The 121,896-nt window shown below is 50.7% G+C and overlaps 1 protein-coding gene across 2 annotated transcripts; it reads left to right on the forward strand.

The window, feature by feature from the left end:
• The first annotated feature begins 62,088 nt into the window (after window positions 1–62,088).
• Window positions 62,089–97,311, forward strand: Chst3 (carbohydrate sulfotransferase 3). Of its 2 annotated transcripts, none has more exons than XM_077105344.1 (3): window positions 62,089–62,296; window positions 90,630–90,853; window positions 91,973–97,311. In XM_077105344.1, the coding sequence occupies exons 2-3, from the start codon at window positions 90,714–90,716 to the stop codon at window positions 93,231–93,233; spliced, it is 1,401 nt and encodes a 466-aa protein (XP_076961459.1). In that variant the 5' UTR covers window positions 62,089–62,296; window positions 90,630–90,713; the 3' UTR covers window positions 93,234–97,311. The 2 variants fall into 2 exon arrangements, with proteins under 2 accessions (XP_076961459.1, XP_076961460.1); XM_077105345.1 differs by lacking the exon at window positions 62,089–62,296 and adding an exon at window positions 66,455–66,532.
• Window positions 97,312–121,896: the final 24,585 nt, after the last annotated feature.

Consider the following 121,896-nt stretch of genomic DNA (forward strand, 5'->3'; position numbering starts at 1 on the left):
GATAATTATTGTCAGACATTCCCACATAAGAACCCTTCCTTTATAGCCTCCAATTTTACTTACTTTTGGGAGAGCTGATACAAGTGTTAACTCGAGTTATATTAAAAGAACATTATCTTGCTTTTTAAGTGTGTAACTGTGTTTTGGTTTATACTTTACTTTCAAGTATTTAAGATCAACTTGACCAAAAAATAGACAGTGTTCTGCCAGGTGTGGTGGTGCATACCTGTAATCCCAGCAATGTGGAAGGCTGAGGTGTGAGGATTGCAAGTTCAAAACCATCTGAGCAACTTAGCAAGGCCCTAAGCAACTTAGCGAGGCCCCGCCTCAAAATAAAAAGTAAAAATGGCTGGGGATGTGGCTCAGTGGTCAAGCACATCTGGTATCAGTCTCGTAACAACAACAAAAGGAACTTGTTCCTATCCATTGTTTAGGTCCCTGAGATTCCTCAGGGGTCACTCTTGGGAACTTGTGAGAAGCTCTTGCCTCCTTTAGCCTTTTCCTGAGAGTTGTGCCATCTGCCAGGATGGGTCAAGGTCTTGCTGACCATATGTGGCTTCCCTTGGAGGTTTTGGGACAGGTGCCTTTCCAAGGACCCTCCTCTTTGCAGAATGTGCTCTGGTTGGCTCCCTATTCTCTAGGGTCCTTGTGATCCCCCGATCAGATGACTCACCAAAGTTGCAGGACCCTTAGGGTGCCTTGTCATTCCCTGGGTTGTGGCTGACCTTAGAGGTCAAAGATCAAAATATTGGCTGCTTTTTCATTATCCCTTTTACTTCCTTGATGTGGCTCTCCAGGTTTTGGTTTTGTACACCCAGCAGGCCAGTTTCACCAGTCTTGAAGTGGTAGTATTGTGTTTTAACTTTAATGTCTATAATTTCAGGTACCTTTTCCATTTAATTAGGGTCAGTATTAGTACTAAAAGTCAGCACTATATCCTATTTGTCCTACGGTGAGGGTTTATTAGCTTTATTCAGGTTGTTCTGTTAGAAGTAGTTCTTCTGGGGCTGGGGCTGTAACTCAGTGGTAGAGCACTTGCCTGGCATGTGTGAGGCACAGGGTTTGATTGTCAGCACCACATATAAATAAATAAAACATATGTCCAACAATAAGTTAAAAAAAAAGTAGTACTTCTACAACTGTTATAAAGTGAAATTAGCAAGAGCAAAAACACTTCATTTGAATAATAGCTTTGTTTTTTTGTTTGTTTGTTTGTTTTTAAAGAGAGAGAGAGAGAGAGAGAGAGAGAGAGAGAGAGAGAGAATTTCAACATTTATTTTTTTTTTTAGTTTTTCGGCAGACACAACATCTTTGTCTGCATGTGGTGCTGAGGATCGAACCCAGGCCGCAAGCATGCCAGGCGAGCGCGCCACGGCCTGAGCCACATCCCCAGCCCAATAGCTTTGAATTAAGAAGAACAATTTCTATAATAACTCCAAATTTATCTTTGGTATCTATTTAGCCCTACAAAAATCCATAAATTTACCAAATCAATCACATATGAAATCCTTCACAAGTTTTACTTTCTTTAAAACTATTTTTTCAACCTTTAAATTTATCTTTTATAACTTACACAAACCTTTGCTTAGTTTTGTATTATATCCCTTTTATTTTGAGATCACACACACAATAATCTTTACAACAAAATGTGTATCTTTTGGGTATCATTTTAAATGAGCTTGATTTAGTTACCTGTGGGTGAAAGACAGAGCCTCATCTCAGGTGAGGCTGGCTTCTTGATGACTCCTGGGTAAAATGTTTTATTTCTGGAACTGGTCTTTGCCCCTTTTAAAAATATCATTCAGGCTGGGGCTGGGGCTCTGTGGTAGAGCGCTTACCTAGCACGTGTGAGGCTCTGGGTTCGGTTCTCAGCAAAACATAAAAATAAAAAGTAAAATAAAGGTATTGTGTCCAACTACTACAAAAAATAAATATTAAAAAATCATTCTACAAAGTTCTTACATGTCTATTGAAATATCGATTAACGTAATACAACAATACATCTGAAACACAAATCAACAGGAAGGCTAAGAGCTCTCCTAACTTGCTTTTTGTGGAAAAAAAAAAAGTTTTCATATTCTGCATTGTCAACCTTTAAATGAATCATGCTCTCGTTATTATCTTCCAAAAATACATTTATATCATTTATTGATGACATGATACCTTTATCCAGTTAGAATAGATTAAATGACATAAATAGATTCCCAACGAAATTTGTTATTTTTGTATAATTATGAAAGATGTCATAGTTACCAACAACCTCACTTTGGTGAACAGCATCTAGTCAAGTGCTCTCCCAAGCTTTACATTCTAAAAGATTTGCATACTTGTGAAACAAGAATACTCCTAATATACAAAGAAGCCAGTAATAATTAGCACCACAATTACACAGAGATCCTGATATTAACTTAGTCTTAACTTTTAAAGTAAAATGTAGAATCCATAATGTAGGGTAAGTATAACCACAGGTCTAACCTGGTTAGCAACACTGGTCAAAAACCAAAGGATAACCTCAATCTATTATAATTTAGGAAACAGTGCTACATTCATCTATAAGCTAATTTTGCTACCATGTATATGATATACAGATAAAAGCACATATGTAGTCATGACATACAATACACAGGTGTGCTCCAGTATACATAAAACAGGAAACAAATGTTAGAGCACTTTACCAGGCATGAGATCCCCATAGGTAGGAGATAAAAGTGCTACCATGGTTTGTTACATAGTCTCTGTCAGATTTAACCCTTTAGAAATTAAAGTAGGGACTGTCACAGATGCCCTTGGTGTGACAGTAAGGAATCAGAGATAGACTTATCTGATTGTAAATGCATCTCATTGATATGATAGTAAAACATTTATATTCTCAGAACAAAGAGACGTGAATCAAGTTTTAAAATGGCAGTGTGACCTTTTGTGTCAGATACAATTATAAAAGAGAACACTATTGGTTACCTTGCTTGTAAACCTATAGAGTTTTCATTTTACAACCTTTTAAGTAACACTTAGACAGAGCTCAGGCAAACATATAGTTCTCCAGTGTACACCTATCTTGAGTCACATGTATTTAGGTGTCAATTATATTGTAATAACCTAGAATAACAGTTGTTTATTTAACCAGTTATAATGCAATCATTTAAAACACTTTAAAACAGGTGTGAACCCTAATTCCTTTAAGACTTAGTTTCCCAAAGTAATAAAATCTAATAGACACAGAAATTATCTAATAAATAAGAGCAGATCACTGTTCTAAGAAAATCTTGTTGTTTGGATGAAGCGGGAGGTTTGCAAGTTTGAGTCCAGCCTCAACAACTTATCAAGTCCTAAGCAACTTATCAAGACCCTGTCTCAAAATAAAAATTAAAAAGTGCTGAGGGTCTGGGGTTGTAGCTCAGTGGTAGAGTGCTTGCCTAGAACATGTGAAGCCTCGGTTGGGTTCAATCCTCAGCATCACATAAAAAGAAATAAAATACAGGATTGTATCCATCTACAACTAAAAAGATTTTTTTAAAAAAGTGCTGGGGATGTGGCTCAGAAGTTAAGTGCCCAGAGTTCAATCACTGGTACCAAACAAACAAACAGAAAGAAAACTTTGTTGTTTCAACATATAGAGGGTTAGATTCTGGTTTTATATCAGAGCATTAAAATTTGAATTTAGAAAAATCCTTGCATATCTTTAATTGACAGTGCTAAATAGAGCCAATTTAATAACATACACAAATTTTTTTTGAGGTTTACCTTCCACCAAACTTTTGTAAATTTCTTAGACCCTCTACAACTTGTTTACATCCTTAGTTTCATCTTGTTTCAGTTTTTTATTTTGGACTTCAGGACAAAAATATTACTTTACCATACAAAATACTTTCTTATCCAGAAATACTTTTTTTTCCTTACCAAAATATATTACCATGTCTAATAACTTTCTTAAATCTTTTCCTAGTTGTTAACTCTTTTTAAGTTTACATTTTGAAACAATCCTTTTGAGATTTCTGAATTTAGACAAATTATTCCTTTTTAATAACATGAACTACCTTGCTCTTTATAGTTTTCTTCCAATTCAAACATAGGTTAAATCCTTTGAATTTTTGCATATAGAATTACATCTGTTAGTTAGAATTTTTTTATCTTTATTCATTTATTTTTATGTGGTACTGAGGATCGAACCCAGTGCCTCACACATGTGAGACAAGCACTCTACCACTAAGTCACAACCCCAGCCCATGTTAATTAGAATTTTAACTCTTAGTAATCTCACTTTTAATGAAAACCCAGAAACAAAGCAACCTTAAATTCTTTTTCCATTTACCAACAATTTATAAAAACACATTTAGTAGACCCAAATATTTATAGAATTTAAGAAGCCAAGAGTACTTGATTTATATTTAGTAGTTGATGATTTAATATTTGGAAATTAATCAGATATTTCTAACAAATAAATTTATAAAGATTAATCCTATTTATGATAAATTTAATTTACCCATTTAATTGTTAACTTTAAAGTAGCCATGAAAACCAAGATGTTAGACAAGCCTAGTTAACTCTTAAGCTCTTTTTCCTGCCCAAAGACAAGTCCTAAAAACTGTGAACTTTATACTCTAAATATCTTATAGAAACCAACACCATCTTGATTGGCTACTCCTAGAAAAATGTGTGGACTAGTCATTTGTTATAGATGACACAATATCTTTACTTTATTTGTTTATTTTTATGTGGTGCTGGGGATCCAACCCAGTGTCTCACACATGCTAGGCAAGTGCTCTACCACTGAGCTACACAACCCCAGCCCTGGATTAGTCATTTTAAAAACATCTTTACTCTTATCTATTTAACCAATTTAAATTGACCTTTTTCTTAAAAGTTTAAGTCATGTAAACAAAAACAATTTGAATCCATTCCTTTTTTTAAATTTACAAGTGCTCCTTTATTTATAAGCCAATTTTGGTACCATGTACATATAGATACAAACACATGTATAGACACAACATACAATACTCAGGTGTGCACAAATATTCATAAAACAGACAGAAACCAAAGATTTTATAGCATTTTACCAGGTATACATCCCCACAGGTGTACATCCCCACAGAAAAAAAAACTATGAATGTTTATTGCACAGTCACTCTCAGATTTAACCCTTTAGAAATTTAAAGAGAGCCTGTCACAGAACTCCTTGTTGTGACAGTGAACAATAGGTTATGATATAGAGGACACAGACCCAGGAGAGGCTGGGGCAGGGGCCACCAATCATATCTGCACACTGCATCAGTGGTTCAGTTGGCCACTTGTCTGTACATCCAGGAAGAAGATCCTTGCCAACCATCACCACTGTTTATTCTTCCTTATAGGAGACCTTCTAAAGGAGAAGATCTCTCTCCTTTCCAAATGAATGTGAGAGTTAACCTTTGAGTAATTGGACTCTAAATAAAGACAGACAGAGGGCTAACAAACTCCAGTTAGACAAAGCAAGACTTATCAGAACAAAATATATTCATTTAGGTGTGCAGAATCAAAGGTGAATTCACCAGAAAAACATGAGCTCAAAAAGGAGCTTTTTGTTGTTGTTTGTTTTAAACAAAAGAGACAGCCATAATTACCCTGTGTAAAGGAGCACATGGAACATACATATCCAATCAGATGCACTTTTGGATCAGATTAGAGTCAGCCCAGATATTTAAAAAATACGAAGCCTATGAGATCTGGGGAGGGGTGGGCTTCAGGAAAAGAGTCTCAAGAAAAAAAAACTTGTGCATATGGGATCTTTTCATTTTCCTTCCCTGTGCCCATGTGGAGAGAAGAGAAAACTCTGCAGGACGCAGGGCATCCCAGTGCACTCCCAGGCTTGTCCCTGCAGTCTGGGGTAGTTTGTCCCCAAGGCAGAATGTAGACCCCTTAAGCGTCCTCAAAAGTTCTGGGACCTGGTGCAGTCAGCCTTTCTATATCCCCTTCTCTCGTCTGTTTCTTTTTCTAGTATTTAAGGAGAAACTTACTGGAGAGTGGAATCCCAGAGCACAAGAAAAGATAAATCAGTCATTTATGTCCCATGGCAGCTTGGATTTAAAGGTGGCGCTTTTTTTTTTTCCTTTTTTTTTTTCTGGTCTCAAACTTCAGACGCAAGCTGCATGGAGAGAGCTATTAGTCAGCTGAGGAGCAAGGAAATCTGCTGTTTTGCCTGAGAGGCAAAGAGCGTTAAATAGGGCACCTGCCCCAGAGATGGAGGGTACCCTTTGCCTTAGGTGGGAATTAGTGTTCCCAGTAATTTGAGCCTTGAGTGAGGTTTCAGGATGGTTCGTTTATCCTTAAGGGCTGTGACATCCAAGTTACAATAAAGAGATCTTCCGGTCTTTACTACAGTGTGATCTAATAAAAAAATTGTAAATCAATTATCTTGAGATTTTCCCACTAGTCACCAAGAATCCAAGGTGGAGCATCAAAGTTAAGAAAAAGCTAAATGGGAAAACTTGGAATGGAACCACCATTTGACCAGCTATCCCACTCCTTGGCATATACCCAAAGGACTTAGAGCAGCAAGCTATAGTGATGCAGCTACATCGAAGTTTATGGCAGCTCAGTTCACAATAGCTAAGCTATGGAACCAACCTAGGTGCCCTTCAATAGACGAATGGATAAAAAAAATGTGGTATACGTATACAATGGAGTATTACTTAGCTATAAAAAAGAATGAAATTATGGCATTTGCTAGTAAATGGATGGAACTGGAGACTATTATGCAAAGTTAAAGAAGCCAATCCCCAAAAACCAAAGGCGGAAAGTCCTCTCTGATATGTGGATGCTAACGCACAATGTGGCGCAGGGAGAGGAAAGAATAGAAGTTCATTGAATTAAACAATGGGGGATGAAGGGAAGGGAGGAGGGATGGGAATAGGAAAGAGAATGAATCCGACATGACTTTCCTATGTTCATATATGAGCACACAACCTGGGTAACTCCACATCATGTTCAACCATGAGAATGGCAGGTTGCACTCCATGCACGTATAATACGTCAAAATACACTCTACTGTCACGCACAGCTAAAAAGAACAAATGAAAAGAGTTTTACAAAGAAAAGGCTGAATGGAGAAAGCAATCAGAAAAGTGCTGGGATGACCCATGATAACAGCACCATCGCAGGTGTAGCAGGAATAAGGTTTTCTGGGAAACTGAGGCAGAGCCAGGGCCCCCCTTCGAATCCTGATTCTTGCAATCAGGTCAAAAAGATTTTAGACATGTTGCTCAGAGTAACAGACATGAGTTTATTAGAAGGGATGGGAAAGGGGACATTCTCAAGGGAGAGAGTGGGTCCTCTCAGAGAGAAGAGGAAACTCACCCCTTTCCTGCCCTTCAGTTTTATTTTTTAAAATTTATTTATTTATTTATGTTTGATACTGGGCATTTAACACAGGAGCACTTTACAACTAAGTCACATCCCTAGTCCTTTTCATTTTTTATTTTGAGACAGGGGGTCTCACTAAGTTGCCTAGGGCCTCACTAAGTTGCTGAGTCTGGCCTCAAACTTGTAATCCTCCTGCCTCAGCCTCCTGAGTTGCGGGGATCATAGGCGTGCCCTCCAGTTTTACTGGGGGTTCCAGGGAAGTTCTGGAGAATCCTGCCCTGGTTCACCTCTTGACTTTTGACTGTCGGTGAGATGACATCAGACTTTCGCGCCTTCACTATCGTAATAACCCTAGGTCACTTTGACCTAGGCTGGAACCTGTTTTTAGATTTTATGGTTAGGAGGAATTATCCTCATCTCCTGAGTTCTGAGGTCTGGTCTATGTAAAGGTCACAAAAGTCCCTCCCGCCACTTCAGGGTAACTTGTGTTCCCTTTTTGGCATTATTTGGGGCCTGCATTTCTCCTGTAGAAAACAGGCAGTTTCCTGGGGAATGTAGGTCCTGGGGACTTGAGCCAGAAAGGGTTGTAGGTCAACTGGTTTTCAAAGGTGGAAAAAAAGCACGTGGGGGTCAGCACGGAGGCCCCAGTTTACAGAATCATTCCCTTAACCTCCCGTCCCACCACTCACGTCTGTCTGTCTGTCGGTCCCCTATCAGAAGACCACACCACAAGACCACACCTCCTCAGTTGTCCTCCAGCTTCCCTGACCCTGCAGTTTTAGAACACACGGCCCCGGCACTAACTCAGCTTTGCAATCTCTTGGCAAACTCCCCACCTTCCCCTCCCTTCATTCCGTCCTATATTTGCTATGATAGCCCAAATAAGCCACGCACAAGCTATGTGCCCTATAGATGCCCTTCTCCCCTAATTCAGATTCCCTCCTACCTCTGTCCCTGGAGAACTCTCATTCCATCTTCAGTACCCAGCTGAAATGATACAATCGAAGGAAAGACTTTTTATACTTAAGGAAATGTAGCTCAGTGGTAGAGCACTTGCCTAGCTCCCCCAAGCCCCCAAAGAAACATTAAAAGAAAATGGTAGAGGCTGAGGCAGGAGGATGGTGAAGTCAAGGCTAACTTCAGCAACTTAGTGAAACCCTGTCTCAAAAAAAAAAAAAAGACCAGTTGGTGGTGGTGGTGTACACCTGTAATCCCAGCTACTCAGGAGGCCAAGGCAAGAGGACGGCAAGTTCAAGGTCAGCTTGGGTAATTTCATGAGACCCTGTCTCAAAATAAAAAAAAATTAAAAGGGCTGGGATGTAATTTAATGGCAGAGCACCTCTGGTTCAATCCTCAGAACTTCAAATAATAAACAAAATTAATATATAAATATATAAATAAACAAAATAGTGGAATCTCCCTTCTCCCTCTTGTGGTTAGACTTTGCTTCTCACGGGCTTTTATCCTGGCGTCCTGTTGTTGATTTAGCCATGCATTGATGGCTCTCCTAGTACAGTCAGACCCTGGACCAGGCACTGAAGACACTGAACTGAAAGACCCAGCCTGAGTAGAAGGCCACACAGGGACCTAATGTTGTCTTCCCCTCTCCTGGGAAGCCAGAGGGCAGAACAGCTCTCTGGGGGCACCCCTGCCACCCCTGGGCCAGGGATGAACACACCCCAAGCAGCCAGGCTATCCCAAAGGCTGGTGGGAGCCTGGGCGGGGGCTGCACAGGGATCCCCCCCCCCCCAGGTCCTCGCCCTGGCCTGGCAGAGCCCACCAGACCCTGGATCTCTTGAGTTTGCCAGGAGCTGGGGGTGGGGAACAGTGAGTCAGCTGCAGTGGGCAGCTCTGCAGACAGGGACCTGCTGAGTCACCCTGGGAAAGGCCGCAAGCTGGTGAGGACAGGGCGCATGTGAGGACTGGAGAGAGCCACGAACATGGCCAGAAAAATGCTCAGACAACGTTTTCTCAGGTCTTGAGAAGTCCTCAGGCCCCGGCTGTCCATCTGTGAATGTCGAAATGAGAACCTTAGTGAACCCAAGAGGGGACATGACAGCTACTCCACACACACACACACACACACACACACACACACACACACCCCGCGGTAAGTAAGAGCAGACCAGACCCAGCTCTCCGACCCTGCCCTCTACTAATCAGCTCCCATCTCCACCCCAGGCTCTGCCCAAGCTCCCCTGGTCTCCACTCGGTGGCATTTCTGTCCAGAGAAGCTTCCAGGCTTCCTGTGGCCTGAGGTGTCTTTTCTTCCTGCAGTGTTCACGGCCCTGTGCTCCTGGCCAGGGTCAGAGCGTGAATAACAGTAATGATGAGAAGAGAGCAAGTCGTTGCTGAGCCCGGAAGGGAAGCAAGATTGGATTGTGTCGATCGATTATATTACCATGTTTCTAAAAATTGAAGCATCACAAAAGAATCAAAAAGATGCCCTGGCCTTAGAGTGGAAAGAAAAGTTACAGCCCAGCGGCTCGGGAGCCTCGAGGCAGGAGGATGGGGAGTTCAAAGCCAGCCTCAGCAACTTAGCGAGGTGCTAAGCAACTCAGTGAGACCCTGTCTCTAAATAAAATGCAAAAAAGAGGTGGGGGTGTGGCCCCGTGGTGAAGCGCCCCAAGTTCAATCTCTGTACCAAACAAACAAGACGAGACAAAAAGCCAGGTCCCTGGAGGCCAGTTAGGCTCCTGCACTGTGCTCCTACAGAGCCCCCCAAAAATCAAAACGGAGTCACACCTGCTCAAATCAAAACTGCACTGCCGACCTCCCAAAAAGCTAGGAAGGAGAAATGAGGGACAGACACATTTCTCCAACAGGCTAACTTGCACGGACATGAAAATGAGGTTTCTTTGCTTTAATTCAGTATCAAAGAAGTGACCTGGCCAGGTATAGTGGCACAACTGCAGTCCCAGCCACTTGGGAGGCTAAGGCTTAAAGTAACCTGAACTTAACCAATCAGTTATTTTTTTCTACTATTCTGCTTCCCTGTCCCCATCTTAGAAGGAAACTAACTTTTTTCTTTTTTTTTTTTTGGTACCAGGAATTGAACTCAGGGACACTTGAACCCTGAGCCACATCCCCAGCCCTATTTTAGAGACAGGGTCTCCCACTGAGTTGCTTAGCATCTCGCTTTTGCTGAGGCTGGCTTTGAACTCTCGATCCTCCTCAGTCTCCTGAGATGCTGGAAATACAGATGTGTACCACCATGCCTGCCTTCATTATTATTATTATTATTTTAAGAGACAGGGTTTCACTATGCTGCCCAGGCTGACCCAAAACTCCTGGGCTCGAGCAGCCTCCAAACACAGCTGACAGTTTGAATTTGAGACCCGAGTCCTTCGCCAAGGAGCCCATGCATTACCTGACTCCTTCATGGGCTCTTCAAGGAAACAACAAAGTCGGTTCTCATCAAACCACCTCCTCTGTCCTTGGAGTTGACTCCACCCGCTCTCAGAGCCAGAAGCATGGTCTGGACAGGGCTGGCATCTCCATGAAAAACCCTACCACAGAGCCAGGTGTGGTGGTGCACGCCTGTAATCCCAGTGCCTCGGGAGGCTGAGGCAGGAGGATCCTAAATTTGAGATCAGTCTCAGCAACATAGTGAGACCCTGTTAGAACATAAAAAGGGGGTACAGCTCATAGGTATAGTTCTTACCTTGCACGCACAAAGCCCCAGATTCAATTCCCAGTACTGGGGAAATCAAAGTACAGACAAGTTGTTTGACACATTTCATTTGTGTTCAAAGAAACAACGTTTAAAGGTCTATTTATCGTATCATATTTGCTTTGAATATCCCTGGGAGGATTTAGGGCAGGATAAAATTCAGAGTTTTTACAAAACATCCTTGAGTTCAAAAGTTTCTTCTTTTCGTTTGGTTTGGTAGGTTGCTTTGGGGGCTGGGAGTTGAATCTGGGGCCTTGTGAATGCTGAACATGTGCTCTGCCACTGAGCATACTCTCAGACTTGAGGTCAAGCCATGTGAAGTTATTTCCCATTTTTTAAAAATAAAGATGATTAAAACCATTGGGGGAGGGGAGGGGAAAGCAGCCAAGGACTGAGAGTGTGGCTGGGTGGTAGAGCGCTTGCCTGGCATGCTTGAGGCCCTGGGTTCAATCTCCAGCAGCACGAAAAGAAGAGAGGAAGAGATGAAGAAGGAGGAGAAAGAGGAGGAGGAGGAAGAGGAGGAGGAGGAGGAAGAGAAGGAGAAGAAGGATGAGGAAGAGGACAAGGAGGAGAAGAAGGAGAAGGAGAAGGAGGAGGAGGAGAAAAGGAAGGAGGAGGAAGAGGAGGAGGAGGAGGAGAAGGAGGAGGAGGAGGAGGAGGAGGAGGAGGAGGAAGAGGACGAGGAGAAGAAGGAGAAGGAGAAGGAGGAGGAGGAGAAAAGGAAGGAGGAGGAGGAGGAGGAGGAGGAAGAGGATGAAGAGGACCAGAAGGAGAAGGAGGAGGAAGAGGAGGAAGAGGAGGAGGAGGAGAAGAAGGAGGAGGAGGAGAAGGAGGAGGAGAAGGAAGAGGAGGAGAAGGAGGAGCAGGAGAAGGAGAAGGAGGAGGAGGAGAAAAGGAAGGAGGAGGAAGAGGAGGAGGAGGAGGAGGAAGAGGAGGAGGAGAAGAAGGAGGAGGAGGAGAAGGAGGAGGAGAAGAAGGAGGAGGAGGAGGAGGAGGAGGAGGAGGAGGAGGAGGAAGAGGACGAGGAGAAGAAGGAGGAGGAGGAGAAAAGGAAGGAGGAGGAGGAGGAGGAGGAGGAAGAGGACGAAGAGGACCAGAAGGAGAAGGAGGAGGAAGAGGAGGAAGAGGAGGAGGAGGAGAAGAAGGAGGAGGAGGAGAAGGAAGAGGAGGAGAAGGAGGAGCAGGAGGATCAGGAGGAGAAGTAGGAGGAGGAGGAAGAAGAGGAGGAGAAGGAAGAGGAGGAAGAGGAGGAAGGTCAGGAGGAGGAGGAAGAAGAGGAGGAGAAGGAGGAGGAGGAAGAGGAGGAGCAGGAGGATCAGGGGGAGGATCAGGAGGAGGAGGAGGAGGAGGAGGAGAGTTGCTGCAGCAGGAAGCCTGTGAAAAGGGACTCAGCTTCCTTAGTCGTCAGGGAAACGCAAACCAAAACCACTTGATGTCTACTGGGATGGCTGAGACCAAAAGGATGATTAAGAAAAACAAAAAACCAGAAGCCATGGCGATGACAGTTTGGCAAGGAGGTGGAGCGGTCAGACCCGCCTTTGCTGCTGGTGGGAATAAAATGGAGTAGCCACTGTGGAAAACAGTCTCCAAGGCTCCACGTAGACAGGTGTCGTGGCACACACCTGTCATCCCAGTGAACCAGGAGGCCGAGGGAGGAGGATCACAGGTTCAAGGCCAGCCTCAGCAACTTAGTGAGACCCTGTCTCCAAAGAAACAAACGAAAAGGGCTTGGGCGTAGCGTATCCACCGAACAAGATAGGGTAGACAGGAGCACGGGCAGGCAGTTAAGGAAATGGGTTATGGGGGCCACCTATGAGTCCTGTGTGAACAGAGCGACGGTGTTCAAGCCATTAGGCAGGGAAGCAGGGTCTTGGGAACTCCCGGGAGGAACCCACTGTTTGGAGAATGCCCAGTTCACGTGGTACCCTGATCTGCTCATTGCTCACGTTCAAGCGCAGCCCTGGAGATGGGGAGTGACCCGCTAAGAACCCAACAAGCTATTTTCCACACCAAGACAAGGAGACCAGACTCCTGCCACACGGAAACCTTACACATACTGACCCCCCTGGATCAACTCTGATCTAAATAAAGCAAGCCTGGGCTTCTATGTTAGAGCCAGATCCTTCTGGTGGGCTGAAGCGTCTCACCCTGTTTTTAAAATGTTCTTGCCTTTTGTCTTTATTTTCAGATCCATTACTTTGATAGCTTTTACTTGGCCGCCAGCCCATCCCTCGGGTACCCATTCCCTCGCCCACAGGGTGTGAGCAACAATGGGTTCCATAATGGCTTCTCTAAATGCGAAGGCGGCTCCAGGAGGTGAACCTGTAGAAGCGTTCCAACATCCCAGCCAACTCCTTTGTCCCAGGGCAGTGGATTGAGACAGACGTGAGTGGAAGCCACAGGCTCCAGGGCTAACCAATCAGAAAGCTGCAGGCTGCACCAATAGCCTTAGCCCTTTCCAATACCCGATTAGCACGAGTAACTGGGGGGCTTTTTTGACCAATAACATTGGTACTTTTCCAAGACCTGGTTGGTATAGAAATTGAGGATGCCCCTACCCTGTAGCTACATAAGCCCCTTACCTAGTGCACTTAAGCGGCCGCCCTGTGGGAGCTCTGTCTCTTTTCTTCTCACTTGAATAAATCTTCTACCTCTGCAACTCTACAGCAGCAGAGGCTGGAAACCTTGTTTCATTGGGTTCAATCCTCAGCATTAAAAAAATATGTATGGATTGAACATAGAGTTGCCAGTTAACTGAGGCACACACTCAGGGGGATTGACAACATGTGTCCACACAGAGACATGTTCATGAGTGTGTATCGCATGTGTTATTCATGTTAGCCCCAAAGTGGAAACAGCCCCCTGTCCATCAACTGATGAAGGGACAAACAAAATGTGATCTATCCATACAATGCGACTTAATTCGGTGATAACAAGGAGTTAAGTACAGGGCTGGGGTTGTGGCTCAGTGATAGAGCACTCGCTGGCACGGGCAAGGCCCTGGGTTTGATCCCTAACACTACATAAAAGTAAAGAAATAAAGATATTGTGTCCAACTACAACTAAAAAATAAATATATAAAAAAGGAGTTAAGTATAGACTCAGGTTGTCAGATGAATAAAAAAATGAAAGAAGCCAGACATGGAAGGTCACCTATTCTGTGGTTCCATTTATATGAAATGTCCAGAACCGGCCAATCCAACAGAGACCAGAAGTAGATTAGTGGTTGTCTAGGGCTATAGGGTTGGGGAGTTTGGGGATGTCAGCTAGGGGTACAGGTTTTCTTTGAGGGCAATAATCTAAAATTGTTCTAAAGTTGACTGTGGTGACGTCTGCACAACAATATAAATATACTAAAAGGCAGGGAATTGTATTCTTGAAATTGTGAATTGTGGGGCTGGGGATGTAGCTCATGGTGGAGAACTTGCCTAGCATGAGAGAAACCCTGGGTTCAATCCCCAATACCCAGAGAAAAATAAAAAGATAAATTGTGAGTTATTTCTCAATAAACCTGTTTAAAACAAAAAAAAGAGACAAAAATATTTTCCTTGAACAATCTAGATCTTATAACATGCCAAGGGACAGACTAAATTAGAGTCCACATCCCAGCTGTTCCCATGCACCGTGAGACCCTGGGCACATGACCAAGCCTCAGTGTTCTCATCCAGAGAAAATGGGGAAATAATTACACCTTCTTCATAGGACTATTATGAGAATGAGATGGGGGTAGATATGTGTCCCCCTGAGGGCCGGCTGCATACCAGTCAGCACTCCATAAACAGGAACCAGGAGGAGGAGGTCAGAGGCCATGATGATTGGGGAATTTGTTTCTCTCTTATTTATTAGAAAGGGCAGCTGGGCGTGGTGGAGCACGCCTGTAATCCCAGTGACTAGGGAGGCTGAGGCAGGAGGATTGCAAGTTTGAGGCCAGTCTCAGCAACTTAGTGAGACACAAAGCAACTTAATGAGAACCTGTCTCAGAGTAAAAATGAATTAAAAGGGCTGGCGCTATGGCTCCGTGGTTAAGTGCTCCTGGGTTCAGTTTCCAGGACCAAAAAGAAAAAAGAAAGAAGAGAAGATGAAGAGAAAACAAAGAAAGTGGAGGAAACTACCCCGGAGCCTGTGCAGCCCAAGAGGCAGTTTTTCTGGTCTCTTCCTCATTCCTCCTAGACAGGTGTGACAACCGCCCTCAGACGTAACTACTCCTAGACCCCGTTGCCTGGTAGCAGGGTGAGGGCATCTGCGGTGACTGTGGTGGCAGTAATGTCCACACTGAGGGAAGGAGAAAGACCCCAGCACCGTCACCAACCGTCTAGATACCAGCGGCTGACCTGTTTGCTGTGCTGCTCTCAATCTGGGCTCTTGCCTCCTCTGGTCTGCCTACAACCTGCAAAGCTTCCCATGACCGGCCCAGCAATGGATAAGGCCGCATCTGACAGTATCGGTCTCAAGATGGCTGAGCCTGTCCCCTGCAGACCCAAGGCCTAGGGTTGTGGCCTAGGAGGTTGTGATCTACAGAAAAGGCTCTGAGAAAACCCAGGCCTGAGCCAGGCACCGTGGTGCAGCCTGTAATCCCAAGTACTCAGGAAGCTGGGGCAAGGGGATCTCAGGTTCAAGGCCAGCCTGGGCAACGTAGCACGGCCCTGTTTCAAAACAAAAAGACTCAGATCTGGTTCTGGTTCCTTTATCACCGCTGAGCTGTGGGAGTTGAGCTCACTGCCCTCTCTAGCTGTGCCGGGCCCTTCCCTGATGGGACTGGGATGGGCCAGGGTGCACATTGTCCAGGCCCTCCCACTCTGGACCCTCAGCTGACAGAGTCGCTCTGGAGCTCCGTGTTCCTGGGTAGGGGCTATCTGATGTTCCTGGGCATTTATTTCCACAGGCTCTCTCTCACCCTGGCAGGAATGAGCAGAAGGGCCAGGCTCTACATTTTTCCATCTCATTAAATCTCCAGGAGCCCAAGAGTCAAGGATGAGTCAAGTGGCAGGATCTTCCAGGCCCTGAGGTCTGATACCTGGCTCATATCCCAGCTCCCCCATGGACAAGCTGCATGGCCTGGGCAAAATGTCTAGGCTCTCTGCACCTCAAATTCCTCACCAGCAAAATAGGGCCAATAATAGTACCTTTCTTAAGAGTTTGAATGATTAATTACAGGTTGAGTGATCAGAACAGCACCCGGCACAGGTGAGGTGCACAACAAGATTGTTATTGTTATTCCAGTTTTATATGTAACCTGGGGCTCACGGAGGCTCGGTGATTTCCCAAGAGAGTGTCCTGTGCAGGTAGGAAATGACAGGGCTGGGCCAGGTCTGTCTGACTCGTTACTTGCCACTCCCTGCAGTACCCAGTACCAGGCTCTTTATAAAAAACTTTGATGAACAGAGTGAGGAATTCTGATGGTCCCAGGAACAGGGTTAAAAAATAGAAAGCCAGGTCTGATGTCACACCCCTGTAATCTCAGGGACTCGGGAGGCTGAGGCAGGAGGACAGAAAGTTCGAGGTCAGTCTCAGCAACATAGTGAGGCCCTGGGCAGTTAACCAAACTCTGTCTCAAAAAAAAAAAAAAAAAAAGGACTGGGAGTGTGGCTCAGTGGTAGAGCACCCTTGGGTTCCATCCCCAGTACAGCAAATAATTTAAAAAATAAATAACCACAAGATTGTGCCTTCCCGATTGCCAAAATGGTACATGTTTTGCCCTCAACAACCAAGGAGGTGTGGGGAAACAGAGAGTAAAGGAGCAACCCTTTCTCCTCCTGGACTTTAAACAGTGGCGTGAGAGCTGTCGGCAGGAGAGAGGTGACCCTCACTCACTTGAAGCAGAGGGGTCTGGGGCAGATGTTGCCAGCGCCCATCCTCCCAGCACAAGCTCAGCCCTTGGCTCTCATCCAGGGCTTTCAGATCCCCATCTGGGCTCACAGCCTAGAGAGAGTCACAGCCTGCAGCTGCTTGGGTCATGTGCTCCGGTCGGATGCTAAGCCACAGGGTTCAGCCCTCCCAGATCTTCTGGGCCACTTCCTGGTCCTGTATGAGCCATGTGACTTGGAAGGATCATGTGCCCAGCTACGGATGTCAGAGTCTCCAAGCCACATGCCACTACTTTTAGAAAATGGGCAAGAGAGCCGGGCGCTGTGGCGCACACCTGTGATCCCAGCAGCTCAGGAGGCTGAGACAGGAGGATCGCAAGTTCAAAGCCAGCCTCAGCAAAGGCAAAGCCCTAAGAAATTTAGTGAGACCATGTCTTTAAATAAAACACAAAGTAGGGCTGGGGATGTGGCTTGGTGGTTGAGCGCCCTGAGTTCAATTCCCAGTATCCCCCCACACTCCCCCCCCAAAAAAATATGGGCAAGGGACTCCTGGGGCCCAGCTAGAGCCCTGGAGTGGCAGTTACAGGGCAGGGCTGAGGACAGCTTGGCCCTGAGACAGGAACACCCATTAAAATAGAAGTTATAGCCTGGTGCAGTGGTATACACCTGTTATCCCAGAGGCTCGGGAGTCTGAGACAGAAGGATTGCAAATTCGAGGCCAGCCTCACCAACTTAGTGAGAGCCTCAGCAACTTAGTGAGACCCTGTCTCAAAATTAAAAAAAAAAGAAAAAGAAAAAATTCAAAGGGCTAAGGAGGGAGTTCAGTGGTAAAGCACCCCTGGATTCAATCCCCAGTACCAAAAATAAAGTAAAATAAAATAGAAGTTACAGTCCCTCAGGGAGTCCCTTAGTCCAATGGCCTTCTTTTACAGAAAGGAAAACTGAGGCCCAGAGAGGGCAAGAGACTCTTCCAAGTTCATTTGGCAAGAGGTAGAGCTGGGATGGACCCCAAGTTTCCTGCTCCCTGGGCAAATCTTTTTCCACTGGTCTGGTGTGTTGTCCTAGAGTTAATCTGCTTAAAAATTAATTTAGAATTTCATTTCATCCTGGAGGCCTGCGGAGCTTGGCCCGGTATAAGAGGAGGGATGGTCATCAAGCTTTGGTGTGGGTTGTAGGGACAAGGACACTTAGCAGAGCTGGAGACTGACATGCCACCATTCCCCACCCCCACCCCGGGCAGGCGGAGGCTTGTATTTCCGGAAAGTTTTCATTTTTGAGGGCAGTGAGGTCCCAGCAGGCCCCTCTGCTGACCTGCTACTACTCTCTCAATTTCCCTCCTATTTGGAATGTGCTGGACTCTGGCCATCCCTGGGCCATCCCTCCCAGATAGAGATGGAGGAGGGTCCTACAACCTCTGGTGGGAAGTGACTCTAATTTATCATTCTCACCAGGACCCTTTTTTTGTATCCAGGATTGAACCCGAGTGCTTAACCACTGAGTCATACCCCCAGTCCTTTGTGTGTGTGTGTGTGTGACTGGGCCCTCACTAAGTTGCTTAGGACCTCGCTAAGTGGCTAAGGCTGGCTTTGAACTAGCAACCCTCCTGCCTCAGCCTCCTGAGCCTCTGGGATTAAACAGGACACTTTTGAGAGTGACCAGGGATATCTGGTCACCCACCAATGGCCCCAAGCATCATGATGGGTTAGGGGGCCAATGACACAGGTTTGAGAACCCATGGTACATGGGTCCTACCTGCAGAGAAAAGGAGCCCCAGTTCTTCATAACCAGCAGGCAGCCCACATGACCACCAGGGCTCTTCAGGAGCTCCAGACTAGCTGAGGTTTCTGCCCCTACGGAACCAGTGGGGAATGGGTGACTGTGAGAGGCCTTGCCCAAGGTCACCCCTGCAGAAGATCAAAGATTCGAACCCAGATTCCTACTCAGCCCAGTGTGCACTCTCTCACCTGCAAACCCCCTCCTATCTGGGAGCTGTGTGCACAGCTTTGAAGCTTACAATATTGGGCTTTAGTCTGTGTGTATGTGTGTGTGTGTATGTGTGTGTGTGTGCAAAAGCACACACAGTTTTTTGCTTTTCTCAGTACTGGGTATTGAACCCAGGGGCTTGCACATGCTAGGCAAGTGCTCTACCCCCCCACACCTTTTTATTTTTTCTTTTGATATAAGGTGTCACTAAATTGCTGAGGCTAACCCAAGCTCATGATCATCCTGTCTCAGCCTCCTGGGTAGTTGAAATTATAGGTGTGTACCACGGTGCCAGGTTTACTTTTTTTTTTTTTTTTAAGTTAGGTATATACCTTTAATAGTCTATCTGTATACATCTCATAATCTCTATTTTTTTTAAAGCAGATCTGTTAGATCAGACTCAAATTATCTCAGGACAAATTTATGATTTGGCTGGGTTCAATGGCACACGCCTGTAATCCCAGCAGCTCCAGAGACCAAGGATTGTGGGTTCAAAGCCAGCCTCAGCGACTTAGCAAGGCACTAAGCAACTTAGCAAGACCCTATCTCTAAATAAAAGATAAAAAGAGCTGGGGATGTGGCTCAGTGGTCAAGTCCCTGGGTTCAATCCCCAGTATAAAAAAATTATGATTATGATTTGACAGTTTCTTGTAAAGGTTATTATTATCAGGCACTTAGGAATAGACCCTATTTTCCTTTTGGTAGGGCTGTCACAACTGAACATCTCCAATCACATTTAAGGGGACCGTGTCTTTCCTTTTTAAATGTCCATGCATGACTGGTCTTTGATTTTTATTTTACCCTAACATTAGTACATTCGCTGTGGTTATTCTTCTCTGTTGGGTGTTGAAGACCGTGTAGGTGACCTCTATGTTGACCCCCCAACATAATCTTTTCTTTCTATGGTTCAGGCCAGCTGGGACTCCTCGGGGGTTACTTTTAGAAGCCTCTTGGCTACTTCAGACTATTCCTCTACTAGTTGGGCCACCTGCCAGGATGAGTCAGGGTCTTGCTGACCATGTGGCTTCTCTTGGAAGGGTTAGGTGCATTCCCTCTCTGATGAATATCCTCTTTGCAGAATGTACACTGGCTGGTTTCTGTTTCCTTTCCTTTTTTTTTTTATTAATTTTTTTAAGTTGTAGATGGACAAAATACCTTTATTTTATTTATTTATTTTTATGCAGTGCTGAGGATCGAACCCAGTGCCTCACATGTACCAGGGAAGTGCTCTACCACTGAGCTACAACTCCAGTCCCTGGTTTCCTGTTTTAGGTTCCGCACAATCCACCTGTTTGGGAGGTCTGGTGACTCACCACAGTTGTAGGGCTTTAAAGGGGTCCTATAATACCTTGGGTCCTGGCTGACCTTGGAGTGTAAGGGTCAAAATATTGACTATTTTTTTCCTTAGACGTTTTATTTTCCTTGCCCTTGGTCTCCAAGTCTCGGTTGTTGAACACTCAGCGGTCACTACCACCAGTCTTCCAGTGTGGGTAGTTATTTTAGCTTTTGTATTTTACTGTAACCGATTCCCTTTACTTGGGTTCAGTATTAATACTGGGAGTCCTGTCTGTCTTCTAGGTGATGGCTTATCATCTCAAATTGACACAGTTTATTCTGTTCAAAAGTTCTACTTCTGCAAAACACGAACAGGCAACAGTTGAGTTTTACAAGGAAAATACAAAATGAAATTAACAAGAACAAAAACATATTTGGTTTGTGATTGTCACAGTGGCACAGTTTGAAATGCCAAGGGTTTGGGCACATCTGTGCTCAAAGATGATACAATTAGGAGCACACAAACACCAACTGAAACAGGCTGTCCCCACAAATGATTTCAGTTTGAAGGACACCAACATAGTAAAATGCTTTCCTAAGTTTGGTATTTTAAAAGGCTTATACACTTGAGGAACATAAATATGTTTAACATACAAAGAGCCCGGCACAGTGGGGCACAGCCTGTAATCCCAGAGGCTTGAGAGACTGAGGCAGGAGGATCCAGAGTTCAAAGTCAGCCTCAGCAAAAGCTGAAGTTTAAATAATATATTTTATTTAAAGACTCTGTCTCTAAATAAAATACAAAATAGGGCTGGGGGCGAAGCTCAGTGGTTGAGTGTCCCTGAGTTTAACACCCAGTACAAAAAAAAAAACCCTACAAAGAAGGCAGTAATAATTAGAATCACAGCTACACAAAACGATAAACACTAAACTTTTACTTTTAAGTACAGTTCTGAATCCATGGCTGCTGTAATTATGTGGGTCTACCCATAACAGGTTTGCAAGGCTAATGGCAGTGACGAAAATTTAAAAATAACTTTAGAACTCTTCTAAGTTTGGGAAACAGTGCTAATGGCCACAAATAGACTTATTACCTGATGTGCAAGTACATCTCCTATGTACAACAACAAACTACTTCCTATTATACCAAGGAGAGTACTCATCCATTACCTTACATGTATTAAACCTACATACCTTACCTTTACAAACTCTTGAGTAGTGTTTAGACCAAGCTCTGATACACTGCATATTTAGTCCTCGGATGTATACACATCTCTAGTTACAGAAATATAGGGTGTCAAATATATCATAATAATCTAAAACTTACAGTTGCTCATTTAATCAGAGTTATAAAGGAATTACTTAAAAGACTTAAATAGGTACTGAGGACGTAAGTGGGGGTACTGGGAATTGGACTGGGGTGCTCTACCACGGAGCTACATCCTCAGCCTTTTCATTTTTAACTATCATTTATTTATTTATTTTAGTTGTTGATAGATGTTTATTTCATTTATTTATATATGCAGTGCTGAGACTCGAACTCTCACACATGCTAGGCAAGTGTGCTACCGCTGAGCCCCAGCCCCAGCCCCTTATTTTTTATTTTGACACAGTGTTCAACCAGGGCTGCAAATGCTCCAAGCATAAAGAAAGAATTTGGAGGACTCAAGGGAGAGTCTGGGACATGTTATTGTTCACGCACTCCTAGGTGCTGGCCCGTGGGATTGCACCATGCCTATAAGCAGGGGAATGTCTAGGGCAGGTTGTGTGCCCCTGTGCAGGTGGATTTCCTTAGACGTTCTGTGAGTACAGTATTTCACTTGACAACCAAGGTCACTCTGCTTTGCTCCTCATTTACAGATTGGGGAAGAGGGGAGTGGCCAGGTCCCCTCTCCTCTCCTTCATTATCACATTCTTTAGTGTCCTTATCTCACTGCCCAAACAGCCAGCTTTCCTAGGCACCGATCAGTGCTAACCCAACACTCCACACCCTTAGCACCTCAGAAGCCCCTTTATGTCTCGCACAATCTCAAATCCTCTCCTGTCTTCAGGGAGACCCTCAGGACAGGGCTCCGGAGACACCCTGCATCCATAGCTCCCAACAGCAGGCAGAGGGCAAGAACCTACCAGCAAGCTTGGGAAGGGAATTACCGCAGCATTTGTTTAGACACTTGGGTTAAAGCATGAGGGAGACTGAGTTTTAGTCCAGTTCTGTTTTCTCCAAGTCTGTTCCGTCTCATTTGTAGGTTGGACTGTCCAGGGAAGTCCTTGTGCTGCAGTCACAGGGCGTTCTGGGCAGAGCCAACAGTCCGTGTGGCTGGAATGGTGTGCAGCTTCCTTTACTCAGTCCAGGAATAGGTCTCTTATTGCCAGCCCACGGAGAATAAGGCAAACGTTTAACAGACACCAGTAATGGCAAATCAGCTCCAAGAGGCAGTAGACAGGCCACTGCACGATCGTGTGTTAGTGATTGGGCAAGTGCACCGTGCCAACCTGTCCTTTTGCCCTTCAGAGGTACGAGAGAATAAGACACCTCCCGGATATACAACTGCCTTAAAGTGACACACCCAAGGATAACATCACCCATACTTGTGAGGACCAGGTTCCCAACACAGTAGGGGTTTAGAAATTCTCCCTCCCCTCAAGGGGTCAGTAGGGCAAACCAGTAGGGACTTCCTTGTACAGTCCATGGCCCACTAATGCTCCGTGTTCCAATGTGCTGTCTTGAGGGGCCAGCAACATATGTTGTTATTTGTGCCCCAGACTGGCTTAAGAAAATGCTCAGTGGGAGAGTCCTTTATCTGTAACCTCAATGCTGTAGGCTGCTGATGTCTAGGATTCTCATTTAGGGTCCTCTGTGCCCAGGCAGATGAGCAGCCCCCTGCACAGAGTCACTCTTAAGGCTTGCTCAGCAGGACACTTATTCTTTCAACCCATCCAGCTCCCGTTGGATTGCATGGCGGGTGGAAAGTCCATAATGTTGTGGCACCCCCTCCTCCACAGAAAGTCTTCATGAAGCTTCTCCAATGACCCTCACCGTAATTGTTCTTAGATTCTCAGCAAAATTTCTACACAAGAACTTTCAGGAGGGGGATATTCTTGCAGAAGCAAAATGTGATAAGAAAGACCAACCCAAGGCCCTCACAGAGGCGTCTGCATTTCAAAGGACAGGGCTGAAATCCTTGGAAGCCAGCTGGTGGGCACAAGGGGAGGGGAGGAGAACTCCCTTTCCCAGGCACTGATTTCCACAGAGAGTGTCCTTGGCCTGAATTGGTTGCTCAGAACAGTAGGAAGAAAACCTATTGTTAGTGGACTTCTGCAGACTGTGAGCCTCTGAGCCCCTCCCCTTACACACTGGGTATAAAGTTCTAGAACTTTTTGAACTTGGGGGTTTAGAGGGGTTGATTGATTGTAGTGAAAGCCTTTTTTCCCCTCTGGACCTGGCTGCAGCCAATAACCTGCTTCCTGCTAATTCCTAGGTGTCTAGCCTCGTCTGTCCTACAACAGTAATGTGTCCGGGTCTCGAGCCACTCTTGCAGGTCATGGCCTGTGAAATGGTTCCTTGGTCACTTTCCATTACAAAGTGATGTGCCATGCATGGCACTCAGCCAAGTGGATCCCTTAACCAAACTGGTTCCTTCTGCTTGGCTCTTCTGCTGGGGAAGGCTCACATGAAGCCTGTAACTGTGTTCACCCAAGTCAATGCTGTTTGGCCCCTTCTGACAGCAGGGGAGGGCCAATGGAGTCCATCTGCCATTGCTGAAGAGGGACATAGCCTTCTTGGATACAATCCTGTTGGCACCCAGTTGTCCTGGGTAGCACTGAGAGCAGGCAAGACAGTCCTCCGTGCAGCAACAGCATCACAATCCTTTATGGGCAGCCCTGCACGTCACAGCTGCCACATGGTCTTTTGGCCTGTGTGCTTCAATCTCCATTGTCACCAAGGGGTGACTTCCTCCGCTGGAGCTTCCTCCAGCCACCCCATGTTTGTCAATTGTAGAGTCTTGACTGACGCTTCTCTGGTGACAGGCCTGGTGGTAAGAAGGGTGACATAAATAGCTCACAGTTATTCTTCCAACAGGCCGCAGTGTTCCTCCACTCCGTTCCATAACTGTGACCAAATCTCAATAGGGGTCTTATGTCCCTTAATCTGCTGCCATAAGCCCCCATCCATGGAGTGACATGATGGTAAACTCAGCGAGTTTCCACGTGTCTTGTTTTGGGGGGGGGCTTGTTCCCGTTTCATTGTCCATTTGGCCTGATTAAATCTTCAATATGGCCGTCAGCCCAGCCCCACACCGTATCCCTCCTACATGAATTATCTAGAGGTCATAGTCACTGGCCCAGAGGAGGATTGAAAGCCCTCCATTAACCCAGAAACCCACAAATTGCTATATTTGCTTTACTGGATGGAAAAGTGGAAATGCCTGAACTTTATCACAGCCCAGCCCCAGGCATAACCTTTGTCTTACCCAACAAAATAACACCCAGCCATCTCACTGATAAGCCACAGTGTAGAGCCTGGTCAGGGTTCCCCGCCCATCCTCTCCCTTACAAATGAGTCAAAAGCATGGGGGTGAACGCTGAAAGAGAACCAGATGTGATCACTAGGCAAACATTTTTACCAGTGGAAGTTGGGACCAGGTTCATGACTCTAGGGTGACCCGAGGTGGGACGACGGAGAGAACCCTTGAGGTAACATGGTCAAAATCCTCCTCCACTTTCCCACAGGAAGGCAAATAGGGCTCAACTCTTAGGAGGTCATCTATGCTAAAGAAGGTGCTAGCAAGGGGTGGCGCCCATGATCGGTTACCCACTGAGAGCTGTGCTCTTCCAGAGCGTGGCTATGTTGGGAACAGCTGCACAAGGCCCTTCTACATCCCTACACTCCACTGTTGCATGCTAAGTTCCACCCCGGTTTCTTACCAGCCAACAGGGAGTTAAAAAGACCATAGGTTAGGTGGATTATGTTCACTTTAGCCAACTCATGTGTGGTCTCCATTCTCTCTTCATGGCCACCAGGCAGCCAGCATTGCTTGGTGGTGACCATCCAGCCATCAGGAGGGTGTTTTGCATGGCCCCTCAATGTTGGCTTTATGATCAACACACAGGTAACCTCCCAGCACTTCAAATGGAACTCCCCATGCGATACCAACACCTAGCCGGGCACGGTGGTGCACACCTGTAATCCCAGGGGCTAGGGAGGCTGAGACAGGAGAATCACAAGTTCAAAGCCAGCCTCAGCAATGGCGAGGTGCTAAGCAACTCAGTGAGATCCTGTATCTAATAAAATACAAAATAGGGCTGGGGATATGGCTCAGTGGTCAAGTGTCTCTGTGTTCAATCCCCGGTGCCCTGCTCAAAAAAGATACCAATATCTATAATGTATTCAGGAATGGGCGTTATGAACTCTGGGTAGTGGATGATTGGCAGGTGTCCAAACAGCAGCAAGAGCATTTTAGCTCAAATTCTTACTGTCCCCCACAATCTCCCTTACCCCTCACTAGCAGTTAACCTGCCTGGGAATTTTTCAGGATGACCAAGCATTAGTATATACTCAACTCCCCGTCAACCAATGCTGTTACTCTGAATATTTTTTGAAGACCAATGTACTGCCAACTATTTTTGGTACCAGGGATGGAACCCAGGAATGCTTAACCACCGGCCACATCCCCAGCCTTCTTTCTTTCTTTCTTTCTTTCTTTACTTACTTATTTACTTATTTATTTATTTTAAGACTAAGTTGCTTAGGACTTCACTAAGTTGCTGAGGTTGGGCCTCAAACTTTCGATCCTCCTGAGCTGCTGGGATTATAGGCGTGCACCACCATATCCAGCTCCTTTTCCTTTTTCCTATTAAGAAGTAATGGCCCAAACCTTTTTTCCTTTGGCAGATACTTGCATAACTGTACCAGGTAGCATTGGGTGGTTTATCTATTCTCCTTTCATCTGCTGTGAAGTCCACCCACATCTTCCAGTCTGCCTGGGTGTTACGGACTCCTGTTTTCTGCTGCAATCTCTTTGTCTCTCCAAGATCGACTATCAGTTGTGCTGCTTGCTGCAGGGGCTGCCCCACTGATGGGGATAATATTGACACCAGAGCACCATACACGGACGGAGGAGCCATGTTCAAACACTGTGTCCCTCATCTGGGCAGTAAAAGTCACCCTGTCCTATCCTGGGAAAGCTGCCCATACATAGCATATTTCAATCCTACTTCCCACAGATAGTTCTGTGTTCTTCCGTAGCGGCCCAGGTGCATGGGCATAGGAATGGCTCCTGAATTTGGCCACATATTGTGAGTGGCAAGAAGCAACCAACCTAGTACTGACCCTGCACTTTCATCAGTGGTATTGGCATAAAGTCGCTGACGTAGAGCAGGGGAGCAGTTACTGAAGCCATTAGAGCCAGTTCTAGACCATTTGACAGTGTACCGCCTGCTTCGGTGTCCCACAGCGGGGCAGGGCAGCCACGACAGGACTCTTTCATTTTCTGCCTAAACCTGACCCCAGTCCCACCAGCTCTGCAAGGGTCTAGAGCCTCCAGGTGGTGCGTAAATATGTCTCTGGGGCAGGGAGCGCTCTGGATCCCCTCCCTCAGGCTACTCCTGTTGGGTCTTTAACTCTACCTTCAACTATATCTTCATCCCCCACTCTACTCTGGAATCACTGGAAATAGTGGACTCCCTGAGTGGGCTTCCCACCCGGGGCGGGGGCGCCGTTCTTAGTAGTCAGCATTGCCCTAACACAGGTCTGGGTCTGCAATGTCCCCTTAATTTAGCATAAATGATACACTACAACCTGCAGGTGTTTGCCTGCAAGTTCTAAATGCCACAACAGCACCTCCTTGCTGTCAAACTGTGCTAGATGGACTTTTTGTTGTTGTTGGGGGGAGTACTGGGGATTGAATTTAGGGGCACTTGACCTCTGAGCCACACCCCCAATCCTTTTTGTATTTTATTGACAGACAGGGTCTCGCTGAGTTGCTTAGCACCTGCCTCACTTTTGCTGAGGCTGGCTCTGAATTCGCAATCCTCCTGCCTCAGCCTCCATAGCCCCTGGGATGACAGGTGTGTGCCACCGCTCCTGGCTCTTCTTTTTCTAGTTTCAATCTCCCTGTGCCCTGCAGGGCTGAGCCGGTGTGGCGGACTCTGGTCTGTGGCTAGCTTGATCGCTCACAGCAGGTTCCCGGCCACCACTGCCACGGCAATCTTCGTTCCTCTTTTCCATAATTAATTTGGATGCTGCTTCACACACTTGCAGCACCCCTTTTCACATTTTTGGGGTATCCCCATATCCCCACCCTTCCAGTCAGGAAGCCACCTGAAGCCACATGGAGGCTTGTGGCCAACCCAGGACTTCCCTCTGTAGACACAATGTCCCTTACCAACTCCAGAGTCAACCCAACACACTCCTCTTGGGGACCCTGCCAGCCACATGCCACTGCTTCAACCCCAGGGCTGCAAATGCCTCATGCATACTGTTTACCAACCCCCAAAAGAAGGTCTTGGAGGACTCAGCAGAAAGTTTTTTGGACATTTTACTGCTCATTGTGTGCTCCTCTGCAGCAGTGGGCTGGGATACAATGGAGGACCACACCGTGCGGGGAATATAGGTTATGCTGCGTGCCTGCTGCACAGGGGCATTTCTTTAGATGCTCTACAAGTGTGAAATTTACTTTACAACCAAGGTCACGGTCATGCAGGGCTCAAACCCAGGAAACAGACTCAGGGTCCCAGCAGGTGGAAAAAGATGTAAGGTGCAGTTGGGACAGTAGACGTGCTCTATCCAGAGGGGGCAGGCTCCAGCCAGTTCCACTTTAGCCCTTATTTGGCCCGGGTCTTTTCCATGGGTCCTTTTAATATGCAGGCCAAACAAGGAAGGCACACTGCCAACAACTGTTTACATCACTGGGCGCATGCTCACAAGTTACCTTTATGACCTTGAGCACACATGCTGAGTCAGAGTGTTTATGGCCTTGACTAATCACAACAACAGCTGATTCCTGGCTTCACATCAAAAACATAACACAGCCTGCCAGAATCCTCTGTGAAGGAGCCTATCTATAGCCATTTGGGGTCTGCCCCAACAGTCACTCTGCTTTGATCCTCCCCTAAAGATTGGAGACAAGGGAAGTGGCAGTTTTCTGTCTCATTTCTTTCATTATCACATTCTTTAAAGTCCTTATCTCACTGTCAGAACAATAAACTGTCCTAGGCAGGGACTAGTGTTTACCCCAGAAGATAGGATCTCACTAAATCACCCATGTTGGCCTTGAACTTGCAATCTTCCTGCCTCAGACTCCCAAGTCTTTGGGATTACAGGTGTGTACTTCTGCATCTGGCACAGATAGGTGCTTAAATAGGTACTTAAACCCAACAAATTCTGTTGTATTTGTTTGTTTGTTCATTATTTCCAGTACTAGGGATTGAATCCAAAGGCACTCAATCACTGAGCTACATCCCCAGACCCTTGTTTTAATTTTATTTTGAGACGGGGTCTCACTAAATTGCCAAGGCTGCCCTTGAACCTGCAATTTCCTCTCCCCACCGGGTCGGCCTCCTGAGTCACTGGGATTACAGGCGTGTGCAATTCTTTTAAGACAGGTTTTTAAAGTAACAAAACCCTAGTAGAGGGCTGGGGATGTGGCTCAAGAGGTAACGCACTCGCCTGGCATGCATGCGGCCCGGGTTCTATCCTCAGCACCACATACAGACAAAGATGTTGTATCCGCCGAAAACTAAAAAAAAAAAAAAAAAAAACCTAATAGACACAAATACTATTGAATTTTGAAAAAATTTTCCTACCCTGGCATGGTGTGTGTCCTAGTTTGTGTGTGTGGTTTCTGTGTCCTGCAGCCCCTGGGGACAGACAGACCCTAAACACTGTAGGGTTCCAGATTTGTAGTGGGTCTGTACCTTCCCCATGAGACCCTCATTACCATGCCTTCAGAAATCGTCCTGGACGCAGTGTGACGGCCCCAGAGGAAACTGAGATCAGAGGCACCACCGAGGAGGAGGAGGAGGAGGGCTGGGGGGTGGGGGTCAGCAGCTCTGCACTGTCTGCCTCTCCCCTTCCCTGTGTGTTGAGCCATTCTGCCGGTTCAGCCCTCGAATGTGCAGCTCAAACAATGCCCAGGAACTGTAACTGGCCAACTGACCCCTCCATTCCTGAGTCTTTGAACCTCAGTCCCCTGAGCCTCTAGGACCCTAAGCCCTGGAGGCACAGAGCTTGGGGACACTGAGGCTGAGGCTAGCTGGATGGAGCCTCCCAGGGCCCGGCACGTTGGCCCTTCCTAAACCCATGTCCTCACCAGCTCCAAATGCCCGGCACCGAGGGCGAGGCAAGACTAGGCTAGCTTTTCCTACTGGACCAATAGGCCCCAGAGAGGACAAGTGGCTCATCAAGGTCACACAGCTCCCTAGTGGTGGGACTGGGCCTCCCATTCCTAGACCTCAGCTCTTAGCACCAAGCCTGGGATCAGTCACCTTCCCAAAGAAATGAGTCAGGCCACAGAACACAGGGAGAAGACAAATACCTCCCCTCTCATCACCTCCACTGCTACCACCTAGTCCCGGCCACCGTCGGTCTCAGCAGGTGGCCTCAGTGGTGTCCTGTAAGTCTCCTGGCTCACCTGGGAGGTAGGGGGAGTCTGCCCCACCCACCCCACCCCAGTGATGGTGGTACCCCTCTCCTGCCTCCTGTCATTGTCCCCTGTCTGTCCGTATCCCCCCATCCCCCCACCGCCTGGTCCATCAGCAAGAGCAGCATTGATTCAGTCCAGAAAAGGTTCAGAAGTGGAAAGGCTGTCACGGGCATGCGTGCTAATTTGAATTTTTAAAATGAAGCCAGATGTTTTCTCATGGGAAATAAGACCTGCCTTGGTTGACTGCCACTGACAGGGGGAGATGTGGCAGGCAAGCTTCTCGAATCAAAGGAACTGAATCTGCCGCCCCAACATTGGGTGAAAATATATTTGAAGAATATTGACAATACAGAGCAAGCCACAGAATGCCTCATTTGCAAATTTCAATTAATGATAAATCAGGCATGGTGGCACACACCTGTAACCCCAGCTAGTCAGGAGGTTGAGGAAGGAGGGTCGCAAGTTTGAGGCCAGCCTCAGCAACTTAGAGAGAACCTGCCTCAAAATAATAGGTCTTTTAAAGGCTTGGGGTGTAGTTCAGTGGTAGAACACCTGACCGGCACCCCCAGCAATTAAAACAAAACAAAAAAAAGATTAAATTTTTTCAAATGGTTTTAAAGGGTTCTGATGGAAAAAAGGTTGACCGCTGTGGTGTTGAACTGACTTTTAAAAAATGCTCATCAGGGCCTAGAGGTGTGGCTCACTGGTAGAGCATGCCATGTGCTCAGCACACAGCATCCTGGGTTCCATCTCCAGCAGTAAAGGAAATGCCGGTCAGGTGGCACCAGTTGCCGCTCCCATGTCTCCAGTGGCCCCTTTTGCTGCCCCTCCCTTTTATTGGGGTGGGGATTGAACTCAGGGGCCCAGGGCCACTGAGCCACGTCTCCAGTCCTTTTTGTACTTTATTTAGAGACAGGGTCTCACTGAGTTGCTTAGTGCCTTGCCCTTGCTGGGGCTGGCTTTGACCCTCCTGCCTCCGCCTCCTGAGCGGCTGGGATGACAGGCAGGCACCAAGCTCACTGTCCCCCTGAACACCCTCAGGTCATTCCACCCTGGGGGCTGTGGGCTTTGTTCTTCCTGCAGATACCCATTCCTGTATCTGCTCAATGACACCCCGGGCCCAATGGCCTCCACTTCTCACTCTCTGCCCATCCCCTGTCATCTGTTCTGTCCCTTTCCCTGCCGTTCTAGCACTTGCGGACTTACCTGTCTAGCTCACCTGCGTGTAAGGCTGATGAGGGCAGCGACGGTGCTGCTGTTTCTCCTGAGGTCGTGCCAAGGGCACGGTGCAGCCTCCATAAATGCTTTATGGACAACCGCCTTGAGCACCTGCTGTGTACCACACACTGAGCGCAGGTCCCAGGCCCCATCCATGATGCAGAAGTGGTCCTTCCCCTTCAAGTCTCAATTGTGAAACTATTTGGTTACGTTTCTTGTCAGTTAAACATATTTTGAGGGCTGGGGTTGTGGCTCAGCGGTACAGCGCTCACCTAGCATGTGCAAGGCCCTGGGTTCGATCCTCAGCACCACATAAAAATAAATAAAATAAAGGTATTGTGTCCAACTACAACTAAAAAATAAATACTTATAAAACAAAACAAAAAAAAGTATTTTCTTTTGTTTTGTTTTGTGTTGTTTTGGGTACTGGAGAGTGAACCCAGGGATGCTGAACCACTGAGTTACATACCCAACCCTGTTTTTAAACTTTTTTTTTTTTTTTTTTTTTTTAATTTTGAGACAGGGCCTTGCTAAGTTGTTTAGGGCCTTGCTAAATTGCTGAGGCTGGCTTTGAACTTGTGATCCTCCTGCCTCAGCCTCCCTAGCCACTGGGATTACAGATATAAGCCACTGTGTCCAACTTTTTCATGATTTATTTTTTAATTTTAAGGGGTTTTTTTCAGTTGTTGATGGGCCTTTATTTTATTTATTTATATGTGGTGTTGAGAATCGAATCCAGCGCCTCACACATGCTGGGTAAGCGCTCCACCACTGAGCCTCAACCCCAGCTCCCTTTTCATGATTCTTAAAGGGATACTCACTGGGAAAACTTTTCAAAAACAAAAATATAAGGAAGAAAAATACAGGCCGGGCACAGTGGTGCACGCCTGCAATCCCAGTGGCTCAGTAAGCTGAGGCAGAAAGATCTCCACTTCAAAGCCAGCCTCAGCAACAGAAGCACTAAGCAACTCAGTGAGACCCTGCCCTAAGTAAAATACCAAAAAGGGCTGGGGTTGTGATTCAGTGGTTGAGTGACCCTGAGTTCAATCTTCAGTAAGCGCCCCCACCAAAAAAAAAAAAGAAAAATACAGTTCTCTCATAATTCTGTGCCTATTGGCCGATGATCAGATCCAGAAAGCCTAGCATTCCCCTGCCCACCCCTGGTTCTCCAGATGACCAGCTTCACCCCTAAGTTTGGAACAGCTAGAACAGCACCCTTTTGGTGATGGGGCTCTGGAGAAACAGGGAAAAACTGTTAGAGAAAACAGGTGTATAGTGACAGCTGGTATCCAGTTTGAGCCAAAGGTAAGCATTATTAGTTGCTGAAAGGCCCTAAGGTTGGTTAGGGCCCCAAGAAAAAGAAAGTGGCATTACTAGAAAATGAAATGGAAAGTTACCTCTTGGCAGGTGCTGGGGGCTGGTGGGGGGTGTGCAGAGCTGGGTGGTGGAGACGGGCTCACCCCTGCAGAGGGCCATCTGGTGAGCAGTAGCAAGGCACTTGGATGCATTGCTTCCTTTTAGTCTGGTTATTTGATTGCTGGAAACTAGTCCCAAGACTGAAGGCCAAGAAGGTGTAAGGTACAGAGATTTGTATATTTGTGTGCATATGTGTGTGTAGGTGTGTATATAAGTGTATGTGTGCACCAATGTTTATGTATGTGTAGTGAAGACGATATTAACTGTTAATGCTGATATTCCAGCAACCAGAGGCATTACAGAGTTTCTTTCCTTTTTACTCTCATACATCTACAATGTTTAATGTTTTTTCTACCAGCAAAATATCAATTATAATCAGAAAAAAAGTGAGAGCCAGGCGTGTTGATGCATGCCTTAATCCCAGCAACTCAGGAGGCTGAGGCAGGAGGATTACAAATTCAAAGCCAGCCTCCGAAATTTATCAAGGCCTTAAGTAATTTAGCAAGACTCTGTCTCAAAATAAAAAATAAAATAAAATAAAAAGGGCTGGGGGTGTGGCTCAGTGGTTGAGTCCCTGGGTTCCATCCCTAGTGTAACCATGGTCCACTTTATACTTTGGGTATAGCCCTTGCTTCTCTATCACTGAGACTTAGTTTTTAAATGGATGTGTTTCTTTCTCCTCCTCTCTCCCTGCTCCTCCTTAATCTCTCCCCCAGCCTAATCTCAGGGGGAACAGGGTTTCCTTTCTTCCTCATCCTAGGCAGAGGGATCTGTCCTTGAGCACACACCCACCATAGAAATGAAACAATCCAGACTTTGGGGCTGGCACTAGAAGATCTCAGAAATGACTGTCTCCCCAATTAACAAGTAGATTACAATTCTGAACAGAGAACTGTGGAATGTGCCCTTGAACCACCTCTTTAAAAGCCCCCTGCTCCCCTTGATGGGCAGAATCACAGCCTCTGGGACAGGAATCCCCTGTGTGTCTCCTTTGCTAGCAAAACAATAAACCTTCTTTTTCCTTTTTCTCAAAACCATGTCTTCATTATTGGATTGGCATCAAGGACAGGGACCAAGCTTTCCATATCACTAGTACCTCCCCTGTCAAAAAAAAAAAAAAAGTGAGTTTAAGGGAAGCACCCATTTTTCCAACATTTTTGCAGCATTCAAAATTTCATCCATGCCAGTGAGATAAGGTGGGAAAATGTCTCTTTGCTGGCTTAATTTGTGTTTCTTTAAATCTTGGTGACAATCCTCTTCACAGGTCTACAGATTGTTTGGATTTTTTTTTTGTGTGTGTGTGTGAATTGCCTAGATCTTTGGGTGGTTATTTATTAAGACTGTATTGTCTTAATAATTGGAACAGTAATATAAATCTTACTTTTTTAAAATGCTTCCATCTTTACTCCATGATCTCCAAATCCAAAAGCAGAGAATTTTGCATGAAGATCACACACAGAGAGTGAACTGATGGCAGAGTCCTGGGGGGACAGCAGAAGTTCTGGTCCAGGCCAGCTTGGCTCCTCACTTAGGATAGGGTTCATGCAACATTTCCCCAGGATTCTTGGGGGTTCCACTTTCTCTTACAAGGTCAGTGGATTTCAACATCTTAATATGAAATGGTACCCTGATAGCCCAGTATTTCTTAACCCTAGTTTGCCCCTTTAGAGAAACTGGAAGAACTTTAAAAAAAAAAAATTGGGAGATGAGGGGTACTAGGGATTGAATTCAGATGCACTTGACCACTGAGCCACATCCCCAGCCCTATTTTGTATTTTATTTAGAGGCAGGTTCTCACTGAGTTGCTTAGTGCCTCACAGTTGCTGAGGCTGGCTTTGAACTCACAATCCTCCTGCCTCAGCCTCCTGAGTCACTGGAATTACAGGCACGGGCCACTGTACCAGCTAAAACTTTTTTTAAAAAGGCACTCGCTCACAATTCCCAGAGATGCTGAGTCAATGGCTTTTAAAGGTGCTCAGATGATTCTTGTGTGCAACTAGGGCTGAGGACCACACATCTGAGCAGGGCTGCTCTGCTGAAAGCCATGCACAGCCACATTCTCCATCATGCCCTTCAGTTCACTCCCCAGTCACCCCAAAGGATGTCTCTGGAAGACAGCAATGCTCACCACTACACCATCAACAAAGGATGTCTCCTCGGACCACAGGTGCTCCAGGAGTCCCTGAGAGTCCCTGATGCCTAAACTCCAAATTTGTAGAGTAGAATACCACGCAGCCGTAAAACACAGCAAGGTAACCTGCATGTGCCAATTGTGAAATTTCCTATGATGCATATTTAATCGAGAAAAACAAGTTCCTGAACATCATATACTATATATGATCCTTCTATTTAAAAAAAAGCCTACATATACCTAATATATAATCTTATGTATATTTGTGCATGTATACAAACACCTGGACTCTAGGTGGTCAGTACCCTGACCACAATTTGTGGTTATGCATTCATTTTCCCACTTATCTGTCAACCTCTGTCACTAGACTGTTAGCTCCAGGGAAGCTGGGAAGTGGCCTATTCACCAGCGGAGCTCTAGTGTCAAAACATTCCCTACGCAGGTGCAGTGGTGCATACTTGTAATCCCAGAGGCTCAGGAGACTGAGGCAGGAGGATCTCAAGTTCAAAGTCAGCCTCAGCGACTTAGAGAGGCCCTAAGCAGCTCAGTGAGACTCTGCTCTAAATAAAATATTTTTTAAAAGGGCTGGGAGTTTGGCTCAGTTGTTAAGTTCCCTGGGTTCAATTCCCAGTTTAAAAATAAAATTCCCTACCATGTCCTTCTCCGTTGTATTTGTTAAAAGACAAACAAATCGAGAAAGGAAAAGAGGGCTGGGGGTGTAGTCCAGTGGTGGAGAAAGAAGTCCAGAGAGGAAGGGAGGAAGGGGAGAGAGAAAAACAGAAACTACAAATGGAACATGTTGAAAGAAAGAAAAGCGAGACCACCCTAGCTTCCTAGCTGCTGCTCGGCCCCCATCCAAGCCTCCTATTTGGGGAATATCTCCCGGGAGGGTCCCATTGCTATAAGTGACTGAAGGGCCTCAAGTTACCACTCTTGGGATTTCCAAAATAACAAGGAAGTCAGGCCTTATTAAGGCAGACCCCACCAGCCAGCCATGGAATTTGATCCCCGAAGGACCCGTTTGACATGCAACAGAACGTGAAGGCGTTCTGTTTGGTATTTTAAAACAATTTGCTAGTTGCCAACACTAAAAATCTAGAAATTACTTTATACCTCGCCCGTGGGTGCCAGAGCGCTTACCTTGCCTGTGAGATTCTGGGTTCTGTCCCCAGCACCACAAAAAGAACCAAAAAGGTGTGTGTGTGTGGGGGGGGAGATTGAAAAGTTGTTAGAGTCTCACTTTTGCAACTTTAATGGATTGAATATTCTAAATATTTTTTTTATTATGAAATAAAACGGATACTGAAAAACGTATGGTTCAACTTCTCCAAGGTGAACACCACGGAAACAACAACGACAACAAAAAAAGCAGCCACCTTTGCCAGCCGCTCAGCAGTGCCCTACTCCACGTGCCCGTGCCCAGCCGCACCGCCCCTCCTTCCTGCGGCAACAGCGACTTTAGCCTGACTTTGACCCCAGACCCTGATTGCATCTTAACCCAAATCGGCTGCGGTGGGCGGGGTGGGTGCTTGGGCCAGGGTCCGGGGCCCGGTTCTCCCTGCGCCCATGCCTCTGCTCCCCACTCCCGGGTTGCACAAGGCACTCTCGGCCCGAGGACCCCGGAGCACGCGCGCCGTCCCCATCCGCTTTCGAAATGCAGCTTTATGCAATCTAGCAGCCCGAGCTTTAGTTCCCCCCAGAAAGAGAAGCGAAAGAGGATGGGAAACCCGCGGAGCAACCTCCAGGACAGCGGCGCGGTGCAGGCGAGGGCGGGGGCGGCGGGGCGCAGTGGAGCGCGGGAGGGAGCTGCCGGCAGAGCCTCACCCCCCAACCCCCACCCCCCCCAGGCCTGCGCAGCCATAGACCCCTGCTGGGAGCAGACGCGTCCTGCAGGAGGCACTGGAAGCGAGAGAATGGTTTGACAGTCCAACTAGCAACACCCAGCTGCCATTGCGCACCTTTCCAGAGTGTTAACTGACTCTGAAATTGCTTGTGACACCCAGGCTTGGGAACCTGACCCTTCCTCTTCTGGGAGGAGAGCCTGGGTGTCATACCCCGGCCTCTTCAGCCTCCCCTCCCCTCCCCCGTTTCTATTATCTGGTCCTTCTGGGGACACCTGTTTCAAGATGCCTCTTAGTCTCCCAGCTCGACTGGGCCTTCTCTCTTAGGAGGGAATTCTCTCTCTTAGGAGCCCGCTTGCCTGAGCCATGTCATCCAGACCAGGAACCTTGGAGCTCCTCCTTCTCACGTGCCCCAGTCTCCTTGTTTGTGGAATGGGGACCCAGTGTGGTGCTAAGAACAAGGCCCGGCACAAGGTGCCACCTTCACCCTGAGACAGGAAGGAGCCCGGAGGCCTGAATTTCACCCCTGCCCATTTCCTTATCCCAAGAGGCCTTTGCCGGTTCTCTGGCTAATCTCTCCTGCACTGGGACTCTGTTTCCCAGCTCTAAAATGAGTGGGTGAAGACACTCAGGAATTTTATATTGATGCTATAAATGACCACATTGAAAGGAAGCACCTCTGCTTCCAAGCCCCAGCTTCCCCTCTGCTCCCTGTCTGGATCCTCCCTCTCTGCATCCTCCCAGGCCTAACCCCTATAACAAGGAAGTCAGGCCTTATTAAGGCATTTTAACACTAATGGGCTGCAGGCCAGGCCGGGTGGGTGTTGGAAAGCATCACAGAGGCCAGGGGCCGTGGCCTACACCTGTAATCCCAGTAGCTGGAGAGGCTGAGGCAGGAGGATCTCAAGTTCCAGGCCAGCCTCAGGTTCACCGGTTTGAGTCCCAGAACCCGCCCCCTCAACACACACACAAATACTTTTTCTTCAGTTTAGTTGTCAATAATGTAAGATTAGTGTCACACATAATATTTGGGTCACTTTCCCGCAGGGTGGCACACAGTCAAGTTCTTAGATGGCCCACAGGAGCTCTTTTGAGTTCTTGACACTGAGATTCTGCTCTGAGTGTTTGAAGCCAAGGAACTGCATCAGTGTGCACCTTGGAGCCTGGACCAGCACAGGCAGGAGGGATTTTGCAGTCAGGAACGCTGAGACTCCATAGACGAAAAATTCTACAAGGCCAAAGCCTGTCCTTGCTCCCAGAAATGTCACGCTGGGCTCTATGGTGCTGTAGGTCCAGCCTGTTAGACATTCCAGGCCCCTGCCCTTCACTGTTGAGGGTCCCTCATTCGCCCTCCTTTGGAGGTGCATTCCTCAGGGTGAAAGTCAAGGCCATTTTCCGACTTCCTTGGGGCCTGGCCCTGACCTCTCTTCAGCCCTCTTCCCTCTCTTTGTGCCATAACCTGACACCATCCCTGCCTCTGTAACCCAGTCCCACCTCCACGGGTGGCTCATCCTCTGATCCTGGCCCCGGGATCCCCTGTCTCCCACCCCCAGGGACCCACTTTCTTCGGATGCCAGGGTGCTTTGCCCAGGAGAGAACTTTCTACAGACTTCCTCTTTCACACTCTGGTCAGGAGCCAGGCATGGGAACCTGACCCTTCCTCTTCTGGGAGGAGAGCCTGGGTGTCATACCCCGGCCTCTTCAGCCTCACCCCTTCCCACAGCTCGTCTCCCCTGACTTTCCCAGAGGAAGCCCCCTTTAGTCCCTGGGGGGGACCAACACCTCCGGCCTTCGGTTCCATTCATTCTCCTTAGGACTCAATCTGTGAGGAGTGTGGACTGTGGTCATCAGCGCTGCCTTGGGCAGAGTCAAGAGATCTAAAACTGTCCTGCCCCTGTGGACTCCCAGCTCTACTGGGGAGAGAGCCCCACAAACCGGCATAGGAAGAGGAAATTCTGGCCGGTGAGTAGGGCCTGCAGCGTCTTCCGGGGGTCAGGGAGGGCTTCCTGGAGGAGGCAGTATCTAAGGTGAGAAGTGGGGGCAGGTTAGCCAGGCAGACGGGGTCAGGTAGGGGAGTCGGCTCCAGGTGGAGGAAGAGCATGTGTAGAGGCCCTGAGGAGAGAGGCCACGTGCCATCCAGGGCCCTGCAGAGATGAGGCTGGTCCTGGCGGAGGCCGAGAGCAGATTCAGGAGTCTAGATACTACATCCCCTACTGTGGCTAGCTGTCCCAGGTCCTCCAGGCCCTGACATCCTGCAGCTTCTTGAAGACAAGGTCAGACAGGTTCTATTCAGCATGCTCCCCAGCAAGCGCCTGCGGACAGGCCAGTCCCCTCCCAGCCCAGGGCTGTGGACATAGCCAGGGCCACCAGAGGGGCTGGCCTGAACCTTGCAGGGGGCTTACTGGGGTTCCCACCTCAGTTACCCACCAAGGGGTCTGTGGTGTGCAAGAGGGCCTCGGCTCCAAAGGGTAGTCCAAGGGGCTCCAGCAGGTGGAGGCATTTGGGGTACTCGGCGAGTCCATTTGGGTGGGTACGGCAATGCGGGAGGCCCTGCCGGCATTTGGGTCAGAGGCCGGGAAGGTGGCACACTGTGGAGTGCTCAGAGCTCCCTGGAGACTAAAAAGCTCCCCCAGGTGTCCTCTCCTGGTTTCCACTGGCCTATCAGAGACTCTGTCAGCCACCAAACCTCCTTTCCTACCTAGGAAACTGTGCTGGGGTTTGTTTGTTTCTTTCTTGTGCAGTTTTTGAAACATACTTTGGGCACACAAATGAGTGGAAGACTGTACTTTGTTTGCTACGAACCTTCACAGAGAGACTTGACCATTTCAAAGAAATGACATTGGGCTGGGGTGTAGCTGGGCAGTGGAGGACGTGCCAGGCCCTGAGGCTGATCCCAGCCACAAAAAGAAAAAAGAAAGGAAATCAGAGCCCTGCCAGCAGCTTTCTTGTGATTCAAGTCCCCAAACAGAGTCCTTAAGACCATCCATGTGTGTGGCGGGCACCTGTGACATAAGTGGCTGCCAGCTTCAAGTCTGCTATCAAGAGGCACGTAGGTTTGTGATAAATTACTTACGACTTTCTCTGTATTTTTTTTTCTTTTTTTAAATATATATATATATATATATATATATATATATATATATATTTAGTTGTGGAAGAAAATTTATTTTTATTTATTTTTATGTGGTGCTGAGAATCGAACCCAGGGCCTCACACATGCTAGGCAGGCTCTCTGCCACTGAGCTATAACCCAGCCCTGTATTTTTTTCTTTAAATATTTTTAGATATTTTTTCTTTGAATATTTTAGTCGGGGCACTTTACTGACTTTTGAAGTTGAATGTGTCATGGGTACATTCTCCTGGAGTCCCTAAATGCCTTTCCTGACAGTAGGAAGACAGCATTGGCTTTTCACTGTGAGGACATTTGATGACTCAGAAGCCACTCTGGGTGAAACTGCTGGAACCTCAGCAGAAGCAAGGCCCCACACAGGGCTGGTGGCCCCACACAGGGCTGGTGGCCCCACGTTCTGCAGAGACACACTCGCGATGCCAGGATGTAGTAAAAAAGCACTTTGGTTGCGTCTGAGCCCGAGTCTGTGTGTCTGGGTGTTCTGGGGAGGGAATGTGTCATAGCTGGAATATGAGGTGTCAGAGTTGAACTGGCCTCTGTCCAGGGAGCGCCATTTTTACCTGGAAGAATGACTAACCAACCACCTGACTCATGGAGATGGGGGTGTTTTGCAGACAGACGTTTTCTCAAAAGGGCGAGAAGCAAGCCACTTCTCCAAGGAGAACGACTGACAGGACTCATTGCCAATGATAAAGCTGAGGATTGAAAGGGAGAATTAAGCGTCTGGGAAAACTCATATCCACCACAATAAGTTTGGCAACTTCCCAGTGTTTAAAGACGCTGCTGAGGAGAGGGACACTGGTGTTCATGAGAAATGAAAACATACGAGTGTCGGCACCATGGAGTGACATGTCATCTCTTGGAGTCTCCGTGTGATTTAATGGACTCAGATTCTCCAGATGGCTGAAACATGATGCTGTAAGGCAGGGTCCAGTAAAAGATCCACTCAAAAGGACAAGAGAGGGGCATGCATTGTCATGGGACAGAGCACACAATGTCCACCATGTCCTTCTGGATTCCTCATGGCAACCAATCTCTAAGAAACAAACCTTTAGGCTGGGGCTGGGGCTCAGTGGTAGAGCACTTGCCTAGCATGGGTGAGGCCCTGGGTTCGGTTCTCAATACCACATATAAATAAATAAAAAATAAAGATCCATCGGCAACTAAAAAACTATTTTAAAAAAGGAAAAGAAAACAATCTTTAAGAAACTTGGTGCAGCATCAAGCTACAAGCATCCGAAAAGAGTCTTAAAATACTCCTCTTTCCCAACTGTGTGTTTGTGTGAAGTTGGATTTTGTTCAATTGAAACAATAAATTGCCCAAAAAACCCAATAAATTGCGACAGACTGAAAGCAGAAGTAGAGATAAAGACCAACGTTCTAATAAGACAGTCTTCTTTGGTTTTTATTTTATTTATTTGTTTTTCTGGTTCTGGGGACTGATCCCAGGGACTCTCTGTCACTGGGCTGCACTCCTGGCCCTTTTTATTTTTTAATGTTGAGATAGGATCCCACTAACTGGTCCACGCTGGCCTTGAATTTGCAGTCGTCTTGCCTCAGCGTCTCAATTATTGTTACTTTTTGATAAGTTGATTAATATTTGGGTTCCTTAAAAATTTTTAAGATTGTAACAGTGGCCCAAGATCCAAAAGTCTGAGAACCCAACTAATCAACACATATGAAAACAGGAAGGGAACACTTCAAGATCCATAGTGTGAAGAAGGACACGTTGGTCTACATCTTCATTCCTCGCAGGACGGCTAAATAAAAACAACAGAACATCCACGCGTTGGCAAGGATGTGGAGCCATTGGAACCATCACACCCTGTGGCTAGGAATGTAAATGGAGCAGCCACTATGGGAACAAAAGTCTGAAAGTGCCTCAAAAATATTAAATGTAGAGTTATAGCTACATGTAGATACATGGTGTACCTACCCAGGAGAATGGAAGACACATATCCAACACGCAAACTCATGCATAAGCGTCCATAGGAGTATTATTCCTAACAGTCAAAAGTAGAGGGACCCGGCGTGGTGGTCCCAGCAGTTCAGGAGGATCACAAGTTCAAAGCCAGCCTCAGCAATTTGTGGGGCCCCTGAGCTATTTAGTGAGAAACTGGCTGTGGATGTGGCTCAGTGGCTAAGCATCCCTGGATTCAATTCCTAGCGCCCCCCCCCCCCCCCCGCCAAAAAAAGAGAAAGAGCTCAAATGCCAATCAGCTCATGAGTGGATACAATGGGGTATGGAATAGAGTTTTGCAATAAAAAGGAGTGAAATGCTGATTCAGGCTGCAACACGGATGAGCCTTGAAAACACAGTGCCAAGGGGCAGAAGCCAGTCACACACAGTAAACCACATATTGTATGATCTGTTTACGGGAAATGTCCGGAACAGGCAGAACGCAGACTAGAGACAGATCTCTAGAGGCAGAAGTCAGATTTGTGGCTGCCGGGGCTGGAGTGGGAATAGGAGCGTAACAGTTTGGGGAGGGGGGTTTTCCTTGTGAGAACGATGACAATGTTTTGATCATCTTTGCCCAGCTCTATCTATACACTAAAAACAGCCAGGGGCTGATGCAGGAAGACCCCAGGTTCAAGGACAGCATAGGCAATTTAGCGAGACCCTGTTTCAAAATAAAAAGTAAAAAAGGGCTGGTGAGGTACCTCATGGCTTCAATGCCCAGTACCCCACAGAAAACACCCAAAACATTTCATTCCTCTTTATGGCTGGGTAATTTTCCAACCAAACAATGAATGATACATTTTTTAAAGGATTAGGTGTATAGTAAATGAATTCTGTCTCAATGAAGTTGCATTAAAATACAGAAATTTACTTTTTAAAAAGCTGGAGTTAGGTGAGAAAACCTATTGGATGCAAGTGTTGATAACACTGTCCTCTAGTGGCCACGCTGAGCATAGCACCAGGGAGGTGAGGATGTTGTCACTTGCTATCATGAGACTGACCACAAGAGGGCAGAAAAATACAACATTTACTGTGTTAACAAGTCAGCCCCTTCTCCGCGTTGGTCCTATGGATCCTTCACATCTACGTAGCCTGGTGGCTAGGCACGGGGGCAGAGGGGGAGGAAGAGCCAGACCTGGCAGGAGTGGCCCAGTGACCGTGCCTGAAGTGCCCTCATGAGCAGGCTTAGCTGTGTCTCCTCTGGCTAGGAAGTACACAGCCCTGACTCCTAAACCCAGAGACTGAGGACACAGAATCAGGCAGCAGTTTTTGGATGTCTCTGGCCATAACTGTGCTCGGCTCTGGGAAAGCTTGACATATATAAATCTTGCAGTCTCTAATATACGCCTAACAAAACCATCTGCCCACTCATTTGATCGAGAAAAGATACTTGAGCACATGCAAAGAACCAGGGGCTGTCCTGCTCCCTGGGGGCCCCAGGCCCTGCCCACTCGGGACCTCTAATGCAGCAGAGAGACAGGCCTGGATCAAAAACTCCACAATAAACATAGTGAGTATCAACGTTTGGCTGGAGGCTGTGGAGGGCACGGCCCGGGGAAAGGCCCGGGGGTGGGCAAAGCTTGGTGTCCTCTAGGAATCAGAGGAGGCTGGTTGGGCTGGGAAATGGTGGAGCCCTTAAAAGGAACGGAGTGCTGACACCCGCTAGGGCATGGGTGACTCTGGAAGTCATGATGCCAAGTGAAAGAAGCCAGTTACAAAAGGTCACAAGCGGTATGATTCCATTTATAGGAAATGTCCAGACCTGGCCAATCCAGAGACAGAGTGCAGACTAGTGCTGACCAGGGACGGGGGCCGGGGCACGGGGAGGAACTGTTTAATGAGATGAGAAACTTTTGGGATAATGGAAATGTTTCGGAACTAGACATTGTGAATGAACTAAAAGCTACTGAATTGTATGATCAGCCAGGCACCATGGAGCAAGCCTACAATCCCACCAACTCAGGAGGCTGAGGCAGGAGGAGTACAGGTTCGAAGTCAGTCTCAGTAACTTAGTGAGGCTCTAAGCAACCTAGTGAGACTGTCTCCAAATAAAAAATGAAAAGGGTTTGGAACGTGACTCAGTGGTTAAATGCCTTGGGTTCAATCCCTGGTACAAAAGAGGGAGAGAGGTGGCGGGGAAGGGAAGGAATGACCAGGAAATAGACAGGGTGGGGCAGCATCGGGAGTCCACAGGGCTGAGAAGCCAGCAGAGGAGTCTGGATTTTTTAAATTGACACAAAATAATTGCACATAGCAATGGGGCACAGTGTGATATTTTGATTACATGTATATAATGTGTAATTACCAAATCAAGGTGTTTAGCATATCTGTAATATTCAATGCTTATCATGGTGAGAACTTTCAAAATCTTCTCTTCTAGTTATAAAATGTCACCCTTCTATAGTCACCCTACTGTGCTATAGGACACCAGGACTTTTTGCTCCTATCTAACTAATGATGTACCTGTTAACCAGCCCACCACCACCACTCCCATCCCCATCCTCCCACCCTTCCACACCTCTGGAGTCACTATTCTACTTGCTGCTTTTATGAGACCCACTACTGTGTGTGTGTGTGTGAGAGAGAGAGAGAGAGAGACAGACAGACAGACAGACTAGGGATTGAATTCAGGGGCACTTAAACACTGAGCCACATCCCCAGACCTTTTTTTGTATTTTATTTAGAGACAGGGTCTCACTGAGTTGCTTAGAGCCATGCTAAATTGCTGAGACTGGCTTTGAACTTTCGATCCTCCTGCCTCAGCCTCCCTAGCCCCTGGGATTGCAGGCCTGCACCACCACACCCAGCTATTTTATTTTAAGACAAGAGCACTAAGTTACCCACGTTGGCCTCGACCTCCCATGAGCTGGAATTCCAGGTGTGCACCCCGGCATCTGGCTGGGATCAATTGCTTTAGCTTCCACATATGAGTCAAAATACGGGAACTCTTTCTTTCTGAGCCTGGGTTCTTTCACTCAACACGACGTCCTCCGGGTTCATCCACGTTGCTGTGAACGCCAGGAGTTTGCTTTCCTTTACGGCTGAACAGCATCCCACCGTGTACTTATGCCACCTTCTCTTTACCCACTCACCGGACGGACACCTGGGTGATTCCACATCCTGGCTGGTGCAGATGTGTGGGGACCCCTACCCAGCAGTGGGATTGCTGGCTCAGGTTTGGATTTTGTGCTCAGAAACGAGGAAGCCACTGAAGGTTGAAGCAGATGGGGACAGAGTGACTGCTGGGTGAGAGGAGGTGGCACAGGGCCTGGCAGTCCAGGGGCGTGGCAGGGGAGGGGGAGAGTACCAGCCCTCCTGGCGTTGCCTGCCTGTGCTCAGATGCGAGGTTGCTGAGATGAGGAAGAGGCTCGGAGCACTCAGGAGACCGCGAAGGGAAGGAGATGGCTTCTCACCCAGAGCCTCTAGGGGGACGCAGCCCAGGGAGAGCCAGGCTGGGCTTCTGGCTTCCAAAGCCGCCAGGTCATTAATTCGTGTTCCTTTAAACCATGAAATCTGTGATGGTCAGTTATGGCGCCATAGAAAAGGACCCGAGCAGGCAGGCGGGCGCCCGCCATCCCATTCCTCAGGGCCTGGGAGGCCCGGCAGCCTCCACCCCAGCCTCCCTCCTGGGGAGACCTCTTTGGCACGGTGGCCAGACCCTGACCCGGGCACACCAGCGCCTCTCCTGCTTCTCTGTTGGTCTCCACCAGGAAGGCCCAGCTTCCTGCCCTTGGGCCCAGGCCTGCAGGGCCTCCCAGCCTGGCTCAGAGTCCACCCGGCCAGCCTGGGGCCAGTAGCCCGCGGGAGCCCTCTCCCTGGAACACACTGGGTGGGGCTCGCTGCACCTCCTTTGTCCAGGAGAAGGTAAGTGATGCAGTCTCCCCTCTGTGAGGCCCAGACACATCTGGGGGACAGAGACCCCAGAGGCCAGGGGTCAGGAGGCCTGGCACCTCTCTAGGCCTTGGTCCAGAGGGCAGGCCGACTCCATCCCTGGACTTCAAGGGCTTTTCCTTGAGGGGCCCTGAAGCCCTATACCAGTTGTCCCAGTTGCCCGTGTCGCGTGCTCTGGGACCTCTGAAGGCGGCCATGCTGTGGCGGACGGTGCCTCATGCATGCAAAGCTTGCTGTGTACACTTGTCTTTTCTGCCCCAGGACTTTCTCCAAAGCTGGAGATGCCACGGGTCCCTGGTGGGTGCAGCCCAGTGGGGGGAAGGCTGATCCCAAGGCTGTCCTTGACCCTGCAGATAGGAGCTGCCGGGTGGGTGGGGACGCCCCAGCTTCCTGCCCCCTGAGGGGCCACTCTGGGTGCCTGTGGAAGGGGACACAGCACCCTCAGCCACACCTTGCCGTTAGTTCTTCCTCCTTCCCTGTCACCCCCTCTGGGGGGCAGAGCACCCCCAGTAAACTGCTGCACCCAAGTCCTGGCCTCAGCTCTGCCTTCAGTCAGAATAAGACACACAGGACCGATGGCGACCCCAAACCAAGTGTGGTAAATGCCAGAGGGAGCAAAACAGACCTGAGCCTCACAAAGCCCCTTCCACAACAGGCAGGGGGGGTGGGGGGGGACAAGTTCAGATCACATAAAACCAAGTGTAGCCAGGAAGCTGACTGGGTCCTGCATGGGGGGTGGGGGGAGAGGCTTTGGGGGAGGAACTGAGGAATCTGAAGGGCCCCGGGTGGACGCTTGGTGATGCTGTTGAACTGATGAGGCTCTTGGGTGTGGGTGATTCTGGGAGTCTGTGGGCGGGCAACTTTGTTCCTAGGAGATACATGTTTATGGGTGAAATGTTACAAAATTGGCCATCTACTTTCAAATTATCAGGAAATAGAAGCAGGAAGGAGAGAGATCGATTAATCTGCCGTCCCAGGGCCCAAAAGTCACCAGCCACGGGGCGCACGCGCACAGTTTCACATGGATGGCACTTGCGGCTCAGGCTGTTTTACGTGGTCTTTGCTCCTCAATAATGACACCAATGTCTTTTGGATCAACAGAGACTAGCATGGTCCTTTTTGACAGCTACATAGCTTTCCATGGATCCATGGAGTTTGCTTTCCTAATCTGGGTTCAGACTACAATCAACACTGAGCAGAGTCCTCTGGCAAGAAGCTTGGTGCACTTTACCAGTTACCTCTTGGGACAGATTCCTAGCAAGGGAACTGCTGTGTCCAAGGGATGCCTCAGGATACCCCCTACACATTTTGGGGGGTAATCTTCTGGATCATTCTACAGCAAGCAAAAGAAAAGGAGAGTTTCCCACTTTCCTGGGTCCCAGCCACACAGATGCTGCTTTTGGCTTCTAGGAAGTTCTTCCAGGATGATCTGTGCTTCCGTACGGAGAGGTGGGTCCGTGTTCCTCCCCAGCCCACTCTTGATCTCCTTCTTTCCTTCCTCTCTTTTGGTTTTGGGATTGAGCCCAGGGCTGCCCTACCCCTGAGCTCCGTCCCCAGCCCTTTTTACTTTGAGGCAGGGCCTCACTAAGTTGCTGAGGCTGGCCTCGGTTTTTGCAATCTTCCTGCCTCCGCCTCTCAAGTCACTGGGATCACAGTGGGACACCCCTGTCCCGGCTCCCAGCCCACTCTCTCCACAAGTGACAGCCTTCCATTCACTATTGTGCACATTTTTTAAAACACTTAAAATTTTTTCTTTAAAAAAAATAAGAGGGGCTGGGGATGTGGCTCAAGCGGTAGCGCGCTCGCCGGGCATGTGCGGGGCGCTGGGTTCGATCCTCAGCACCACATAAAACGAAGATGTTGTGTCCGCCAAAAACTAAAAAATAAATAAATATTAAAAAATTCTCTCTCTCTCTCTCTCTCTTTAAAAAAAAAAGAAAGAAAAACAAGACACAATATTATGTTTTATAAACAGGCCTCAAAACATTACCAATATCTTTTTTTTTTTTTTTGTAACCAGGATCCAAAGAGGGGAGAAAAGTGAAATAACAGACACTACAGAATTTCATATCCTCTTTCTTGTCCAAATCATCTCTGGTTAAGTGGCTTTTGGAGGGCAGAGACTGGGGCAGAGGGAGTGGCTTTGCGGCCACCTATCTGGGGGGAGCCGCAGCAGAAGGGATCTTGCCCCCAGTGTCAGCCAGAGTCCCCCCTCGGCCTGGCCCAGGGTTATTTTTGTCCATCTCAGTCACCAGTTGTCCTGGCTGCCCTGTAATTCAGGACCTGGCGGCCCCGTCACTACAGTCCCCAGCAGACGCTCAGAGGGCAGAACCGAGCGTGGGTGTGAAGGCAGGCCCTCTGGTCCCAGGCTGTCCTGTGGTGTCCCTAGTGGGAGGGGCCGCAGAAGAGCCCCTCACCTTACCAGCCGCTCCCACGCCTTCCTCCCGCCTGTCCCGCCTGTCCCGAGTGTCCCCAGTGTCCCCAGTGTCCCGTGTAGGAGGCGCAGGCAGAGGGACTAGAAGGGAGTGGTGGGCGCCTGGGGTGATTCTGAACGTGGCCCCCAAACCCGCTCAGAGTGCTCCAGGGTGGAGGGTCACTGAAGGGGCCGCCCCTCTGTGAAACTGCATCCCAGCAGCCTGAGAGAAGGCAGGGTCCAGTTCCAGGACTGTCATTACAGCCAGATGGGCCCCGGGTTCCTCGTCGACCCCTGGTGGCATTCGGTCACCACAGAAACCAGGCCCTTTGCCTTTCTTCCAATGACATCTTTGGACAGCATCCCACCCGTTCACAAGTCCTGCTCATCTTGGAGAGAGGCTGACAGTAGGTTGGGGTCTCCGGGGCCACAGGGCTGACCTGTTGACCCAGTTTCTGGTTAGGATCCCAGAAAAGGAAAAAAATACTGGGATTCGCTCATTTGGCAGATGAGCCGGACCCTGTGCTCAAGGCTGAGAGTAAGGGGCTGCAGAGCTGCGGATCCATGACCACAGGGATCTTCAGTATAGACTGATCCAATGTCCCTGTTGTCCAGATGGGGAGACTGAGGCCAGAGAGGGGAAGCAACTTTCCACAAGTCACACAGGATTCCAGAATCAGGATGGGAGGGTCTCAGGTTGGATTTCCTGGAGCAGGTCCTGAGTCCAGGATCACGTGGACGTGGTTATCTGGGATTATTAGCCCCAGGAAGCCAGCAGGGAGTGGGGAAATGGGCTTGGGAAGCAACAGGGGCCAAGCAAGAGGTGGCAGGCCAAGTAGCACAGTACAGGAGCTCTGCTCTGGAGCGGCCTGGGGCACCCCTCAACCCTGTCCCAATCCAGGGCCGGAAACTCTACAGCTCCACCTGACGGGCTGCCCAGGAGGATGGAGATTCCAGGCCCTTCCAGGGCTCCCTCAGAGCGCAGGCCAGGCAAGTCCTGGCAGCCCAGGGCCGTCCTCCAACAAAGGGGTGCCAGCGCTGGCCCTGCGGGGAGCGCACTGGGAGAGGTGTGCCCAAAGGCAGGGCTGGGGGTGTTGGGGGGGAGAGTGGAAAGTCAACCTCAGCTGCACCAGAGGTCATCCTGTCATCTGCTCATTGTGGGAGAAAGGAAATCAAGCCCAGAGAGGGCAAGTGATTTGTGCAACACTTCACAGCTAGGTCACGGGAGGGCCGGGGCCGAGGTTGACCCGACACCAATGGCTTTTCCATCATACTCAGATGTTTCCGCCGCTAAGCTGCTGGGAACAAGGTGTCCAATCAGGAAGGTGGAAGAGGACACTCTGAAGCCAAGAGGAGTGGGCGATGCCAGGACGCTCCCTGGCAGGTCAGACTCCAGCTGATGGACCGGCTCGCGCAGGAGCCCCGTTCCAGAGAAGCTCAGAGAACTCGCACAGCCCAGCGCCTGTGCAGAGGCCGGGGGGCAGCAGCAGTGCTGGAGCCTAGAGCAGTCAGCTTTGCCCTGGACCTCAGGGCTGACCGGGAGGGAAGGGCAGTTCTCAAATTAAATAACACACATCCTCTCCGCTCCATCTGCCAGGCCCAGCCCTCTTCACCTGCCTTCTAGACCATTCCAAAGCCCTGTGCACCTCCTGCCTCCCCCTGCACAACTGGGCAGGGCCTTGGGCTCAGGAGAGGCCTGTTCTTGGTTTAATATTCTGCTGCTGCTTCTGTCTTGAAGTTCCTAAAGAGCATCCCACCTTCTTTTTTGGGGGGGGCAGGTACTGGGGATGGAACTCAGGGCCACTTAACCACTGAGCCACATCCCCAGCCCTTTTTTATATTTTATTTGCTGAGTTGCCTGGCTCCTCACTGTTGCTGAGGCTGGCTTTGAACTCGCGATCCTCCTGCCTCGGCCTCCTGAGTCACTGGGATCACAGACGTGTGCCACCACACCCGGCTTAGAGGTTCTTATAAAGCACAGAGGACAGACGTTGGAAGGGTCAGGGACAACCTGGGCTGGGAAGGAGTCAGGGACTTGCTACGGAAGGAGGTCTGGAGCCCTGCGGGGCACATGGAGGAGGCTGTGCTATTGGCCTGTGCTACAGAGAGCTGGAACCCGGGAGGAGGAGCTGCCCGGGGACAGGGAGTGAACGTCCCACCTCTCACTACTGCGCTGCCACCTCCCGTCGGCGCCTCCCCAGGCGAGCCCCACAGGATGCCAGAGCACAGGAGCCCAAGGAAGGCAGTCTCGAGGGTCCACCGACCCGTTAGGCATCCCTGTGGGCCAGGAGTGGCCCTGTACTGTGTCTCACATGACGGTAGTGGTGACCGCTGCCACACCGTCTGCCAGGCACTAGGCCAAGCACCTGGGCAGTGACGTGAGCCGTCGCCCCATCTTCTAGACGAGGAAACGCAAGTGCAGAAAGGTCCCAGCCAGAGGGGTAGGAGTGGCCTCTGAGCCCAGGGCTGCCCACAGCAAGTCCAGGTCCTCCCTGCCGGGCGGGGAGCCTCGGTCCTGGTCGCCTGGCTCTGCAACACTCACCGTACTGTCTGTGCACCCTCAGCAAGCTCCCTAGCACAGGGACATGTGGCACCCGCTGTCTCTCCGGCACCCAGCAGTGGAATGAGTACCTGGTAAGTATTTGCTGAATGAACGGATAGAAGAGGCTGCCTTGCCAAGCCCCTTCCCAGCAGCTTTTCGCTGCTCTGTCAAGAACGATTAGAGGAGGAAAGTTCACTGGGGGCTCACGGTTTCAGAGGCCTCAGTCCATAGACAGCTGGCTCCATTCCTTGGGGCTCGAGGTGAGGCAGGACATCATGGCGGAGCAGTGTGGCAGAGGGAAGCAGCTCACATGGTGATCAGGAAGCAGAGGAGAGAGAGAGAGAGGAGAGTCCACTTGCCAGATACCAAATATATATCCCCCCAACCACACCCTGAATCCCCACCTCCTCCACCAACACCCCACCTGCCTTCAGTCACCACCCAGTTAATCCCACCAGGGGATTGATTCTCTGGTTGGGTTAAGGCTCTCATAACCCCACAATTTCTCCTCTAAACCTTGCATTGTCTCACACATGAGCTTTTTGGTGACACCTCACATCCAAACCATAACATATGATTATTATTTCCCCTCTCTTCTTTTTTCCCTACCTGTGTTAGTCAGCTTTCCAACACTATGACAGAATACCAGAGAGAATCAACTTAAAAGGAGAAAAGATTTTCTTTGACTCACAGTTTCAGTCCACAGTCCCTTTGGCCTGTGGTGAGGCAGAACATCATGGGGGGAATGCAGGGTAAGAGACAGGCCCAACTCACGGCTGCTGGAAAATGAGAGAGAGAGGGAGAGAGATGGGGAGAGAGAGAGAGAGAGAGAGAGAGAGAGAGAGAGGAGGGAAGGTGTGGGTTACCACCTTTCAGGACATATTTCCAGTGACCTCACTTCCCGTAGCTATGCCTCCATCATCTCCCAACAGCATCTGAACTGTCCCCAGTATTGGGGACATGAAGATCAAAACCATAGTACTATCCTCGGATCCTTCTCAATAACTAGGACTGTCCTGAGGGCTCTATTTCCTCCATAACCCAAAGGCTCTGGGACTCCCTAGGCCCACCCCTAGGGGTGGGGGTGCAGGGCCCCTGCCCCCAAGCCACAGCCTAGGGACTAAGAACATGCTCTTTGGAGCCAGACCAGCTAGTGCACAGTGGGGACAGTGGTGGAGGGGATACTGATAAAGCTGGTGTCACAGGCCACCTTGGTCACTGTTGCTCTCAACCTGTCCTGTCCTTCCGTCAACCGCAGCAGCGGTGACTAGTTCTACATGGGAGATGGTCAGTTTAGCCAGGGTGCAGCTGCCCAGCACCTGGCCTGGCGTTCCCTCGTCGTGCTCTGGCCCCTGTCCTGGGCCCTCTCTGAAATCGAAGCATGAGATGTCACCGGACTCTGCTTGGCGTCCATCTCTGTCCCTTGGGTGAGCATTGGCCCATGAGGGACAGGAGCTGGTGGATGTGCTCTTCCCATTTCTCCCCTGGGTCCCGCCAACCTGGGGTACATATTGTGACTTCTTAAAGGAGACTCTGGTGGGATAGCACCTTCATTCAACAGTGCCCAGTGGTGGCCACGTGGGTGACACGCTCCTGCTTCACTCCCCTGGTCCCAGGCCCCCACCCCTGCTGCTTCCTAATGAAGGACTGAACCTAAGCCCTTCACCTCAGGCGTTGGGGCTTGGAGATCCAGGCTAAGACAGACATCATCCCCCTCTTAGGCCTGTCACAGGGAAATAAGCTCATTAGCATAAGGACCCAGCTCAGGGCTGGCTGTCTCCCCCTTGGGCCTCCCCCTCCTTCTTCCCCACATCCTCACCAGTCACCGTCCTGACACATCAGAACCCGCCCGGCCTCTGTCCTTCCCCACGGCCACCACACCTGGCCCAGGCTCCAGCTCCCCCCCTGGACTTAACGCCAGCCTCTCCACAAGCCCCCCTCTGCTCTGTAGTCACGGTGACCTGCTAGGGTGCCAATGTGTTGTGCCTCTGCTCTGCTTCAAGCCCTCCGGGTGTGCCCAGGGCTCCTCACAGCTGGGTGCACCCCCGCCCCTCCTCTCTACACAGCAGCTGCCGCCCTGGCACTAGCTGCCCCTGCCTAGGGTCTCCCAGCATGCCCCGCTGCCCTCTCCAGGCCGACAGGATCAGGCTGCCATGAGGGTGTACAACATGATCCTGTAACCCAACAGCTCTGGAAGCCGAGGCAGGAGGATTGCAAATTTGAGGCCAGCCTGGGCAATTTAGGGAGACCCTGTCTCAAAACAAAAGAATAAGAAGGTGCTGGGGATGTGGCTCAGTGGTAGTGTGGCCGCGGGGTTCAATTCCCATTACTAGAAAAAATGGAAGAAAAGAAAGAAAGAAGGAGGCAGTCTTCAGTCTTTAGTTTAACTTCTTATTTAAGGAGTTTTTATGTATTTATGGCGGTACTGTGACTGAACAGGGTGCTCTATCATCCTACTACTGAGCAACATCCCGGCCCTTTTTATTTCATTTTGAGTCAGGGTCTCCCTAAATTACCCAATCTGACCTCAAAATTGCCATCCTTCTGCCTCAGCCTCCCTAGGGCCAGGATTACAGGTATGCATCACACTGTGTGGCTATTTATTTTACTGTTTTTCCCCCCTCTCCTGGGGACTGAAGCTGTGGCTTCTCACATGATAGTCACGTGCTCTACCACTGAGTTATACCCCAGTCCTTGGGGACATTTTTGTACACATACAAAACAGAAGGGACCCGTCGCCAGCTTCTGCAGTTACCATCCCGCAGCCGGCTGTGTTCCACTGTGTCTGCGCTCATTCTACCCACTCCTCGGGTTGTGGGAAGGAAACCCAGGGCGGGTTCTGATGTGTCAGGACGGTGACTGTTAAGTGTACAGCTTAACAGGATAAAGACTCTTTTGCCAGGCACGGTGGCACACACCCATAATCACAGCAGCTTGGGAGGCTAGGGAAGGAGGATTGCACCAGTTCAAAGCCAGCCTCAGCCACTCAGTGAGGCCCTAAGCAACTCAGCCAGACCCTGTCTCTAATAAAACATAAAAAAGGTCTCAGGTGTGGCTCAGTGGTTAAGCACCCGGGCTCAATCTCAGATACAAAAAAAAGAAGAAGAAGAAGAAGAGAAGAGAAGGAACTGGGCAGAGGCCATAGCCTGCTTGTGAGGCTATTGAGGTGTCAGGAAAAGGTGAAGTTTAAAAGACTTAGGTTCCCTTTCTTTTTCTTCAGTCCTTTAAATCTTCAAGTTCTCCTTACTTCTCTTCTCTCTCCCGTCTCCTTGCAATTTTTATTTGCTGGTCTCCGATAAACTTGGATCTTTCATCTGTAGGAGTTTTCACAGTTTAGATTATATCAATCTTGGGTACCATTTTAACAAAGTTTCTCTTTCCCTTCTACTTCCTTAAATTAGTGGTTAGGTTACAGGCTCGAAGGTTTGATCAGATTCGGGTTGTCTTCTCTCTTCTTTGTGTCCCCCTCTCCGGTCTCCTCCCTGTTGCAGATGACATGGCTGCTGTCAATCCTTCATTCCTTGAATTGTCTAACTATGCCGTTACCAAAGCTTCATGGTTAGCAAAACATACTTCTCTGTCCTGGTGAAGTTAGTTTGGGCCATAGGATTTGCTTTGGCCAGTCATCTAGAAAGAAGTTTATTTTTTTATTTTTATTTTTTTTGTTACTGTGGATTGAACTCAGGGGCACTCAACAACTGAGGCACATCCCAGCCCTTTTTTTCCTATTTTATGTAGAAACAGTGTCTCCCTGAGTTGCTTAGCACCTTGCCATTGCTGAGGCTGGATTTGAGCTTGTGATCCTCCTGCCTCAGCCTCCAGAGCTGCTGGGATTCCAGGCAGGTGCTACCGCACCAGCTGGAAAGAGGTTTTAAATCTGCTCACGTGGTTTGGTTTATCTCTTATACTCCTGTGATCTACCTTGAGAAGAATATATTCCCAATGTAAGGCTGGTGTGTAGGTCAGCAGCAGTAGAGCACTTGCCTGGTATGTGCAAGGCCCTAGGTTCCAACCCCAGCACTGAAAAACAAAATAAATCAATAAAAAGAATATAACCCAGGGTAGCCCCTGGTCCAAGGAGAATGTGGAGCTATAAGGAGGAGACTAGAGCCCCACCAAAGCCTGAAACCTCTGACCTGGCAATGAGGAAAATAAACATTTAGTGTTATAAGCCATTGAGACTTAGAGGATGTTTGTTATGCAGCATTATTGCAGCAAGAGCTGACTGACAAATCATTGCCAAACTCAGCACAGTCCTGGGCTAAAAAACGGTTATTGAATAAAGAAGAAAGTAAGTTATTTGATCCAAAACATTTGCAGTGTGAGTCTGTTCAAGCCACTGCACCTCTCAGGACATGTGTTACCTTTTCTTTTCAAGGGCTGTAGAGCTCCTGTGCAGGGTTGCTGTGAAGACTAACTGACTTAACATGGGCAAATACCGTCCAGCACTTTGTGCTAAATAAGAGATGTTTTTCTCCCTCCTTCTCTGATCCTTAATATTCCTAAGTGAGCTCTTAAGTTTTTAGGGGGCAAAGGAGGCTGAGATGGGGGAGCAGTGGGAAGACAGAAGAGCTTACTCTCAGCTGTGGTCCTTAACCTCCAGTTGAGGTGGCTCTTCACATTCCTGCTCTTCTTCATTTGGTTTCCTTTGTCCCCGGGAATTCGTCCCTGAATCATTGCCCCAGTCGTTTTTTTCTGGCCCAGGGAAGAGGATTTTTCCGGATCCTGGGCTGGCCCAGTGGCTTCCTGGCCCGGGAAGAGGACAGGCACCATTCTCCCTCCTGGGAGCCAGCTGCTAAGAAGTCTTCCACAGCGTCCCTCTGAACCGCGATGTGGGGAAGCCCCAGCTCCTCAGGAGCAGGCAGAGAGACCAGAGAGGCACCCACATGCCACTCCTGTGAGTAAAGCCTTGGAATTCTGCAGCCCAGCCCTCCCACCCACCCCCGCCCAGTTGCCAGCTGACTACAGCAGGGTGAGAGGTGTCAGTGTTGCCACACGAAGCAGAGGCCCCTCCCCGCCCCATCTAGCGCATCACAGAATCATGAGAAATACCGCATTTTTGTCACATCATTTGGTTTGGGGATTTTTTTTTTTTACGTAACAGATAAATTAAAGCATAAAAGAAATTTTATAATTGTATATGTTATAAATAATACACAATATATGTGTCATTGTTCTTATTTATTTATTTTTGGTACCGGGGATTGAACTCAGGGGCACTCCACCACTGAGCCACATCCCCAGCCCTATTGTGTATTTTATTTAGAGACAGGGTCTCACTGAGTTGCTTAGCGCCTGGCAGTTGCTGAGGCTGGCTTTGAACTTGCGATCCTCTAGCCTCAGCCTCCCGAGCCGCTGGGATTACAGGCGAGTCTACCGCACCAGATCATTATTTTTATTTTTATTTCTGAGCCATTTGAAAGGAAGTGGGCAGAAACCATGCCTCTAAATCTTTGGAATCTCTGATGAACAAAACTTCATTTCACAAAACCACAGTCACAATTGTTGCTCAGATTTTTTTTTTTTTCCATTTTTGTTCCTTCTTTTATTCTTGGACTAAAAGGTAGAAGAAGAATGAGGAATTGAATCATAGATAATATGTACATTTTTTTTCCAGTACTGGGGATTGAACCCTGGGGTGCCACTGAGATACATCTCCAGACTTTTCCTGTTCCTTTTTTTTTTTTTTTTTTAATTTTGAAACAAGGTCTACTAATTTGCTCAGGCTGGCCTCGAAACAGCCATCCTGCCACAGTCTTCCCGTCCCTGGGACTAAAGGATGTACCATGGCACCTGGCCATACTTTCCCTTATTATTGTTTACTATTTCAGAATTATCTTGGCCTTTTGCATTTAAAGTTCACCTTTATTCCTGTTTTAATCAGAGAGGGCTGCCCTCTTTGCCCCGCCGTCCATCTTGGAAGAGGCATGTGGTGGGACAGGGAGGACAGTGAAGGAAGCGCGGGCCCCCTTATTAGCCAGGCAGATTCGACAAACCCCACAATACCTAAGGATGCCCCCCACCTGCATTCCTGCCTTCTCTGACACAGATGACCATAGCTCACGTATAGTAAATGCCTACTGTGCCGCAGACACTGTGAATATTGTTTTAAATAAATCATTGAACCTCCCTCCCGGCCACCCTTTGAATTATGTAGAGCAGGACTGTATTATGAAGGCAGGATAAGATACTGTTTTTTTCCTACATTTTTTAGTTGTGCATGTAGTTAGACCTATTGATGGGATTGGTTGTTACATACTCATACACGCACACAATATGACAACATGATTTGGCCACTATCACTCCCCAGCACTTCCCCCCTCCCTCCCCAACTCCCACCCCTTGGTCCCTTTCCTCCACTGATCTTTGATTTTTTAGGGGATCCACCCCCACCTTTGTTTTCCTCTCCAACTTCTACATATGAGAGAAAACATATGACCCTTAACTTTCTTTTTATGGGGGGGGTACTGAGGATTGAACTCAGGGGCACTCAACCACTGAGCCACATCCCCAGCCCTATTTTGCATTTTATTTAGAGAAAGGGTCTCACTGACTTGCTTAGTGCCTCCTTTTTGCTGAGGCTGGCTTTGAACTCGAGATCCTCCTGCCTCAGCCTTCCATGCTGCTGGGATTACAGGCATGCACCACTGCTCCCAGCAGACCCTTAACTCTCTGAGTTCGACTTATTTCGCTTAACATGATGGTCTCGAGTTCCATTCATTTTCCTTCAAATGCCATAATTCCATTTTTCTTTATGGTTGAATAAAACTCCCTTGCGCATGTAGACCACATTTTCTGGGATAAAGTACTGTTAAAAGCTTGAGTCCTAAGGTCAGATAGACCCTGGCTTTGAATTCCAACTCTATTCTTACATGGCTGGATGACCTTGGCAAATTGCTTAACCCATGTAAGACTCCATTGTCTCATCATCAGACCCGCAGTTGTGTTTTTGTTTTTGCTCAGAAAATTTGACACTGTTATAGTATCATTATTTATTCGGCCCCTATTCATATTTTGCCAATTTTCTAAATGATGTGTTTCATAGTGATTTCTTTTTTCTTTTTTCTTTTTTTTTTTAGTTCCAGGATCTGGTTCAGGGTGACAGAAGGCATTTAATGATTGCATTAGTTATGGAGAGCTGTACAGCAAGTTACCCGGAACTTAAATGGCTCAAAACAATATTTATCATCTTGGTTTCTGTGGATCAGGAGGCTGGACCCAGCTCAGCGGGGTTCTTTAGTGCAGGGTCTCTCCCAGTAGAGCAACCAAGGGTTGGCCACACTCATTCCTGAGTTCAGGGGGGCCCACCTCTGCTTCTAACCTTATGCTGTGATTACGAGCAGGATTCAGGTCACTGCAGCCCAGTGGACTTGGGACCTCAGGTCCATGCTAGCTGTTGACTTAAAAGCCCTCGTCAGCTCCTTGAAACTCAGGCCCTGCCATGGGGGGGGGGGCGGGGGGGCGGTGCTCACAATTTGGCAATTTGCTTCATGGAAAGGAAGCAAATGGAAAAGAGCCCGAGAGAATTCTAGCAAGACAGCAGTCTCTGTCTTTTGTCACCTAATCTCAGCAGCCCAGTCATATGAAATCTGCTTAACACGGTGGCTCATGTCTCTTTACTCTCTTCTCACCTGGCCCCGTGCTTGGCCTCAGTTTGCCTTCCATATCATCAGCATTTTAAAGTTCCATGCCACTTATTTTTGTAAATGTCTCTTGACTTGGGAAATTGTCTGCTGGTCCCCATGACCAGACTCAGGGGCTGCATTTGGGGTGGGGACATCCACAGTGTTGGATCGTTCGTCAGGGGCTTTGTCCCATTATCCGTGGATTGCTTGGTTAAGCGTCCACAACCTAAACCCTCTGCCATTCCACCTCTAGAGGCCTGGAAAGTTCTCTTCATTTCTCCAATGGAGTAAAAAATTGAGATCAGTTCTCTTGACTGAGCTATGATGGCAAGAAGTTGAGCCTGGAGACTATTTTAGGATGAAAATTTCCAAGGTCCTGGCCCAGCCATTTACCCTGTCCCTCTCGCGGGCACACAGATGCCACTGGAGCCTGGGGGATGAACACCCTCACACCCTCTGCCTCCTTCTCCACCTACAGACCTCCAGCTGTCTCCAAGGCCGGGCTGGGTCTTCCCCTCCACGAGTGGTGCAGCCGTGCTACACAGATCTGAGGCCAGCTGTCCATCACGCTCTGTGTGCTTGGTACCCCCTGAGGTTGTGCAAGCCTGCGGTCCATCCTGCTCTGGAAACCCTGGCCAGCCTTGCCCCAGGTAATGCACTGTGTCCCTGGCATTGTGTCGGCATGTCTGTCTTCTGCAGACAGGCCAGGACCTAGGCCTCATTACCTCTCTGGGTCCCAGTTCCCACTCTGCTCCATAAGGGATTTCTCAGCACGGCTCGGGCTCCCTGTCCCCACCTGCAACACAGAGTCCCATTTTCTAGGATCTGCTGGTGGCACAGCTCTAGCTCTTGGTCTTTGTACCTCCTGAGGTGCATCACAAACTTCCAGCAATAAAAATCCCTGTACCCAGTGGGAAAACCTTCCAGACAAGGCTAAGAGGTGGCTGGGCACCGTGGCGCTCGCCTGTCATCTCAGCATCTCTGGAGGAGAAGGCAAAAAAATTGTGAGTTCAAAGCCAGCCTCAGCAACTGAGCAAGGCCCTGAGCAACTCGTTGAGAACCTGTCTCTAAATAAACTATAAAAGAGAGCTGGGGATGTGGCTCAGTGGTTAAGTGTCCCTTAAAAAAAAAAAAAAAAAAAAGCCAACAGGTGCGGTTCAATGTGGCTTCTTAGATTTGTGAAATTGAAACATTCCCCATACCTCCACCCCAATCTAAGAAGAGGTAGTAGAGTCTGGGGGTGGGGGTCCATGTGCAAAGCTCCCCTGATTCTCACAAGTCTGACCTCTTGTCCTCGTCACTACTGCTAATAACATTTGGGTACATGGGGAAGGGATGATTTTGTTGGGAGGGAATTAAAAATGAGATTCTGTGATTGACTTTTTCTGGAATGTGTTTATCATTTGCATCCCCAAACTAGAATCTGGCGTAATACTATAAGAACAGGATAAATCAAACAATTAGCAACTATAAGAGTCATAATAATTTGGGTTCTGAAGACATTTTTTTCCTTAGGAGTAAAATTAGTTGTTCTATCTGAGGTAATAGCTTTAGAGTCCAGTTGAACAGAAGAAAAATTAGAATTGGAAGAATATGGATTATTTTAGATGCTCACTACATCAAATAAAATATGTCACAGAATCCAGATGACTGCAGATACATCGGGGAGACTAGTGATAGTGTGACTAAAGAGGAGGCGACTTGTGGGGAGGATTTTATGGTTGGTTATTTCCCTCACCTGTTACCTTTTCTTCTGCAGGTCAGACTGTGTTTTTTATTGTATGTTGCATGTAAATGTTGCATCCGATGCAAAGGATAGAAAAAGAGGAAAGCCCGGACCAGATCACGACACCTGACAACGTGAACTCGAGCGGAGGATTTCTTTCTCTATGGCTTTAATGACCATGTCTGTCCTGAAGTTTGTCTGGTTATTCAGGTTTGTCCTTAACAGATCTTGGGAATGAGACTTCTAACTCTGTGGGTCCTAAAACAACCCTTGGCCTCAGTGTGCGCAGAATGTATGGCCTAGCCAACAGGGGCATCTGCAACCTGAATTTCTTCATAGAGGCTGAGTTTGTATTTGGGAGTTTCCAGGCCTTTTGAATGGGATGAATTTGAGCATCAGAGACCTTGTGGAGAGGGGGAGTAGACAGCGTTGTACTGGATTATCTTTGGTTCCTTTTCACAACCATTTTGTCTACCTCTGTGACCACTAGATAAATGGATACTCTGCTTGACAGACTTCTGGCCTCTCCCAACCTTAAGGCTGGGATGAGTCAGCACCAGAATCCTGTCCACTTCCCAGCCTTATTGAAAACAACATCTGAGTCTTATGGATTTCCCCTTATTGTAGACTATTTGAAGACCCCACCTACTTTGGGGACTATACAAGCTTAAGTAACCTTCTTCACAAAAACAACAACAAAACATGTGTCTTTTCCAGGTAACTTGAGTTTGAGTTCCCAGGGCATGGTCACTCGTGTTTGGCTCGGAATCAATTCATTTTCCATGGTCAGCTCTAAACTTGTTGGAGAGCATGTGGACTGATTCCCAGGCAGAAGCCCCTACAGGGAAGACTGGGGAGGGCTGTGGGAGTCCCAGAGAAAGGGATTCAGAAAGGTTACCCAGAAGGTGAGCTGGGGTCTGAATCCTCACCAAACCTCAGGCCTCTTTTAACAGGACACAGAGTTGTAAGGAGTGGGACCAAAGCACCCAATGAGGACTTTCTACTAAAGAGCATCCAGGGTCTCACATCCGAATCTGGAGCATTCTGCCCAGGCCCCTCCAGGCTGCCTTCACAGAAGCCTTAGCTGGTCTGCACCCTGGTAACCAATGGGGACCCTCAAACTGTTGTATCTGAGAGAAGGGGTCCTGGGTAGGCCTGGGACTGCTCAGTCCTAACTGGTTTAGTATCTGCTGCCTGAGACATGTCTGCTATCTCCTTTCTGCATTTGTTGAGAAGAAGAGGAAAGCCAAGTACCAATGTCCCTTTTTTTTCCCTTTTCAGATTTTCTTACTTTTCCTTTACAGGAGATAATTCGCTGTGTTTAAACCACATACACTCCCCATTAAATGTCAGGACAGCTGTCTTAGGCCTTAATTAGCTCATGATGCTAAGTACTACTAGGAAGTCCCAGGAGGAAAACCCCAGGCAAGACCGAATCAAAAGCTTCCTCCTGACATGGCATTCACGAGGATTCCAGAGAGGGACCGGGAAATTCGGGTTTGTGTTCTAATACTGAGCTCCTAGAGAAACTGACCTTTTTGCCCCAAACCACGCACTGCCTAGCTGGCCACTGCCCGTCCCTACTCCCCCTGCAGTCCCCAAATCAGAGGCGACAACTGTCCGGAAGGGTCCGAAGATACTGCCAAGCATCTCTGGCTGCGTCAGCGGGCGAGGACCCTTCCAGGATCAAGCCGAATTGGGGGAGACCTGGACACGCTGCTTGCGCAAGAAAGCACAGAAGGAAGGGTGGCACAGAAGGGAGGATGGGTGACCCGTTGCGGACTAGGATGTGGGTGCTGTGGTCTTTGGAAACCAGAGTTCAGCTCCCGCTGCCCCAGGGGGATGCGAAGACCCTCCCCTGGGAGGAGCTGGCCGAGAATGCGTGCAGAGGAGGGGGGGTCTCCCGGGGGCGCGAGGGTAACGGAACGGGGATGGGGGGGGAGTCTACCGCAGGGTGAAGCCACCAGGATCTCCACTGAGGCTCTCTCTTCATCTCCTCAGCCCAGGACAAGCAGCCTCTCCCAGAGGGGTGGGAATCCAAGCGGTCCCCAGCAAGTCCCCGGGGACGCGCGGTTGGAGGTGCGGCGCCCGGAACAAAGACCCACCAAAGGGTCCTGGAGAGCGCGCCCCCCCCGGGGGCGGGTCCCCTCCCCCTCAGCTCCTCCCCCTGCTCCCCTTCCTCCCGCCCCAGAGGCCCACGGGCGCGCAGCCCCAGCATCGCCAACTTCGCCAACGGTTCCCAAGTTGCCGGGCGCGCCGGGGTGGGAGCTGGGTGGGGTGAGAACGGAGCAGGGAGGGGAGGAGGGGGAGGGCAGAGGAGGGAGCCGAGAGGGAGGGGGAGGCTGCCCGGGCTCCTAGGACACGGTTCCGGAATCCGCCGCCGGCGCGGGCCGCTCGCCCACTCGGGCCGAGCGTGTAGGCACCGGGCAGGACCGCTCGCTCGCCGGCTTGCGGCGCAAGACGGCGCCCGCCTGGCGCCGCTTCCTGCCGGGCGAGCGGAGCGGCCGGGCCGCGCCTCCTCCTCCCTCCCTCCTCGCCGCCGAAGGAGGGCGCTGAGCCCCGCCGCGGAGCCGCTGCAGCCCGGGGCTCCAGAGAGGAGGGCGAAGTTGCGAGCGGATGCTGCCCGCGCTGGACGCCGATCCGGGAGAGTCGGATCCGCCTTCGTCGGACGAGGCTCGGAGCCGGGGTAAGTGGGGCCCTGGAGTCCCGGAACCGCTTCCCCGGCTCGGCCGAGGCCGCCCAGCCGTGCCTTCGGGTCCCGGCGCCCGCGCCAAACTTTGCAAGAAGGCGCAGGCGGAGGGTGGGAGAGGGCCTCCCGGCTCGAGAGAAACCCCACGCAGGCGCCTCAACTCGCGGCGCCCAGATCTGCATCTGCCAGGTACCCGCGCCTCCTGGCCGCCGGAGCCCCACGCGCAGCGCGTACGCGTGTTAGCACACGCCGCCCCGACCAGGCGCGTGCAGCCAGCCCTAGTGCACACTCCGGGAACGCCGCGACTTGGGATTTGAACCCAGGCTCGTCTTCGTCTCTCCCAGTTCGATCCACGGTCTTTGTCTACTGCCCCCGCAGTCCCTCAGCGAGAGGGAGCCCCCAAAGTGCCAGGGGCAGGGATCGGACTGCCTGGACTTTAGAAAGTCGTGACTGAGATCCCGAGGCCGAGGAGTGGGGAGGAGCAAGCAGTCAGTGCAGATGGTTTTGCGGGTTCGACAGGAGAGGATTTGGTAGGGGCAGGTTTGGTGCGGAAACTCGGCGTCTGGGTGATGTGTCTGGGTGTGCGCAGCCCTTCCGGAGGCGAGGCCGGGAGGCAGGAGGGACTGAGCGTAAACTCACATGGGTGTGCTGGGGTCTGTGAACAGGGTGGGAAAGCCTGCAGGCGGACGCTGCGCTGGACAGCTGAGGGTTGATGGTGACAGGGCCTTGGAAGGAAGCAGAGACCCTTCCCCCTAGCGGATGTACTTCCTCAGAGGGACTTCCAGGGGGAGAGGGTGAGGAGAGTCGAGCTATATGCATGGGGAGGAGGGAGACTCCAGGGTTAGTTAAAAGACACTTATTTTTCTTGCACCTGAAGTTGTTTTTGGTTTCTGATGCAGGGCACTCTGAGGCCCGAGCGTGTTTCTGGACCTGGTGCAGTTCTGGGCACAGTGGGTACTCAGTAAGTAGTTGCTTGATGAGTAACACCAACAATTTATGTCTTTTGCTCTGACTCTGAGCTGAGCCCACTGGACTTCAGCCAGGTTGGAATTGGTCTTCCTGAAAAGGCAGGGTCCTGGGTGGCTGGAGAGAACCCTGCCTCATCTTTGGGGGAAGCAGATCAGCAGCATATTCCACTGTGCCTGTGAGCTAGCATGGAGCTTTATCATCTCCCTCTCCCAGGGCAGCAGAAAAAGTCCCATTTCTTCGTCCTGCTAAGCTGGGGATGGAGGGGGAGATGGCATGCTGATTGGCAGACTCATTGGGGTCTTAGGGAAAAACTTTCCATGGGCAGCAGAGAGTAAGAGTAGATTCCATCAACCCTCCCACACCCTGGCTTTAGGGGACAGGGATGGGTTCATTAGAGATGGGCCAGGCTAGTGGACATGTGCCAGGGTGGAGAGACCATGGGACATGTGGGATTGGGGAGCACCTGCTCTTCTTTCTGGCTCCTGCTAGCCTGGCTGGAGAGGACTCTCATGAAGGGTCTCTGAGCTGTGTCTTCCAGCCAGGGCTTGGCTGGATGGTGGCGGCAGGTGGAGGGGGCGTCACAGTCCCTGTACTAAGTATTGGTGTGGATTCTTCTCTGCCAGTTGGCATGAGTTTCCCAGAGGAGCAGAAGCATCCCCTGTTCCTGGAACTGGGACTGAGAGTGCACAAAGGCGTGGGGGCGGCCTAGGCATGTCATGGAAAATGTCTCACTCCCCGCCCCGCCCCCTCATGAAGAGCTCTGACTAGGTGCAGTGTGCATTTCAACTTCTAAATACTGAAATTAGCAAAGCATGTAGGCAGCACTGAGGACTGTGGCCCCAGGTGAGAGGGGGCGTGCTCTGGCCTTTGGCCTGGGCCACCCCCGATTCAAGCAGCACGCTACACACATCCAGTCTTTTCCGCACCTTTCCACCTTCATCGTGCCTTCCGGGAATCAGGAACTTTAGACAGAATCTCATGAAGCAATTACATCCCAGTGAGGTTAGTATTTCATCTCCTTTTTACAGATTGGGAAACTGAGGGTCAGAAAAGTTAAGTCACTTTTTATAAAAGTCACGTAGCCAATGAGAGACAAGGCCAGGAATTGAACCTGGAGAGTCTGACTCCTGACTGTGCTGTCTCCATCATGGAATTCTCCATAGCAACCAGGAAACAACTCTGATGCTGCTTACTAACACGGTAGTAAGTTAACAAGGAGCCTCTTGACTGTGTCCCTTTTTCCCCCTCACTGCTGAGCCTGGGTTATACCATAGCTGTGGGAATCCAAGGCTGGGTGGTAGCTGGGCATGGTGGCGCACACCTGTAATCCCAGCTACTCAGGAGTCTGAAGCAGGAGGGTCATAAGTTTGAGATCAGCCTGGGAAACTTAATAAGACTCTGCCTCCAAGTTAAAAAAATTAAATAAAAAGCTAAAATTAAAAAGTTTGGGGATGTAGCTCAGTGATAAAGTATCCCTGGGTTCAATCCTCAAAAAAAGAAAGAAAGAAAAGGCTGGGTGGTACCAGGCTTCTAGAGCCTTCTATGTGGATCTGGAGTCAGGAAACAGTGGAGGTTTGGGGGATGGTGCATGTGGAAGATAGTATAGCAGTTCTAATGAGAAATTGTCCACTGTTAATCTGAGAAATGGTGACATAGCTGTCACTCATGACCTTACCTCTGGTAGGGAGGAATGCCAGTAATCCATCCTCAGATTACCACCTTCCTCTCCCCTTTGGCCCTCACCAGCATCACCCGTTACCTGGGGAAATCAGCCCTCGCCTGCCAATTCCTGTTGTCACTTAGTTGGGACCATGTCACAGCTGTCTGTCCATTCCTGCCATGGGCTCTGAAGAGCTAGACTCCTCTACAATGTGTGGTCATCTGAAGAGATGGGTGGGCAGACTGGGGACATGATAGTCACATGGTTCCTGGTTCTTGGCTGTGCTGTCACATAGTCACCCTTCAGAGGGACAGTGGTTATCTGTTGGTCTCACTGTACACATGAAGAAATGAGGCTCTGAGAGGCGTGATGGTCACCCAGGGTCAGGAGGGTAGCAGCTGCCGCCATGCTTCAGGGTCCCCAGCTGTGTCTCTCCATCTGGCTGGTGTTCTGCACCCCTGGACTGCCCCCCAGGACTGAGAAGGGTACCCCTGCTGGGGCAGGGTCCTCACTGCCCTGCCCGGCCCAGCTCATCCACCCCAGAGCTTCTGATATACGTGTCCATAGTAAGAAAAAACTGACACTCTTAAAAGGAAGTAAGGGGCATTGGGTTAGCCCAGCCCAGCTGGCCTCCGCCCACTTCGCCCTGGGCTGGTTCCAAGAGTGTGAGGCTGCAGAGATACTGGAGCCTGCTCCTCCTCCAGGGCAGAGTGGACACACTGTCCAGAATGGAATCTGGGACACAGGGTACAGGGAGAAGCCGCCCCAGCTGAGGGGCAACTGCTATCATCTTTGTCTTCCCCTGGGAGGGACTTAAAAACTTGTCAGGTGGTGGGTGAAGCCCTGGGAGGGGCTGGGAGTGTCTCTGCTGAGCAGTGGTACTGCAGGGGCCCAAGGCATCTTAGCTGAGAAGGATGCTCAGAGTGGACTCTGACTTTGGTGACGTAACACAGCAGGAGAACCAGCGCTCTTCTTCTTTCCTTAAATAGAAATGGAATTTGTCACTTTTTCTTCTTGGAGGCCCAAAGACCATAGGACGTGCTTGCTCGCTCTGCGCTGTGCGTGCAGATTCCACAGTTGGGAGTGGGAAGCCCCTAGCAGGCCCAGACAGTTGGTTCAGCCTTCAGTCTCCATGGACCCCAACCTAGCTGGTGGCTCCTGGTCCCCTGCCAGTGTGGAGGGAGGGGGCAGCCTTGGGAGCCCCTGAGCACAGGCAGCTTCGTGTCTTTGGCACCCAAGCCCTCCTCCGCCATGCCCAAGCCGCCTCACAAAAAATATCTCTGTGTTGAGGGACTGTGGGTTTTCTCTGGGCCCTGGAAACTTACTGGGCCTGGGGAGCACTCTTTACAAAGGACCTGGAGGAAGAGGGGAAGGTCAACACCCCACTTCCCTGAGCGCCACGGTAAACACCACCTCTCCCAGCCTGGGAGGTTCTTATTTGTGGTTACACCTGCCCTCTCCCTGGGAAGTCCCTCCCCCTAGACTTTGGGAGCCTCAAAAGTCAGGACGCACACCTCTGCGGCCAGTCCTTGTGCTGGTGGCTGCAGAAAGGAAGAACATGTGGGAGAAAAGACCTCCCCAGGGCCCAGCCCTGCTCCTTCTGGGTAAGTCCCAGCCCCCGCCCCTGGCCGGGGGAAGCAGGTGGGTTGGTGGGTTTGACTTTGATCTTGGGGCTTTTCTCCAGTTCTGTGATATCTGAGGAAGCTTTGTATCTTACATGTTGCTTTAGGGTGGATTTATCTGAGCTGTTGTCTGGGTTACATCTAATCTGTCAAGAAACCCTCAAAAGCCATGTGTCCGCCACACCGGCCTATAATCCCAGCGACTCAGAGGCCGAGGCAGAAGGATTGCAAGTTTGAGGCGAGTCTCAGCAATTTAGCAAGACCCTGTCTCAAAATAAAAAAGTAAAAAGGGCTGGGGATGTGACTCAGTGCCCCTGGGTTCGATCTCTGGTACAAAAATAACAAGTATTGGTTTCCTCTGTAGGCTAACAGAATGTCAAGTTTTTTTCTTTCTTTTTTTTCCAGTAATGGGCATTGAACCTAGGCCTGCTTTACCACTGAGATACATCCCTATCCCTTTTTAATTTTTACTTTTGTTTTGACACAGGTTGATTTTGACTGTAGTCACGTCAGCTCAGGGAGAGGTGGTGACTGTGGCACTGATGGATTCCTGAGGCTCAAGCACTGTTGTACATTTTTGTGTCTTTGAGATAGGAAGCGGGTTCTTCATCACTTAATGATGGCAGTTTATTTGGTGACTGGCTCTAAACTTAGCACACAGTGAGAAGGGGAGACAGGAGCTCTGGCTGGGGCAATTCCTCAGTGGGTTGGAAGCCAGGGAGTGACCAGGGGCCTCCCATTGTATGTGACTTTGACAAGGTGGGTCTGCAAACACTGAAACCTCTGGGATCTGGGAGGGCACTGCCTGAGGCCCAGGGTCTTGTCACTGTCCTGTTGCTGCCAGGCTGCCGGGGTTATGGGGTGAGCTATGTCCCGTACTCTTGGTGGGAGAAGGGCATAACCACGCACTCACACAACAGTGCATGTATCATCATGGACAAAAGTGCCGTGTGGCCTTGGATAAGTACTTAACCTCTCTGAGCCTCAGTTTCCCAGTTTGTAAGAGGAGAGTGGTAACCGTAACCAACTGTAGCATGTGGTTGTGAGTTAATAGACATAAAGAGCCTAAAAGTGCACACAGTGAGAGCTAGGCATGTGTTAGTGTTGCTAATCAGTCTTGAGTACAAGCACACAGGGCGTTGTAGGGGTACCCACAAACCTGTCAGTGAATGAGATCAATACTTCGCATGCTTTGAGCCCCAGTTCTCTAAGATGCGTGGCATTCCCTATGCTAGACTCTAATTAGAATTTACTGGAAAGATAATCTCATCTTCCCACAGGAAGTTCATATTTTTAGACACTGTGTGTACTGATTCTCCCGGGAGTGAGAGTAACAGCCTCAGCTGCGAGCGTTTTCAACTAGGTTCCGTGGAACCCCAGGGTTCAGTGCAGGGGAACCCTTAGGGGCTTGATGAAGGGGTGGCAGGTCCCTGTCCCTTTTCTGTTCTGTCTGTTGGACTCATGAGGAAAGCTCTGGTTCATAAGAAGGTTCCACAGCTGAGACGTTTGCTGTCCGTGTTCACAGCTCGGTTGGGCTTTCTGCCTGCGTGTGCACGCTCACCTTCGCACGTGTCACACTGTGGCCCCTGTGCCAACCTCACGCTACCTGAGAGCTGGCCCGGGCCTCCACTGCTGTCTCCCTGCGTCCCTCTCCTCCCTCCCCTCCAGCTGCCTCACCATCTGCAGGATTCTGGAGAATGCTAAGGCGCCCTCTGAGCCAGAGCAGTGCTATCTGAGGAAATATTTTGAAAACAAACGGGGGCCACCCCCTGGCTGTGACTGCTCCAAGTTTCAACAAGGAATTTCACAACTCCAGCCGCAAGGGCAGGGCCAGGCTGTGGGCAGCAGCTTTCCTCTGGAGACTGCAAGAGGCTTCTCAGGGGGCAGAGGAGCCCAGCCCTTGGCCCTCGGGGTCAAGGACAGGTGCGTGTCTGCAGAGGCCCTGAGCTCAGAACCCAGAGCATCCTCCGCAGAGAATGAGCAAGGGAAGCAGCCACCAAGCAGGGACCCTGTCCTGGATCCAATCTGAGAGATGCTGTGGTTCTCCTTCGCTCCACACCTGGCGCAGGTGTCTGGGGGAGGGCACCTAGGAAACAGTGACAGCAACAGCTGGCCGCCTGAACACCTGCTGGGCGTCCCCTCCTGAGCTCTCCCAGGAAGCTCCTGAGGTCACAGAGAGGAGAACAGCCAGACGGGCTGGGGGAGCTGCCCACGTCCACGGCCTCCACAGTGAGCTCAGGCCTGAGCTCAGAGGCTGGCGCCTGAGCCCCTGCCCTCCCACAGCGTCACCTGCGTCTGTCCTGCTGTGGCTGCACTGCCGACAAGAAATGGCCCCAAGGGACCCACCTCCCACCTGTGGCCAGGGCATGCTGGGGGTCCGGGCAGGGAAGCCCGGTGAGAGGCATCTCCCAACCCGCTGTGGACACTGCAGGTGAAGTGGAGCCACCACCTCCCCCAGGTCGGAGCCCAGCACCCGGGCAGCCCTGGGCGAGGCGTTTCTTTGCAAGGCCCAGCGTCCACTCCCGTGGTTTAAGCGAGCAAGGGGGACTTGCCCATTGGAGCCTCTGTCCCCCATGAGCCTTCCAGCAAGACAGGAGCCCCACCTTGGAGTGAGCATGTATCCGCTTGGGGTGACAAATGGCTTCCGTGAGCCCTGTCACCTATCAGCAGATGTTTCTTCCCTGGCCTCTTCTTTTACCAGCCCTCACTGGGACACAGTGTCCCAAATTCCCAACCGTCCCCATTTCCCAAGGTCACACAGCCTGCTCTTGTGGCCTCTCTAGCTGTCCAGGAGGCCCCTCCTGTTTTGCCCATGGCCTGGACGGCTCCTCCCCCTGGAAGCCAGACTGAGGCCCTCCTTGTGGCTGCCTCCGATCCCCCTCACGGTGTCACCTGCTGCCTGGCGGTGGCCAGCTCAGTGGTCTGTGGTCTCTGCCCGGGAATGAGCTGTGTTCACTTTTGTGTCCCCTGTGCTTAGTCAGCACAGCCACAGGTGTGCGGCAAGCGTGTGCGAGGGTGAGGGGTGGGCTGTAGGTGGGGTGGGAACCTCGAGGAGCTGCTGGCTGTGGGGTGGGACGTCCTGTTCAGGACACTTGTCAGGGCATGGTCCTTGCCTGGGGAGAGTGGTGGTAAATGGGAGGAGCAGCTGATGTGGGCCTGGAGCAGGAAAGTGGGACCCCAGGCACACGGTCTCACAAGGTCATTCATCACCCTGGGGGCACTGGGCTGGGATCTAGGAATGGGTCCCTCTGTCCTGTCCCTGCCTGCCCACCCATGGACACCTGTGGATTATGTGGGCTGGACCTACCAGCACGTGCTTCCCAGTCCTGGCCCAAACATGAGTCCAGCTGCTCCAGGGTCCAGTCTGTGGAGGCAAAGCAGGCCCCACAGCAGAGAGAAGGAGGCTACCCGGCAGGCTGTGTCCCTGAGCTGGGAGGAACCGCCCTGAGGTTCCAGCTCCAGCCCTCCCTTTATCCTCACAGAAGCAGTGGCCCCTCCACCATGGCCTGGGGGCTTGCTATTCCCTGCCCACGTGCTACATGCCTGGTCCCGCCCGACACCATGCAAGGCAGGATGGGGCGAGAGCTACTCCCCTGCAGAAAGCCAAGGAGACTCTGGACCCTGGGACACCTGGAGTCCAGCTGTGATGGGTGGACCTGTGGCCGTGAGGAAGGACTGAGGACAGCTTCTTGAAGGGAAGTTGGCCAGAGACACAACGATTAGAAAATTCAGCCGGGTGCAGTGACATGAGTGGAAAATGTGTTTCTATACAAGTGCTCGGAGCAGTGCCTGATACACAGCATTAAGAAATACCAATGATTCTACACTACCTTTGGGGTGTGTGTGTGTGTGTGTGTGTGTGTGTGTGGTTTTTATGCTGGGGATTGAAGATAGTATAGATTTTTAAGTTCAAGTAGAAAAGTAAACCGAGGTCAGATCATAGAGGCCCCCGAATGTCACACTGACCATTTCTAAGTACCCACTGGCTGCCGAGTGCTTTGTAGACATTCTTACTGAGCCCCATAAAAGCCAGCCAGGTCGTTAGCCGTGTCTCCATGTTGCATATAAGGAAACTGAAACCCAGAGAGGCAAGGTAACCTGCTCAAGGCAGCTCAGCCAGAGGGACACAGAGGCAGCCATGACACCCACGTCTTCCTGGCATTCGGTCCCCCCTCCAAGTAGAGATTGGAGAGACGTGGCAGAAGCAGCCTGGAAATGAGTCAGGAACTACCGGGATGTAGCCTGGGGTCCCTGGGGCGGGGAGGACAGGAGGTGACCGGGGAGGGGGCCGATGCCAGGTCATCCTGGAGGCACCGCACACAGCTCGCCATTCATGGCCCAGGGCGAGCCACTGAGTCATTTGGTGGAAAACATGACATCACCGAGTCTCCCTGTCTGCCGCCCACCTGCCAGTCTGCCCTCTGTGCTTCTCCTGGTGACCTCAGTGCCCAGAGTCCCTGGCCAGGTGGCCAGGCCAGGTCAGCTCCCCTGCTTCCTGCCCCGGGTTCTCCTCCCCAGCCACTGTGTCCCACCCCCCTGCTCTCTGTCCTGCTCTCTGCCATGGCCCCCACTCACACACACTGCTGAAGCAGAAGCTTCTGGAAATGGTGATGGGCACAGAAAGCCTCCACTTTTAGGAGCTCTCAGGGGCCATGCCAGCCCCTGATTGGAATGTGGCCTGGGAGGGGACAGCCCCGGACCCTGTGTTTGCTTCTCCTTTGCGAATAGTGTGGCTCTTGTGTGGGGATCAGATTGAGGAGAGCAGAGCCTGGCCGAGCTGTGTGCCCAGCACCAGGCCGCAGCTTAGAGGGCAGTGAGGTGGATCAGCGGCTCTGCCTTCCAGAGGACACCATGGGGCGTCGGAGGGCCCTCTGGTTGAAGCATCCTTGGGCAGAGTCATTTATGTACATCCCTCTGTTGGCACGAAGGGTGTCCTATTTTGCAAATGCCGGCAATGAGAGGGATCCGGTGACTTGTCCAGGGTGCACAGCCAGATTGCAAACCCTGGCCCTCCAACTCCAGAGGTGCCATCAAGCCAACCAGAGAACCACAGCAAGAGGGGTGCAGTCCTATTGCCAGTGCCTTGTGCAGTGCGGACAGGAAGCGCCAGGCAGCGTCTGTCTCAGAGCGGGGGCCCCGGCTCCGAGCCTCGCAGAGGTCGCAGATCTGTGTCGGAGGTGGCAGAGAATGCCGTGGCCCTCACTCTGCTTGTGTGGCCCTGTGGGCTGAGAGGTTTCTTTAAACCCCCGGCTGACTCCTTTTGGGAAGGAGCACTGGGATGCAAATCGCGCCTGTCCTGGGCTGGCGGGCAGACCTGGAAAGGAATATGAGTCAAGCGGGGGCCCAGTGCCAGCCTCCTCGCCCCAGTCTGTGGGTGCAGGATGCCAGGCTGCTGCAGCTGCTGCTGCCCTCTGCCAGGCAGCTGGGGAGGAGGGGCCGGCTGCAGGCCTGTGCTGAATGGTGCCTTGCCACCACCTCCCAAGGGAGGCCTGGTCAGCCCCATTTTCCAGGGGCGGACACTGAGGCTAGGGGAGGCTTTCTACTGTCTGAGCTCCCTCAGCTGGAAAGAGAAGGACTCAAGACTCAAGTCTTCTGCACAGGGAAGGACAGGGGGACAGTTTCCTTCTGGAGGAGGCAGGCACTGGCCTTCCTGTCACCAAGCAGCACTCACCAGTCCAGTTCTCTCCAGATTTTAGGAGCCGTTTTGCTTCTTCTTGTCCATTTCCCTTGCTGGTGCAGGATTTTGCCTTGGTTGCTGATTAAATTTAAAGGCCTATTAAAATGGCTTTTCTAAAACAGAAGAGTCTAACCTTGTGAGAGCTTTGCCTCTACTTCTACAGGTACACAACTGGTACCTACTTTTATGTCATTGTTAATTTTATCAAATTTTATAATACACGTCGTGGTACAAAATTGAAAAGGTGAAGTTTCTTTCTTGTGCCTCAGACACCCAGGACTCTCCATAGAGAGTAATGTCAATTCTGTGTGTGTGTGAGCTGCCCTTAAATCGCCCCATTTGTTTCTGCAGTGCTGAGCATCTAAGAATCAAACCCAGTGCCTTGTGCGTGCTGGGCAACTGCTCTGCCACTGAGCTAAGTCCCTAGCCTGGTACTGCAGATGGAACCCAGGGCCTCACTAGGCCAGCACTGTAGGAACAAACTCCCAGCTCTTTGTATATTTTGAGAAAGGATCTTGCTAAGGCTGGCCTTGAACTTGTGGTCCTCCTGCCTCAGCCTCCTAAGTCGCTGGGATTACCTGTGTGAGTCACCCTGTCTAGCCCAGTCCCGTTTTGAAGCAGTTAATATCTGACTCCATTGGGCCCCCCGTGAACAGGTAAACCAAGGCATAACCTGGAACATAACCAGGCCTGGAAATAGTGCCAGGGTACCCACACAGTCCACCTCTGGCTGAGGACTATTATGATAAATGCTAACGATTATTGCTCAGCGGCTGCCCACCATCAGAAGTCACCTTTATCTCCACTCACGCAGACAGATAGGCCCCCCATCCCTGTGTGCCCAGGAGCCAGCCCCAGCCTGTCTGCTTGGCTTCCTCCAGGCTCCCCGATGGCCCTATGCACCCCGCTGCCCCTTCTCCTTTGCCTACTCTCATCTTGCGAGGCAGGGGGCCACAGCTTGGGTGCGGCAGTGGGCAAGGGTGATCAGACTCGACCAGGCTGGGGCTTAAACTATATATTCAGAGTCTTGTAAGCTTGATTTTTTTTTTTTAAAGTCCCCCACTGCCTGGCTTGGAGCCACCTGTTGGGAAAGGCTGTCCACAGAGCCTTTGGTAATAGTAACACCACCCCTGTCTTGAGAGGAACCCTGCCTCTCTGCCAGGCACCTGCAACTTAGTGACAGCCAATGTCCCATGTCTGTCTTCATGGCCACCCTGTGAGGTAGCAGTGCTGTCCCTGTTTGACCAAGGAGAAATGAAGCCGGAGAAGTCAGTCTGCACCGTGGGTCACATAGCAGAGAGTGGCTCAGCAGGGCCCGGGACCTCTGCAGGCTTCGGGCTCCAGCCACAGGTTCTAACCCCTGCTCCTCTAGGCTTCCCAGGAGCGTGTCCAGGACCACAGATCAGCTCACCTCCTTGACAAGGTGACCGCTCATTCCCTACAGCTTGACTGACGACAAGACCGGTGCAGAGGGTTGCTTTGCGAGCAGCATTGCTCGAGGGACGCGGGCACAGCCTCCAGGTCCTCAGGTGCTTTTGGGTGGTGGGCCTTGTTGTCACTCCCTTTTTCAGATGAGAGGGCAGAGGCCAGGAGCTGCTGTGGTGAGCAGCCAGGTTGAGGGACCAAGGAGGGGGCAGCCTGTAGGAATGTGGGGAAGCTTCCCCCCATACCAGGTGACAGCTGTCCTGCCGTCCTGTCCAGCCCTTGGAGATGGCCTCTGAGGAGCCTGTACTCAGCACAGCTCAGTGGACCAAAAGCAGTGTTCAAGGCACAGCGAGGTGATGTCCGGACCCCGCCCAGGCTGTCTCCCCAGATCTGCACCTGTGAGCCCAGTGTCAGGGGAAGGTCAGCCGCATGCTGGTTGTCCATGACCCCGAACACATCCCCTCCCTTCGTGTTCCCCACGTTCTTCCTTCCTCCTTTCTTACATCCTTACCCAGTGCTGAGCAGTGGGACAAGGTGGAGCCCACAGGAGTGGCAGGAGGTGGAGATCCGTGGTGCTGGGAAGGAGCGGGCCACGGGGACCCTGCCCTGTGCAGCCTGGCCTTGAACCTCCTTGAACCTTGACTTGGGCAGGTCCTTGGCCCTTCTCTGAACCTGGTTCTCATCCAGATAGAAGCTGAGGATGGTGGGGAGGATCCGGCTTGCCCACGGAGCTGGCATGAGAATTGGGAGTGCAAAAGGGTGGGGGTCGGTGCCAGTCCCCTGGAGATTGATGATGGCTAATAGGGCAGGATCAAGGACGGCTCTGGGGACCTGTGGGGTTTGGGCTCAGCCTTTAAGAGCTGAGTGGAATTTGGGCAGCGCCTGGCCTGGGTTAATGACTACCTGTCCTCCCCGCGGGGACTGCAGGGGAACTCTCAGGCCACCGTCTTTAAAGCCTCTCCATTCGGTCCCCGTGGGGAGAGGGGGGCCGGTGTCCATGAGAACCTTCAGCTCTAAACACTGGCTTTTAGACTCCTTTGACCAAAACCTCAGACACAAACACACATAGCGGAAACAAAAGCCTGCGAAGCCTGTATCTATCCTTATTACATGAGACCCTCTGACATTATCTACTCTGCATAATACCGTTCTATTAAAAAGGAAAGAGGGAAAAAGAGCTTGCCTGACCTACCAAATTGGTCAAAGGTATTCGGTTTGAAAACCACTCCTGGCACAGTGGCGTTCAGTCCTGAGTGTGCATCAGGCCTCCTGGGCAGGCCTTGTGGAGGCAGTTTGCTGCTCTGGCCCCAAGATGCTGGCTCCGTGGATCTGGTGTGGCCTGAGGATTTGCCTTTCCAAGTTCCCAGGTGATGCTAATATTGCTGGCCGGGGTCCCCACTTTGAGACGGGTCCTCCTTGCAGAGCCCCCTGGGGGTCCTGCTTTACTGAAGACATAAGAATGGATGGTGGTTACTACAAGAAGTGTACATCTCTGCCGGGCGCGGGGGGCACCCGCCTGTCATCCCAGCACCTCCAAAGGCTGAGGCAGGAGGATCGCGAGTTCAAAGCCAGCCTTAGCAACTTAGCAGGCCCTAAGTAACTCAGTGAGGCCCTGACTCTAAAGAAAATACAAAAAAGAGCTGGGGATGTGGCCCAGTGGTAAAGTGCCCCTGGTTTTAATCCCTGGTACCAAAAATAAAAAAAATAAAAGAAGTGTGGATCTCTGGGATTTTCCAGGATGCTGGCCAGGCCCTGTCTTTGGACCTTTAACACCACCCTCCTAAGATCCAGCTCACACTGTTCCTGTCGAGTGCTGAAGGTACAAAAGCTCCGTTAAGCACAGAGACGATCATGCGCAGCCCTGGGTGAATTGCCTGCCTCGCAAATCCTGAACCCAGAGAACATAAAACCCTCCCAGCCTCCTCAAAAATACTGGCAATGAAAGACTCCATTTACCTGTGGATTTCACCTTCCTGTTTTGTTTTTCTTTTTAAGAGAAAAAGGTAGGTCAAGCATGACTGTCCCATGGGGAACAGGGCCCCAAGGGTCTGGTGAGGTCTGGGGTGTCACTAACTGTCTCTGGCTTCCCAACGTTGATCAGACCCTTTCCCAGCATCGCAGCCTGCTGACTCAGGAGACCCTACGAAGGAACAGAGGACACTCAGCCCCCGCCCCTAGTCCTCCACTGTAGCCTGGGGCCCCACACCCCCCCCTAGCATCCCAGCCCTCCAAAAGCCCGCTCAGCTGGGAGCAGCTCTGCTCAGGGAGGGGAGTGTTCAGTGGGCACAGAGCCCCTCTGTTCCAGTGACAATGGCCCGTTGATGACTGGATCCTGCCCTGGCTGGCCCCCTGGGCTGCACTTTGGAGAGGAGAAAGGACTCCAGCCCCCCAGGCGGCCACTGCTGGGTGTGAGGTTGACTTCGGAGGCCTCAGTCCCTGTCTGTCCACAGAGCCTCATTCTTCCCCTCTTCAGGCCCTGATGCGGTGGCCAGAAACCCCTTTCCCTCAGCACCCCCCGCTCCACCCAGGGCCCCGTGGAGCCCGGGAGTGACTCAGTTCAGTCCAATTCAACAAGCACTTATTGAACAGCTCCCGGGCCCTGAGGTTTGGTGCTAAGTAGCTGTGGGGCGTAAGGATGACTGCGCACGTGGACTTCAGCCCTAGCCCTGGCTGCCCACTATCATCAGGGAGCTTATAAAAATTCCCAAGCGCAGAGCACACTCCTCAGAATCTTCAGGGCTAACTCCAGGCGCTGATATTTCTGAAAAGCTGTCAAAACGATTCTCATGCCCCCCAAAATTCAGCATCCCTGGCCTCCTATCAGATACCGCCAGACGTTTGACTCACTGAACCCATGCAGGGAGGCAGGCACCTGTGGGATGTGCACATAGGTGTGTCTGTGGTACAGGGATTTTACAGATGTCGTGAAGTTAAGGGTTTCCAGGTGGACAGTTATCCTGGATTTTCCTGGAGGCCCTAATTAGAATCACAAAGGACCCTTCTCAGAGGGAGGCAGAAGGAGATTTGCCTACAGAAAAGGAATCAGAAGAAATCAGCGGGAGGGGGGCCCAGCTGCCATGCTGGCTGTGGAGATGGAGGAGTGGCCAGGAGCCAGGGAAAGCTGGCAGCCTCTAGAGGCCAGAAAGCTGCTCCCCCTGGGGCCTCCAGGAGGAGGGCAGGCCTGGGACCCCTAGTTCTTAGGGCTGTGAATCTGATTGTGAACTTGTGACCTTCAGAACTATAAGATCATAAAAATAGGGACCTCATCCCACCTGAGGACAAACTTTGTTTTACAAATGAGTAGAGAGCAGCCAGGCAGACACCTGGGGTCCCACGGTGTGATATGGAGCTGGAAGAAGCCAGGGGTGTCTGCCCCTCATTCAGGGTCCTCCCCAGCTCATTGCAGTCTTCGTTTTTCCTTCCATTTGGCGGTGCTGGGATTGAAGCCAGGGCCTCACGCTCGCTAGGCAAAGGCGCGGCCACTGAGATACAGCACCCCCCACCGCCACAGTCTTTACCCAGATGTGGGTTCCCATGCCAGCTCTGTCCTCCTCAGTCTGTGTGTCCTCTGCTAAGGGTGAGGCCTGTTTTGCAAGGGGGAGGTTTCAGTGAGGGGAGGCCAGTTGGAAAGATGGGGTAGGCCAGGTTTTCCCCGGGGAAGGGGTTGAACTTGATTTTGGAGGAGTGGAAGGCCCTCTTTCTCTGTCCCCTACCGCGAGGATGGAGCTTCCTCATCCAGGTCTTGTTTCCTCATTCAGCCTTCTCCTCCCAAGCCCCCACGCTTATTGCACATGAACAGACCCCAGGAGGGCCACCAGCCCTTGGCTGTGCAAAAGCCAGACTGGACTGGCTCATTTTCTGTCCCAGGAAGGCTGTTTGCGTCCCAATGCCCCACCTCTAACTCCATTTTGCAAAGAGCTCTTTAAACCCTGCCTACTGTCGTGGAAGCCAGTTGAGTTTGCTTTGTTTTTCCCCTTTAATATACATTTTTTTTTTCCCTGTGATGCTGGGGATCAAACACCAGGCCCAGGCAAGCACGCTACCACTGAGCCACACCCCCAGCCTCATAGGCAGCTTTAAGAAATAATACAGTGAGGCCAGGAGCAGTGGCGCTCACCTGCAGTCCCAGCAACTCAAGAGGCTGAGGCAGGAGGATTGCAAGGTCAAGGGTAGCCTGAGCAACTCGGCGAGACCCTGTCTCAAGGTAAAAAGGGCTGGAGATGTATCTCAGTGGCAGAGCACCCCTGGGTTAGATCCTTACTACTGGGTGGGGATGGGAGAGAAGAAGAAAGAGACACCTGAAGTCATTACCCGACTTCCCCCGGTGGTAACGTCTTACAGAACTCCAGTCCAATACTGCCACTAGAATAATGACCTTGCTACAGTGGAGATACAGTGTCACCACCTCGGGGATCCCTGGTGTTGCCCAGGGATAAACTCACTCCTCTCCTGTCCCTGCCCCTTCTTCAACTCCTGGCAATACCAATCTGGCTCGGACCTTATAATGTCACTTCAAGGATTTTATATAAATGGCATCGTGTGGTATGGAATCATTTGGGATTGGCTTTTTTCCCTTCAGCCTAAGTCCCTCAAAGCTCCTCCGAGTCCTGTGTATCAGTTATATCCATCGACCTTTGGAGCTGAGGAGTCCGAGGTGTTTTGCACTATTTAGGGAGCTGGTTTTAAATGGGTCACTCATACGTGGTCCTGGAAGCTCCTCAAGAACTTGTGTCCTGAATAAAACAAGGAACACAGACCCCTCCCCTGGCATCCAGGCCTGCTCAGCAAGAGAGCCAGCACCCGCCCTCCCCACCAGGGAGGCCCGCTGATGAGCCAGTGTGCCGTCAGGCAGAAGCTGCTGCCGTCTCTGAGATGGCCTGGGGGAGTGGAGTTGGGTGGTCTAAAATAGTCTTGGGGCTGGGGCTGTGGCTCAGCGGTAGAGCGCTCGCCTGAGGCACTGGGTGCGATCTTCAGCACCAAATAAATAAAACAAAGATATTGTGTCCACCTAAAACTTAAACAAATAAATATATTTTAAAAATAAAAAATAAAATCATCTTGATCTTTGCTGATTCTAGATTAAAATCACCTAAGGAGCTTTATTTTTTATTTTTTTCCATAACTTTTTTTATACTTTATAATTTGTTCTTTTTAGGTTATTTATGACAGTAGAGTGTATTTTGACATACTTATACGGAGTATAACTTCCCATTCTTGCAGTTGTACATGATGTGGAGTTACGTTGGTCATGTAACATAGGAAAGTTATGTTCAGTTCATTTACTATCTTTCCTTTTCCTGTCCCTCCTTTCCCTCCCCCTTTGTTTAATCAATTGACTTCTTTTCTACCCGCCCCCCTTTTTATGTGTTAGCATCTGCATATCGGAGAGAACATTTGGCCTTTGGCTTTGGGGGATTGGCTTATTTAATTTAGCATGATTGTTTTCCGTCCCCTCCATCTACTGACAGATGCCATAATTTCATTCTTCTTTATGGCTGAGTAATATTCCATTGTGTACATGTACCCCGTTTTCTTTATCCAGTCATCTGTTGAAGGGCACCTACATTGGTTCCATAGCCTAGCAGTGGTGAATTGAGCTGCTATAAATATTGATGTGGCCCTGTGACTACAGTAGAGCCCAGAATTTTGCAGTAATGAGCATGACCAACACAGAGATACAGACACCTGAAGAGTAAGGGTAGAAAAAACTTGAGGGCCCAGAAACTTCCTGGCCTGCCTTAACCTGCTCCTTCTAAAATTAAAATAGCAAATATGTGACACAGAGGCCAACTCTTCCCAGATCCTGCACACATGGCCACATCACTAATTGACCGCCATATTCTTTCCTGCGGAAAACAAGCTTGCTCTCAGCCTGTTTCTCCTGTTGTGCTCTGGATGCCCATACCAATCTGGGGGCTTTTGCTCGCGGGATGAAAACTCTTTGCTGGCCCCAGGTTAACAGCAGCCTGTGGTTCAAGGTGTCAGAACCCTGCACCGTCACCGTCTTCGTCAGGCCCTGCTTGTTCTGGGTCAGTTTTGTCACAAAACTAACAAGGTGACTTGGTCACGCAGATGGACATTCAGCACTGTTTAACGTGTGCAGGGCAATGGATTGGGGCCCAATTCCATGTGCTCTTTTTTTTAGTTACACATGACCGTGGAGTGTATTTTGACATAGAGTAGAACTTCCCATCCTTGAGGCTGTACATGGAGTTTCACTGGTCGGGTATCATACATGAACACAGGAAAGTTCTGTCCAGTTCATCCTACTGTCTTTCCCATTCCCATCCCCCTCCTTTGTCTAATCCAATGACCTTCTATTCACCCCCCACCATATGCTCTTTTAATTCCAATTTATTTTTATCACCATTGCCTTTTATTTTGAAAAGGGTAATATATAAACATGATGATAAATCCAAACAGCAGAAGAAATTGTAAGTTAAAATGGGTCCCACTTGTCACCCTTATTCTCCAGTCCCCTCAAGCTCCCCCACCGATTTCTGGTTTCCCTCTCTGGAGGAATCTGAGGCTGAGCCAGCACTTGGTCTCCACTCCTGTCTTCCACAGCTGGTGGTTTACCACAAAGCCCTGCTCCTTGCTTTTATCACTTGTATCTTGAACAGCATTTCATGTCGGCCTCGGCACACCCGCCTCTTTCCTTTTAATCATTACAGAGTATCACATTGTTCAGTGTACCTGACGTTTATCTAACAAGTGGGGTCCCCCCCCCATGAACATACATCAAGGTCACAGTCGGGCTTTGCTGTTAGAAACAGTGTGTGTCCTTGCTCTTACCCATGCAAGCCTACCTGAAAGATTAATTGCTGGGTCTAAGAGTTTCATAGGCCATTGGGGCTGCTATAATAAAATACCGAAGATTTGGGAGATTTATAAATAACAGAAACTTACTGTGCACAGTTATTGGGAAAGTCCAAGATCAAGGCACCAGAAGATTCAGGGCCTGATGAAGGCTCATTCTTTGCTTTAAACTTGGTGCCTTCTTGCTGCGTCCTCACATGGTTGAAGGGGTGAGCAGGTTCCCACAGAACCTGATCCTTTACAAGGACCCTAATCCCATTCACAAAGGCTCCCCCTTCGTGTCTTAATTACTTTCCAAAATTCCCCTTAAAGCTAGTATATTGTGCTTAGATTTCAAAATAAGGATTTTGGAGGGACATTCAGACCATAGCAAAGAATATGCATATTTAATTGTGATGTTTAGGCCAACATGGCCTTCAAAAGGATACCCCTGTCAGTATTATGGGAGAATCTTATGTGTTAGTCAGGATAGGATAGGCTGTGCTGCAGAAACAATTAGACCCCAATTCTCAATGGCATAACACAGCAAAGGCTTAGTTTTCTCTTGCATCACATGTGATACAGACTGGTTGGCTCTCCAAGCAGCATCCTGGATCCAGTTGCTTCCATTTTGAACTAAGCCTTTTGGAACACCAGCCAGAGAAGAGAGTCCCTGAGGAATATGTGGAAATCATTTCAAAGACCAAACCTTGAAGTGGCTTACATCACTTTCACCCACATCCCACTGACCAAAACCAGTCACATGGACTGCAAGAGAGGCCGGGCAACGTGGAGGAACACATGGGTCCTCAATGAGGCCACATCTCTGTTTGTCAGTTCCCCCAAACTTCACCCACACAGAATACTCTAGGACATTTTGTTCTTTGTCAGTCAAATATGTGAAAAAAAATGACATTGTGTATGGTTCCAATTTGCACTCCTATGCTTTCCTCAGCAGTTGCTTCTCCCATCTTTTTCTGCTGGACTACCCACAGCAGACTTTGTTCACACTTAAACACACACCCGTGTCCCTGCCCAAAATTTCCCCAAACCCAAAAACCTTTTGTGGGGAAGCCTGATGACTTTTTTTTCATTTTGGCTGTTATTCATCAAAACATATAAAGGTATGTGAGTAATAATATAAAATTAGCCGGGTCAGGAGCCTTGCCAGCTGCGGTGTGGAAGGGATTGGCAGCAGTTTCCTCTGCAGTTTTCTAGGCTCGCTCTAGCTCCGCCTCCTCTCTGGTTCATGAAAGCACAAGCCACAGGAGGGACAGAGGTGCATAAGGGAGGAGAACCTGGCTCCCTCTGCTATTCTTTGCAGAAGGCAACATTTTTGCAGACTTTGATGATTTAACTACTCTGAACCTCGCAATTAAGGTGACCTGTGGCACTTGTGGCACAGAGGGATTCCTGGGTTAAAATCCTGCAGGCTGGATGTACAAGGAACATGTATGGAGGGTTTGTATAAGTAGAAGGAGAGTTGAAATTCGGTCTGGTGTTTTAACATGATGTCATGTAGTAGATTGCCAAACTAAGGATGGTTTTGTAGCCAAAGGGGATCCTCTATGGTTGGGAGGGCAAATTTTTTTTTTTTTTTTTTCTTTGCCAACTCCAACGAATTGGCCCTGCATTGAAAGGGCTTATGAGGTGCCATCCAGTCTCAGCTGAAAAGAGGACAGTGATTGATTAGTGATGTCTGGCCCAGGCCCAGGCCTGCTGAGTGGATGTGCCTTGTAGTTAACATTTGTGCTGCGGGTCCCTGAGTGAGCTAAACCCTGAGTGTCTGGTGATATCCTGCTCATTGATCATTTACCTGGGAGACAAGAGACATAGAAGATGGTTCCAGTTTTGTCATCACTAGTTTAAATTTTGGTCAAGCAATTCACTTCTCTGAGCCTGAGTTTCTAGAGGTGGAAAGTGAGGAAACATGGTTCAGAAAAGTCCTAAGCCCTTCCCAGTCCTGACATTCTGCCGTTTGAGGGTGGGAGCCATGCTTCTTCATGATTGATGGGGTAGTTTACAGGACAGATTTCTCTTGAACCTCTCAGAAATAAAACATCCCTTCAGACTTGAACAGCGGAAGGAAAATACAGGCTGAGCATACCTAATCTGAAAATCTGAAATGTTCCCCCCCCCCCAAAAAAAATCTGAAACTTTGAGCGCTGACGTGACACAAATGGAAAATTCCACACTGTGAAACTTTGTTTCATGAACAAAGTTATTGTTATTTTATTTTTATTCTATTTTTTTTTTTTTTTTTGAGTGGGGGAGAGCTAGGCATTGAACCCAGGGTCTCATGCATGCTATGTGAGCACTCTACCTCTGAGCTACATCCCCAGTGGTTGTTATTTTATTCTGAGGCAAGGTTTCACTAACTTTCTCCTTCCTTGCCCTCCCAAGTGCCTGGGATTACAGGCTGAGTGACATGGGAGTCACCACGCTTGTCTCATATACAGAATTATTTAAAATATCGAACAAAATCTCCTTTAGGATCTGTATATGGAACAGAAATAAGTGTTGTGTTTAGACTTGGGTCCTGTCTCTGAAATATCTGATCATTACATTCAGATATTTCAAAAACACACGAAAATCCTGAACACTTCTGATCGCAAGCATTTCAGGTGAGGGACGCTCAGCTTGGTACAACTAAAATTGGAAAGCCAAGCTGCTTTGTGTGAGGCCGCTGACCTGAGCCACGGCTGACATGTGATTCTGTCCTGGAACAAAATCCCCTGGCCTCCAGATTGCTCTCAGCACAACAGCTCTAAGGCCTCTGGGTCAGGACCTTGCACCCAGCACCCACGGGCACGCCTTCCCCACAGTCCAGCGGAGAAGGCAGCTGTCCCAGGGCCTGTTGTCCTCAGCTCCTGTCCCCCACCCCACCCCACCCCCGACTCCTGCCACTCGTACAAACTGCTCGGCCCTTCCTGGCCATGAGGGGCCACATGGAACATGCGAGCAGCTCTGGCCTGCAAGGCAGCTGGGGGAGGGCAGCTGGCAGGTCTCGCTGGGGTGCGGCTGCCCTGCCATCTCAGGGCGCAGCTGGCTGCAAGGGCGGCAGGTTTATCCCTAGATGAGGTGAAGGGCAGGCTGAGATGCCCAGGGTCCAGCGACATCCAGTGGCTCTGCTTGAGGGACATTTCCGGCTGGTGGCCAGGTCAGGTTGCACTGTTCCCTTCATCGTGGTGTTTTAGGGGGACTCAGACTCCCCCCACCTTCCCGCCACTCACCACCAGTGTGCAGACCACCAAATCAAGGCCTGCAGTTCCTGCCTGGGGTCACTTCCTGCGTCCTAGGCTTCGGTGAAGCACTCCACGGGCCTCATCTCGCCAAATTCCCCATGGCCACTGGGCCGACCATAGTGGTGGTCAGTGTCCCCATGTCACAGATGAGAAAAACATGCTCAGGATTCAGTTCACAGGGCTTCAAAGACAGTAAGTAAAAGCAAGGGAGCCAAGAGCACGTCCAACTCTAGAGAGAATCGTCATTTTGTCCCACTGGGCTGAGGGCCACCACTGGCCCTTGGAGACAGTGTACCAGTGCATTCATTTGCTTCACAGATGTTCCTCAAGCCCTGCCATGTGCCAGACGCTGGGCCAAAGGCTGTGGAGACAGTAGAGAATAAGACTGCCATCCAAGGCACGAACCAGGGACCCTCCCAGGTTCCTTGGTTCCCCTAACCACTGCCCACAGGCATCGTTGTTTATTTATTGTTTTCTTGTGGTGGTGAAAACCCATAGCATGGAATTGACCTTTTCCTATGCACGATTCAGTGGCACTAAGTATATTTGCATGGTCACGCCACCATCCCCACCTCCACCTCCACAGCCGCTCTCATCTGGCAGAATTGAAACTCTGCCCATTCAGCAAGCGCTTCTCCTGCTCAGCCTCCCCAGTAGCTGGGACCCCAGAGGTGCATCCCTACACCCAGCGTCCCAGGCATTCTATGTACCAGTCCCAAGATGGATGATCACATGTTCCTCTTCTGAAACTTCAGATTAAGTTTTAAAAATGATTAAAGGGATACAGGTGCACAGGTGTCAAAAATTCAAGCAACAGGAAAGGGTATAAAGTGAAAAGATCTGTCACCTACTGTGACATTTTTGTAGCTCTGCATCAGCAGAGCTGCGTGGCATCCCACCCCCTGTGTGAGACATTCCAGTTGCTTCTCACACATGTGGGAATTTCAGGGCTGGGTGCACATCATTGGCCATGAACCTTGGTCCACATCCAGGTCGGCTCCGTAGGGGTTGGCAGGCTCCTTCCCAGGCCGCCTGCCATGTAGGTAGGGGACAGCAGCCTGCACTGCAGCCCCTGCCTGAACAAGGACAGGAAGCTGGGACTGTGGTTTAGCATGAGAGGCCCTGGAAGTGCCTTCATGGACAGAGGCCTGCAGCTGTTCTCCGGGGCTCTGTCTTCATGCAGCTGTGGAAGCGACTGTCCAGTGGGGGTGGGGAGAGTGTGCTCCCCACACCCTCACACAGCCCGTCCTGGCAGGGCTGGCTCCTTGGGGACCTGCAGCAGCCTTCCCCCACCAGGCTCTGGCCCACAGACCCTCACAGGCACGTGAGCATCTGCTGACACTCGGTGACACACACCTTAGCCTTTGGCTGCTTCTATTCTGTCTCTGCTGAAGGTGGACATGAGGAAGGTTAGAGATGGCTTCTTTCTTTCGAGAGGAAATGGAAGCCCCGGGATGCTCAGACGCCAGCCAGGGCTTCTTTCACACCTCCTTTCATTCCTTTCAGGGCCACTCGACAGCTGCTAGGCATTTACTCCTGTCCAAACCAAGGAGCCGAGGCCTTCCCAAGCCATCTCTGGTTGTCCCCGTGTGAGACAGAACCTGGCCTGACAGGCTCCAGGTGCATAAGCCATGGTCTGTGCTCCGTCCCCTGCCCCAGCAGACCCGTGGTCGGGGACTTCCCTGCTCTGCCTTTGGTCCCCTCTCTGGGGATTCAGGGACAACACAAAACCCCCACCCAGGTGTTGGGTGGCATGGCAGGGGCAGCCCCCTGGCCCCTATGGTTGGCCCGGTGCTTTCCAGGGTGGCCACAGCTCCATCTCCACCCTGGGAGCCTCCTTCTCCCCAGCTCCTCTTGCCACGCAGCTCCTCCTCCCACTGGGAGAGGCTGTGGCCGGGGGTTGCTGACTGGGAGGCCACAGGCCACTGTGCTCTTGGTCCCCTGGAGCCAGTGAGCAAGGGCAGTGGAGTTTTGCTGCCTGATGCAATATCTGGCAAGGCCCCGTCTCTTATCAGAGTTCCATTCCCAGCCTCCTTGCTGGGACCCCAGCTTCCCAGGGGGAGGAGGGCCGGGCTGCAGTCCATCTGGGGCCCACAATGGAAGGGCCTGGCTGGAGGCCATCCAAGCAGAGAGCTCCTCCAGTGAGGCGCCTCGCCAAGTCACGAGGGAGGCCGGACAGAAAGACCCTGGGGGAGGGCAGGGAAGGCGCAGCTTGCAGGGCCCTGGGCCTGGCTCCCAGCCCTCTTCCTACTCCTTTCCCTCTGTTCCCTTTGCCTTAGCTCTTCTCCACCCCCCGCCCCCCAGTCGCACACAGCTGCCTGAGCCTTGAACTGAAGGTCCCTGGGTTGGCAGGAGCATGGGAGAGACTGAAGCAGGTGAAGCCTCAGGTGTCAGCTCCGCAGTGGCCCACGCCAGTATGCGTCATAGATGTTGCAGCACGAGGGCCCTGCGCAGGCCACAGCCCACGACCAGAGTGGACGCGGCCACACAAGCTCAGGATCTGGGCACTGAGCCACTAGGTCCCCTCACCTGTGGAGTAACTGCTTTTCCTTCTTCCTCTGCTCACTTTCTACCAAACCAGAGCAATTAAGCGTCTTGCACGTGGCTGAGTGCTTGGGGAAACGCTGCCCTTCATTCGTTCATTCAGTCATCAATTATTTATGGACACCCACTCTGTGGAGCACAGTTCTGGGCCCTGGGACCACAAAGGCGGTGGGACAGTCACGCTGTCCTCTGTGGAGCCGACATTCCAGTGAGTGAAAGAGGCGATCAATAACCACATTTCCATCCAGGAAGAGAAAAAGGATGCGGAGAGGGGAGGTGATGGGGGTGGGGATTGTTTGGCCAGTCTTGGGAGAAGGACTGGGAGGAGGGGACATTGCAGCTGAGTCCTGAATGTCAGGATACCACCCGAGAAGGTCTAGAAGAGCCTCTGGTGCAGCCGCCAGGTAGGCAGAGTCCCAGGTGGGGAGTGGCAGGAAGGGCCGTGGAGGGAGGGCTGGGGTGTGAGGAGAGGTGGGCAGACCACACCCTCCATCGGGGGCCTGGAGGCTTGTGTTCTACTCTGAGTGATGCAGGATGGGGCTGGATATTCGAGAAGCTTCCATGAGGCAGAGGAGTGGGTGTCTACACAGCTGTGATCAGGTGCCGTGTGTTGAGGTGGGGAGAGGAAGTGGGTAGGGATTGAGTGGAAAGATAGAACTGTGCTGAAGGAGGGGGAGAGGTGAATCGCACCCCCTGGGGCAAGGTGGCGGCGGCCATTGCCTAGGGAGAGCACACCCAGGCAGAGAAGTGGGGCCCCACGCATGAGGGCTGAGAGGGGAGGGACAGGAGAGGACGGGAGACAGGAGGGTGAGAATAGTTACAGGTGGTGAGTGAGAATGTGCCAGTGCTGGTTCCTGGGGGCCAGACTGGACCCTGTTCCCCTCGAGAGATTTCTGGAATCTTCCAGGACCTGGCACACGGCGCACCCCCCCCCCCCAGATGGTGGCTTGCATGAAAGAACGCAGCATTTGGGCTCTCTTCCTGCCTATTTGCTCCCTACCTGCAGAACACAGGGTCCAGCTGGGCCAGAGAACTGTCCCACTGTGTGCTGTACCCAGGCAGAGCTGGGTGGCACACGCCCTGGTGGCACCACTAGCCTGGCACTCTGCAGTGTGGCGTTCACTGGTACACAGGCAGGGGAGGCCACATTTCCCTTCAGCTGTCATGTCGTTGCTGGGGCCACTGAGGGGATAAAAGCCATGGGGAATGAGGGCCAGGAGGGGCATCTAGCAGGAGGAAGAGAGAGGGGCTTTTCAGTTCTTCCTGTGAACCGAGCAAGGGAGGCAGGACTAGCCCTTGCACCAAGAGACTGGGGAGGGCGGTGGGCAAAGTCATTCAGAGTCAGGGAGCCCACGGCCCACTTCCTGTAGAGGCCTCCTGCAGGCAAGTTCTGCCTGGGCCTTGGCCAAGTGATCCTAATCTGGGTCCTGCCCTGTACCCTTCCCTCATGACCCTGTGACCTCTTGTTACCTATGTCTCTCTTCCTTCTGGCTCTGGGGACCTGCCTCATCCCCCTGCCCCTTAGACTCCCAAAGCTAAACAGAGGGGTGGCCTGCCTGGGGCAGGGCCAAGGGGCCACCAGCCTGACTCATGCATGCCTCCTGCCAGAGTTTTCAGACTTGCTGCTTCCTTTTAGGGCACTGCTGCAGAAGATCTTAGGGACCCTGTATCATTCTTGGGGTGAAGAGGCTGGGACCACAAAAATTAGAAAACAGTCTCTGGACGGGAGGGGAGGAGAAGGAGCCTGTCATCGAGGCAAGCTGACTCCTAAGTCTTGCCAAAGATACTAGACCTGACGGGACCTTTCCTTCCACCCTGCCCACCTTTCCTTCCCTCTCCTAGTTAATGAAACTTACTGTGCACCAGATGTGTCCCTCATAGAAACCGTGGGCACTAGGGACTGCCCTTTTCATACTATACGGGAAGAAACTGAGGCCCAGAGACTTTAAGTCACTTACACGAGGTTGTACAATATGGTAGAGGCAGGAAAGACTCGAACCCAGCACTTCGGTGTGGTTGTTTGCAGTGCTGGGGACGGAACCCAGGGCTTCACACACGCTAGGTTAAGTGCTCAGCCCCGGCCCCGGGACTTCTGATGGCAGCTCCTTCTGCTTCCCTCACATCATCAGACTCAGGCAACCCTCACTGGAGAGCTGAAGAGCAGAGCGTCCGGAGGTCAGCACGTTGCTCCCCGCAGACATGGTATTGAGTCTCCCCTTCTCAATGGGACAGGCAGCCTCACGCCTTAGCACAGGCTAAGCAGGGTGCATGGCGAATGTGACCTCACTGACTGTTTTACACCCTCAGGCCAGAGCAAGTAGGTGCCAGGTGCCACTGTTAGCACTGGTCCTGCCTTCAGGGAGCGTGTAACCTGGGAAAGGGAGACAAGCCATCAGCCGGAAAGCCCTATCATGTGTGCTACAATGGGGTCCCTGGGCACCAAGTGACCTGGACGTGGGAGAGGTGGTCAGTTCCCATGAGCCTCACTGCTTTCCCCAAAGGGATCTTGTCTGGAAGGTGCCACTCCTGCTGTGTAGCCAGCCCTGCATCCAGCTCCTCCAGATTCCTACTCCCATCTTCTTGTGTCGAATGGGATCATGATGCAGTGGAGGTTCTCAATTTGGAACGCTCTTGTACCTCCTTGCCCCAGGGAACATTTGACCATGTCTTGAGACATTTTGGATGACACAACTGAATAGAGCTGTGCTACCTCAGTATTCTTTGTGGCCACATAATAAACCAGTGCAAGCGTACCCCACCGTTTTCATTTAGGCATTTCTAAGCCTTTGCTATTGTAAACATTTATACTGCGAGTGGCATTCTTTTCCATATGCAGCCATGTGTCACTTAATGGTGGGGATATGTTCTGAGACATGCTATCAGGTGATTTCACTGTGTGAACATCCTGGGGTGTACTTATACAAACATAGAGAGCATGGATCAGTGTGTTAGTCAGCTTTTCAATGCTGTGACAAAATGCCTGAGAACAACAACTTAAAGGAGGAAGGATCTATTTTGGCTCACGGTTTGAGAGGTCTCAGCTTCATTGTTCCTGGGCCTGGGGTGAGGCAGAGCATTTTGGTGGAAAGTGGAGAGAGCAAAGCCACTCACCTTAATGTGGCTGGGAAGCAGAGAGGGAGAAAGGGGCCAGGGACAAGAAATATCCATTTAGGGAACATCACCAGTGACCCACCTCCTCCAATTTCCATCACCTTTCAAAATGCCCTAAACTGCGAACTGATCAATGGATCCATCCATTGATGAGGTTGAAGCCCCTATAATCCAGTCACACACACACCCCGCGCAGAGTGCCACCTCTGAATACTACTGCATCAGGGACCAAGTCTTCAACATGTGAGCCTTTAGGAGACATTCTAGACCCAAACCATGACACTGAACTTGGCCTGTATATGTGTGTGGCATGTGTACACATGCACATGTGCACATGCATGTGCACTAGGAACCAAACCCAGAGCCTTGTGCATGCTAGGCAAGACTCTGCCCTGGAGCTATTCCCAACCTGCTTCTTTTTTTTTAGGGGGGGGGGGTGTGGAGCAGTTCCAGTGATTGAACTTAGGGGCATTCAAACATTGAGCCATGTCCCCAACCCTATTTTTTGTGTTTTATTTAGAGACAGGGTCTCACTGAGTTGCTTAGTGCCTCATTTTTGCTGAGGCTGGCTTTGAACTCGAGATCTCCTGCCTCAGCCTCCTGAGTCATTGGGATTACACAGTGCCCAGCAGCATATTGTCTTAAAGCGAACTTATTTTTTTTTTTAATAATTGGAGTACACTCTAAAATGATGATGAAAAGGTATAGTAGAATATAACCCTATGGCAAATTTTATTATCAAGCATTATGTACCATCCATAATTGCATTCACTTTTATCCAGCTGTCTGCACAGGTTTGCACCAACACAAATACCAAGTAATGCATTGACATCACCACAGCTATGATGTCATTAGGCAATAGGGATGTTTCTGCTCCATTAAAATCTTCTAGGACCACCATTGCATAGCCAGCTGTCCTTTATCTAAATGGCATATGCTGTAGGTGGCTGTACATGCCTTTGACCTGTGAGATCGAGGGAGTAGCTGAGAGGGGTGGGGTGATGAATGGTTTTGTTAGCTTTTCTTTTTTCTTTCTTTTTTTGGGGGGGATATTGGGGATTGAACCCAGGGTCCCTATCCCTGCTTATCAGCATTTTCAGTGACCTATTAAAGACTCCTCAAGACTCCTGAGGCATAGTCTGTTTCAAAGTGAGTCTGGGGCTCAAGAGTGAGTCTGCCTGGCAGGGCCAGGATCCTCAAAAGTCTGGTGGAAAGGCGTTCTCTGTGTCCCCCCCGCCCCCCTACAGACACGGTGTCCTGACTCCCTGTCTCTCTACAGGACAAGGGTGTTTCCCACCTGAAGACCACAAGCCAGGTCCTGAGTGCTGCCCCTGAGCTGAGTACCTGCGGCCAGCCCGTCCCCATGGAGAAAGGACTCACTTTGCCCCAGGACTGCCGGGACTTTGTGCAGAGCCTGAGGATGAGGAGCAAATATGCCCTTTTCCTGGCTTTTGTGGTGGTGGTTTTTGTCTTCATTGAAAAGGAAAACAAAATCATATCAAGGTAAGGGATACGATCAAGGACAAGTCTCCCTTATCAAGGTGAATGGCTGGGGACAGGTGACGGGAGGGCTTCCTGTGGACCTGCAAGTGCCTCCCTTCAACAAGTGATCACCAGGCCCCTCCTGTGGCCCAGGCAGAGTCCCAGGCACAGCAGTGAGCCCTGGGCTCTGGACTCGGGCAGCTGGGTTGGCATGCTCATGCTGCCACTTCCCAGGTGCGAGAGCGTAGATGAGAGATTTCACTTTTCTGAGTCCTGGATTAGTCTTTTGTAAAATGAGACTAGGAGCTGCCTTGTTGGAAAAAGTAAATGAGAAAATGTATGAGCATTTGGCGCACCACCTGGCACACGGTCCATGTCTGCTGTTTGCTGGCTGTGACTATGTATTGTTACTAATTGGTTTCCTGGCCTAGATGATGGCTCACGTCAGCAGCACAGCCCCTACACTAGTCTTGGTGTTATGGGTAAGGGTGAGCCCACTGGAAGGCAGGGTCCTGGTGTGGATACAGAGGTAGGGCTGCCAGATGGTGTACTGCTGAACTCCAGAGAATGGTCCCTTAAATAGGTTCCTGAGAATCCCACGCCCACCCCAAGTTCATAGAGCATTACCATGTGCAGAGGGCCTGCTAGACACACAAGGGTTTCTGGGACCCCTTCCCCTCCCAGGCACAAGCCCTGTACAAAAATTGCAGTTCCTATGCATAATGATGGGGCCACGAAGTGCTCACTGTCAGTGCCCCTCCTGGGTGGCTCCTTATGGATGGTCCCAGTTCATGTTTACTGGTCCTACTGAAAATCCCTGGACCTCTCCACGCGCATACTGGCCAGCCAGAAGTGCCAGGAAACGCAGGTTCAGAGCTCTCTGGTCAGACTGGACCTCATATTTGCCTGGGGTTCCCTGCTCCATAGCAGTGCACCCTTCACCTACATCGCCTCCCACCTCAGTTCTTCTCTGACTGTCCCAGATAAATCAAATCCTCGCCTCAAGGTCTGCTTCTGGGGAAACCCAGCTGAGACAGGAGATTTGTTGGTGATGAACCGGGAAGATCGCCTAGAATTGCATAGGGACACCCCCTCCCCACAATCCAGGCACTGACCCTGGTCTCCCTGTGATCTCCACAGAGTCTCTGACAAGCTGAAGCAGGGCCCCCAGCCCCTGGCAGATGCCAACAGCACCGACCCAGCGCTGGTCTTGGCCGAGAACGCGTCCCTCCTGTCCCTGAGTGAGCTTGACGCGGCCTTCTCGCAGCTGCAGGGCCGCCTGCACAACCTCAGCCTGCAGCTGGGTGTCGGGGAGCAGCAGGAGCAGGAGCCCTCGCCGCCTGCCCGGGCCGGGCACCGTCGCCACGTGCTCCTCATGGCCACCACCCGCACGGGCTCCTCCTTCGTGGGCGAGTTCTTCAACCAGCAGGGCAACATCTTCTACCTCTTCGAGCCGCTGTGGCACATCGAGCGCACCGTGTCCTTCGAGCCGGGAGGGGCCAACGCCGCGGGTTCGGCGCTGGTCTACCGCGACGTGCTGAAGCAGCTCTTCCTGTGCGACCTGTACGTCTTGGAGCACTTCATCAGTCCCCTGCCCGAGGACCACCTGACGCAGTTCATGTTCCGCCGCGGCTCCAGCCGCTCCCTCTGCGAGGACCCGGTGTGCACGCCCTTCGTCAAGAAGGTCTTTGAGAAGTACCACTGCAAGAACCGCCGCTGCGGCCCCCTCAACGTGACGCTGGCGGCGGAGGCCTGTCGCCGCAAGGAGCACATGGCCCTCAAGGCCGTCCGCATCCGGCAGCTGGAGTTCCTGCAGCCGCTGGCGGAGGACCCCCGGCTGGACCTGCGCGTCATCCAGCTGGTGCGCGATCCCCGGGCCGTGCTGGCCTCCCGCATGGTGGCTTTTGCTGGCAAGTATGAGACGTGGAAGAAGTGGCTGGCGGAGGGACAGGACCGGCTGCAGGAGGAGGAGGTGCAGCGGCTGCGGGGCAACTGCGAGAGCATCCGCCTGTCGGCCGAGCTGGGCCTGCGGCAGCCCCCCTGGCTGCGCGGGCGCTACATGCTGGTGCGCTACGAGGACGTGGCGCAGCGGCCGCTGCAGAAGGCCCGCGAGATGTACCGCTTCGCGGGCATCCCGCTGACCCCGCAGGTGGAGGACTGGATCCAGAAAAACACCCAGGCGGCCCTCGATGGCAACGGCATCTACTCCACACGGAAGAACTCCTCGGAGCAGTTCGAGAAGTGGCGCTTCAGCATACCCTTCAAGCTGGCCCAGGTGGTGCAGGCCGCCTGCGGCCCTGCCATGCGCCTCTTCGGGTACAAGTTGGCCCGGGATGCTGCCTCCCTCACCAACCGCTCCTTCAGCCTGCTGGAGGAACGCGGCACCTTCTGGGTCACGTAGGGAGCCTGGTGCCCCGTGGACCCCTCCTCCTGAAAGGTCTGCCCGCCTTCCTCACACCCAGGCCAGCAGGGAGACGCATCCCTGGCAGAGGGCAGTGGGAAGCTGCCCTGAACGCAGGCAGCCCCTGCTGTAGCACTAGGCCCAGCCAGCCAGTTTGCTCAACCCCAGGGGCGCCCTGGGGTCTCCTGCCAAGAACAGAACAGTACCTTCCCTCCAGGGCCTGCAATCTCCTGAGCAGACCCCAGCCTATTGGCAGGTCCCCCCACCCGTCTCTCCTGCACACACAGAAACGTACATGAAAAACGCATTAAGGCCTGGGAGCTCTTTGGGCCAGGGGCCAAAGATTTAACAACCAGCAGGGGCGTGGGCCCTGACCAGTTGCTCAGAACTCCTGTTACATGCTCAGTGTTAACCTTTTCCTTTCTGGATTGTGGGGAAGCCTGGAATCTGGGTGAGTCCTTGGGGAGGAAACAGAGCAGCCCAGAGGTGGGGTACTGGAAGCTCATCAGGTGACTGTGTAGTTTACCACCCAGTACAAAATGATCTGCTCTTTTAATAAATAGGATCGTGGGGCTGATTCCTGATGAACGTCAGCCCTGCACAGAACTGCAAGACACACACAGACCTGCACACGGACAGAAAAACATCATCGAACAAGTCCACGCGCACGAGTGTGTATAGAAAGGTTTCCCCATTCCTTTATGCCCACAGGATTCTTCTGTGTCGCATCAAAGAGAGCCCTTTGATGACGTTCTTAGGATTATTTGGAGGGACAGGGGAAGGAAAAGTGTTCAAGGGCAATGACCATTCCCTGACCAGGTGTGGAACTGAACGGTGGACCAAGAACTGCTTAGCCCACCACCCCTGCCTGCCTGGAGCTTGTGCCTACCTCCTACGGCCTGTCCATGTCCCACGGCTGGCAGGCAGGACATTTTGAGAAGATGTGGCTGGTCCCCATGTGACTGCAGACCCAAAGCCCCATGTAGCTCTTGCCTGGCTCCCTGGGAGCATAATGCTGTCTGTAGTTGAAGACTGCCTTAGGCCCAACTGGCAGAAGCAACTTTGGTCCCTGGAGGTAAAAGACAAGTGACAGTTCCTGCCATTTCCAGCCAGGCCTCGTCTGGAGCAGGGCCAAGAAGTTTGGAGTGCGGTGGCAGGGAGAAGTCCCATCAGGACACATTCCTCCCCTGAGGAGCCTGCCTGCTCCCCGGGTGGGGGGAGGTCAGCCAGCTGGTTGCCATGGTTACAACTAGTGTCGAAAGGAATTCCTCCTTTAGGGTTCTGAGAAGAGTCTTGCCCAACGCAGGATGGGCTGGGTGTTTACTTAGGGCTTTTTAAGTTATTTATGGCTTGGTGTCTTTCTTGTTTTGTGGCTGTTTTTGGTTTTGTTTTGCTGCTGACAAGCTGTCTGGACATGAGGGCCTGGTGGGGGAGGCTGGGAAAACCAGCAGGGAGCACGTGTCTCCTGGCAGAGGGAGAGGGGTGCCTTCCCCAAGAGGACTGGAGACGAGGTGGCACACGGCAGCCCTCAGTGCCCCATGGGGTTTTCTGTGTGAACCCCACATAGAACAAATCTCAGAAGCCACCAGTATTCTTGCTGGTGTCCAGGGCAGTGTGGAATGAGTGACAGCCCTCGCTCCCTCCTGGAGAAGAGGCTGAATCTTATCCCACATTTCCTAAGGGGGACAAGGACTCAAAACCTGGTAGCAAGTGGCTGAACGCAGAGTGCAAACCCTGCCCCACTCCCACTCCAAACCCAGGAGCAGAAGTCAGGATGGCCTTGGAGCTTGCAGAAGCTGCCCGGTTCATGGGGACTGCCCTCCTCGTTCGTACTTCCTGGACAGCCTCTCCTCCAGATACAGCCCCCTTAGACCCAAGGGCTGAGTTGGTTTCGGTAACACCATCAGGTCGCCAGAAAAGCACAGCATCGGAGTTCAGCTGGAGCTGTGGGGGGAAAGGCAGAGTGGCCTGGCAGGAAGCTGCCCTGTGTGAGGACGCTGACCATCTTGTGGGATTCATTATAATCCACCTCTTTGAGCCACCGAGTCCCCAGCACCGTGGACTTCTGTCATTGGAGCAGCCCTTTGCTTTAGATGTTCTTCCCCCTCTGCTTTAGATGTGCTGGTCCAAGAACGAGTTGGGTATGGAGCGGACTCTTATTTGGAGTCCAAAGGGACACCAGCTCTGGAAACTTCATCGTGGGGCTCCGTGGGGCCCAGATGTTTCTTGCAGGCCCAGGAGTGCCAGCTGCTCTTCCCAGCCCCCATTCTGTTCCTTGAAAGGGTGGTGGGGAGGGATGCCTCTATGTGGGACTCTTCCTAAGGGTCCTCTTGGTTAGAAAGCAGACTTCTTCCTTCCTCCTGCACCAAGGCCTCCGTCTCAGCTCTCTGAAGACAGTACCAAGAATGGACCTTTAGGATTCTCAGGACATTGACAATGTGTATACTGCAAGTTGACTTAATTTATTTATTGTGTGAAAAGAAGAAACAGAAAATATTATTTGCAGGGACTCAAAGCTAAACCCAAATCAAGACAGACAAATAATAATAATAATAGAAACCACCCTCACCCCCCCACACACAGGGACACCCACAGACAGTTCTGAAGGCAAGAGGGGACTAAGTCAACATGCCAGCAGACAGTGGCCCCGAGGTACTGTTTAAGGAGGTTCCTTAGTTTTTCTCCTAGGGATTTGAAATGTGACATGAGGGCCCTTCCTGGTTGCCTTTGCCCAGGTATCTGACAGACTCTAGTGGGTGGTGTGGCCTTGACACTGATCCCCCGGGGCTTGGTAATGCCATGGGAGCGCTTCTGGTTTGGGGAAGGACTGTGGGGTTCACTGTTGGCTTCCCACTCTGTGCACATGGCCAGGGTTGTGCGTTTGAGGTCTTCAGCACGGAGCTGGGAGGGAGAAGGTGGTCCAGCTGGTATATTGGGGCAGCTGCTGCCCAAACACCAAAGAGCAGAGGGTGCCCAGGAATCCCATCACAGTGGCATCTTTACCCACCATCCCTGCTGTCTGTCGACCATGGAAGGAGCAAGAGATGACGGGTGCACCTGGCCTGAGCGATAGGGAAGGAGGTAGAAGCACCCAAAGTCTGATCCAAACCCCAACAGTCTCTTCCACCCTCCCCCATGCTATGACCTGTTTGAGGGGTCTGTCCCGTGAAGGACCGGAGCAGAAGACAAGCTGGCTGCCTCCTCAAGGCAGTCCGCTCCCAAGCCCACCCTAAAGGCTGAAAGTGGAGGCAGGTCTCAGGAAAGGGAGAGAGAGGGGTGGGGTGGGGCTAGAGGACAGATGTTAAAGACGCCAAGTGGGTCCTATTGATGTGCACAAGCTGGGAAAAGGAGCATCCACTGAAAGCAGGAGCCCCGAGATGGTGGATTCGTTGTGAAGCTCCTCGGGATGTGGTCCAGCAAGATGGGAGGGAGGAGGCCCGGGTTTCCTGAATGCCGCCACATCCCCCGTCAACTGCCCACAGTTTCAGAAATAGTGGAAGTTGTTCTTTACCTCGAAAGCACAAAGCAGAACTGGCAACTTCAATGTCTCAAGAGCTAAGACCTTTTCACCTAGTGTCCCCTGGTGTCCTGTGAAGGACAAGTGGGTACTCCAAGGATACAGACCTGGCGGCCTCCTCATGGGCCCAGCTCGTGTTACAGACCAGTTTATTGGGGGGATACAGTTCTTGCGTAGCCTCTCCCATCTCTTGGGCTGGAGCTGGGCACCCGTCTTGGCTGAATATTCTGGACCTGGTTTGCTCAAGTCCCTTGTTCCTTCTGGGATCCACCAAACTCTGCCAGAACCTGGGTCCAGCATCATGGCCTGTTAATTGTGTCCACGCATTTGTATAGGACATCCTGCTCCACCTCTATTGCCCCCCCCCATAGTTCCCAGCCCCTTTGCCATCATTGTCCCAGATGTCCTTGTCATGGCCACAGACAATCTGCCAACTCCTGGAAAGGCCGGGGCTGCCCTTCAGACAGACAGCTGGTGGTCACTGGCGCTCAGGGTCTGTTTTGTGGAATGGAATGTGAACCCATCGCCCGAGGGCTTACTTGACTTATTTAATTAAAGATGAAAACATGCAATGAGAAAATTTTGCAGCGTTTCTTTTGCATTTGTTCTCGGCAGCCATTGAACCAGAAAAATTAACAGGAAAAAAACACTAAGCGGTAGGTAAGACATGACTTCCAGCATGAACAGGGCAGGGACACCTGCTGCCCATTCCCACAGGGTGACAGAACAGAGGGCATGATGAATGCCATGGTCTCAGATGGCCGAGCCGGCAGCGACCGTGTTCCCAGGAGCCAGCTGCAAGGACAAGGTCTGAGAGATCAACGCCCAGGTATTATGGGATACGAATAGGAAAATCAGGCTCGCCGTCAGGGGACCCAGTTTTTCTATTAGCTGACCATAAAACCTTGGACAAGCCACTTCCCGCACCTGGGTCCCAGGTTCCTTTTGGAATGAAGGGTACATGTAGTTTACAATTTTCCAAAAATACCCTTTTACAAGGTTTCTTGAGATTTCATTCTCCTTTCAGCTAAGAAATACAGTGGCGTCCTTTCAAATTGCAGTGACTTTGCTCTATAGGTTGTAACAGCTCTAGTGGGAACCAGGCTGCAGCCCTGTGTTAGCTTTCTGATACTTTCTGTAACAAATACCCCCAGAGAACTTACAAAGAGAAGAATGTGCCAGGAGCCGGGACTGTAATCCAGCAACTGAAGAGGGTGTAGCAGGAGGATCCCAAGTTCAAGGCCAGCCCCTGGCAACTTAGACCCTGTCTCAAAAATGTAAGGGACTGGAGCTATGGCTCAGTGGAAGAGCACTTCCTAGCATGCGAAGCCCTGGATTCAAACTCCAGCACCACCCAAAAAAAAAAAAAGTGTATCAAAATAGAACTTTAAAAGGCTACGAGTGTAGCTCAGAGGTGGAGCCTCTCCCACCCTGGGTTAAATCTCCAGTATCATCACAAAAAAAAAAAAAAAATAGAGAGACATTTATGTAGCCCCACAGTTTTGGATGTTTCAGTCCAAGATTGGGCAGAACCATTCCTTTTAAGCCTCTGGTGGTGGGGGAGGGGTGGCACTTCATGGCAAGAGAATGTGGCTTTCACTTCATGGTCAGAAAATTGGGGGGGTTGGTCTGGGGTCCCACTATCCTCTTCAGCATTATGCCCCCAATGATCTAAAGACCTCCCGCTAGGCCACCACCTCCCAACATTACCTCCCTGGAGCCAAATCTTGAACACATGGAGTTTGGGGGGCTCTCCTATCTCCTAAGAGCCCCCCTGGAGGGAATAATACATTTCCCTGGGAAGAAAGGAAAGAGCTCACTTTGGGACACAGGAAGACAGTTGGCAGAGCTTTGGGGTCTGGGGTCTGGGGATGCACAGGCACAGCACATCTGTGAAGGGGCAGAGGAGAGCTGAGCCCCGCAGACGGTGGGTGGTTCCTGCAGGAAGGAGTGATAACATAGTGGGGCACGACGAGGGGGATGGGACCCCCCTGGGACCCCTCCCCAAAATGCAACATGAATCTTGCACCCAATCCAGTCTTTGGAACCATTTCGTGCCCAACCCTCAAGATATTTGAATCCACGTGGTGACACTCCAACAGGAATAGAATCTCCCATCCTGTCGGGGACCTTTGCTGTCTCCACTCCCCTGGGACTGGATATAGTTAACTTCTGGCTGGGTTTCCTGCCACAAATAAGCCCCTAGAGACCTAAATTGCCCTAATCACAGAGCAGAGAGGCCTGGCCACCCACCCACCCCCTCCGCTACCAGCCCAGGCCGGAAGTCACCTTTTCTCCTTCCTCCCACACCCCTTGGACTCAACCTACACCCCAAGTTACTCAACCCTGGAGAGGAGCCGAGCACACCACCGGGGCTCTGAGGCAGTGACAGCCATCGGAAATCCACCCGGAAAGCACTTGGATCAGCAGGGCCTGGGTCCTGCGGCAGGCCAGCCCTGGCCCAGCTGGAGCCAGCAGCAGAGGAACCTGATGGCTGGTCACAGTGTTGCTCTTGGGACGTCAGAGCGCACAGTAGCTTATTAAAGGCTCTGAGAAGGCCTGTGTCGACCCACAATAAGGATTCCTTCACAGAAAGGCCCATTTTTATGGGTGAAATCCTTAATCATGATTTTTTTTTTCTCAAACAACAATATTTTCAAGTCTCTGGAATTCTGAAGAACAGTCTGTAGGCAACAGAGGCCTGCAGATAGGCACATCCAGGACCAAGAGCCACAATAAGCGGACAGGAAGGTGACAGGTTAAGAAGCTGAGGAGAAGCAGCCCAGGGACAAGTAGGTTTAAGGGCCCCTTTCCACCTTCATGACGTTGTCACAGAGCTGTAGGCCGGCCTGCAAGAGGGGTCGTGGGGACTGCCGCAGCCCCAGGGTCGCCGCGGGCAGGAGTTCCTGGAGTTCCGAATTCTGTGCTGCTGCCTTGAAACCTCCTGGCATCTGAAACCCTTGGCCCTTGGCTCCCTCCTCTCAGTCACACCTGCGGTGACCCCTAGGGAGTGGGAATTCTGAACGAGGACCGGCACAAACACCACCAGCTTTGTTTAAGAGAAACTGGAGATCTAGAAAGTTCTTAAAGCAGCCATTTCTGAAACAGCCGGGTCCCTGGAAGTGTAGCCCTCTAGCAGCCACTGACCCCTCTGCTAATTTCTGCTGCCCAGTTTATTAGAAGAACATGCAGGTAGTAAAGGTTCAGCAGGAGAGGGCTACCCATGGTCAGAGTGGAAGAGAGAGGAAGGAGAGAGGGAGGGAGGAGAAAATGGGAGGGAGGGAGGGAGGGAGGGGGAGGAAGAAGAGGAGAACAGGAGAGTGACAACCGGAACTCATTCTCAGGGTGCAGGGAGGAAGACTGTCAGGTTGTCAAAAAGAGCACCCCCGAGGACAGTCACAGCCAGGCCTTCCACAAGCTAATGTGCCTGTCATTAATAGGTACCAAGATTTCAGGGTGCCCAAGAATTCAGGGGACTCTCAGGGTCAGGCCAAGGGGGGTCCACACATAGCCCTGCACACCACGGGTCGTGGACCAAACCTACCCCGAGGCCGTGCAGCTTCTAATTGTGTTTGTTTTGTTTTGACAGTTGGCATTGAAAGCCAAAATTAATGGATTTGCATTAAAAAAAAAAAAAAACCAGATTTCTGGTTCCTCTGGAACTGGGGTGCATCTTGGTTTGAGTCAACCAGAAAATGACTCTGGGACAAGGGCTCGGGTGGCAATGCAGCCGTTTCTCTGGGGGCTCCAGGCAGCCCTGCAGGGAGGAGGGAGGGAGTCAGGAGTAGAGGGTGCTCTGTGAAGGCAGCCGTCACCTTGAGAAGTTGCAGCAGAATCCTCCAGAAATGACAGAAAGCCCAGGCCTGGGAGTTACCCAGGGTGAGGTGAGGGAGCCTGGAGTGCTCCCACACCAGCCCCTCCCGTCTCTGCTGAAGGCTGTTCTTGGAGAGTGTTGACCCCAGACCCTCTGTGGGTCCCAGTGGAACGACACTCTGGGTCTCTGGAAAAAGCCATCAGGCCCAGGAACAAAGAAACAGGTGGTTGGAAGCTTCCAGAGCACAATGAAAAGTGAGGTGTGAGGGAGGGGGAGGGGGCCAGTCAGCATCTGCACCCTGGGGTGATCGGGTCACTGACACCTTCATTCCCACAGCAATAGCAGGCTGCACCTGGGAGAAGGGCCGCGTCCCCCTGTCCCTCTGCTGTCCCCAGTGCTGAGGCAGCATGCTCATTGCCGTTTAGCACAGCACCTGCCCTGCTCATTTACTTCTAGCAAGGAAACTTCTCTGTGAATCCATATGTGTTCAAGAGGAGAAAGCCACAGGCCAAGAGGCCACAGCTATCGGGCCATTCCTATGCCAGCTCCCCAGCCACCCTAGGCATTTGAGCTTACGCCACTGGCTTCAAGTCCTGGTGGACGCTGAGGCCTGGGCCGACTATCCTGACAACCACCCGTGCTCCATAATGCTTAGCCTCCGGGGGCAAGTGTCAGTGTGCCGTGCACTGCCCTGCCTGGGGCTTGTCAACACCACCAAACCAACTGTCCCATTGCCATCTCCCGTCACATCCACCTGGATTTCTCCTGACACCTAAGCAGTGAGTGTCTTATTCCATTTTGTTACCATCACCAAATACCTGAGATCTAGTAATTTATAAAGAATAAAGGCTAATTTTGCTCCTGGTTCTGGAGTCTGGGAAGCCCAAGGGCATGGCCAGGCCTCTGCTCAGCACCTGGTGAGTGCCTCAGGCTGCATCACAACAGGGTGGAAGGTGTCTCATGGCAAGACAGAGCAAGCTTGCCAGAGCCAGCCTGCTTCCATACCAAAGCCAGCCCTTTAATGACCCTCTAATCCATTAGTGCCAAAAGTCTCCATCAAATCCCATTAGCATGTGAGTCTGGGTCCCTGTTGCTTGTGTGTAAGTCGGGGACACTGTCAAGGGCAAGGACACGTTCATGCAGCACGCCTGGTTCACAGCAGTCCCTGGGACTTTCAACCCATGCTCACTCTTCTGGATGCGGCTCAGTTAATCACTGAATGGACATAGTTTAGCTCTTCCCGGGGGACCCCTCCCTCTCTTCCTGCTTCCCCAGCTGCTATGAGCCGAGTAGCTTTTCCCCACCACACTCTTCCGCCATGATGTTTGCCTCACCTTGAAGGGCCCAGAGCAATGGAGTTGGCTGACCATGGACTAAACCTCTGAAACCAGGAGCCAAAATAAACTTTCTCCCTCCAAAACCAAAACAAAAACAAAAAGATAGTTTAAAGTCTGGGATTTAAATAAAGCTTGTCATGGAATCTGGGAATGAATACCAAGGTCCCCCAGTGTCTGCCCCATGCAGACGAGCAAGCAACCAAGCTCCCTGCAGGATGGACACTGGAAACCAGAGCGGAGGCCCGCAGACAGCCTGCCCCGCCCCAGAGCGACTCCCAGAGTTTGCACAGTGGGTAGGGACTAGTTCTCTCCTTCCTCTGGGAAGCCTCCGTGCTTCCATTTCTGTTGTTTTTAATACCTTCTTTCTCTTGACTTGATGTTGATTTGTTTAAAGCTGTTTCCCCTCCAGGAAAGAATGCCCCCTGCCTCTCATCCGTATGAATGGAGGGAACATCGGAATAAGATGCCGAATGACATCAGCTCATTGAGAACATCGCCCATCTGCAGCGCTTCTCCCCCTCCCTGGGCCCCCGAGGGATCTGCCTGGCCCCAAAAGAGCCGCCTTCACACTTGGCCTGGAGACTTCAGCTTCTCTGCGCCTGTCCCGCTTGGCTGGGGAGCAGAGGAACAGTTGAGGAGACATGTGTCACAACTTGCACAAAGCCCAGGAGCCTGTTGGGGGGAAAGCCCCTGATTCTTACTCATAGAAGCCGAGGCCTTTATCTTTCCCAGGAGATTAAGCCTCAGTCCCCAACCTCAGCACTCACACTGCTGACCCAGCCACAGCAGTGACTGTTCAAATGAGTGATTGAAAGAATAAATGAGGCGATGAAGATCAAGTAGCACTTGGAAGGAGCGCGTTCATATTCATTTTATTACAGCACAATGCATAGGACACAAAATTTACTGTTAGTGACATTTAGTCCATCCATAATATGCAATCATCACCTAGTGCCAGCACATTTCATCACCCTAAAAGGAAGTCTTCCTTCCCCTGGTACTGAGATAGCAAGCAGCAGAGACAATGCATCCCACGAGTGTGGACTGTGTGCCTGCAGGGGCTCAGAAAGCAGAGCAAGGTCCCCGGCTCCCGGAGCTGTGGCCTCTGTGTGGTGACAGACCTCCCATGTCACATTTCCCAAGCAGACTCAGGATTACATATACTTTCCAATAAAGAAAATTCATCACCCGTGGTCTGTATGGCTGTATTTATTATCATCTGTACAAATACATTTCCAAACTGGGAACAATAAAGCTTGCTCTCAGGCCCTGTATCTGTGTCAGTCCCCTCCTGCACAGGACTGGTGAGATTGCCCAGTTCCAAGTGGATCGTGTCTCGCTGGCTCAAGCTCAGCAGCTCTGTCCTGTCCCTGACACTGCAAAGTCACTGGAGATGATATCTGCAGCTCTGGCGCCCAGCAGGAGCTTTATCAGGACTCCAAGGATTCCAGAATTTCCACCACCGTGTGTTATATCTTGGAGATAGAAGCAGCAAGGGCTGCGGGCATAGCTGGGGCAGTGCCATGTGTGACCTCGTAGAGGGCAAAGGGAAGAAGAAGGTAAGTGAGACTGGGCATTTTTTCCTACATACACAGCGATCCCAGCGTTTTTGCAAATGCCAGCGTGTGGAACCAGCCTGTGGCTCTCAAACCCTGGCTCTGTCCATTTCCTCACTTGAGGGAACTTGGGCAAAGTACACAACCTGTATTTTCCAGTTTTCTTATCTGTAAAAAACAGAGTAAGATTGTTACCTATCTCCTAGGGTCATTGTAAGGATTAAGTAAAGTTAAGAGGTGGGAATGGCCTGGAACTCATTAAGTGCCAGTAAATGTTAGCTGCTCTGCTCAGAGTCTGGACAGTAGTGGGAATGAAAAGGGTGAAACAAGGAGGGCTCCTGATCTTGCTTCCCAGAAATGAAGAGACCAGTTGTGTGTCCATGAACATTGTATACGTCTGTAGTATTGCTGCTCACGCAAAATACCTCCCTCAAAACCATTCGGGAGCTCATATCTGAATGATAACAAGCTGTGTGCCTCCTACCTTTATCTCATCCGGTGAGCCACCCAGTCTTTGTGAAGTGAGCATTATGTCGTCACTCGTTTCACTGGTTGGGAGACTAAGGCTTAAGGAGGTGGAGTGAGCTGGCTCTCAGCTGCAAACCCAGGTCTTTCTACCTCCTAAGCTTGACCTTAGAACAGCTGTGCTGCACCATGGTGGGGACATGCATGTGCTCGGCACCCTGGGCACCTTGTCCCTCTCCTGACTAAGGAGACAAAGGCACTTACTTATTGCCCCAGTTGTCTGGGTCCTCGGGCCATCCCCACAGATGTTGTCTGCCTAGTGAACAGCGCTCACTGGATTCTGACCTAACCAAGGAACAGGCAGTCACCGAGGAGACTTTCTTTATGACTTAGCATTTGATGCCAGCAATGCAGAGGGAAAGGCAGGGAAATGTCACAGGAAGAGCTCCTAGATTAAAAAAAAAAGCGAAAAAACTCCTGTTCCCATCCAGAGGTGAGCCCAAAATAAATATGGGAATAAAGCTCAAACTCAGCACAGATCAAAGAAAGGCAAACCCAATCGACAGCCATCTCTTAAATTGGCAACAGTGTTTTTTAAATATAGCAACACTGGTGTCAGTGTGGGGAAACACTCATTCAACTGATGGGAGGCTCACGGAGGCCAGTTCATTAATGACAATCCCACCTTCGAACATGCCCCATATCGTCCCCACACCCCCCGCACCCCGCAAATCAAGGAATTTATCCTAAGGAGAAACTGTGGCTGAACGCTAAGATGCAATGTTAAACATTAAATCTTGTTTGTAATAATGAAAAATTGGAAAACCACTGTGTTAGATAATAGGGAGATTGGTTAAATAAATTGTGGTGGCATATATAGTGGATCTCTGCAGCCATTAAAATGGCCATGCAGAAGACTTTTTAAATAATGGTTAAAGGGTATTTGTTGACAAACATGAGCTATAAAACAGTACCATGTGATTCCATTTTGTAAAATAAAATATCTATAATGTGAATATGTCTGCATACACAAATGATTGGGAAGACATCAATCAAACTGTTGACAGTAAATTGTTCCTGTGTTATGGTTTATTCTTCCTGTATCTGAATTTGCAGCAATTTCTAATAGGGGATAGACTATAGCTCTATCACAGAGCGTTGGCCTAGCACACACAAGGCTCTGGATTTGTTCCCAGCGTGCTCAAAAGACTTTATCCCTTATATTCACCACCTAGTACGAAGAGTGTAGCCTCCAGAACCAAGTTCAAGCTCAAGTTCAGTGCCCAGTTCCATTCTTAACAGCTGAGACCTCTCGAGTTCCAATCTTCAAGGACAAGATGGTGGTGATAATAAAGCCACAGGGCCTGGCTCATTGGGCATCAGGAGGCTCTGGATGAGAGGTTACCCCAAAGCTCCCTGCACAGCGCCCCACACAACTATTTTTCTTTATTATCACTATATGATTCATCTGATTATTGTTACCATCATCCATTCAACTTCTGCAATTAGGACGGAAGCAAGCCCGCGTCTTGGCCCACCTCCTCTGCCCACCCAGCCTGCAGAGAGCTGTCCCCGGCAGGGTCCTTCGCAAGGTGGGTGTCTGCCCTCCCACTTCTCACGACGCCTTCACCGGCCCTTGCCAGAACCCCGTGTTTGGTCTTCCTCACCCCTATCCACAGAGATGACTTGGAAGAAATAGCCCAGCAAACACCAGTCTGCTGGCCCCAGAGTGAGACGCGGAAGTTTACAAAAATGCATAACCAAATGTTTGATTTGGGAGGAGAAACCGAGCGGCGTCTGAACCAAGGGCAAAACAGAAGCAGAAAGGGGCTTTTTCAGGAAGGCCTGAGAAGTGCCCGACGCTCACCACTGGGGCCTCCTTGTTCTCCCACCTCGTTTCTTCCTTCAGTCCTGCGCCCTCGTTTGCTGTGGAACATCTGGCCCCAATATGGGGCTGATTTTAATAAATCCAAGACATCTCCCTAGCCCAGCAGGCTTGGAAGAAGCCAAAGAGAAAGCCCAGGGCGTTATCAGCAGGAAGACCAAGAGGCGGAGAGCTGGTCAGGAAGGATGGGGGGCAGTCATAACCAAGATAGGACTGGGCCAGGGTGGGGAGTGGGGTGGGGCAGGACAGGGAGACACTGAGGGGTTCAGAAATGGAGATGGACCGGTTGAGAGACCCCCCATTGATGCCAGAGGCAGCCCCTGGACGCATCCACCTGCTCTTGGTTTCTCCTGCAGCCCTCACTAGGCAGGAGCTGGCTGCTGTGAGTCACAGATCTCTCCCTGTGTGGGAGAACAGGATGGAGGGACGTGGGGTTTTTGCGTGCACGTGCATGTGTATGAGCACGCACACACACACACACACACACACACACCCCTCCTTCCACACCAGAAATGCAGAAGGCTCATGGAGTAGCAGTTGGCCTCCACCCTCCCGTTGGATTTACCTGGAGAGACCCTGCAGCCCCGTCTGCTTGCAGATACCCAGGCGGGCGATCGTTTCTGGTGACCCAAGACAAAGCCGAGTAACTTGGCGGCTGAAGCATCAGAAGGGACGGAGCCTTGGATTGCAAATAGATAAAGAAGTCAATGTGAAGAAAGCTGCGACTCCCAGACTCTCCCCCTCCGCCCACTCTCCTGACTGCTCTATTACTGCAGACTGAGAAATCAATTCTTCCAGAGTCGGGACTGAGAAGAAGGTGCCAAATCCAAGAAAATGGTTATACATTTGCAGGGTGAGAATGTAGCATGAATTGGAACTGAGCCACAGCCGCCAGGCCCTGAGCCACTGGTGGTGGTGAGACAACGGAGTGGGCAGGAGTGCTAATTGTGACCAGAGCTTTTGTCTTGTTCTCACTTATGTGTGGAAAAGATGCCCGAAGAATGAGAATAAATATGTCCCCTTTCCCTCCACGGAGCGGAGACCAGCCTGCCTCAGTCTACAGTCCGGGCCTCAGTCAGGAAGAGAAGCCAGTGACTCAGAAGACGCCGAGCTCAGAGCTCCTCCTCACTACTCACAAAGACAAACCAGGCACCTCCCTCAACTAACCCAAAGCTTTCTGCTCGGCATACATCTTAAAATCTCCTGCAGGCCCCCACACTTTCCTGTAAATCAGATTCCCCTAGAAGGCTGGTTAAGACACAGATCGACGGGCCCACCCCCAAGAATTTCTGAGGCAGCAGGCCTGGGGTGGGGCCCGAGGGTCTGCATTTCAGCTGCTGGCCCTGGATCCACAACCCACCCCCACCCCCACCAAGTCCTCAGAAAAGGATTCCATTTGTCCGTAGTGGGGTCGGGTTTGGATTGCTTGAAAGCACCCAGGGGATCCTGGGGGAGCAACAGCTAACCCTGCCAAGGCTAGAGGCCCTGGAGCCAGTTACAGCGCTCAGCACAGACGTTACCAGAGACTCGCTCAGTCCAGCTGTTCTCAACCCCTGCCTTCCCTAACGCCTGTCCCCTCTTCTACATCAAAGGAAATCTTTTATCTGTTTTTGTGAGCCTGAGGATTAAGCCCAGCAGCCCTCTACCACTGAGCTACATTCCTAGACTACTTTATTCTTTTGCTTTGAGACAGAGCCTCGTTAAGTTGCCCCGGCTGGCCTCAGACTTGGGGTCTTCCTGCCTCAGTCTCCCGAGTGGCTGGGATTACAGGCGTCCTCACGTGCCCAGGGAAATCTTCCGCGTCCCTGTCTGCCTTGGCTCATCTGCGGCTTTGCCGGGCCCTCCCTGCACATCCAGACCTGGCCCCCCCAGTTCCGCCTGAGCTCTGGGGCGTGAGCGCTTGGTCACAGCTTGGAGCTGTCAGTGTGCAAGTTCACGGGCGTCTTGATGCTCCGATTTCCTCTCAAGAGCCTCTCCCTCTTCCCTGTGCCCCTCCTTGAACGTGGCATAGAGGTCTCTCAGGTCTGGCCTCTCTTGTGAGCACAGGAAAGCGAGTCCCCTCCATGGGTGGAAAAGCTCAGGTCCTGTGCGTTCTCTGCTCAGAGTGGCTCCCAGAGGGCCCGACCCTTGGTCTGTGTGGGCATAGACCCCAAAGATGCCCTGGGAGAGTGAGGGCCCGGCTCCTTTAAGGCCCGGCAGGGAGGAGGTGTGGGAAGATTCACAAAACCAAGAGCAGACGCTGCAAAGGACCACTTCGCTGCAGAGGGTCCATGGGGAAGGGATGGCCAGGGGATGCTGACCAGGTCCTGCAAGGGAGTCTTCAAGAGAAACAGGCAGGTGAGCACTGGGGCCACATGGCCATAGTGAGGACAGGGGAGAGGGACAAACACCCCACCAGAGAGGCTATTTTGAAGATTAAAAATGGGCTCAGAGAGGTCAAGCATCTTGCCTAAAGTCACGTAGCTGCATTGAAAATGGACATCTATTGAGCCCTTACGAAATGCCAGGCACAGCTTTAGTCGCTTCACACATATCAACCCTTTTAATCTTTACCCTCCAAGGCAACTTGCCTTTATGCAGTGACCCAGGGACCCAGGCAATTTTGAGTTTATGGCTCAGCCAACTGAATTCAATCCCCAGCACCAGAAAAAACAACAACAATAACCAAAACAAAACAAACATTCAATAAAAACAGAAAACTGGATTGGAGCCTATTATGGTTTGGATATGAGGTGTCCCCTAAAAGCTCATGTGGGAGACAGTGCAAGAACAGTCAGAGGTAAAGTGAGGTGATTCGATTAGGAGAGGTGTGACCTCATCAGTGGATTAATCCACTCATATAGGCTAACTGGGTGTAAGTATAGGCGGTGGGGAGTGGCTAGAGAAGGCTGGTCCCTGGGGGTGTGCCTTTGAGGTTTATATTTTGTCCTTGGTGAGCAGAACTCTCTCTGCTTCCTGAGCACCATGGCCTGAATGTCCTGAGCTGTATTCCCCTCCACATGATGTCCTGCATCACCTTGGGCCCAAAGCTATGGAGTCGGCCATCTGTGGACTGAGACATCCAAAACCACGAACCCCAGGTAAACTCTTCCTTCTCCATATTGTTATTGCCAGGTCTTTTGGTCACAGCAATCAAAATCTGAGTTAAACAGAGCCCCTCAGAGGACAAAGCCTGAGATTGCCACACTACACAGGAGGGACAGAGAAAGAACAAGACCACTAGTGACCACCGACTCGTACCTGGCCCAGCAGCCAGGTTCCCAATCAAAGGAGGACGTGGGAGGCTGAGACACCCGGCAATTCAACCATAAGAAATGAGATCACTGAAGATAGGTCTGGAGGAAAGAAAAGAAATGGGTTTGTTCTCCTTAGAGATCAACGGAGGAGCCAATTTGAAGAAAAGGAGAGAAGAGGGAGGGAAGGAAGGAGGGAGGGAGGTTAGGAAGGAAGGAGGGAGAGAAGATAGGAAAAAAAGAAACTAGGTGTGGGGTGCACGCCTCTATCCCAACTCTATGGGAAGCTGAAGCAGAGGATCAAAAGTTCAAGTTCAAGATCAGCCTGGGCAACTTAGTGTGACCCTGTCTCAAAAAAAAAAAAAAAAAAAAAAGGAAAAGAAAAAAGAAAGAAAGTGTAAAGGGCTAGGATGTAGCTCAGTGGTAGAGCACATGTGTAGGACCCCCGTTCAATCCCCAGCACCACACACACACACACACAAACATACACACAGAAAAGGCAGTAGCGATTATGAAACCTAAGTCAAAAGAAAGGAAACAAGAACCGTGAATGTAAAAAATACATGTCTTGGGCTGGGGATGTGGCTCAAGCGGTAGCGCGCTCACCTGGCATGCGTGTGGCCCAGGTTCGATCCTCAGCACCACATACAAAACAAAGATGTGTGTCCACCGAAAACTAAAAAATGAATATTAAAAAATTCTCTCTCTCTCTCTCTCTCTCTCTCTCTCTCTCTCTCTCTGTCTCTCTTAAAAAAAAAATTCATGTCTTATTTCTTGGCAGTGAAAAATGTATCTTGAGCCTAATAGAACAGACAGACTCTGGTGGAACATTACCCAGCTACGTAGGAGGTTGAGGCAGGAGGATCCCTGGAGCCCAGGAGTTAGAGGCCAACCTGGGCAACATAGTAAGATCTTGTCTCAAAAGTTTTTCTGTATTGGCTCCTGCTTTTGGTACCAAGTTTAAGAATGCTTTGATTAGCCCTAGATTCTCATGGGGGTTTTTTCCTTTAAAAAAAAAAAAAAAAAAAAATCTTTGCTTTTTCCTTTTTTTGGACTTAGTCTCACTTTTTTTTTTTTTTTTTTTTGCCCAGGCTAGACTCAAACTCCTGGGCTCAAGTGATCCTCCCACCTCAGCCTCCCATTTCTCAATGAGAGTGGGTCTGTGTTGCACCCAAGGCCACGTGGTTGGTGAGTGGTCCAGCTGAGATCTGGTACCTGTGTCCCCTAGGCCATGTGCTCCCACTTCTGCCCTCACCTCTCTCTACCTGGTTCTGTCCATTCTCAGCCCCACCCCAGACCCCTCCATGCGAGGGCTCCCTGAAGGGGAGTGACAGCCACCTGAGGGGTGACGCCATCAGGAGCAGGGCCAGTGGCTTCCAGCAACCTCTTAGCTCTCTCAGCCCTGCTTCCCCAGCCTGCCGGTGGAGAAGGCTGGTGCCCTCCTCCAGGGGCCGCAGGATCAGCAACGCCATTCAGAAGCTGATGATAATGGCAGCCCCCACTGGGCACTTAGAACGTGCCAGGAACTTCACCGGCCATCGCGTCTTCCTTACCTGAAAAGCCAGCAAACGTGCTGAAAGGTCCCTGTGCCACCAAGGTGCATGGGCCACCTGGAAGGGTGGCGGGAAGGGGCAGACGGGAGGACCCATCAGCAGAGAGTAGACTCCTTCTCAGTCCTGGGCCTGCGGCCCCACCAGCCTCTGCCCCATGAGGACAGGTCAGCAGGGGTCCTGGACCCAGGGCCTCACCCTCTGGGCAGCCCACAGGAAGACCACGGCTGAGCACCAGCCCTAGCTCAGCTTTCACTGTGGACAACCCAAGGCGTGTTACTGTCTCTTTTATAGCCTCAGTTTCCTCATCTGTAATAACCCTCAGGTTTGCTGTGCTGTGAAATTCAAATGAGATAATGCAGGTGGGGAGCTGAGACAAGGGCTTGGCACATCGAAAGGCCTCAAAAATGCTACTTATAACTAAGGCAGGGATGAGTCTCAAAGCCATGAAATGCTCGCAGACCACGGGCTGCCTTGTCCACGTGGATAGTCACATCTCCTCTGGGACACTGGGGGGCGGGGGACGGGGACAGTGATGACTGAATGACCCCCACCCATCACTCCAGGGAAAGAGAAATCTCTGAGCCTCTGTGGTCCAGCATGGGACCCTCCCTCCAGGTCCCTCTGGCCCATGGACAGCCTGTCCTGGGCTCTGTGCCAGCAGGCCGCTCACACACACCCCAGAGGCCTTCTTCGTGTGACTTGGCCCAGGGGTGAGGCTAGGGGGAGGCCAGGAATCTGTCAGCCACAAAGGTGCAGAAAGAGCCCTTCTGCTGCTGTCCCTGAGAAGGAAGGAAAGGTTGGGGACTGGGAGGGGGGACGAAATTCTCCTTGTCCCCACTCTCCCCCTGCAGAGAGCCCCAGTCTAGTCTCTGGGCTTGGTGTGGTTGTCTCCTGGCTGCTCTGGACCGCTGGCCAGAGGAAAGGTCCTTCCCCCAGACCCTCATCTCCCTGCAGGGCGCTTTCAGTCCAGAGCCGTTGGTAGCAACAGCCCTCCCCCGGCTCCCCTCAGGTGGTACCTCCCGTGGAGCTCTCATTGGTTTGTAATCCCAGCAACTCAGGAGGCTGAGGCAGGAGGCTGGCAAATTCAAGGTCAACCTGAGCAGCTTTGTGAGCCTCCGTCACAAAACAAAATGTAAAAATGTCTGGGGATTCATCCCAGCGGTAGAGCACCCTGAGTTCAATCCCAGTACTGGGTGGGGGGGCGGGGAGAGAAAGAAACCCCAAACTAAAAGCATAGTCATTTTGTTTGAAGCCCTATCCTGTCCTCTGTCAGAGTTTTTTTCTTTCTTTTTTTAAAAAATATTTTTAATTGTAGTCAGACACAATACCTTTATTTTATTTATTTTTTTGTGGTGCTGAGGATCGAACCCAGGGCCTCACATGTGCAAGGCAGGCGCTCTGCCACTGAGCCCCAGCCCAGCCCATCTGACAGTTTTAAACAACCACAACGTTGGTGACAGCCATCGCTCCCTGTGCGCTGTCGGAAGGACACTAGACTAACCCAACCTCACGACAACCTGGGCGTGTGCCTTGTCATCATCCTCATTATACAAACAGGGAAACTGAGTCACAGAGTAGGTAAGCCACTTGCCCAAGTCACACAGCTCAAAGCAAGAGTGTAGAAAGCCCCGCTCCCTGGTCGCCCCTCCTGAGTGCAGGGGCTTGTGTGACCATCTTTGGGTGCATCTTCTGCTTGGGAGTTTCCGCTCCCAGGGGTGGGCACAGAGGGCCCTCCACCTGGCCGTGGGCACAGCGCTGGGGAAAACACGGAGCCTGACCGCGAACCCGGCCCCAGACCATGACCTGAGCGTCCACAATGGCTGCCGTCCTTGTTTACCCTGAGGCCACCACGCCAGACAAAGGCTCCTTGTTGGGTCCAGGGAGTGGGCAGGTTTCTAAGGACATGGGTTTAGGACAAGGGCTATTTCTTACCAGGACTGGTCTTCTTTTTTTGGAGACTAAGAAGTCACCATCACAGGCTACGTGGCCGGGTGGAGAGCAACGCCATCCTCCCTGCCCCTTTCCCAGCTTGCTGGCACAGGTCCTGCCTGGGCACATGGTTCTTCTGACAGCCGAGCTCAAAAGGGCCGCCGCCCACTCCCAGGACCTCATGGCTCCTGGGCCCTGTCACTCATTGATGGAGCCTCTTTCCAAGGCAGGGCAGCCAGAGAGGGTTCTTAGGAAACCTGGGGCCAGTGGCCCTTGGTGCCTCCTAGTCCCCTCCAACACTCATGTCTAGCTCCTTGGGGGCCCCTGCTGCCCCACCAGCCATCTCCATGGGGCCTGCTACCACGGTGGGGAGAGGAGTCCCGGTTACCCGGGCACCTGCCTCCTCCCTTCCCCCAGTCTGGTTTCCAAGCGTGGCTCTGGGGTCTGACAGCAGGGACTGGAATGCCTGGTGAGCCCTGGGAGTCTGCAGCCTCTGGGTCTCCACGTGGACGTCTGCAACATGCACGGGAAGTGTCCCCACTTCTGCCCTGGGCCCACCCTCCGCCGTACACCCACCGTGTACAATGAACATCATCTCTGTACTGATGAAAAATAGAGTCATCCAGGACTAGAGGCCCTGGGTGGGATCCCCAGCACCACACACCAAAACAAAACAATAGCAACCAAAACCCAGAACTCCACCGGGGGTCCTTGAAGAGGGCAGAGGGTAACTAAAGGTGCAATAGAAATATCCTGATAGAGGGCTGGGAGGGCTCAGTGGTGGAGGCTTTGCAGCTTGTGCAAGGCCCTGGGCTCAATGCTCAGCACCGCAAAAAAGAAAAAGAGAGGAAGTGGAACAGTAAGACAGCATTTGGAAAATCTAAGAACGCTGATGTAAAAAGGTGTTCGGGACATATATATTTTTTAATCTTTATTTATTTATTTTTATGTGGTGCTGAGGATTGAACCCAGAGCCTCATAGGTGCTAAGCGAGCTCTCTACCGCTGAGCCACAGCCTCAGCCCCTTGGGATATATTTTTAAGTGAAAGCTGAACATTGCGAAATAATACATACGCTGTCCATCATTATGACACAACAAACAATCCATTCTCTAAATCTCTCTATGCACAGGGCAAGTCTGGAAAGATATTTTACGTGGTCATACAGGCTGCCTCAGAGGAGGGGAGGGGACGGTAGGGATGGTTAAGAGGGACTTCATGCCTCCCTTCTGCAACCTTTACCCCAAGTCCAGGGAGCCTGTCCCAGCTCCCAGACCCCCCAGAAGAAATGGAATTTCTAATCCTACAGCCAAGGCCAAGTTGTGCTGCCAGCATCCAGAGCTTGTAAATAATCAACTTCCAACCACAACAGTAAAATGGTTATAACCACCAGTTACTAGCTCCCACCTGGCTTGGCCTCGCACCCTCCCAGCACCGTGTGAATGCGGCAAGCACAGAACTGACCGTCTAGAACAGTGGGGGAATCTCAGATTCTCACCCTTCTGTGAGCAGGGAAGTTTTTCTGCCAAGATTTCATGAATGCTGGCCGAAGACCCGAGACTCCTGGGTCAGAGACAAAGGATTGATTGATTGGTTGATTGTAGTCCTGGGAATTGAATCTGAAAGCACTCTTCACTGAGCTATGTCCCCAGCCCTTTTTATTTTGAGACAGGGTCTTGCTAAATTGCTAAGGCTGGCCTGGAACTTTCGATCTTCCTCATCCTCCAGAACAGCTAGCTACAAAGGCCTTTTACTCATGCACGACAGGCAATACAAGTTCAAGTTCACCTTGACTCCACTGCCTCCTCGTGACACAGGGCAGACTGGCGATGGGCTCAGGTAGATGCTGTGCTCATGGTGGGTTTATGCTCCAGTGGAGGAAGCCTGTGACACGAACCTTTAGTCTGCTTCTTCCTCTTTCTTTTCTTTTTTCTTTCTTTCTTTCTTTTATTATTTTTTTGTACTGGAGATTGAACCCTGGAGCACTCTACCACTGAGCTCCATTCCCAGCCCTTCAACCCTTTTATTTGTATTTTGAGACAGGGACTCACTATGTTGCCCAGGCTGGCCTCGAACTCACCATCCTCCTGCCTCAGCCTCCTGAGTGTCTGGTATTACAGGCATGTGTCACCATGCCTGGCTGGAATCAGGGAGACAGTCTTTATTAGCCCATAACACAAGCAAATCTACCCTCAGGGAAGAAGGGAGTCATTCTCTCTATCCTCTAAGGCCACCTGTTACTAGGTATCTTCAAAGAGACAATCAAGACAAAAAGACAAACAGAAATGCTAAGAAATGGGAGACTGGCCTCCTAAGGTTGACAACTAAGGACTTGGGCAGTTGAATCTCTCTAGGATCACAAAACTAGGACAAAGCTGACTCCAAAGCCCCTGTCTTCTCCTCTTGCCTCCAAAATGAGCTGCTCCACTGGCCGGGAACCCAGGAGGCACAGACAGAGTCGCTTCAGAGGGAAAATCCACTCGGACTTCTGCACAGTGACCTAGGAGAACCGTGGGCACAGAGCTGGCCTGTGGCTCTGAGAATAGGCGCTGGCACACGCGCCTGATCCCCAGGATACAACCGTCTGAGAAAGGACAACCCCTGCAGTGCTGTGCCTAGGGAGCCACAGGAGAGCTGGAGTAAGGCATGAGCTTCCGGAGATGGCAGCAATGCTGTCTTCTTTTGCAGAAGTTTATTTTGAAAGCGCGTTGTTCGGTATTTATTTATACAAAATTTATTTATGGAGCAAAGCGAGCCGGCATTGGCCTTCAGCACCCAGCCAGGAAATGGTCTGGACTTGTTTTCTTTTCTCCTCAGAACACCTTGTCCCACAGCAGCCGAATCTGGCTTTTTCAGAGTGGGAGGTTGGTTGGCCCTCCCATGGCCCATGACCAAGTTCTGGTCTCCAGAACCCACTGCCCTGGAGAACAGGCAAGGAGAGGCCGGGTTTAGCCCTGGGTTCCTCTATCTCTTCATCCACAAAACAGGACCACAGGCACCTGCGCTGCCTCCCTCATAGGCAGAAAGCAATCTCATAGCGATGGTAGAAGTTTCTATCTTGGCAAATTGCTAACATCTAGATGCGGAGAGAAATGGGGCTTCAGGGTTTCCCTGTCTGTCAAGCTGACCGCTGTCACACAGATGCCACTGAAGGTCTGCCCTGTCACATCACCTTACCCGACTTGGCCACCGAGGAGGCACTCCCTGCCTGTGCTTCTTCTAGCACTCTCTGAAATGGTTGGGGGTTTGATGCTCAGCGTCGGGCAGGGCTGAGAGGAGGGTCTTGCTCCTCAGGTAGCAAACCCCTTTGCCCTGGAAACATTCCATACGAGGCCTTTTAACATGTTTATCTCATTTTAACTTCACATCAACACTGAGAAAAGAGCACTAGCTCTGTTTCACAAGCAGGGAAACTGAGGTTCTGGGGGTCTTCCATGGCCAGACCTCGTGACTGGGAAAGGTCAGGATGGGACTGGAAGTTCTCTGCTCTCCAGGCCTGGTGTGCTCCCCCAGCATAAAGCTTCTGAACCAGCACACCAGACTGACCGCCTGCACACCTGACGCCATCTCTGGCACCTCACCTGCTGTGACACAGCCTCAGATTTCCCTCTGCAGCAAGGGACAGCACCAGATGCCTTGCCATCCGAGGTCCCCAGGAGGTCGAACTTTCTCTGGAAAGGCCCAGAGAGGGTTGGTAACCTGTCTGGGGTCACCCAGTGAGTCACAGCAGGGTGGGACGAGGCCTGAGCCTTGGTCCAGGGCTCTGTTACCCACACCACTGTGCCAAGGGCTTCTGCAATGAATGGATGGTGACGGCTGGCGCCCTGTCTCAGGGAAGGGACCGAGGACCGCATTCCCCCCTGAGCAAGACAATTTCGGTAAGTCCCAAAGAAGATCCCACAGCAGACAGGGAAATTATAGGGTGGGGTGGGATGGTGAGGCCAGGGTAGGCCAGGCGGGTCGAGGAACCAGGAGGAACAGGCCCGACTGCCCACACTCCAGCCAGTGGGCAGCTGTGGACAGAGACACCTGGGTATAGCCTACCTGAGCCTGAATCCCTCCCAGCCCTCACTCTTCGGGTCAAAGTTGAAGTCACCTTCTCAGGACGGCCTCCCTGACCTCCCTTTGGAAGCAGCCTCCTCCCTCACCTGCTCACCGCCAGGTGCTGGTCACGCCTGGTTGCTGTATGAAAAAGAACGGATTGGAGACAGCGCTTCTATTTGCAAGGCTGTGTGCATATTGCTGTATTTAAAAAGCATGCCGTGGCCTGGCGTGGTGGCCTATGCCTGTAATCCGGGAGACCTAGGAGGCTGAGGCAGGAAGATTGAAAGTTCGAGGCCAGCCTCAGCAATAGCGAGGCCCTAAGCGACTCAGTGAGCCCCTGACTCTAAATAAAATACAAAATAGGGTTGGGGACGGGGCTCAGCGGTAGAGCGCCCCTGGGTTCAATCCCTGGCACCAAAACAACAAACAGGCAAACCAAGTATTCCTCACTGAGAAGCCCTGCCACGGGGGACCCCCACCTCCAAGCAGACGGCAGCAAGAGCCTGACTGGGTGCAGGTGCCTGCAAGGACTGGGGCTGGAGGGAGCAGGGAGCGCCTGCCCTTTCTCCAAGGAGGCAGGGCTGCTCCAGGCCCCGAGGGAAATGGGGAGAAGGGACAGAGGGAGGGAAGCCCGGCCCCTAGCAGGACTCACACCTCCCCCAAGCCCCTCAGGGGCCACACCAGGGAGCCCAGGAGCAGCACCTGCCCCCTTCCTGGCCACCCGGAGCTGGCACCCTGCTGCAGTCTGGGGGCTGCCCTCCGCTGGCCATAAAGGCCCTTTCTCTGATGCTGTTTGTGTTGGGCCCTGCTCACCTCCTCACAGCCCCAGTCACTGCCACGGGCCCAGGACAGGCGCAGGGCCACTAAAGGGCTTGCTTTGTGGTCTTGAAGATCAGGCGGGAGCTCAGCCCTGGAAGCCAGCTGTTTCCACCCTCCTGCTCATCCAGGGGGTAAACAGGACCCGGAGCGGCCTCTGCCACATTCCACCCCATTCCTCCAACCCGTCCCAGCCCTGGCCTTGCCCAATCCGATTCCAGAAAGGAACACACAGCCCCTGTTCTTCCTCGGCCCCCACAGCCTGCATCCCAGGCGCCATTGACACCCTGCTGCCCAGAGGCCGTGGCCAGCCCCTGTCTTCCTGGCCCTGCCCCATGGAACTGTGGTGAGGCGGTTGCCTGGTCCCTCTCCAACACCACAGCTGGGGCAGCTCTAGTGATGAAGTTGTCATTTTTGAAAAGGCCGTGTGTTTTAAAAGGCCAAGTACCTAAAGAACAGGAGCCCCGGCTGGGTGCAGAGCTGCACACCTGTAAACCCCAGTGACTTGGGAGGACCACAAGTTGGAGGGCAGCCTTAATAACTTAGTGAGACCATATCTCAAAACAAAAAATAAGGAGGACTGGGGACACAGTTCTGTGGTAGAACACTCCTGAGTTCAATTCCCAGTACCACAAAAATAAATAATCACAGAAGACACAACAAGCATGTACGAAGATTGGGACAAGATGTTCATGATTTTGCTACAGAGATTTTCGGGACAGTTTAAAAATAGAGGAACCTCAGAAGGCCAGCAGGGGATTAGTTAAACAAATAACAACGCAGCCACACGACTATTAGGTGCCTTTAACAGCGAACCTACAGCCATGGAGTGTAATCTATTTATAAATTGTGTATTTATAGAACCTAAAGCCAGATTTTATGTGTGTGCTTAAGGGTGTTTTTCTACAAAGAGCTAGAAGTCCTGTGACCTCTTGAAATGACTGTGGAACCCCAAAACTGGATCTCTGTCCTATAGAAAGATATGTTACTTCATGACAAGACGTTTATGTCATATAGAAAGTGGAGTCCTGTAAGTCCCACTTGCAGGTATGTGTCTAGCGTGGAGGCCACACACAACATTCAAAGGCCCTAAGTGAGCTTTCTCCTTCATTTTTCTACCGGCAAGATCTACACCCTTATCGTGGTAGGTCACGACTTCAGTCACATGGTTTCCAGAAACTAAGGCCAAACCAAACACAGGGCCAGTTACTAATCCCCAGGGTCCATAGAGAAAATTTAGTGACTGCTTTTGGAATTTCAGAGCGTGCAGAGTTCTCTGGAGAGGTGGGGCTGTGAGACGTGTCTCTGGGGACGTCTCCTGCTCCCTGAGGACAGGGTGTGGGGCAGCCTTGACTGAAGCTAAAACTGGGCAAATCCCAGCCGCTCTGGAGCTCTGGAATCTGAAATGCAGAAAGCTGTTCTCTTCATCAAGACTAGGAGGTCCTCCCGCCCATCCCCAGGGCAAATCCCAGAGCATTCCGGGTGTCTGTTGCTGATCACCAAAACTTGGTGATCTAAAAAGACCAGCCATTTATCAGCCTCAGGGCTCCTGCAGTCAGGAGGTCGGGATGGGCTCAGCTGGGTGGTTCTGGCTCAGGAAGGATTTAGGGAGGTGGTAGTCAGATGGAGCTGGTTGGGCCCAGGGGACAGGAAATCTTCTCTTTGCACCCGAGTCTCCTGCACAGCAGCTCAGGGCTCCGAGCCCAGGGCTCAGCTACCAGGCGACACCTTCATTAGGTAGTACTAGAAGCTACCTGGTTGGCCTCTGCCGCTTTCTAGTGGTTCTGAGCTAGCCACTGGCCTGTCTGATTTGGGGATACAGGACACAGACTTCATCTGTCAATGGGTGGAGAGTCAAGGTCACTCAATAGCATGTAGTTTGGGAGGTGTTGTGACCATCTTGGGAAAGCACCATCTTCCACACAGAACCATCGCCTGTATCCAAGGCAGGAAAGGACAAACGCAGGCCAGTAGAGAGCTTGTAACCTTTGACCTTTGTTCATTGGACATTGATACCCTTAGATCATCCTTTATCTACCAAAATTCAGCCATCGCAGGCCTCAGTTAAACCACAGGAGCTACAATGGCACAGGGACACAGGGACTGCCAAGAGATAGGCTTTGGCACTGGCCTTTGTCATCAGACAGCAGAGATGAGTTTGGGCAAGTAGTAGTAGCAGCAGCAGCAGTGAAGGTTGTTTGGGGGGTGGGAGGGTGCTGGGTGTTTTTGTTGCTGGAGATTGAACCTAAAGTTTCATGCATGCTAAGCACACCACCACTGAGCTACAGCCACAGCCCTTGGAAGTGTTTGAACACAATAATGAGTTTTACCCATGTATTATCTGATTTAAAAAAATCAGTAGAGTCGGTCGTAGAGGCACATGCTTGTGATCCCAGCTTCTCAGGAGGCTGAGGCAGGAAGATCCCAAGTTTGAAGCCAAGATTTTTACAGAACTTGTCTGTTAAAAAAAGAAAGAAAAAGAAGAAAAGAAATTAAGTAAAAAGAACTGAGTGTGGAGCTCTATGGTAGAGTGCCCCTAGATTCAATCCCCAGTACCACCACCAAAAAAAAAGGAAAAGGAGAGAAGAAGGAGGAGGAGGAAACAAAGAAGAAAGAAAATGAGTAGAAACAGAAATGACCTGGCTGCTGGGAAAAGGCCCCACCCCCAACAGTAGAGAGCCACAAAACAAAAGAACAAAACAGCCAGGAGTAAGGTGCACCCTGTAACCGCTCCTCCAGGAGCATCTCAAGTTCACGCCAGCTCAGGCAACTTAGCAAAGCAAATTAGGGCCTGGGATGGGGCTCAGTGGTAGACTGCTTGCCTGGTATGCACAAGGCTCTGGGTCCAGTCCCCAGTGCCCGCCCCCCCCATAAGTGTGAATAACTAAAGCTTTTTTTTTTTTTTTTTTTGGATGAAATCACATAATGCCTGAGATTTACTTTAAAATACTACAGCAAACAAACTAAAGCACTGGAGGCTGTGGACACGATTGGTCACGAGTTGCCAAGCGCTGAGACTGGGGTACAGGAAAATCTCCCATATGCTTTCGTTTCTGTAAATGTTTGAACATTCCCATAATAAAAGGTAAAAACAAATGTAGATTAAATTTTGGGAATATGTCGCTACACACTGCCTCTAGAGTCACCAAGATGAGGTGTGATGAAGTGCTGGCAATGCTCCCTCCTCAGAGCTACCACAACACGTTCATCCATGACTTTTATTTATCTCAGGATCACGTTCACACGGAAATCAGTAACATCTGTACTGATGCACTGAGTTCACCGTGAAAACATGCAGAATTTTACCTGTGAGGAAAGCATAGTCTACATATGCAAAAAAAAAAAAAAAAAAAAAAAAAAGTCACCGGATGCCTGACGACTGTTGCAAGTGTTTTGGAGACAGCCGGGTTGGGAGGGGGAGCAGTTATAGGTTGCATGGCCTGACATTTTCTTGCCGTGCACATGTGTCAATATAAATTCTACGATGATTTCAAATCAAGAAAAGCCACCAAACAGTATTGTTGGCTGTTCATTTCTTTTTCTGAAGCCATTTCTTTGCTTCTTTTCAACTTTTTTTTTTTTTATCTGCCAAGGGAACAGGCATCATTAAGGGACAAGAGATATCAGCCATTAAAAATTGAGAGTAAATTTTAAGAGGAATGCATTTCAGCCATTAGCTTAATCCCACCTTAACCCTTGCTCTCCCCCAGCCCCACTCTGCTAGATTTCAAGCCTGGATGCCTCCCAGGATCCGTTGCCAAAGGCCTTGCTTAACGGAATGACTGGCGCGCCCTCTGGTGGCTTCTGGCAGAAGTGCACAGGCCCGTGTCCTTTCCCGGGCTCAAAGAAGCCACTGCAGATCACAAACTGGAGCTCCAGGGGACAAATTAGATTTATTGATGTGCTGTTTATAAACAAGTAGGTGTATGGGTCATGGTGCCTTAAAATATTTTAAATATGTTTCCATCGTTTTAAAATCTGGATATTTTTCAGGAACATCCAGATTTCTGGCTTCTTTGGGAAATAGGATCTGACCATGGCTAGGGCTGAGGCCTGTCTGGTCTCTGCTGTAGTCACTTGGTGTTCACTCGTGACCTGCACTCGATCCCTGTAGTGGCCTGAATAGTGCTTCCTTATGAATACTCACACCCTCCTGGGACCTTAGAACGTGGCCTCATTTGGAAATAGGGTCTCTGCAGATGTAATTATTAAGACTCTCGAGATACAGTCAAGCAAGATTTAAAGTGGGTCTTACGTCCAATGACTGGTGTCCTCTTAGAGGGAGGACACAGGGGGACACAGGGAACACCATATGAAAACAGAAACAGATAAGCATTCACAAGCCAGGGGACACTTAAGGTGACCGGCAGCCACCAGGAGCCATGCAACAGGTTCTCCAAAAGGAACTTAACACCTTAGGTTTCAGATTTTGGCCTCCAGGGCTGTAGGAGAATGCATTTCTGTTGTTTCAATCTTCGCGGTTTGTGGTCATTTATTATGGCAATTCTAGAATCT

Source organism: Callospermophilus lateralis, chromosome 15 (genome assembly GCF_048772815.1).
Source record: "Callospermophilus lateralis isolate mCalLat2 chromosome 15, mCalLat2.hap1, whole genome shotgun sequence".
NCBI lineage: Eukaryota > Metazoa > Chordata > Mammalia > Rodentia > Sciuridae > Callospermophilus > Callospermophilus lateralis.

Coding starts and splice junctions, on each gene's coding strand:
- Chst3 (XM_077105344.1), top strand. CDS start 90,714: ATGGAGAAAGGACTCACTTTGCCCCAGGACTGCCGGGACTTTGTGCAG. Junction 90,854..91,972: donor GAAAACAAAATCATATCAAG/GTAAGGGATACG, acceptor TGATCTCCACAG/AGTCTCTGACAAGCTGAAGC.